General features: G+C 43.4%; 6 protein-coding genes across 16 annotated transcripts in view; 4 read left to right on the top strand and 2 right to left on the bottom strand.

Annotated features, from left to right (window-relative positions):
• The first annotated feature begins 2,068 nt into the window (after window positions 1-2,068).
• LOC133500650 (tubulin polymerization-promoting protein) lies at window positions 2,069-25,917 on the top strand. 3 transcript variants are annotated; one of them, XM_061819630.1, is made up of 5 exons: window positions 2,069-2,154; window positions 15,543-15,623; window positions 17,956-18,291; window positions 24,134-24,287; window positions 24,374-25,917. In XM_061819630.1, exons 2-5 carry the CDS (start codon window positions 15,610-15,612, stop codon window positions 24,581-24,583), a joined length of 714 nt encoding a protein of 237 aa, XP_061675614.1. In that variant the 5' UTR covers window positions 2,069-2,154; window positions 15,543-15,609; the 3' UTR covers window positions 24,584-25,917. The 3 variants fall into 3 exon arrangements, with proteins under 3 accessions (XP_061675614.1, XP_061675612.1, XP_061675613.1); XM_061819628.1 differs by lacking the exon at window positions 2,069-2,154 and adding an exon at window positions 3,320-3,653; XM_061819629.1 differs by lacking the exon at window positions 2,069-2,154 and adding an exon at window positions 3,517-3,673.
• A 1,241-nt stretch (window positions 25,918-27,158) lies between these two features.
• On the bottom strand, window positions 27,159-34,110 carry cep72 (centrosomal protein 72). Of its 3 annotated transcripts, none has more exons than XM_061819337.1 (11): window positions 34,031-34,110; window positions 33,308-33,435; window positions 33,025-33,217; window positions 32,904-32,964; window positions 32,165-32,301; window positions 30,860-30,963; window positions 30,693-30,786; window positions 30,309-30,587; window positions 29,102-29,228; window positions 28,935-29,027; window positions 27,159-27,357 (listed from the first exon to the last, which is right to left on the bottom strand). In XM_061819337.1, exons 1-11 carry the CDS (start codon window positions 34,053-34,055, stop codon window positions 27,330-27,332), a joined length of 1,269 nt encoding a protein of 422 aa, XP_061675321.1. In that variant the 5' UTR covers window positions 34,056-34,110; the 3' UTR covers window positions 27,159-27,329. The 3 variants fall into 3 exon arrangements, with proteins under 3 accessions (XP_061675321.1, XP_061675322.1, XP_061675320.1); XM_061819338.1 differs by lacking the exon at window positions 34,031-34,110 and adding an exon at window positions 33,604-34,018 and having other exon boundaries at window positions 30,430-30,587; XM_061819336.1 differs by lacking the exon at window positions 34,031-34,110 and adding an exon at window positions 33,604-34,018.
• si:ch211-257p13.3 (kinesin-like protein KIFC3) lies at window positions 33,274-52,072 on the top strand. Of its 3 annotated transcripts, none has more exons than XM_061819334.1 (20): window positions 33,274-33,411; window positions 33,498-33,582; window positions 34,714-36,946; window positions 37,055-37,180; window positions 37,396-37,495; window positions 37,576-37,730; window positions 37,795-38,041; window positions 41,437-41,609; window positions 41,682-41,747; window positions 42,512-42,847; window positions 43,009-43,182; window positions 44,416-44,563; window positions 44,656-44,786; window positions 46,088-46,199; window positions 46,911-47,092; window positions 47,176-47,280; window positions 48,526-48,656; window positions 48,736-48,856; window positions 49,684-50,178; window positions 51,935-52,072. In XM_061819334.1, exons 4-20 carry the CDS (start codon window positions 37,076-37,078, stop codon window positions 52,058-52,060), a joined length of 2,907 nt encoding a protein of 968 aa, XP_061675318.1. In that variant the 5' UTR covers window positions 33,274-33,411; window positions 33,498-33,582; window positions 34,714-36,946; window positions 37,055-37,075; the 3' UTR covers window positions 52,061-52,072. The 3 variants fall into 3 exon arrangements, with proteins under 3 accessions (XP_061675318.1, XP_061675319.1, XP_061675315.1); XM_061819335.1 differs by lacking the exons at window positions 33,274-33,411; window positions 33,498-33,582 and adding an exon at window positions 34,201-34,340 and having other exon boundaries at window positions 49,684-49,813; window positions 49,949-50,178; XM_061819331.1 differs by lacking the exons at window positions 33,274-33,411; window positions 33,498-33,582 and adding an exon at window positions 34,201-34,340.
• Window positions 52,073-52,089: 17 nt separating this feature from the next.
• On the bottom strand, window positions 52,090-61,484 carry ccdc12 (coiled-coil domain containing 12). 3 transcript variants are annotated; one of them, XR_009794935.1, is made up of 8 exons: window positions 61,343-61,484; window positions 58,469-58,548; window positions 55,163-55,242; window positions 54,810-54,871; window positions 54,702-54,736; window positions 54,546-54,622; window positions 54,327-54,458; window positions 52,090-52,301 (listed from the first exon to the last, which is right to left on the bottom strand). XR_009794935.1 is itself a non-coding variant. In XM_061819340.1 (7 exons), the coding sequence occupies exons 1-7, from the start codon at window positions 61,424-61,426 to the stop codon at window positions 54,379-54,381; spliced, it is 495 nt and encodes a 164-aa protein (XP_061675324.1). In that variant the 5' UTR covers window positions 61,427-61,484; the 3' UTR covers window positions 54,163-54,378. The 3 variants fall into 3 exon arrangements, 2 of the variants coding, with proteins under 2 accessions (XP_061675324.1, XP_061675323.1); XM_061819340.1 differs by lacking the exon at window positions 52,090-52,301 and having other exon boundaries at window positions 54,163-54,458; window positions 58,469-58,545; XM_061819339.1 differs by lacking the exon at window positions 52,090-52,301 and having other exon boundaries at window positions 54,163-54,458.
• A 2,610-nt stretch (window positions 61,485-64,094) lies between these two features.
• On the top strand, window positions 64,095-112,634 carry nbeal2 (neurobeachin-like 2). Of its 3 annotated transcripts, none has more exons than XM_061819347.1 (55): window positions 64,095-64,574; window positions 78,255-78,343; window positions 78,530-78,694; window positions 79,054-79,135; window positions 79,378-79,490; window positions 79,670-79,752; window positions 81,595-81,680; window positions 81,772-82,075; window positions 82,160-82,266; window positions 82,507-82,587; window positions 83,675-83,758; window positions 84,965-85,063; window positions 85,216-85,850; window positions 85,928-86,060; window positions 86,612-86,731; window positions 86,830-87,160; window positions 87,235-87,317; window positions 87,389-87,481; window positions 88,277-88,445; window positions 88,561-88,694; window positions 88,915-89,074; window positions 89,333-89,435; window positions 89,518-89,668; window positions 89,853-90,008; window positions 90,091-90,250; window positions 90,609-90,697; window positions 90,795-91,478; window positions 91,565-91,749; window positions 92,381-92,537; window positions 92,866-93,009; window positions 94,802-95,128; window positions 96,815-96,964; window positions 97,052-97,209; window positions 97,434-97,558; window positions 97,636-97,750; window positions 97,837-97,994; window positions 99,853-99,986; window positions 100,065-100,172; window positions 100,253-100,348; window positions 100,442-100,566; window positions 101,487-101,627; window positions 101,718-101,848; window positions 102,197-102,306; window positions 102,409-102,526; window positions 102,610-102,707; window positions 102,809-102,922; window positions 104,087-104,173; window positions 104,276-104,385; window positions 104,865-105,037; window positions 106,139-106,233; window positions 106,312-106,428; window positions 106,716-106,871; window positions 106,946-107,094; window positions 108,436-108,571; window positions 110,349-112,634. In XM_061819347.1, the coding sequence occupies exons 1-55, from the start codon at window positions 64,497-64,499 to the stop codon at window positions 110,457-110,459; spliced, it is 8,400 nt and encodes a 2,799-aa protein (XP_061675331.1). In that variant the 5' UTR covers window positions 64,095-64,496; the 3' UTR covers window positions 110,460-112,634. The 3 variants fall into 3 exon arrangements, with proteins under 3 accessions (XP_061675331.1, XP_061675332.1, XP_061675333.1); XM_061819348.1 differs by having other exon boundaries at window positions 91,568-91,749; XM_061819349.1 differs by lacking the exon at window positions 82,507-82,587.
• Window positions 112,635-119,899: 7,265 nt separating this feature from the next.
• nradd (neurotrophin receptor associated death domain) overlaps window positions 119,900-125,734 on the top strand; it is a 15,009-nt gene continuing 9,174 nt past the window's right edge. Inside the window, exon 1 of the mRNA XM_061821088.1 lies at window positions 119,900-120,233. Coding sequence (XP_061677072.1) covers window positions 120,195-120,233 — 39 coding nt within the window. The 5' untranslated portion in view covers window positions 119,900-120,194. The remainder of the gene's footprint in view (window positions 120,234-125,734) is intronic.

Consider the following 125,734-nt stretch of genomic DNA (forward strand, 5'->3'; position numbering starts at 1 on the left):
ATCTGGCCCACAGGCCTTGAGTTTGACACCCGTGCATTACAAAAAAAAAAAATGTACTTGGCTAATACATTTGTTAGTAGCAGTAAACGATTCAATTTCAGTCAGCAAAAAAAAAAAAAAAATCTAAATAAAAAATATATCCAAAGCGTGCATGAGTTAAAAATATAAATTACCTCCAAGTTGGCAGCTGGGATCGTCTCCAGCACTCCCGCCACCCTCGTGAGGATAAGCGGCTAAGAAAATGGATGGATGGATTCATAATTAGAGGGAGTTCTGGACTTGTTTCTCTTCGATGTGGCGTGAAGGCAGACAATGACGCCTCAAGCGTGCAACTTGTGTCAAGTCTACTCTGACAGACTGAGGCACCTGATTTTCTAAATGTTACCAATGATCAAGCTATTCATGTTTGGTAACACAAAACAGCTTGTAATATCTCTCCTTGATCATTTATGATATATGACAGTTTAATATTTTGGTACAGATCAAGAACATTAACAACAATCATAGGAATGGAAACTCTAGATTTGGCTTCACGGGCCACATAAAATCGTGTGGCGGGCCGGATCTGGCTCCCGGGCCTTGAGTTTGACACCCGTGCTTTACAGAGACCACATTTTTCCAAGAAGCCATCATAATACTAATCCGAGTTTAAATATTGATTAAAGGTCAAAGATTTCCAAAAGGTTAACTATTTTCAGGGGGGGGGGGACTGTTACAAATCAAATCAAAATCATCCCATTTTTTAGACAATTTTTTTTTCTTGATGATAAAAGTAGAACAATATGAAAGCATATGACTGCCACACCAAAAAAAAAAGTGAAACGAATCTACGTTATAATGTGAATCGATTCACATAATAATGTGAAATGATTCACATTATGTGAAACTCAACTCATTGTGTGTGTGTGTGGGAGTAATACGCTTCCGTAAGAACAGTAATGGGGATTTTTTTAAAGAAAAAAAAAAAGAATACATTTTTTATCAAAAATAGATTTAAAACAAAAAAAAACAATATATATATATAAAAATTGAAGGAAGATGGTAATGTTAACAGTCAATTAAAAAGCAATTGTAATAGTGCAGCTTCAGTTTTGGAAAAAAAATGCTTTTATTTGCTAAAAAAAAATAATAATTTGAAAATTTCTGCCTTTGGTTCTTGATAAAAATGGAACTTTATCAGACTTTTTATTATTAACAAAAACTTTAAATTGTAACTGGGACGTTAGATGCCATAATAGATAACGAGCAGAACTTTTAGTTGGCCCAAAGCCAAGGAAGGGAGGACTTTTTTTTTGGTTTGTTTGTTTCATTGGCGCATCAGTTTTCATATCCGGCTACTACTTTACTTTTTTGATGACAATTGCAAAGCATTTTGCCGTCCCCCGAGGCTACAGCCTGCGAGCCCCAGGGGGTCTGAAACCTGCTGGTCTTAAGGACCGGACTTGTGCAAAAAGCATCAACAGTCATTAAATCAGATAGAAGTAAAGTTGTAGACAGTCCAACTGACTTGATTGTTTTCACAGTGTTTCGGGATCAAAAAAAAAAAAAATGGAAGCAGGAGTAGAAAAGCCACAATAGCACAGGTGGGATGAGCCAAACACCCCGGGAAGGCCTTGAACTGAGATTCGAATTCCAGACCTCAGAACTGCGTTAATCATTCCATCACCACGCCGGCAGAAGGGTTACGAGACATTTGTGGGAATCATAAAGCATTAATCGTCTGCATGATGGTGGTTCGAAGTTTGCCTACATTGTCTTCCAAATCTCCTACGAGCGGTTTTAAATGGAACGGTCCTTAAATGGTTTTAGGTCCTACCTGGAGGAAAGGAGCTACTTTGTGACCATTGGAGGTGCTCAAATGGCAATGACCTGTGGGGTCCCTCAAGGGTCAGTTCTTGGACCTCTCCTGCTCAGTCTGTATATGTCATGGTCCTGCCGGTCCCAGCCCTGGCGGTGCAGGTCCCCTCCACACCTGCGTCGATCCGGAGGCGCACACCTGCGCCTCATCTGCGATAATGAACCCCACTACTTATAGGACCCAGTGGACGGTTTGGCTTTGCAAGATCGTCGCCATCTATGCCTCGTTCCAGCGCGTCCTTGCTTCTGATCCCGAATCCCGGCGTGCTGACCTCTGCCTGTCCCCTGACCAACCCAGTAAGCTTAACGTCCTTGATACTGCTGCTCTCTCTGACTGACCTTCCGGCTTACGAACTTGGAACGAATAAAGACCATCTTTTAACTGCCTTCCTGCATACCGAGTCGTGCATTTGGGTCCACACTGGAGTTCTGGTTATGACGGGATGAGCCAAAATATTCTTCAACTGAGACAGTTCTTTTTGGCAATAAAGAAAAGAGAATTGCTGTTAGTAAACCCCTGGACTCTCTGTCTTTTAAAAACCAAAGACCAAGTCCGAAACCTCGGTGCTCACCCATGCTTTCATCTCAAGTAGACTTGACTATAGTAATGGTCTTCTGACTGGACTCCCCCCAAAAAAGAAGAGTATTAAACAGCTGCAGCTCACGTTCTGACCAAAACAAAGCAGTCAGAGGTTATAACTGCAATCCAAAAATCCTTGGACTGGCTTCCAGTCAGCTTTAGAATGGATTTTAAAGTTCTGCTACTGGTCTATAAATCTCAAAATGATTTAGGTCCTGAACACATGAAAGAAATTCTTCCGGAACACAAACCCAGTGGAGCTCTGAGATCGACTGGCTCGGGTCAAATAGTGGAGCGCAGAGTCCAAAGCAAAGCTGGCGAAGCAGCATTTAGCTATTATCTTCTTGCTTTCCTTTCGGCTTGTCCCATTAGGGGTCGCCACAAGCTGCACACAAATGGAAGAAGTTGCCAACAGAGGTGAGGTCAGCCCCAAGTGGGAACGTTTTTTAATCCAGGTTGAAAACTTATTTTTTTCTCATGCTTTTTAGAATATATCCACTTTTTGATCATATTACTTGCACTGTATGCTGTTTTAATTGTTTTTTTTTTAATATTTTGTCACATTTGCTTTTTTTCCCCGTTTTAAATGTTTTCTTTGTTTGCCTTTAGTCACGTAAAGCATGTAAAATGCCTTTGATCATGTAAAGCACATTGAGTTACATCGTGTATGAAAGGCGCTATGCAAATACATTTTGCTTTGCTTTATGTTTTGAGGGCGGCAAGGTTACATAATGTCCATCCGAGTTCAGTTATTAGGCTCGCACTGGTTGTGTAACAGTCTTGAAGGGGAATCGGGTTCAAGGGGGGGTGGGGGGGGGCAGCCTGTGTGCCACATCTTCCACAAGGGTCTTTAAATAGCAAAACGGTGTCTCCGCGTAGACCGAGATGACCAAAGCTGCTCTGACTGAATCAAGGGATATCCATAAATGTTTATGAATGAGGCGGCCAATCACTGCGCCGCGACGGACAAACACACGCAACGATGCTTTGGTGGCTTTGTACTCGTTCGTCAACGCTTACGCGCACCGCCGCCGTCAAGCGGGAGGAGAGGAGCAAGTCGCGGGGGCAGGGCAGCCAATCAGCGGGCTGCTCTCTCTCCAGCATCCCGTGGGGGGGGGAGATCCGATACCGAGCCGTCATCGCTAGACTGGAGCGACAGCAGAGAGGAGAGACGCACCGAGGCGCTTCTTTACCATGATTTTGAACTGACAAGGAGGTAGGCGATTACGTCACCAGGTGAACGATTTTTTTTTTCTTCCAAATTAGAAAATCCGTGAGCAATATTAAAAGCATGCATTGGCTGCGTCCTTTTACGTATGCATTCCGATTGTCGAAGATGCGCTTTGCATTCCTTTGCGTCAACGCTTCCTCTTCTATGACGCCCGGATTTCAAGCGCTTGTGAAATTATTTCAGTGTTTTACGAATAGACGAGTACCGCGATCGCGCGCGTGCGGCATCTGCGACTTTATGTAACACTTGTCTCGGGCAACAGCTGCAGCCGCAGCCATTTCTGTGGAACGTCAACAACACGAGCGTCTTCGCCTGTGTTTATCTTCCAAGTGCACCTCTGCGAGCGCGCTGATTGGTGGTTGCAAGTGACTGACACCTCGGCTGGCCTATGGCCGCAGAGCTTAACGGCCGCGCTTCAGTGTAGGCCAGTTACATAATTATGCACGCAAACAAGATGTATGTCCTCATTAATCCGCTTCCTGATGCTCAGGATTGCAAAATAAGCAAGCATGCATCGAATGAGCGTTAAATATGACGACGCATCTGTTAGGCAAGTTTGCACATTTGCCTCACAGTTCTGAGGTTCTGGGTTCAAATCTTGGTCCTTCCTGTTTGTAGTGTGCACGTTCTCGCCATGCTTTTTCTTTGGCTTCCTCCGATGTAGCAAAAAAAAACTGAACAGAGAAGACTTGCCAGGTGTCAAACTCAAGGCCTGGGGGCCAGATGCGGCCCGCCATGTGATTTTTATGTGGCCCACAAAGCCAAATCTAGAGTGCCAATTTCAATAATTTTAAAAATTCGTGCAAAAATTTCAAATTGTCATGCATCATAAAGGATAAAATTGAGATATTACAAACGTTTTTGTGTTGGAAAAACACACATTAACCCTTGATTTCTGATTACAAAAAGTAGATCATAAATGGATGTAGATACGATGAGACTATTATTAATATTATTAATATTTGTATGTCATAACAGCCCTGAACTAAAGGACTCCTGGGCAAATCCGGCCCAGCGCATCATTTTATGGATCCCCCCAAAGCTTGTCACACTTATATTTTTGTTCTGTTTCTGTTCAAATCTTGCCATTAAATACAAATAACCACCAGGTGCAGAGACGGTTATGATTGAATTATGATGAGGCGATCATTAGGATTCCCACATAGAGCATAATATAGTTATAAGAAATTGAACGGCTTCGCACTCAAGCCACGCGCTCAAACAAACACAGTGCAGTGCGGCGGCTAGCCTGGTTTTGTGAAAATTAAAAATGTATAGCACTGTTCAAATATCCAAGGCTCTTCATGTGGAGCCAAAAGTAAACAACAAATGTCATTGTGAGTGCCTTTGAAGCCTAATAATTCACATTGTTCAAACGCTTATGGCGGCATTTGTCTTTTATCCTTTATTGCCTGAAAAGAATGTTGCTAAAAGCGAACGTCAGAAAAGTAAGATCATTTTAAATGTCACGTAGTCTATCCCTGTTTACACAAAATCAGTTTGCTTTGCGCATTATTTCCTCACTGTACCTGATGTGAACTATGTACTTAAAACCAAGTTACTCATACCAGACCACGCATGTTGGCATATCCTTACATGCCGAGTAATTAAATATTTGTTTTCACTGTCATAACTGGCAACCCTGAGGTTAACTATAATTAAAATGGCGCCCGCGATGAAAACGAGTTTGACACTCCTGCGCTAAACTGCTCGTAGGTGTGAACGTGAGAGTGAAAAGCTGTTTTGTCTCCGGTACCCTCTAAAACACAGGTGTCAAACTCGAGGCTCGTGGGCCAGATCCGGCTCGCCGCATGATTTTCTGTGGTCCGTGGATGAAAATCACGTGTTTCAACTTTCAGGATTTTTTTTTTTTTTGTTTGTTTGAATCTGTACCAAAGTTTCAAATTGTCCTATCATCAATGATAACGTTGAGTAATTACAAGCGTTTTTGTGTTACCAAACAACAATAGTTGGAAAAAGCCATTACCCTTGATTTCTGATTACAAAACCAGTTCATAAATTTCATGTGTATGATGAGGCGGTTAAAGATTTTTATCGTTTCACAGCTATAGCGGCCCTTTTGAGGGGAAACCGCAAGTACAATGTGGGCCATGACAATAAAGAGTTTGACACCCTCTAAAGGTACTGGTACAGCAAGGTCAATTCCTTAGTTTTTGTTGTATAGTGAAGAAATTTGGCTTCCAGATTAAAAAATAAATGCGGGCAAAAAGTTCATAAGTCCAGGTAGATGGATGGAGCACCTTCTGTTTGAACCCGCCCACTTTTTAAGTGGAACATGTCACTAATGGGTGTTTCTCATTGCTCCGGTGTTGCCTTTTAGATTGTTTAAACATTCAACAGTTCTTGTTTTGGGATTTGGGTTTCACCTGTGAAAACTGCAGTTACTGTTAAGCAAGCGTGAAGACCCGAGAGTTGTCTATGGGAGAAACGCAAAGCATTTTGAAGCCAGGAGAAGAGGGAAAAATCGATCCCAGCTCCTGGACAAACATCGGGCATAGCTAATACAACAATTTGGAACGTCCTGCTAAGGAAAGTAACGACTGGTGTACTGAGGAACAGCTTGGCCAAGAGTATCAACAGCAGTTGATGACAGAAACATTCTGAGAGCTGTGAAGAAACAACCCCAAGACAGTAGCCCGTGACATCACTGTCAAGCTCTACAGGGCAGGGGTTAAGGTATCACAAGCTGCGGTTCAAAGACTTAAAGAGAAGAAATATACACACCATACTACAAAATTTAAACCACTCATCAGCAAAAAGATTCGGAAGACCAGACTGGATTCTGCAAAGAAGTACGGAGATGAGCCACCAGAGTTTTCTGTACTGATGAGACCAAGATTAACCTCTACAGAAGTGATGAAAAGGTATGGAGTAAGGAAAGATCTGCTTCTGATCCAAAACGCATAAGCTCATCTGTGGAGGTAATGCCGCGGCTTAGGCTTGCATGGCTGCTTCTGGAACGGGCTCACTCGTCTTTATTGATGATTTAACTCGTGACGGGAGCACCAGAAGGAATTTTTGGAAGTCTACAAAAGCATCTTGTCTGGCAATTTTCAGAAAAACTCACTAAGTGGGAGATGCTTTATCGTGCAGCAAGACCTTGACCCACAACACACCCCCAACAGAAGAAAGGACTTCAGTGGAAGGTCTTAGACTTACCAAGTCAATCACCAGACCTTAACCTAATAGAGGATGCATTTGACCTACTGAAGGGAGAAACCCCCAGCCCCCCCGCCGTCCCTGAAATAAGCGAGAACTGAAAGAGGCTGCAGTCAAGACCAGGAAAAGCATTTCAAATGAAGAATGCAACAGTCTGGTGAAGTCATTAGGTCGCAAAATGCTGAAGGTCTTAGACTTGCCAAGTCAATCACCAGACCTTAACCTAATAGAGCATGCATTTGACCTACTGAAAGAGGCAACAGTCTGGTGAAGTCGACGGTTCGCAGGCTTGATGTGATTATTGGAACTAAGAATTATGCTAACTTCACGTTAATCCATCCAGTTTCTTAGCCACTTATCCTCACAAGGGTCGCGGGGAGTGCTGGAGCCTAGCTCAGCTGTCAACGGGCAGGAGGCGGGGTACACCCTGAACTGATTGCCATCCAATCGCAGGGCACATCGAGAGAAACAGCCGCACTCACAATCACACCTAGGGGCAATTTAGAGTGTCCAATTAATGTTGCATGTTTTGAGGATGTGGGAGGAAACCGGAATGGCCGGAGAAAAACTAGGCAGGCACGTGCAGAACATGCTAACTCCACACAGGCGGGTCCAGGATTGAACCCAGGACCTCAGAACTGGAGGTCAACGATTTCTAGCTGATCCACCGTGCCGCCTCACGTTCATCGTGTTGTTCAAATACTTTTGCTCACTTGAAAAGAACAAGGTGTTCCGTTCGGAGTTGAAAACACCATGATGTAAAATCTGAAATCCCCAATATTTTTTTCTCATATATAGCTTCAGTTTCTTCAGTTCACAACGAAAAGGAACCGACGTTTTCGTTCTAGTACTTTTGGAGGAGACCATATGTCCGTCCTGGATTTGGCTGGCGACCAGTCAAGGGTGTACCTCGCAACACGGATGAGGACAAGTGCTAGAGAAAATGGATGGACGGATTAGTGTACTTAATATCTGTTACAGAAACACTAGTTTGCCACTAGGGCAATATGGTGACGTGTTCTCCCCATAGGTTGAATTACACATGCATGGGAGGAACAAGAGTCATTGGCCCAGATTTGACCAAGCTACCCTAAGAGCCTTTTGGCTGATGTCACAATCACTTTGCTTCACCGTGAAAATTCATGATTATACACTGGAATAAAAAAAAAAGTGGGTCACAATCAAGTCAGCAAGTCTCATTCTTCACCAAGGGTTCATGAAGAGGTTACTGTAGTGGAACCTCTGAGGTTAAACACAATCCACTTTGCTTGGATTTAGAACAGTCGCAGAGACTGGTGAACTGGACCTCATCCCAACAGATTTAGGGCAGGAGGCGCGGTACAAATTGGACTGGTCGCCAGTCAGATGTATAGCATACATGGTGTAGATAAATTTAGTCTTCAGGTAAGTTTTTCCACTGTGGGAAGAACTCATAAGATTCGAGACAGAACTTCGTGACTGTGACGCAAAAGTGATTAATGGAACTCCACTATGCTGCCGGTTAAAAAATCTTCGAATCACTGTCCATAGTAAAATATCAAAACAATGCTCTTGAGTTCAACATCCATCCGTAATTCGTGATGTGAAGTGAAAGGTGTAGTCACCCCCCAGTGTTGAGGACGACTGAAGAATGAACAGGTAGAGGGCGGATTAATCCGTAAACCTGGGAGGTGAGCTTCTTCGCATACAGAATCAGCAGCTGAATTTCCAGTCTGCATTCTTGTTCTTTCATCATGATTGATGATTTAGCAAAATTGTAAGGAGCGGCAAGGACAGTGACCAGTTTGCTGCATTCCAGTATCACAAGTTCCATTTCTGGTTCTACTCTCATTATGACAGAAGACACTGAAGCCTAAGAATTGCGAGAAGTTCCATTTCTGGTCTAACGGTTCTTATCTCCCAAAACTGGTACCCATCTGGGGTGCCATAGCAAACCCACTGGTCTGAAGCGTCTGCTTTGCTGGGTAAGTTGAGAGGTATACTCTGACCTCCCCAAAACTGGTTGAAAACTTAGTCTGTACAAGTTCCTTTGTAACCCAGACAGGATGAAAGTATTAGTTCTTCTCTCATTATGGCAGAAGACACTGGAGCCTAAGAATTGCTAGAAATTCCATTTCTGGTCTAAGGGTTATCATCTCCCAAAACTGGTACCCATCTGCTGTGGTATAGCAAACCCACTGGTCTCAAGTGTCAGATTTTCCGGGTACTTTGAGAAGTGTACTTTGATCTCCCCAAAATTGGTTGAAACCTTGGTCTGTACAAGTTCCGTTGTAACCCAGATGGGATGAAAGTATTCTTTCATTACGACAGAAGATACTGAAGCCTAAGAATTGCTTGAAGTTCCATATCTGGTCTCAGGGTTATCAACTCCCATAACTGGAACCCACCTGCAGTGGCACAGCAAACCCACTGGTCTCAAGTGTCCGATTTGCTGGGTACTTTTAGAGGTGTACTTTGATCTCCCCAAAATTGGTTGAAACCTTAGTCTGTACAAGTTCCGTTGTAACCCAGACGGGATGAAAGTATGAGTTCTTCTCTCATTACGGCAGAAGACAGTGTAGCCTAAGAATCGGTACTCCCCCCCCAGTCCCTCCTTGCCGTCTTTGGCGTCATGCTTTCTTAGCACAGTCTCGATTGTCAGGCACTAAGCATCTTGTTACTCTCGAGCTCAGCGCCCGCCAACTCGTGTGATTCACAGAGCAGTCGTAGTGAGGTGAAGACTGATGGACTGGGTATGGCGGCGGTGACCACGGGGTCTGTGTTGCACCGCGGTGATGTCATTCAGTTTCTTTTTAGGGGGAGTCGGGGGGGGGGGAAACAATGACTAAAACCAAGTATGTCCTGATTCCAGTGTCATTTGTTGGTACACTCTTGAAGTATTATTGACGTCATCTTAAATAATATATATGTTGGCATTAGATCCTCGCCAAGGCATCAAACAATTTTTTTAGAATGCTTATTCCTTAATAGGGCAAGAAACGGTGTAGACCCTGGGCTGGTTGCCAATCCATAAACACATTTATATCTATATCCAATTTCTTTTCTTCAGTAAAAAAAAAAAAAACAACAAATATACAAATGCAACATAGAAAGTCCGGAACCATGATTTGAACACCAACCTTAGAACTGTGAGGAATGACGCCACGGTCAAACTTTCCTAGTTTGGATCAGCACTAAATTATAAATCACCATCATCATAAATTACAAGTTATTTGAATACCTGAGTAGTGAACTCAGGTGCGTCTATTAGGCACTTAACAAAATTAAGACAAAGTTAAACGCAGCAATTTAAAAAATCTGCACTGCTATCTGGTTTTGTAACGCAATATACTAACGATCTAATTTTTGATTACTCCAGTTCTTCTCAAAAAAAAAAGCTCCAGAAAATCCTTGGCATACATTTCAAATTTAAAAAAAAAAAAAAAAGAAAAAACATCCTTCATGGTACATAAATTAAAACAAAATTTGGAGGGAAATTACCGCAATTCCTGGCCTACGGAGCGCACCTGATTACAAGCCTCACCGAGTACATTTGTAAAGGAAATACCATTTGGTACATACACAGTTGTGTAAAAGCTGCAAGTGCCCACATTGAAACACGAGATATTTACAAAGACGGTACGCAGAGAGTTTAACGCTAGCGCTGACGCACTAAGGCTAACGCTGGCGCCGCCATGCTAAGGCTAACGCTAGTGTTCACCCACTAACGCTAACGTGCTAACGCCGTGCTAACAGAGCTGGTTTATATATATATATATATATATATATATATATATACATACCGGTAAAAATACCTGAGACACAGCAGTAACACGCTAGCGCAGAACTAAAAAAAAAAAAAAGTCCCTTCCTCGGTCTCACTATTACGTTTTTCGCTCGAGTGCCCCCTTGCGGCCGTTAGAAAAAAAAAAAAAAAAAAAGGTCAAATTACCCGCATCACCGCATAAACCGCAGGGTGGAAAGCGTGTGAAAAAAGTCCCGGAAATTACGATATGTATCTAGTCACGTGATTCTATAGTGCTGAAATCTCCTGACAGCTCAGTTCAGCATCAAAGAATGAACTCGACAGCATTTTCCTTCTTCTTCGGCTCGTTTTTGTGACACTAACTCAAGCATCACCACGCATGTTGTCGTGTTATCTCTTGTTACTGTTCTTATTTCCATTACAAAATGGGGGGGGGGGGGGAGAACAAATATGATATCCACTAGTGGATTGTGTGAAGGCGGGGTTTGACTGTAAAGTATGATGTCCTACTTTATTAAGATTGAACGGTCCCGAATCTAGAAACTCTTCCTGGCAGGGATCGAGACAGAACACAGATGGGGTTGACATGATGTCGTGTAGCCTAAACACTCCTCCTCCTCCTCCTCCTCCTTTCCTCTTGTCAACAACGTCATCATTTCATGTGTCACATCGGCTGCCAAACAAGCATTTTTTTTATTTTTTGGGGTTGTGGGGGGCAAGTTGACACCTTGCACTTGTCTAATGGTTGATCTCCTTTCCTAAGAATGAATAGAATGTTTCCAGCCGTGACGGCGGGTTGTCGCCCTGAATAGACGCAGTAAAAAAAAAAAAACGGGTCAGCTTCTTCTGGTCGGTGCACTCGTGTGTTTTGTGTGTGCAGCATGTTGCCAGAAGGCGAGTGGATGTAAGCATGCTGTCGTACGCTCACGGTTTTCTCTCTGGGGGGGGGGGGGGGGGCTGGCCTCATCCTAACCGAGAAGGGGAGGAAAAAAACAACAACAACAACGCAATGATATTTCACGATAAAGCAACATGTAAGGTTTTTACAATTTCCCCGTACCGCTCGTGAGGAGGCCTGTTGTCGTCTTGACTCGGACACTTGAGACTACAGACTATCAATTGGAGGAGAATGGAGAAACGACTGCTTTGTTCCGCTGGGATTTCGTCGCGATTGATTGCCTCTCAAAAGTGTTCAACGCTGCATGCTTCGAGTGGGGATGCAGTCATGAACTCAGTTTTTATCGCGGGCCACGTCGTAGTTACGGTTTCTGTCGGAGGGCCATTATGAGTGAAACTATGAGAATCTTTAATTGATCCATCATATTTACATATTTAAAGTCATTTTGGAATCAGCAATCAAGGGGAAATGGGATTTCCAACTGTTGATGTTCGTAACACAAAAATGCTAGCAATATCTCAACGTTATCATTTATGATATGACAGTTTGAAAATCGGCACAGATTTGAATAATAATCATGGAAGTTGATACACATGATTTGAAATCATGTGGCGGGCTGCAACTGGCCCCCGGGCCTCAATTTTGACACCTGTGGTCTAAGATGTGGGTTGCTTTTTACATCAGTTGTGTGAAAAATTACAACTATATAAAAAGAAGAATTAATAGGGCTGCACGGTGGAGCGGCTGGTAAAGCGTTGGCCTCACAGTTCTGAGGTCCCGGGTTCAATCCCGGACCTGCCTGTGTGGCGTTTGCACGTTCTCAACCCGCCTGCGTGGGTTTCCTCCGGGCACTCCGGTTTACCTCCCACATCCCGAAAAACACCCAACATTAATTGGACACTCTAAATTGCCCGTAGGTGTGATTGTGAGTGCGAATGGTTGTTCGTCTGTATTTGCCCTGCGATTGGCTGGCAACCAGTTCAGGGTGTAACCCCGCCTCCTGCCCGTTGACAGCTGGGATAGGCTCCAGAGCACTCCCTGTGACCCTCGTGAGGATAAGTGTAAAAAGAAAAAGGATGGATAATTAATAACTCTAGGCTACAATAAATGTCAGCACAAAAAGGTTGATTCATTCTTCTTGAGTTTAAAAGCAGCTACAAAATAGTTTTAAAGTTCATTTTATTTATTATTTTTTTCCCATTTTTGTGATGCTGGGACCAAATTTGACACACACACACACACACACACACACAAATCAAAATGGAAAAGCGACTTTAATAGATTAATTTCAGCATTCGTTTAATAGGATTCTTTAAAAGTTACCCTGGAAACGAAAACAAACTTTTTTTTTTTTTTTTTTTAACAACAAGGCTAAATTGTTTACGCATTCTTTAGAAAGTCAAACCCAAAACGCATCAGTGCGGAAAGTTGTTCATATCAAGTCACCCCAAAAGTAAATATACCGTTAACCTGAACAAAAGCACAAATTCCAACCCTGAAAATGAAATGATGATTAAAGGTTATTTTAAGGTAGTTGGAATAAATATAAAGGAATGTGATTTTTATGTAAACGCAGCGCCGGTGCCGGCCCGAGTCCTCGATGACAAATTCCCTCGCGTCAATAGTGAGAGTCGACGATGTCGCCACGCGTGTATGAATAAATGTGCGAGGGTCGCGCGGACAAAGGCTTCACAGTGTTTGAATCTACGACAGCCACACTATTCAGACATTTTATAATATCTTCTTTTATGCTGCGTCACTGGTAGCTTTTGTAGCGGTTAATGTCCCTGCAAGGTTCCGTTCTTGTAAGCGTGGACCGTCCACAGGCTGCCTTGACGGAGAGACTGAAACTTGACGTGGTGTCCTGTGGGGTGGGCGGGAGGGCTTCATGAGTCACGTGAATTGAAGAGGTTCTGGCTTCAAGGAGGCGCGTCAGTTTGTTGGACTCAGCATTTGGTTCTGCATCTGCTCCTAGCTGCACACTTTCTTATAAGGATGCTGCGTTAATTATGGGAACAGCTCAAAGGTGAGCGTACAAGACCGATGGACTGAGTTTGGGACCGATGGCGTTTTACTGTGTTTGATTTTTAGGTACAGTATTTTTATTTTCATTTTTTTTCCCTGCTTTCTACTTTTTACTGGTTTTAAACAATTTTACAAGTGTGAGGCGATGTCATGCCGCTCTTTCAGTAAATATTTGTAATTAATGCCGTGGAATTAGTTCACTATTTGTGTATATTGTGTGAATGCACAGTGGTTTTAATATTTTCAACATTGCATTTTTGAACAGATTTAGACTAGCCTTATTTTTTTTAGTCCTTGAAAAATATTGTATTTTTACTAATTAAAATACAACAGGGGTGGCCAGACTTTTTTACCCCAAGATCTACTTTCCAAGCAGCCAGCCTCTCACGAGCTACCAATGACAGCGGGGTTGATGATGTTCCCAACCCGTTTTATACAATACAGAAATTACCCTTTTGTGCACTGTATTATTGTAAATATTTGGAGTTAATGCCGTGGAATTAGTTCTTCACTATTTGTGTGTATTGTGTGAATGCACAGTGGTTTTAATATTTTCAACATTGCATTTTTGAACAGTCTTAGACTAGCCTTATATATTTTTTTAGTGCTTAAAAATATTGTATTTTTCCTAATTAAGATACACCAGGGGTGTCCAGACTTTTTTTTTTTTACCCCAAGATCTACTTTTACAGCAGCCAGCCTCTCGCAATTTACCGATGATAGCAGGGATTAGGGGGGGTTGATGATGTTCCCAAACAGTTTTATAGAATACAGAATTAGCCTTTTGTGCACTGTATTGTGTGTGCTTTCATCCTTGATCAGGCTGTGCCAAGGTGGAATTTTAACATTACACACCATCTCATCCTGCACTTTCGACTTTGGCTTCAGACCAGACCTTTCCCACTCAAAAAAGAGGAAAATCTCATCCAGTTTATCCACTTTTTCTTGGATTATTCACATCATTTGCATCTTAAAACAACTGCATTTGTTTTTTTTTAACTTTTTCCGTTAATAAGGAAAGTAAACATAAGCAGCATGTCTAGCTCGTCTTTGCTCTACGTTGCCCAGACTGTGTTGCTAACTAAACCATCGGTGGTGGATGCTGTCATTATAAAACACATTGATGGGCTGCGTAACTACTGTAACATTTGTAATTATGAGTGTACGTCTTTAAGAGCGCGGCGGGGAAATGGAAGGTAAAGTAGGAAACAGAGTGTAGTGGAGCAGCATTGGTTGTTGGACAAAGTTCCGTGTGCTGCCTAAAAGAAACCAGTGGCTTCTTCTTTTCATTTTTTTTACAGTACGTATGTGAATTGTGCCATTGGATGTAACAACCAGCCATCCATCCCTCACTCATTGAATCACATTGCAAAACGCCACAAACTGAATAGTTGTTATACTTTCAATTTGCATTGGATTATTTTTTTTTTGTGCACAATTGCGCACACGCGCAGTAGTTGGTATCAAAAATGGACGGATGATAGAAATGTTTTCATCATTTCGTAAGGATTGTTTCAATAACAATACTCTTGTCACAGCCAATAGGGGTGCTTATTTTTATGGTATCTGGATTAATAAATCGTGAATACTGGCATGTACACTTCACTGTTCAAACAACCGCTGGTAGTTTTGCATGGTCAACGATGTCATCAGCTTCATAAGATTACTTTCGACATGTTCCCCCCCACCTTCCATCACTTATTAAAGAAATATCACAACCCAATATGTGTCCACTTTAGTCACAGTCCACTTTGGGTGCATAATATTTTTTGGTTGTACCATCTCACTAGTACACACAAGACTGCAACGAATCACGTGCTTTTACTCTTTACTGGAGAGCAAACACTAGCACTGAAAATGTTTCTGATTGATAAATGGATGTTTGGCTTTATAGATGTTTTATTCATCCAAACATTAATACTGTAACTACAACAAAATCGACATACCGTTGCCGTCTTCCTGTCTTGTATTCCCGTGCGGGCACGTCATCTCACGGTATCCACCTCCATTCTCATCTTTTCCACAGCACAAAGAAAAAACACAAGTCAGCTCATCCGCGCACTGCACAGAAGGAAGCTAATTCCTGCACAAGCATGGCAGACCACAAGTAAGTTTGAGGAGCTACTTACTGTCGTACATCAGCAATAATTTCCGTCTATGCTCACAATATATGGAAGTAAATATGTGCCACCAGGATTTGAAATTCCACAGAAAACAGGATTTGAATTTGAAATGTAAAGTGAGCACATTTTCAATACCGTAGTTTCTCAAGTATAATGCGCACCTCCAAAGTTGACCATAAAGAATCAGGAAAACCCTTCTACCAATGTACAACGCGCACAGGGATTTGAATTTGAAATGTAGTGAGCACATTTTGAATCCCGTAATTTCTCGAGTATAATGCTCACCGCCAAAGTTGACCTAAAAAAAAAAAAAAAAAATCAGGAAAACCCTTCTACCAATGTACAACGCGCACAGGGATTTGAATTTGAAATGTAAAGTAAGCACATTATGAATATACCTTAATTTCTTGAGTATAATGCGCACCCCCAAAGTTGACCTAAAAAAAAAAAATCTGGAAAACCCTTCTACCAATGTACAACGCGCACAGGGATTTGAATTTGAAATGTAAAGTGAACACATTTTCAATACTGTAATTTCTCGACTACAATGCGTCCTGAAGTATAATGCGCACCCCCAAAGTTGACCTAAAAAAAAATCAGGAAAACCCTTCTACCAATTTACAATGCGCACAGGGATTTGAAATGTAAAATGAGCACAATTTCAATACCGTAATTTCTCAAGTATGACTCGTCCTGAAGTATAATGCGCACCTCCAAAGCTGACCTAAAAAAAAATCAGGAAAACCCTTCTACCAATGTACAATGCGCACCACCAATTTGCTGCTAATCATATGCTGAAACTATTAGGAATTACCTGTATTTCTGTTTTGCTAGGTTTGTACTTTTATTGTTTGTACTTGGATTGTTTTTCAAAAAAACAATCTGTACAACAATCATTAATTATAATCTTTGTGCACGTATTGATGCAGCAGTATTCTACAGCATATATTGGGACAGGCTTCTCCTGGTCCCTGCAGAATCCCACAACCAACTCAAATAAATGCTCGACGATGGCATAACATTTTATTAACACTGTTGATAGCACATATCATAGTCTTAAATAAATAAACAATTTAACACTGTTTAATTTACACACTTATTGTATTAAATATTTGTCCATAGCACAGTTCATCTACTATATTACACATCCTTGGCCAAGACTTCAAAAGAAGCACCTGACTCATCTCTGAACACCCAACCAATCGCAGTTATGCTTTCTTAGTCACGTGACGTCACATACTAAGAAGGCGTAACTTGATTGGCTGGCTGTTCGGTTCTGACCTGAAGTAACCCTGCCTGGTGGCACAGACGGTGAATTTTAGACAGCGAATGAATTGTAGCCGGTTGAATTGTTAACATTGAAAAGTTATACAGACATACAACTATTGAAAATGTGATCATTTTACATTTCAAATTCTAATCCCAGTGGCACATATTTACTTCCACAATAATACACGTTTAATTTGTCCAATACCATGAGACCATAACAAGTTAATCACTCCAATCACAGTGCACTTGAACCCAGAATCATATCCTGATTGCAGCAACTAACAACTACCGTAATTCCCGGCCCACAGAGCGCACCTGTTTATATCCCTCACCCAGTAGATTTGTAAAGGAAATACCATTTGGTGCATAGATAGGCCGCAGCAGTGTAAAAGCCGCAAGTGCCCACATTGAAACAGGAGATATTTACAGAGGAAGAAGGAACACACAGAGTTTAACCTCTAGCGCCGTGCATGCTAACACTAGCAGCGCCGCGCACACTAATGCCAGCGCCGCCGCGCTAACAGGGCTGGTAAAAAAAAAATCACTGAGACACGGCAGTAACACGCTAGCCAGGCGCTAACAGGGCCAGACCGGTAAAAGTCACTTCTTCAGCACATATATTCCACCGGTCTCACTCTCACCTTTTCCGCTCGAGTGCCCCCTTGCGGCCGTTAGAAACAAATGCACAAATTAGCCGCATCACCGCATAAACCGCAGGGTTGAAAGCGTGTGGGAAAAAAAGTCGCGGTTCATAAGCCGGGAATTACGGTAACTGTCACATTGGCCCAAAATGTTTTGCTTTGTTTTTTGTTTTGTTTACTGAAGAGGTTGCCTGCTCGTTTTGCAAAACAGCTTTAGACCACTTCCGCAGGCTATTTATTCTAGTTTGTGTGTTCTCTATGTGTTTTAATGCGCTCTAGCATGTTGTCTACCCCCTCGAAGTGCACGAAGAAAGGGAAACTCTACCCACTGCATTATAGAGATATTTATCATCTGGCTCATCTTTTTGCACCAGATTGATAGTTAAGATTGGACTTTTCTTCTCAGAGACAGATTAGAAGACTTTAAAGTCCACACGCCCAAGAATACCACCATCAGCTCGGCCCAACTACGGCCGCACAATGAACACTCACGGGACCGCGCCTCCAAGAGGCTCTCCACTGACTCTAACGGAACCAGTGATGGGGGCGTGGGCTCATCCACCCCGGTGGAGTTGACCGCCTTGGAGGAGTCGTTCCGGCGCTTCGCCATCCACGGCGACACGCGCGCCACCGGCAAGGACATGCACGGGAAGAACTGGTCCAAGCTCTGCAAGGACTGCGGCGTGATAGACGGCAAGATCATCACCCTCACCGACGTCGACATCGTCTTCTCCAAAGTCAAGTAAGAAAGCAGACTACCTCTTCCGTAAAGGTGCCTTGAGATACGAGCTTGATTCGTTCTATGAAATCATATTTTCCCGTTGCAATGAACAGAAAGTTCAAAAGAGTTTCAGAACTGCCGTACTAAGTGCAACTGGAATGTTGGTCGTTTTTCGACAAGGATAAAATGAATATTTGCCTACGATTATTGTTAGACAAAGGAACCCCCACATACTCACGGTTTGGCATCCACGAATTTACCTATTTGTTAATTTTTCAATTATTTTCTCGCTCTCTTTTTTTATGTATAATTTTTATTTTTAATTTAATTTTTTTTCATTTTATTTTTAAATATTATTAGCAGTGTAGCTCCACTTTTAAATAATTTGGGGGGTTAAAAATAGGTTTGCTCCCGCCTAATCTAATTATAATGTGTATCAATTGTCCATGAATTTACGGTATTTGCAGTTGGGCCTGAGTCACCCGTTAATAGCGGGGGGTCCACTTTATCTGTCGACATGTGTTGCTCCACAGTTTGTGTTGCTTAAAGGGTTATAACACTGTGACAGTTATGCTAATCACAGGGATTCACCTGTTTAATTTTGCAACACTTTTCTCACACTTTTTTTTGTATGTATTTATTTATTTTAATTGATTTAATTGAATTTTTTATTAGCAGTGTAGCCCCACTTTTTAAATCATTTTGGGGGTTAAAAATACATTTGCTCCCTCCTGATCTAACTGTAATGGGTATCAATTATCCACCAATTTCCGGTATTCGCAGTTGGGTCTGATACCTATGACCCGTTAATAGCGGGGGTCCACTTTGTCTACATGTGTTGCTCCACCGTTTGTGTTGCTTAAAGGGTTATATCACTGTGACTGTGATGCTAATCACGCGGATTCACCTATTTGTTAATTTTTCAACTCTTTTCTCGCTCTTTTTTTGGTCTCTTTTTATGTATTATTACTTTTTATTTTTATTATCTGCAGTGTAGCCTCAGTTTTTAAATCATTTTGGGGGTTAAAAATAACGTTTGCTCCCCCCTAATCTAACTGTAATGGGTAGCAATTATCCACGAATTTACGGTATTTGCAGTCGGGTCTGATTCCTGTCACCCGTTAATAGCGGGGTGTCCACTTTGTCTGTCTACATATGTTGCTTAAAAGGTTATAATACTGTGAGAATGGTGCTAATCATTATTCGCCCATCTATGGTGTTTGCAAACTAAAGAATTATTCACCATCTGCCATCCTGCTTGATATAAATTTGAGTCTCGCTGTATACAAAACTATCTCAAATGTGTATGCTCATAAGTCAGAAGTTAAACATCTTCCAAATGATGGCTCATATCTCATAAACCCAAAAGTCAAGTCGCACCCATCTAAAGGCATCACTGTATGCGAGTCTAAGTCACATCAGATGAAGCCGATCCAGACACGATTCTGGGACTGATGGTCTTGTGTAAACGCGGTGCACCACAGATGCGCCATGACAGGACTGTTTCGATGTTACTAATGGCCGAGCAGAGATGACTTAAGACTTAGTCACTGAAATCTCACGAATGCCCCGCAGTCCAACCAAGTGGCACAAACATTGGAGTGAGAGGAACATAAAAGTGGGGAGGAAAAACATTTAAGTGGAACAAAACACATAGCAACTTTTGTCAATTGGGCCAATCCAAGGTTTGATTTTGAACTAGAACCATTACGAAAAAGATGTTTTGCTGGGGTTTAGAACATGCTACTAAAGCAAGCTGCTATTTAAAAAAAAAAAAAAAAGAACAAAAGCTCTGAATGCATGGCTCCTCCTGTACCTCCCCAGGCCAGATCGGTTCATCCTTTGCCGCTTGATTTAAGTGCACTAGACTCTAATAATAAACGATGACCTCAATTGCACTAAAGAGGGAAATGTTTTATTTACGAAGCGAGCAAAGTGTGCTAAATAGTTGGACGTACCGCAACTTGCGACTGCAAATATGTACTGTATAATCATACCGTAGTAACATCGTAGATCAATGAGGTGAATAAAGAAACGAGAGAGAACGTGCTTGGAAGTAACTCATCTTGTCGTGCTCCAGGGGTGAAAAAGACCATTAAACGGGAACTCTCATGCTGATTGGATGACTGTGTGTACTATAGTGCGAGTTATTATTGACAAATAAGGGAGTGTGGGATTTGTACTTGGGGGGGAAAAAAAACAAAATTACATCCAAAATTGACCATTTGTGAATTCCACAATGTAATGACAAAAGGCGGCCTCGAGGTCAGTACAGTAGCGTCTGTATTACTGTAATTACCTAGAGAGCGCAGCTGGTTACAAGCCTCACCCAGTACATTTGTAAAGTAAATACCATTTGGTACATACATACGCCGTAGCTATGTAAAAGTCGCAACTGCTCACAATGAACCCTGATATATTTACAAAGAACAACGGGACACAGAAAAGAGTTTAATGCTAGAGCGATGCTAACGCTAGCATCGCGCTAACGCTAGCGCTAATGCTAACATGGCCGTTTAAAATAAAACTTAGCATCGCGCTAACGCTAGTGCTAATGCTAACATGGCCGTTTAAAATAAAACTTACTGGTAAAAATATCACTGAGACACGCCAGTAACACAGCAGGAACAAGCTAGCACAGCGCTGATGCTAGCGCAGCGCTAAGGGTTGCGAAAAGTCACTTCCACTGCACATATATTCCACCGGTCTCACTCTTACCTTTTCCGCTTGAGTGCCCCCTTGCGGCCGTTGGGAAAAAATTGCACAAATTAGACGCATCAGCGCAGAAAGCGTGTGGATAAAAGTCGCGGCTCGTAGGCCGGAAATTACGGTAAGCGTGGCAGGGTCCAGATTGGAGTGGAGAGGTCCCGCGTTCATGTATTGACTTGCTCCAGGCATGACTGAGCATTTTGAAGGCGGCTGTGCATTTCTTTTTAATCAGTGTCAAGGCGCTTTGCATGCACATGTAGAAAATACTAATGAGCTCTGCCTAAACACCGAGCGGCTGAGCGACGCCTGAGGTTCGGAGTGTTGAGAACTCGGAGCCTCAACATAAACTATGACGGTCTTCGAAATCTGCTGTAGACTGATTAATTATTGGCGTGGTTCTAAGGTGACTTTATTTTCCATCCTGTGGTTCCGGATCGGCTAACATTATTGGAAGCTGTGGATTAAACACATTCTTCCGCTGCTGTTCTTACAGTTTGTGGTCCAGCAGTTGGTCCAGGTATGTAAAATTAAACAGGCCGGCTTGTTTTCCGAGGCGAAATAATGTTCCGTTCCCTGTCCGACCTTTATACTTCTTCCCTGCGACCTCCAGGGATTGCAGTTTATTTACAAAGCTTAACCGTTTGGATATTTGAGGACGCCATTAAGCCAGCATGACTCAATCTGATGGGGACGCCGATTTGTCTTCCTCAGATAAAAACAGCAGTGGAAGTTCAGTTTCCCGTCTGACGTTAGACGGCATGGGAACGATTCCGAGCACAAAGCGCCCAAATATTCAAAGCTGATGGATCGCCTAAACAAAACCGGTCACTGGGAGAGAGGGAGAGAGAAAGAGAGAGAGAGAGAGAGAGAGAGAGAGAGAGAGAAAACGATAAACCCTAACACCCTTGTTTACTGCGGCTTGTTGCTATGACGGCAGGTTACCCTGGGAGACGGCGGGCCTTCAAAGGCTGTTGTTTGGTTGAACTATCTCCACAGCAATGAATGTTTGTGTTTGTTGCTACGTGGAAGTGAAACCGGCACGAGGCCAAAGTCGAGAAGTGAAGCGCTCTCAGATGGAGCGTGAGTGAGCAAGATCTGACTTATTGCCAATTGTTACAAGTTGACCTTATAAATGTCAACGTATTTGAGTCTGCATGAAGTAATCTATTACAAGTTAGAGCGGCCTTCCTCAGGGAAAAAAACAAGAACTATGCAATTAGCGTAGCCATCTCCACGTACTATATAGATCTGCCCAGTCCAGGCTAAGAGCTGTATAGAGATTCTTTCGGTTATCTGATTATGTTTAGACGACCGTAATTTCCGGCCTATAAACCGCGACTTTTTTTCACACGCTCTCAACCCTGCATCTTACATGGTGATGCGGTTGATTGGTGCATTTTTTTTTTTCCCCACGGCCGCAAGCGAAAAAGGTAAGAGTGACACCGGTGGAATATATGTGCCGAGGAAATGAGTTTTACCGGTATTTTTTTTTTTTTTAAACCAGCCATGTTAGTGCTGCACTAGCCTGTTGTTCCTGTGTTACTGCCGCGTCTCCAAGATTTAGGTATGTTTTTTTTTTTTTTAACCGCCCCTGTTAGTGCTGTGCTACTGTGTAGCTGCCGCGGCTGTTTTTTTTTTTTTTTTTTAACCAGCCCAGTTCGTGCTATCGCGTTGTTGCTACGTTAAGCTAAGCTAAGGTTTTAACTAATTCGTATGCAGCGTCCCATTTTTGGGACATCATGATTTTCACGCATTATGTATATCAAAATATTTCGGTGTTTTGATCTGATTTTGTTTTTTTCGACCATCTGCTAAGAAAACCAGAGTACCCTCTCGTGGGCAGCGCTAAGTTTTTGGGAAGAGATTATAAATTAGTAAAGTTATCATATAACTTAACCATGAACAAAAAAAAGAAGTGTTATTTCCTTGATTGCGGGCCTGTTAGGAGACTTTTATCTAAATAAGGCAAAAAAATCCCACCATGCCCATGAATGGGTTAAAACTCTTTCTGTGTAACGTCTTTGTAAATATCTCAAATATGTGGGCACTTGCAGCTTTTACGCGGGTGTGGCGTATTTATGTACCAAATGGTATTTCCTTTACAAATGTACTGGGTGAGGCTTATAATCAGGTGCGCTCTGTAGCCTGGAAATTATGGTACTAGTTCAAAAAGAAAATCTTATGACAGCCCCAACTGGAAGTCATATGACTTTTTTGACATGCTGTAAATCATATCCTATGGTCCTCGTGAGGATAAGCGGCTCAGAAAATGGATGAAGGGATATATATTTGTTTTGTTTTCACCATTTACAGCAGGGCTCGGTCCCTATCCCGTGCAAACATTGGACCGCTCACCGTTCAGAAACTCTTTTAGTCCAATTGTTCTTACCCAGCGTGTGTCTAAATCGGAAAAAGCCATCCATTTTCTCCACTGCTTATCCTCATGAGGGTCGCGGGGAGTGCTGGAGCCTATCCCAGCTGTCAACGGGCAGGAGGCGGGGTAAACCCTGAACTAATTGCCAGCCAATCGCAGGGCACATAGAGACAGTCGCACTCACAATCACACCTCTGGGCAATTTAGAGGGTCCAATTAATGTTGCATGTTTTTGGAATGTGGGAGGAAACCGGAGTGCCCGGAGGAAACCCACGCAGGCACGGGTGAGAACATGCAAACTCCACAGAGGCGGGTCTGGGATTGAACCCGGGACCTCAGAACTGTGAGGCCAATGCTTTACCAGGTGAAACCTGTGCCGCTGGGAAAAAGTAATACATACCGTGACTGAGATGATTTCAACGCTGCGGTTTACGAGGTGATGCCGCGCTAATGTCAAACTCTTTCTGTGTACCGGGTCTTATAACCAGGTGCGCTCTGTAGGCCGGGAATTATGGTAGTTGAAATCAGGTGACCTGTTAAAAATTGCTGTATCTCAGTACAGAGGTTGACAGCAGTAAAACTGGAGAACAAACATGACCAAAATATGATTACTAAGAAACATACTGAGAAGCAAGATGCAAAAAGTGCCAAGACGACATCCGCGCCGTCAGGCCATAACCTCGCCTTCACTCTTTCTTGAGGATCCTGTGAGCGGATGTTCTCGTGTCTGCTGTGTCCAGTCTCCCGTCCTTTCCTGTAAGAAATTATTTACTTTTTCAGGAAGAAATCCTGTCGCACCATCACGTATGACGAGTTCAAGACTGCGCTGGGAGAGCTCGCCAGGAAGAAGTACAAGGAGAAGACAGGAGAGGAGGCCGAGGCCGAGGTATTCAAGATGATTGAGGGGAAGGCGCCTGTGATCTCCGGGGTCACGGTAAGACTTCTCGTAAAACCCAATACTCGACTGACTTTTTTTTTTGGAGGGGGGGGGGATTGAATATCTTGCAAATTCCTCCGCAGAGAGCCGTGGCTTCCCCGACTGTGAACCGACTGACGGACACCACCAAGTTCACGGGGTCGCACAAGGAGCGCTTCGACGACACGGGGCGCGGGAAGGGGAAGGCGGGACGAGTGGACCTGGTCGACACGTCGGGGTACGTCTCGGGTTACAAGCACCGAGGGTCCTACGAAAAGAAGGTCACCAAGCCCCCCGTTTCCAAACCCATGTGAGGGGCGGAGAGAAACGCGGATAGACAGCTGGGATCGCTTTCTTTACGAGGAGTACTAAAAAAAAAAAAACCCAACAAAAAAATTTTAAAAAAAAAGACATAAAAGGTTGTCATATATTTTCCCACCCAGCTATTTTGTGTGGTTGAGAGAAAGTTCCTCTTTTTGTAAGTGTGTGAGAACTGGAAAACTGTTTACATCTATTTTTACAAAAACTTCACCAGCTGGTACATTCCTGTCTAATAAGCGAGTTACTGCCAATGTTGACGATGATAACGATGAAGCTTTTTTGTTTTGATCAGGCCATAAAATAGCACAAAGAACAACGAAAGCCAAGAAAAAACAAAAGTTACAAGGGTTGAAGATTAGAACATTGCACTGTTTTTCTTTGCTGAAAACCTAAAAGATTCTAATTGGCGCAGTGTTACAGAAAAACACATGTGAGATTTTTTTGTTTTTCCTTTTTTTTTGGGGGGGGGGGGTCTGTCACTTGTCTACTATCCTCACTTGCCAATGGACCTTACCGACTGGCGATATTAAGCTCCGCCCCTCCTTAGCTACAGTTGCCATGTCCCTCAAGCTTCCAAAATGGCGACTGAACAAAACAGGTTTGAAGTCGATTCTCTAACGCGTGTTCCTGATGATATTGTGGTATGTTTTTTGCCAAATGGGTCAGACTCGTCCAAGAGAGTTCTACGGAGAGGTCTTGACTATTTCATGCAAGGATATGTACACAGAATTAAGATTTTTGGACGGAGCGGGACGCAATGTCAGAGTTGTGGCGAAATGTTGGCGATCGATGCAAAAAAAAAAAAAAAGTTTTGACGCCTCACAAACTTCATATTGAAATCCAACAGGATAAAATGGTGGGATCGTACTGCGCACGTAAACCAGGGGTGAGTACTTTTTACTTGGAAAGGACACGAGTCATAACATTGTAGTTTTTGTCAACTGTGTTTTAGACTCTGGAAAATGAATCAACCGGGCCTCGTGTAACCTAGCAGGATATTTTTCATTAGAATTGCACGTTCCCAAGCGCATCTGAGGGCCATCTTCTTGATATTAACTTGTCCAAGTCCACGCTACTGACCACCAGCATTGCTTGTGGGACAACATGGCGACAGGGGCGTGTTAAGCTAATGCGGCTATCTGATTGGCTACTATTGTACGTGTGATTGACAGGTTGGAAAGGTCCATTGTCTATAAACTCTGCTGTTCATATTCATTTTACAGTATCTGTCATTTTTTTTGATATTGCTTCACTCCAACCAAGTAAATTCAATGCAAATGCCCTCACCTTATAATAAAATCCTAATTTGTGAATTCTGCAGGAGGAAGTGCAGTTGTACAAGATTGTATTTTTAACACCCTCCCCCCAAATACACAACTTTATGCACAGTACCGCTCATATTTCTGGTTAGGTTATGTATAATTTCTGTTTGATTTCTGACACTGGCTTAAACCTCCTTTTGTGTGTTGCTGTAACTTGTGCATGTTATTATGTGTATGACATTTACTTGAGATGTAGGACTTTGTTGTATTTGATCTACTGTGCCTGCTGTGAGGAACAGACTACTGGAACGTTGTTTTCTTGCTTGGAAAATCTTAAGTCATGAAAAGTGATGATGATGATACAGTGTTACCACTTGAAATCCGTCAAATATGTACAAAGTCGGCCGGCGTCGAACGCTGTTCTATTTGTTCTCCTGAAAACCTTTTAACGCGTCGGTACTGTCATCCGAGGCACCAACTGAATTGAAGTTGAGCAGGGAATGCCGGTTCTATCCTTAAATACTGTCTGATGCAAAAGGGAAACGATCCGAACGGGATGCTTTTGTAGAACATTTTTAACATAGTGACAAGTGTGCGTTGTCACACTCCCCTGCGCTCGCAGCCATTGGTGTCATTATTGTCCGCTGCAGTTGCTTGAGTAAGCTCCCCGTGCTTAATGCCAAATACTGTGCACCTTTCATGTGGAGGAAATATATATATGTGCTTATTATTTTTCAATTCATAACTTTTTAATGTGCTATTGTGTCCCCTGTGCATGCAGTGGATCTTTGCATGTGTGTTCCTTAGACCTCTTAATTGTGTGTTCATCATTTTGTCGTGCATTAACGAAAATAAAACAAAAGCACACCAAAAATATTTCTGCATTGGAAGCGAAAGGGTGTGTCATGTTCCGGCTTGCTCAGCGTATGAAACGGGGAAAACAATGAATTACGTGACATCGACTCGGAGCTGGTCTACCCCGCTCAAATGTGTGTGTATGTGCAGATACGTGCCTGATGCCTCAAGTCAATCGCAGATATCGTGTGTGTGTGTGTATATATATATATATATATATATATATATATATATATATAATATAAAATTCTCAGCACAGCTGGAATCTTGATGCAATCATCGGGCCGCAAAGTTGTTGCGTCTCCCATCTGCTCTGACCTAAAAAGTGGAAAAACTTTTAAGCGTTTAGCGGCAATGCGACCTTGATGCTGATCCAGGACTCCCAGATATTCCCGTCCAAAGTCATTTTGTTAAAATAACAGCACTGTCACACACTTATACACAAGCATCCTTTAATAAATTACATTTTTTTGTTTAGGGTTAACTTCAAATAAACACTGCCGTCTACATTGTTTCGAAATAATAAATAGCGCAGTGATTGGAAATAAATTCAATACTACACGGCTGGTTAGCATTGAAGCGGTGCGTGCGATTTCCTTCAGGCCTGCAGGATTCTCCTCAATCACACTCCTGCGCACTTCCAGTCAGAACTGCAGCGAGAGACCAAACAAGTCAGACACACACACACAAAGTACTGTAAGTACATTTGAGTCTGCATCTACACTGAAGAAAATAAGTATTTGAACACCCTGCTATATTGCAAGTTCTCCCACTTAGAAATCGTGGAGGGGTCTGAAATTTTCATCGTAGGTGCATGTCCACTGTGAGAGAGATCATCTACAAAGAAAAATCCAGAAGTCACAACATATGATTTTTTTTTCAACGATTTGTGTGATACAGCTGCAAATAAGTATTCGAATACGTGTCTTATCAGCTAGAATTCTGACGCTCAAAGACCGCTATAGTCCGCCTTTAAAAGTCCACCTCCACTCCATGTATTATCCTGAATCAGATACACCTCTGTGAGGTCGAAAGCTGCGTAAAGACCCCTGTCCACCCCATACGATGAGTAAGACTCAAACTTGTAACATGGCCAAGACCAAAGAGCTGTCCAAAGACACCAGAGACAACATTGTAGAACTCCACACGGCTGGAAAGGGCTACGGAGAAATTGCCAAGCAGATTGGTGAAAAAAGGTCCACTGTCGGAGCAATCATTAGAAAATGGAAGAAGCTAAACATGACGGTCAATCTCAATCGGAGTGGAGCCCCGTGCAAGATATCAACTCGTGGGGTCTCAATGATCCTTAGAAAGGTGAGGCATCAGCCCAGGACTACACGACAGGACTTGGTCAATGACCTGAAAAGAGTTGGGACCACCGTTTCCAAGGTGACTGTTGGTAATACACTAAGACGTCATGGTTTGAAATCATGCATGGCCCGGAAGGTTCCCCTGCTTAAACCAGCACATGTCAAGGCTCTTCTTTAAGTTTGTCAATGAACATTTGGATGATGCACAGGAGTCATGGAAGAAAGGTTTGTGGTCAGATGAGACCAAAATGGAACTTTTTGTTCATAATTCCGTTAACCATGTTTGGAAGAAGACGAAGGATGAGTTCCATCCCAAGAACACCATCCCTACTGTGAAGCATGGGAGTGGTAGCATCATGCTTTGGGGGGTTTTTCTGCACACGAGACAGGACGACTGCACTGTATTAAGGAGAGGATGACCGTGGCCATGTATTGTGAGATTTTGGGGAACGAATCTCTTTCCCTCAGTCGGAGCATTGACGATGGGTCGTGCATGGGTCTTTCAAAATGACAATGACCTGAAGCCTACAGCTACGAAAACCAAGGAGTATATCAAGGTTCTGCCGTGGCCTAAGCCAGTCTAGACCCAACAGACCTAAACCCAATGGAAAATCTTTGGAGGGAGCTGAAACTCTGTGTTTCTCAGCGACAGAAACAGGCTACTGGACTAAATATTAACATTGGTTTTCAAATACTTATTTGCAGCTGTGTCACACAAATAAATCAAGAAAATCATACATTGCGATTTCTGAATTTTTCTTTTTACATTATCTCTCTCACAGCGGACATGCGCCTACGATGAAAATTTCAGACCCCTCCGTGATTTCTCAGTGGGAGAACTTGCAATATAGCAGGATGTTCAAATACTTATTTTCCTCACTGTATTTTATGGCCAAAGCTCAAATGACGGAGGATACCTGAGGTTGGTCCTTGACGCTCTTGAGCCTCCTTGACTTTCCTTCTCAGCTCCGCCACCTCCTTCCTCAGCTCCTCCACCCTCCTCTGAGCCCCTGTGCTTGCAAATAAGCCCGTTCCTTTGTGAAAAGTCTGCTCAAAGTCCCTTTAAATCAGCCTCATCCCTCACCTATATCCTGTAAAGCGGGCAGGTGGTCCGCCATACACTGGCGGTACAGACGTTCTGACGTGATCAGCTCCTTCTGGAGGGCGGCGTTCTTCTCCAAGGCAACCCTCAGCTGCGTGTTGAGCTCTCCCTGAGTTGGTTTGGACAAATACCCGTCTCGACTCAGAAGACAACAGTTGCGTGTGTGGGCTAGCAAAGGCTGTTACATTTCTGGAAACTTTTCAAGGGACGTTTAGCGCTGGAGTTGGGCAAAATATTTTCAGTCGGTTAAGTGAGATTGGTTATTATTTATCCAGATTGGTTTTATTTGTGAAAGTTACTTATTTATTACTAGTAATATTACAAGTAAGTGGGTGATGTCTATTTTAATTTTGTTGTTTTTTTTTTCAACTGCAATGCTGCAACTTGGCTACTGACCAGAACAAACCGAACGTTACTCCAATTCTAAAGTCTCTACGTCACCGAAGTCACATGACTGGACCTTATCCTCACCAGGGTCACGGGGAGTGCTGGAGCCTATCCCAGAAGGCAGAGTACACCCTGAACTGGTTGCTCGCCAATTGCAGGGCAAATAAAGACAAACAGCCGCACTCACAATCACACCTTGGGGCAATTTGGAGTGTCCAATTAATGTTGCATGTTTTTTTGCGGATGTGGGAGGAAAACGGAATACCCGGAGAAAACCATCGCAGGAATGGGGAGAACATGCAAACTGCACACAGGTGCCGGGATTTGAAGCCTAGTCCTCAGGACTGTGAGGCCAACGATCTAACCAGTTTCACCTCCGTGCAGCCATTTTCTTATATTGTTATTCTTAAATTTTACTCGACCTACTAAATAATCAAGCTAAACATAATACTAAGTTTTACCAAACTCATGCCTTCCTGCGACTATACCAACTTTGTGTTAAATTATAAATTATTCACATTGAGTACATTTGTGAGAAAACTGAGATGAAATCATAATTATTTCAGTATGTATAGTTTCTGTGATTTTTTTTTTTTTTTTTTTGCTAGGTTGAAGGTTAAGAAAGTTTTTGAAATTATTTATGATGTGATGTAACATGTTGCAAGTTTTGTTCAGGCTCAGAAGCCCTGAAGTAAGCGGCATGCTGCGTATGCAAAATGCATAAATTCAACTGCAATTTGCGTTCAATCTGGCGGTTTTTATCGAGACTCTGTTGCAAAATATATACATATATTTTTTTTACCTAAACATTCTACATTATACTGAAGTGACTTCTGTCTTTGCCCTGTCAGGGTTCTCCACAGCAATTTACGTTCCCATGAAGAGTTTTCCTGTGAATTTTGCAATTCTATCCGTGTCATCACCAGACGAGCGGTGAACTCGGTCACGTCGGCTTTGTGTTCTCTTTCTTGCGCTGCAGCGAAAAAGCACAACGCGCCCACTTCCTCTTTTAAGGTCTTGACCTCAGCATCCTTACTGGAGATATGGTTTTCCATCATAGAGAGGATCTGGACAATCTGAGCTGCATCCAGAATAGAGGGGAAAATGTGATTTTTTTTTTTTTTTTAAAGTTGATTTAATTATCTCAATTTCCGGCAATTAGACAGAATTCCCACAGCAAACTCACTCAGGAAGTTGGTGTTAAGCTGCAGAGTTCTTTTTCCCACCCAGTGTTTATCCATGACGTCGAGCAGCTCCTCTAACGGCTTCCTGTAACTGTCCTGGGGGGGGGGAGCAGTCGAATTAGCTGCAAGTGCATTAACCTGGCAGAAGTCGAAGAAGACGACTTCATACCTGCTGCTTGTTTTCTGCTTGCAGCCCAGGTTTCGTCAGCCACGAACGATTGAAAAAGGGGCTGGAGCCAGAATGACTGGGACTGGGACATTGGTGGTCTGGAGCTTGAAAATGTTACAAAACACATTTTATCGAGGTACTACTACCAGGTTAAGCCACCTAATCAATAGTCAGCAGAGTCGCACATTTATTTTCTAGCGCACAGGTGTCAAACTCGAGGGGCCCGCCACATGATTTTATGTGCCCCGTGAAGCCAAATCTAGAGTGTCAACTTCCATGATTGTTGTAAAAATCTGTACCAAAATTTCAAATTGTCATATAAATGACAAAGTTGAGATATTACAAGGATTTTTTTGTTACCAAAACACATTACCCTCGATTTCTGATGAAATAACTCGTTCAGAAATTGATGATGTAAATATGTTGAGAGGATTGCATATTTTTGTTCCAGTTATTACGACCCTATGAGGGAAACTGGAACAGCAATGTGGCCCGTGAGAAATATGAGTTTGACAGCGCTGTTCTAGCGCATCTAACAACAGCCCTAATAAAAAACCGAATGCAAGTCAGAATATTGACTTCCAATAATAATCACGCTGGACTCTTGACGAGGGCAGCACGGTGGCTCAGCTGGAAAGCGTTGGGCTCACAGTTCTGAGATCCAGGGTTCGATCCCGGCCCCACCGGTGTGGAGTTTGCATGTTCTCCTCGTGCCTGCGTGGGTTTCCTACGGACACTCCGGTTTCCTCCCACATCCCCGAAACATGCAACATTAATTGGACACCCTAAATTGCCCCTCGGTGTGATTGTGAGTGCGGCTGTTTGTCACAATGTGCCCAGCGATTGGCTGGCAATCAGCACAGGGTGCACCCCGCCTCCTACCCGTTGACAGCTGGGATAGGCTCCAGCACTCCCCGCGACCCTTGCGAGGATAAGCGGCTAAGAAAATGGATGAATGGATGGACGAGGATTTTAGAGTGGCTCTCTGTTGCCACCTAGTGCTGAAATCACATAACTAAAAACAACAGCAATCGAATTGAACAAATCTGCAGGTTTGTTTTTTTTCATCAATTTGGTTCAGATTTTACGGAAAATATGTAACAAATTACAAAAATAAAAGACACTGCTGGTATGTGATGATCAGATTGTGCATCCTCACTGATAGTGGCATAAAGATGACAAATAAACGGGGCAACTACAATCACATAGAATTCAACCGTTGTGCAAGTTCACTCCAAGCAAGCTATAGAGCAATTATAACTGCATGATTTTAATGAGGAAAAAAAAAATAATAATATGCTTTACCTGACTGCAATTCTTCGTTTGAGTAACTGTGGCTTCTTCGGATGTCAACGGGGTTCGACCCGACATCATCTTCGTCACTCAGAAGGGAAAGCTTCATGCTGAGCCGCTCCACTAGGGCCTGTCTATCATCACGACTTCTAGAAATCAAGAACAAACGTGGAAACTCACCCGAGTACTCATCCTACCTCTGCAATGTAAAACTTTTGTTACAAAGTTGATGTTGTTAATCAGATTTGTTTTATGTACTTCTCAAAAAAATTCAAAACCATTCACTGCCATTGATGGCGTGAGAAGTCAAGCGTTCATGTTGACTGGGAAGGCTGGCAGTTTATCCATATTGCATTTGTGTATTTCATGTACGCTGTAGATGTATTACAGTTCAATAAACCCCTAAAAATCGCCACTCACCCCCTCAAGAAAAGCTGCAAAACGTTTAGTCCATCATTGTTTTAAATGCTCCCCCTATGTTCTCATTCAATGGACTTTTAAGTCTTACTGAGCATGTCCAGACTTAATTCAAGAGAAAATAACAACAACATACGTTGCACTGGACTACTGAGAATTATTTAACACAATTTCATGGAACAAATATAATAATTTCAGCTGTAAATGTAAATCAGTGCTTCTGATAAGTGTTCAGGCCAGCAGAGAAGGCCCAGCTTCAACCCTGCCAGCCCAGCAGTCGACAAAACACATCCCTAAATTACAAATAATTTTCCATTTTCATATTGCAGTGCACCTTAACCGGGAGCACCGCTTCTTGGCAGCCTTGCGCTCAGCGTCTTTGACCGGACAGCCATCTGAAAGCAAAGAGTTATCATAAAAATACTAACATAATTCATTTGGGATGAGCAGTTTACCTAATTTGCGTAGGCTGGCCATGGCGAGCACCACAAAAGGTCGGTAGTGCGGGTAAATCTTGCCCAGAGGGTTGAGTCTCAGATCCAGTTCTCTCAAAAATGACAACTCAAAGAGGACCTTTACCTCTTCAAGGGAAGGTATGCAGTTGTAGTACAGATTTAGGATCTGTAAGTGTTTCAAGTGTTGCAGGCCCTTAAAGAGATGCAATAAAAGGACACCGGAGGGTCAAAAAAAAAAAAAAAAAAACACATTCAGAACAGTGACCTTAACGTTCAAACCTACCTCAAGAGAGACTAACGAATTATGTGAAAGATTGAGAGATTTTAGACGCTCAAAGTTGGCCAGTCCATTTCCCAGATATCCAATTTTCTGCTTATAAGTTCCAGGTAGACTCAGTGAACGAACATCTCCTATTTAAAAAAAAAAAAAAAATGTGGTGAATTTTTTTTTTCTGTTTTCGCTTTCTTGACAGCGGTTAGCAACTTTGCTAGCTAAGCACCAAGGACAGCCAACATTTTTCATAGACCGACTGTACTCTACTTCAACTATGAATTATGGTAAGTATGAAGGAATGTTACCGAGGCGTTGGTGATTTAGACCCACTTTGTTCATTATCCACTCCTCAGTCAAAGCCACCAAAGTCAGCGGCGCCATCTTCCCCCCCCAAAATTTGCTTTCAGGTTATTTGAAAAATGTTCTTTTTTTTCAAAGTCAAACACTATTACTATTTTAGGATACTTTTTTAAAATACATGTCTGAGTTGATACGGCTGGATTAGAGCTAAATTAAAGCTATATAGAAAAGTCATCATACGAGGAACCGAATTCAAATTGCAAATGGAGTTTAACGGGCATAATATAACTCACAATATACAATATAAAAATATTTAAATATTGTTCAAGTGACACGAAACTTGCCAACTAAAATATATTTCTTTTCAACTACCGGTTAACCAAACGTTAAAAAAAAAAAAACTGCTCAGTTAATATTCAAGTTTACACGTACCATTGAACGCATCAAATATACGCATGCGCACTGGTGATGTCTGGGTGTGTCACATGGCCAAACAAACGTGCCACTTTTGCAAAATTCCACTTTTGTATACGACGTTTTTCTTCCGCCACAAATTTATACAGAATATTATCCGATTTTCATGCATTGTCATTGTTGCAGCTATTTCCGAGCACATGTCCCATTTTTTTTAGACCACTCGTTAACTTTGTATTTCTAGTTAATGGCGTTCAGTTTGTGGACATCATTAATCAACCTCGTGTTGTGTTCCTCAGCTCTTTCCACCTCATATAAACTTTTTAAGGTAGGTGTATTAACTACGGTCATAACAATAACCTGGTTTTCAGGCCTGATTTAAAAACGCTGATAGTTTGAGCAGACGACAGGTGTTCGGGAAGTTTGTTTGCTAGTATTAATGAGGATTTAAATAGCTGAATACTGTTTTTTGGTTCTTATTCTGAAAACATATCATAATCCTCAGAGATTAATTTAGGGATCTAAATGCTTTATATGGAACTTCTAAATCCAGGATGTCTTTTGATCTAAGACTATTCACTCCACTGTATACCAAGAGTAGTATTTTGAACTCGGTCCTTTGTTGTTGTTTTTTTTTCGTGTGTGGCAACAATCTATCCTTTCAGCGTTTTCACCATGTTTCTTCTCTTTTGCTTGTGTAGGGCCACAGAGCTCCCTCGGTTGGCTTCTTTTTGGTCGGCCTCTCTGCAGGTCTCGATGTCTTCCCTCCCTCGAGCGCACTCCTCGCCTCGCTCCAGAAAGACATCGAATGGGCCGCAGAGATTCTGGCCCCAGTGCTGCTTGCCTTCCACTTCCTGTGGCTCAGTGAAGACCGCAGCACGGCGTGTATTCTTTTGTTCGGCTCCTGCCTAGTGGTGTTATTTTGCGACCGTTTCTCAGCGGATACACTGGCGGTCCTGAGTCGCTGCGCGGGCCTGGCGTCCTTGTCCTGTTGCCTCATGGTGTGTCTGTTTGCAGGAAACCCCGTAGGGGCCTTGACTAGTGTAACGCTCAGCTTGCCAGTACTTTGGGGGCCTACTTTTGGGTCCCAGACTTTTGACTCCGCCAATGAGGTAGCCATGAAGTGGTTTTTGAAAGCCTCAATGTCTGTAGGCTGTTGGACCTCTTCACATTCCCTGGACAAGTTTTTGTTGGAAGTGAATGACCGATACCACTTAAACATGTAGGATTTATGTTCAGATTATCCATCCATCCATTTTCTTTGCCACTTATCCTCACGAGGGTCGCGGGGGGTGCCGGAGCCTATCCCAGCTGTCAACGGGCAGGAGGCGGGGTACACCCAGAACTGGTTGCCGGCTAATCGCAGGGCACATCGAGACAAACAGCCACACTCAGAATCACACCTAGGGGCAATTTTAGAGTGTCCAATTAGTGTTGCATCTTTTTGGGATCTTACGCCCACATTCCAAAACTCTATATTGTCTAATTATGAGCGCGAATAGTTGTTTATCATTTTGTGGGTGCCCTGTGGCTTACCCTGCCTCTCGCCCAAGCTGGGAAAGCATTTCAGGGAATGAATGGAAATGGAAATACAGTACTGGAGTCCATTCTAGGGTTAAACTGTCAGCATCACAAAAACATTTATTCATAGTATAGGCCACAGGTGTCAAACTCAAGGCCCAGGGGGCCAGATCTGGCCCGCCACATAATTTTATGTGGCCCGCAAAGACAACTCGTGTGCTAACCTCTGTGATTCTTGATAAAATTTGTAGCAAAATTCCAAATTTCAAGTATGAATATGATGAGGTGATTAAAGATTTTTATGGTTTCACATTCATAACGGCCTTCTGAGGGAAACCATAACTACATTGTGGCCTGTGACAAAAATGAGTTTGACACCCTTGGTATTGGCTGTCGTTTTAAGTAGTATTTGTTCGCGTATACTGTGCATTACTTATTTGCTTTTGACTTTATTTTTATCTGTATATCTATTCATTCACTTAATATTACATGTACATGTAATATTACTGTTTAAAAACACTCAAACAGGCTCCACTGTATTGTATGCATAAATCAACAATTTATCCCTCTTTAGTACCATTAAACAAGAACCACACCGCAATGTCTTCGGTAATATTGCTGAATATATAATCTCAACATGTGGCGGTACGGTGCCTCAGCTGGAAAGCGTTGGCCTCGCAGTTCTGAGGTCCTGGGTTCAATCCCGGGGCCGCCTGAGTATAGTTTGCATGTTCTCCCCGTGCCTGCGTGGGTTTTCTCTGGGTACTCCGCTTCCCTCCCACATCCCAAAAACACGCAACATTAATTGGACACCACTAAATTGCCCCTAGGTGTGATTGTGAGGGCGGCTGTTTGTCTCCATGTGCCCTGCGATTGACTGGCAACCAACCTCCTCCCCGTCGACATCTGGGATAGGCTCCAGCACTCCCTGCGACCCTTGTGAGGATAAGCAGCTAAGAAAATGGCTGGCTGGATGGGTAGGAACACTCACTGCTACCTTTTTCCCATTGTTTGTTTTGCGATCGTGCCTGAAAATATATGTTTAGAATTAATAAAAGATTGTGCAACTTAATTTTGGAGTATAATAGCAATTAAATGTATACAGTAGCTGGTTGTTTGTGAACCAAGAGCTCATCACTTTGGCACCGAGCACTTGAATCACGGCTGTCAAGCATCTGCTGCAGCTAACCCAGAATGCACTGAGCATGCTCGCTGCAGCTGTGGTCTGTAAATGGTCCAAGAGTGCGGAGGAGGAGGAGAAGGAGAAGGAGGAGGAGACAACAGTCGGCTGGGCTTCACGGCACTGAGATGCTGTTGCTGACATGAAAAAGGAAAGGAGCTGCACGGGAGAGACGTGTCACGGACGGGAGTGCGACATTGAAATGCAAATGACTGGGGAGGATACACGCTAAGGTAAAGAATTTGGAGCACAATGCATTATGGAATCTGTCAGTAAAAAAAAAAAAGAAAAGCAATTCCGATAGGTAAAAATGTCCACTGCTACCTGTTTTTGATTGACAGGAACTGTTGCATGTCGTGGAGATGTATGCCTTCTACTCCCTCTTGGTCTACATCTTCTACACTGTCTTCAAGAAGGAGGATGAGGAGGAGGACGCCTCGGAGGCATCATGTGGGACCTCCGCAGACGTATGTCTTAACTGCATCATATCCAGTCACGGGATTCCTTCGTCCTAAAAAATAACACTTTCCGTGAGGGCTTTACATGTGTCATTGCAAAAAGGTGACAGTTTAAAATGAGGTCTCATTTCTTGGCTATAAACTGTCAATCCACGCAGCTCTCCACGCAATGTGTAAATATTGTGATCATACCACCTGACCCTCATTTATCTCGCCGTGCTCAGGAGCCAAGAACTGTTTCCATGGAAACAGGGAGAAGGAGGAAAGATGGCCACACCCCCGATGTGAGAAAACAGCAGGCTCGTGTGAGGGTCAGTGATTCAAGTAAGTGTTCGAAATAAATGAGACTGATGCGGATGCCTCGTGATGTTTACGCTCCGTTATTGTGAATTGCGGTCATCCAGGCGGTAGCAGCGACAGCGATGATATGTCCCTGAGTGATGAAGACGAGCAAGAAGGCGGTGATATCCCAGCGTGCACTCCGCTGGGGGCATTTCTATCCTTTAAGCAAGAGTCGGATAAGAGGACGTCGCAGGGCCAGCTTGAGACAACGGGAAAGGTAACAGCGCAAATGATCAATTTCGCCACAAAACTGCCGCAAACCTGCCAAACTTTGCACTCAGTCGGGAGAGTCCCCCCTGATGGCCGTCATGTCGCACCTGCTGAGCTTCCTGGAGCAGTACTCCCACTTCCAGCAGCTGCAGCAGCAGGCCGAGCAGTACCGCGTCCAGCTCAAGCGGCACCGCGTGCAGCACCGCCGACAGATGAAGGCGCTGCGGGCCTCCTACCGCCAGCGGCTCAAGGACAAGAACAGCATCATTTGCGACCTGGAGGAAGCCGTCGGCCGGCAGCTCGGCCCGCGCGGCGACGGTGAGGAAAAGTTGGAGCGTGGTGTCAAACTCGAGGACCGGGGGCTAGATCCGGCCCGCCGCGTGACTTTATGTGGCCCGCGAAGTCAAATCTAGAGTGTCACTTTTCTTGTAAAAATCTGTACCAAAATTATTTCAAATTGTTCTATATCATAAATGATAACGTTGAGATATTACAAGCATTTTTGTTCCCGAACATGAATAGTTGAAAAACACATTACCCTTGATTTCTGGTTCCAAAACTAGTTCATAGATTGATGATCTATATATAATGAGACGATTAAATATTTGTATTGTTTCACAGTCGTAACGGCCCTCTTGGGGGAAACCAGAACGACAACGTGGCCCGCGAGAAAAATGAGTTTGACACCCCTGATCTACACTCACAATCGCACCAACTCCTCTAGGCGAGTTTTCATCATTCGGACACAGGATTGAGTTCTCTTAAATATGCAAAGAGAGTTTTTCCCATGTTGCCATCCATTTTCTATGGCGCTTATCCTCAATAGGCTCATATCTGAGTTGGACCCTTTACCAGGTGACTTTAGACAAGGGACAGGATGCACTCTGGAGTGATCCCAAGCAATTAGACGAACGGCCATTCATACTTGCGTAGACCTATGGACAATTTAGTCATCCATAAACGTAATCTATGTTTTTGGAAGTATCTGGGGGGGGGAAACCCATGCAAGCAAAGGGACACCGATGGGGAAAAAAAACTACACAAGAAGCCCAGAGTCCTGATTCAAACCCCAAACGTGATCTAAAATGTATATTTTAATTGATTAAAAGTTGGGGGGCACGGTAGAGCAACTGGTGAGAGCGTTGGCGTCACAGTTCAGAGGACCAGGGTTCAAATCCCGTCCCCGCCTGTTTGGGGATTGGATGGTCTCCCCGTGCCTGCGTTGGTTTTCTCCGGGGATTCTGGTTTCTTCACACATCCCAAAAACATCCATTAATTCAAGACCCTAAATTGCCCGTAGGTGTGATTGTGAGTGTGACTGTTGTCTGTCTCTATGTGCCCTGGGATTGGCTGGCAACCGGTTCAAGGTGTACCCCGCCTCCTGCACTCCCGCGATCCTCGTGAGGATAAGCGGCAAAGAAAATGGATGGATGGATATAAACAATTTTTCTCATGGTGGTGGCACATTATACTCCATAGTTCGGGGGCTGGTGGGACGGTGACTCAGCTGGTAAAGTGTTGGCCTCACAGTTCTGAGGACCTGGGTTCGATCCCAGCCCCGCCTGTGCGGACTTTGCGTGTTCTCTGTGTTCCTGCGTGGGTTTTCTCCAGGCACTCCGGTTTCCTCCCACATCCCAAAAACACGCGGCATTAATTGTGCACTCTAAATTGCCCGTAGGTGTGATTGTGATTGTGGCTGTTAGTCTCGATGTGCCCTGCGATTGGCTGGCAACCAGCTCAAGGTCTACCCCGCCTCCAGCCCGATGACAGCTGGGATTAGCTCCGGCACTCCCACAACCCTTGTGAGGATACGCGGCTCAGAAAAGTGGATGGATGGGTTAAAATGTGTCCCTCACACTTTTGAAGTTGTCGGTATGAATCTTAATTTGGGCTCGATTTGTGGAATCTGCATGTTCTCGCAATGCTTGCTTGGATTTTCTCCCACATCCATGATTGTCATATTCATCGTTCTGCGTATGTTGTCCATGTGTGAGTGTGAATGGTTGTTTGTCTGCATGCGGCCCGGAATCGACTGCCAACCTCTCACCCAAAGTCAGCTGCTGTAGAAAATGGACAGATGGAGTGAGATGGTTCATAAACAACACATTAGTCACGTAAAAGACACGAGAGTGTAGTTTACATACGTGTTTTGTATGTGTGTGTGTGTGTGTGTGTGTATAGTACACATCATCTTGGAGCAGATGGTTCTTTGAGCAGTAAGGCAGAACTAATTCTAAGATTTATGTTTACTTTTTTTGTATATTCATAGTATGTTCACATGTGCATGACTCTGTAAGTGATACCACACCATAGACCGACTGTGATGTCCATCTCATGAATATTAACGCTCATCGGTCGCAGGAAGAGGATGCAACATTCTTCCTCATTTAGACTCTTCGTTTAAGCCGCGAGCGGGCTGGCGAGGCTTATGAATAATATCTGAGCGTTTCATTCCCCCTGCAAATGGATTTACAAGTCCGCCCGCTGACACATGCAAGGCGGCAGCACGTGTACTCGTGTCGGACTAAAAATAGCTGCGGCGGCCCGTGTCCTTGTGTTGTCGAGCGGTTTGCTTTGTTTTGCTCGTCATGTCAGCGCGCCAATAACATCAGCACGGCCCACGTTGAAGATCTGAAGCCTGTCTGGGCAATCTCTAAATTATGATTATTAAGATGCTGGACGGTGTGGTGCTCCTGTTCCTGTTGAGATGGAAAATGGACAAATGAGCGAGGCTACACGTGAGAGGCTTGGCTCCCCTGCAGCAATTACGTTAGCGTCGCTGACTCGCTACATGGTGTATGAAAAGGCTTTAAGTGCATCCTTCGTGTTCCTTAATAATTACACGTGCATTTAAATTATCAAAGTCATTGAGAGAAATTTGCTTTGATAGATAAATTTGTTACGAGTGGAAACATTGAAAGAAGTCGCTTATTTTGTGTAGTCTTGACCAATGCGCCACTGGTTTATTTTTATTATTTTAAACACAGAAACACACGGCCTCGCTGCTGCTCGGCCTATTTCTACTTCCTAGTTTACCTGACACCGCCCCCCCTCCGCTCTTAAAGGGGTACACTCGTAATTACAAACAGAACGCACACCCGCAACTTTATATCTGCGGGCTTGACTGGTGGACGACACCCGTAACTTTATATCTGCGGGCATGACTGGTGGACCACACGACGCCCGTAACTTTATATCTGCGGGCATGACTGACCACACCCGTACATATTTCGAATGTGAATGACTGCAATCGAGAGAGTACAGACCCGCTATCTTAATCCTAACGTATAATATGACTTGCTAAAAGTTAGCAGTTTCCCAAGCCTTTACGCAACAAATGTTTGAACAAAAATGGTGGAGAAATACATGCAGAGAGATAATATTCCAATACTCTTTAGCTTCTAGGAAAAATGACAATACAGCTATTTACTGAGCAGTAGTAGAACAAGAAGTCTGTTCTTCTTCATTTGTGTTTGCATAAGTGTGTTATACCATATTTCTGTACTTCCAGGTATAACGCAAAGAGCAGCACACTCAGTTCGATTGCACTATTAAAAAAATACTAATAATGATGCATAAAATGTTGACAAAAAGCCATCATTTGGAAAGTAGGCCATGGGCAATTTGATGAGCGTACTATTTCTGGTTGACCTGATAAGAATATGGGCCAGCTCGTTCTACTGCTATTAACGAGACTAATTGTGTACTACTAGGCGAGAGTGGCAGTGATGCAGGCGCTCAGGGGGGGGTTCACAGCCTGGTCGAGTCCCTCTACGGCCTCCAGGGGGAGCGCAGCAAGCTGAAGGGAGAACTGCGCCTACTGCGCTCACAGCTGGAGCAGAAGGACCGAGACCGCCACTCGCGTATTCTGGCCTTTCAGCAGCAGGTGACGATACCGGACCGCCAAATAAAAAATATTATATCTCGCTATGTCGAAATCTGTTTTTCCCCTGGGCAGATTGATGACCTTAAAAGTGGGATTGAAGAACGCGAGGAGGAGTTGTGCAGACTCAAAACTGCCACTGTAAGTCCAGTTTATCAATTTCTGCATACACTTGTCTGGCCACAGGAGTGAAATGTCCTGCTGCAAACCTGAACGCAACGCAGCGTAGCGGGACACTCTTTCTTTTCCTCATTAAAAATCTATCTATCTATCTATCTATCCATCTATCCATCTATCTATCTATCTATCTATCTATCTATCTATCTATCTATCTATATCTATCTATCTATCTATCTATCTATCTATCTATCTATCTATCTATCTATCTATCTATCTATCTATCATCTATCTATCTATCTATCCATCTATCCATCCATCCATCCATCTAGCCAACCCGAGACCTCAGAAATGTGAGGCCATCTCTCTCTCTCTCTCTCTAACCCGGGACATCGGAACTGCGAGGCCTACGCTCCATCCAACCACATCCACCACCACAATCACATGCACGTCGCGACAAGCAGCCGCACTCACAATCACACCTAGGGGCAATTCAACTCCGCACAGGCGGGTCCGGATTGAACCCGGGACCTCAGAACTGTCAAGCCAACACTTTCCATCCGACCCACAGTGCCGCCATCATAAAGTCATTCGATTGAATTTTGGAGCCTTGACTTCAACTTCTTTGGGATGAACTAAATCAGAGAGGATGGGCAGACACCCTTGAAAAACTTTGTAGAATGTTTCAGCAGAAGCTGTCATTATGTATTTTCCATGGTTGCTTCCTGCAGATGAAATCATAAGCTGCTCCGGTACTTTTGTCTTAACAACGCGCTCGATTTCCACAGGGCGCCACAGACTCTGAGAAACGCGTCTTGTGTCTTTCGGCGGAGAACGAGACCCTCAAGCAGAGCCTGACGGTCACCCAGGGGCTCCTGCAGCAGCTCACCGCCGCCCCCCCGCAGTCCAGCACCATGCTCATCAAGGAAAACGAGAATCTGCGCAGCCGCGTGCTGCAGCTGGAGGCCTCCCTGCAGCAGCGCGTCGAGCGGCTGTCGCAGTTGGAGCAGCAGAGCGAACGCAGCGAGTGGAGGAGAGGGGAGGAGCTGAGGAGACGGGATGACAGAGTGAGGGAGCTTCAGCTGGAGTTGGACCGAGAGCGGGGCAAGGAGCCTGTGGTCAAGGTGAACAATTTGGAATTTTCTTTGTCAGTTCTTAACTCTTGCTCACCCACAATCCCAACAACAGGACTGCGATAGAAAATGAATTTCTTCCATCGTCACCTCAGTTCATGCAACCTTAGACGGCTTCACTTTGCGATACATACTGCCGTATTGCTCCGCAGTACGTCACCCAGACCGTTGAGGTCGAGTCCCCGGCCACCTTGAAGCAGCTGACCAAAACCAGACAGCGGAACGAGCTGCTGTCCGACAAGTTGTCCAACCAGAATGAGCGCTGCAAGCAGTTGGAGGAGCAAATCCGCAAGTCGGATGAACACAGCTGCAACCTGCAACACAAGGTATGGAGTGTATCTTCATCACTGGACTGGCCGCTCCATGTGGGCTGTGGGGTATTTATAAACAAAAGAAATATGTCATCAAATTAAACCGATTATCCATCCAACCATTTTCTTAGCCGCTTAGCCTCACAAGGGTCACGGGGAGTGCTGGAGCCTATCCCAGCTGGCAACAGGCAGGAGGCGGGGTACGCCCTGAACTGGTCGCCAGCCAATCGCAGGGCACATAGAGACAAACAGCCGCACTCACAATCACACCTACGGGCAATTGAAGGTGTGCAATTATTGTTGCATGTTTTTGGGATGTGGGAGGAAACCGGAGTGCCCAGAGAAAACCCACCCAGGCACGGGGAGAACATGCAAACTCATATTTGCTGTTTTTTTTTTTTTTTGGTCACGCTAAAGCCAGGTGTTGTATAAAAATATTGCCAAGGAACTGTTGAAGTGAGGAGAGGCGCTTCATTTAGTCAGACCGTAGCCTCGTCCCATAGACCAAAAAGTCTTTTACTGCCATCTTGTGGCATCTATATGCAATTAAAAACCTTTGCCTGGTCGGGCATCAATTACTTGCAGATTTTTGGTACTAGCTGCAGGGTTCTGGTACCTGCCATAATTCGTGGCCGACAGAGCGCACGTGGTTATAAGACTCACCGAGTACATTTGTAAAGGAAATACTATTTGGTACATACATACGCCGCACCTGTGTAAAAGCCGCAAGTGCCCACATTGAAACCCACATTCAAACATGAGATATTTACAAAGAAAGACAATTTAACGCTAGCGCTAACGCTAACATTAGCGCCACGCTAATGCAAACAGGGCCGGTCAAAATAAAACTTACCAGTAAATATCGACACGCCAGTAACACAGCAGCAACACACTAGCACAGTGCTAACGCAGCGCTAACAAGTCCGGTAAAAGTCACATCCTTGGCACATATATTCCACCGTCTCATTCTTACCTTTTCTGCTCGAGTGCCTCCTTGTGGCTGTTAGAAAAAACGCACAAATTAGCCGCATCACCGCATAAACCGCAGTGTTTAAAGCGTGTGGAAAAAGTTGCGGCTTGCAGGCCGGAAATTATGGCATTCTAATATTCTCGATGATGATGGCCCGATTATCGTGGTGTATAAATGAAGCAAAAACAAATTAATTAGCTGTATTTTTTTCCAACACAGTCCACCCACTAGATTAGTTCAACTGATCATCATCCATATTTGTCGCCTTTTTTCGCTAGATTGCAGCTTACGAGCGGGAGATCGGCCAGTTGAGAGAGGAGCTGTTGAAGGAGATCAACCACTTGGAGGAGAGGAAGGAGGAGGCGGTCAAGGCGGCCGCAAACTGTTCAGCGGAACACTTTGAGGACCTGCGGGACCAGTTCTTTGGTTGGTTACGTCGCTTGCGCTTCCTTCACACCCCCCCATCGGTCTATTACGGACAATTTAAACGCCACTTTTTCTTTTCTTTTCCCCGTCAGGTCTACAGAAGCGTCTGACGGCCCTCCCCTCAACTCTGCGCTGCATGAAAACGGACTACGCCAGCCTGAGGAGCCAAGTTCGGAACTTCTCCGAGTTTTACGGAGCGGCGATCAAGGAGGCAAAGAAACAGGTGAACCGCGTCGCATTACTCGATATCAGTGATCCATTTTATTCAATGGAAAATCAAAAATATTGTATTCTTTCATTTCCAACTGCTTATCGTAAAGGTGTCAAACTTGAGGCCCGGGGGCCGGATTCTGCCCGCAAAATGTGTGCCAACTTCTGTGATTCATGCTAAAATTTGTTCCAAAATTTCATGTGATATTAATATGTAGTTGGCGGCACGGTGGTTCAGCTGGTAAAGCGTTGGCCTCACAGTTTTGAGGTCCCGGGTTCGATCCCGGCCCCACCTGTGTGGAGTTTGCGTGTTCTCCTCGTGCCTGCGTGGGTTTCCTCCGGGTACTCCGGTTTCCTCCCACATTCCAAAAAACATACAACATTAATTGGACACTCCAAATTGCCCCTCGGTATGATTGTGAGTGCGGCTGTTTGTCTCAATGTGCCCTGCGATTGGCTGGCGACCAATTCAGGGTGTACCCGCCTCCTGCCCATTGACAGCTGGGATAGGCTCCAGCACTCCCCGCGACCCTCATGAGGATAAGCGGCGAGGAAAATTGATGGATGGATAGATGGATTAATATGTAATCAATAATGAACTATTGTTAGCATGTTTTGCCTCCAAAATCTTTCACAGTTACTTCAGCAATAGTTGAACAAATGTATTGTTGACTTCTGATTTCCAAACTAGTCATCGATCAATTTCTTGTGTATTTGGGATTATATGATGAGACAATAAAAGATTGACATGCTTTTACAGTCATAAAGGCACTCTGAGGAATGTGGCCCACGACAAAAATGATCGCTTCACTTAATATCATTTCTGTTGGCTGCATTACCGTAATTTCCGGCCTACAAGCCGCGACTTTTTTCACACGCGGTTTATGAGGTGATGGGGCGCTAGCGTTAGCGCGAGCATTAGCGTGGCACTAGTGTTAGCGCACCTGGTTATAAGCCTGGGTACACAAAAGCGGCGTGAGCGTGAAACTCGTTTTGTGTACCAAGGCTTACAACCAGGTGCGCTCTGTAGGCCGGGAATTACGGTACTTCGAGTATGTGAATCTGGATGCTAGATTATTCCAGATTTATGTCATTTATCTGTAATGATCTGCACATATGAGTATACTTCATAATCAGTATCTCTGGTGAGTATGATATAATGTATTTGTCATTAGATAAACATGAATTCCGACGGCGGTGGTATTTAGAGGTAATTAAGTTGGGCATGTCCACGTTCAAGGCCGAGGTGGCAACTACACGCCGAGCCACTGGTCCCGGATGCACAAGAATAATGTGATTATTCTCGTTTGGCAGGTTTCGGCAGCCATCTGTGAGATGTCAGAAGCCAACAAAGACCTTCTGGAGAAGTACAGAAAGGAGGTTGCGCTGCGCAGGAAGTTGCACGAGCAACTAGTGGAACTGAAAGGTATGCAAAGCTACAACGTACAGCAGTATCCGGTACATGCGCAACCGACTTTCACGTTCGAAGCACTTTCTTTTCCCGGGTTTGGTCACATGACGTCCCACAGATAGCAGCTTTGGGTCATTTTACTGTCTCAAGCTTGTTACGTATATTGTCAAGCATCAAGAAGGTGAAAAAGAAAAAAAATCTGCTCGTCATAATGTAAATGCTCAATTACAGGATTTTTGGGAATGACAAAAATATTCAGTATGATGTTGAAAACAGAATATACGTGATCAAAATAACTAATTTCATCATAATTCTTATAGTAATTTCCGTTTTACACAGCGCACCTGATTATAAGACTCAGCCGGTACATTTGTCAAGGAAATACCAACGCCCTAGCACGGCGCTAATGCTAGCGGGGCACTAACGCTAGTGCGGCGCCAACAGGGCCGGTTAAAAAAAAAACAAAAAACATACCAGTTAAAAATCACTGAAACACGGCAGTAACACGCTAGCAAAGCGTTAACGCTAGCACAGCACTAACCGGGCCGGTTTTAAAAAAAAAAAAAAAACATACCGGCAAAAGTTACTTCTTCGGCACATATATTCCACCAGTGTCACTCTTACCTTTTCCGCTCAAGTGCCCCCTTGCGGCCGTTAGAAAAACTGCACAAAAAAGTCGCGGTTGATAGGCCGGAAATGACGGTATGTGTGTCTTGCATCCTGTAGGCAACATTCGCGTACTGTGCCGCGTGAAGCCTGTACTGAAAGAAGACCAGCACGAGGAGGGCCAGTCCGTGGTGGTGACCACGGACCCCGAAAACGAGTCCTCGCTGAGTGTGATGAGTAAAGGGAAAGGTCGTGTTTTTGAGCTGGATAAGGTCTTCCAACCTCAGGCTACACAGGAAGAAGTTAGCACATCAAAACATTACAGACGAGGAATCATTTGGAAAAAACTGTCATAACTTCATAACTTGCACTTTGTCGCCTTCAGGTCTTTCAGGAGATCGAGCCGCTCGTGACTTCGTGCATCGATGGCTATCATGTGTGCATATTTGCATATGGGCAGACTGGCTCCGGGAAGACATACACGATGGAGGTAATGATATCGGTCGGGGCTTCCGTCCACAAGCTTACGTAGCTTTTTCCCCTGCGTGATTTTAGTACATTAATAGATTTTGCTACAAGTTTGAATCACACTTGTGAATGAGCAAATCTCAAAGCTCCCAATGACCTATGATTTGTTAATAAGTTATTAATAACTGAGGCTATTCATCGAGGTGAAGACTCTTATCATTTCAAGTTTCCTCATAATAATTATCAACAATGGTTTAACAAAGTAAAAATGCATAGATATCAATATGGAATACTTTATTTCTATAAATCTCTGCAAGTGTTTTTCCATTTTCAAATGATGACATTTTTAACATTAGTCTGAGGAAATCGCAATGTCCCATCACTGGTGAGCTGTTTTGAGAACAGACCTGCAGGCTTTCTACTCTTTCTACTCCTTCAACAAAATATTTTAATTTCTTTAGATCTCTATCTCTGATGATTTTATGGTTTTCCCGAAGACAATTCTTACTTTGAGCTGATTTTATTATTACAGTATGACCTAAAACAAGAAAGAAAAATCATGACTGAGGTTTTTAGGCTAACAACATCTACGTAAATTAGAATATCATTTATTTATCCATCCATTATCTGAGCCGCTTATCCTCACAGGGGTCACGGGAGTGCCGCAGCCTATCAACAACAATAACAGTAGTACTCGCAACCGTACCAAGGGGCAATTTAGAGTCTGCAACGCATGCATGTCTTTGGGATGTGGGAGGGAACCGGAATGGTCAGAGAAAACCCACGCAGGAACGGGGAGAACATGTGGTGTGGCTGGGATTTGAACCCCGGTCCTCAAAACTGCGTGTCTCCACCGTGCCACCCTCAATTTCATCCATCCATTTTCTTAGCCGCTTATCCTCACAAGGATCGCGGGGAGTGCTGGAGCCAATCCCAGCTGTCAACGGGCAGGAGGCGGGGTACACCCTGAACTGGTTGCCAGCCAATCGCACTCACAATCACACCTATGAGCAATTTAGAGTGTCCAATTAATGTTGCATGTTTTTGGGATGTGGGAGGAAACCGGAGTCCCCCGAAGAAAACCCACGCAGGCACGGGGAGAACACGCAAACTCTACACAGGTGGGGCCGGGATCGAACCCGGGTCCTCAGAAGAACTGTGAGGCCAAGGCTTTACCAGCTGATCCACCGTGCCCCCCCCCCCCCCTCCCCAGAATTTCAACATATCACTTTAAATCAGTGCCGGCTGTGTTTGTTCTGCTTTTCAGGGCAGTATAGAGAACCCCGGCATCAACCAGAGGGCCCTGAAACATCTCTTTAGTGAAATTGAGGAGCGAAAGGACATGTGGTCCTACACCGTCACCGTCAGCTCCGTGGAGATCTACAACGAGGTGCTAAGGTGACGAAAGACCCGGGGCGAGGCGCGACAGCGGGATAACTAACGGCTGGCGGGGTAACGACACTTTTTTGAACCTCAGGGATCTCCTGAGTAAGGAGGGAGAGAAACTGGACATCAAAATCAACCCGGATGGAACGGGACAGCTGCACGTGCCGGGACTCCGGATCATCGAGGTCAAGAGTTTCCAGCACATCAAGAAGGTGAAAAATGGAAAAAAAAAATAAAAAAAAATGCTCGTCATAATGTAAATGCCCAATTACAGGATTTTTAGGGATGACAAAAATATTCAGTATGATGTTGAAAACAGAATATACGTGATCAAAATAACTAATTTCATCAAATAAATACAAGTAAGCAAACATATAATAATCTGTGCACTTAAAACCTTTCTTAAAAAAATAATAATTTAAAATTTAATAACCAGTGTTTTTAAACAGCAGAATATGAAATCCATACATACATAAAATGAACACATGCACATTTTAAGAGAGATTTATTCATTCATCTAAAGGTACTTTTTATACTGAACTCAATATTCAGATCACTTACCAATAATGTACAGTATTTTCCATATATTTTTTATATTTATATATATTATCTCATTTATATTTTTAAAATATTTTTACACCAATTTTTTTTCATGTTCCAATACAAATGTTTGAAAGTGTCTTTTACGAAGTTTAAATGTTTTTAAAGCATTATATGAGAGGTAAAAACAAAAGGGGGGGGGGGGGTTTATGGTCTATGGCACAGGTGACAAACTCAAGGCCCGGGGGCCAGATCCGGCCCTCCACATGATTTTATGTGGCCCGCAAAGGCAAATTCTGTGTGTCAACTTCCATGATGATTGTGGAAATCTGTACCGAAATTTCAAGTTGTCATACATCATAAATGGTAAAGCCAAAATATGACCAAACATGAACAATAGTTGAAAAAAACATTACTCTTTATCTTGTTCCAAAACTAGTTGATAAATTTTGTGTCTACATATGATGAGGCAATTAAAGACTAGTCTGTTTGTGTCCAGATTTTAGCCACGGCCCGCAGGAACAGGATCACCTTCGGCACTCAGATGAACCAGCACAGTTCTCGCTCTCACGCGCTGCTCTGCATCACCGTTCAGGGCACGGACCTCGCCACCGGCTCCAAAACCACCGGTCAGCTGTGCGCGCATCAGTATTTGAACATCTCTGTGGAAATACCAAGCTGTACATTTAATAGGATTGGACAGGATATGTCCAGGTATGAGTTTTATTATGTATCTCTGGCATTTTCTTTCGTCTTGTCCTCAGGCAAGTTGAACTTGGTTGACCTGGCCGGATCGGAGCGGGTATGGAAGTCCGGGGCGGAGGGCGAGAGGCTGAAGGAGGCCCAGAATATCAACCGCTCCCTTTTGGCGCTCGGGGACGTCATTCAAGCCCTGAGAGCGCGGCAGACTCACATCCCCTTCAGGAACTCTCGTCTGACGTACTTGCTGCAGGGCTCTCTGGGGAAAGGCAGCAAGACGGCCATGGTGGTGCAGGTAGGAGTGAAATTGATTCGGAATTTACCGGGAGACACGAAAGCGTTAGCCCCGAGGTGGTGAGGATTGGAGTTCAAATCCCGGCCCTGCTTGTGTGGGTTTTGTCCGGGCACTCCGTCCCCCCCGCATCCCAAAAACATGTAACATTAATTGGACACTCTAAATTGCCCCTAGGTGTGATTGTTGCGTGATTGGCTGGCCTCCCGCCCGTTGACAGCTGGGATAGGCTCCGGCACCTCCCGTGACCCTTGTGAGGATAAGCAGCTCAGAAAATGGCAGGATTACATTCACCAATATCACATTTTCCTCTTGGGTAGCACAGTGATCCTAGCGTTTAAGCGCATTTGCCTCACAGTGGAGAGGTCCTGGGTTTGACTCTCACATCTCAGTCCTTGCGTTGATTTTCTCACAGTACTCGGTCTTCCGTCCAAATTTCCAGAACGTGATGTCAGCTTCATTAATGGGGAGAAAGAAAGAACATGCATGGATGGTTGTTATTGAAATATGTGCAGTGTTAGTAGGACGACGTCAACAAGTGGGTCACAAACCGTAATTTCTGGCCTACAAGCTGCGACTTTTTTCACACGCTTTCGACCCTGCGGTTTATGCGGCGATGCGGCTAATTTGTGCATTTTTTTATAACGGCCGCGAGGGGGCACTCGAGCAGAAAAGTTAAGAATGACATCGGTGGAATATATGTGCCGAGGAAGTGACTTTTGCCGGCCCTGTTAGCGCTGTGCTAGCGTGTTGCTGCTGTGTCACTGACGTCTCTCAATGATATTTACGGGTAAGTTTTATTGTAACCGGCCCTGTTAGCGTGGGCACTAGCGTTAGCGCCAGCGCAGTGTTAAACTCTTTCTGTGCAGCATCTTTCTTTGTAAATATCTCGTGTTTCAATGTGGGCACTTGCGGATTTTACACAGCTGCGGCCTATGCATGTACCAAATGGTATTTCCTTTACAAATGTACCCGGTGAGGCTTGTAACCAGGTGCGCTCTCTAGGCTGGTGTGACGGTCTGAGTGCTCCCGGTGCTGCAAAAGTCTCTTTGTGAATAATGCGCATGCGCGTATAGCGTATATTTCGTAAACTTCCGGCCAGTCTGAAACATCCCCATCCATGCTGCGACATGTGCCATTCGACAACTTGTGGGACGTCTCAGAAAGACGAACACAGCGAACGTACGTATGTGTGTGTATATCTTTTTTTTTTTAATCAACTTTTATTTTAAGGTTAGGTTCTAACGTATGTTAGCTCCCTCTATGTGGAAGAAGGGGAACTATGAGACCGGGAGATTTCCCAGTAAGCGTCTGCTACGTACCCAGAGTTCCCCTGTTTGTAACTTATGCGCATTCATCACAAGGAGACTTTTCAGCACGGGGGAGCGCTCAGACCGTCACACCAGGAATGACGGTGTGTGTGTGTGTGTGTATATATATATATATATATTTTTTTTTAATTCATGGCATTTCTCTTGTTGCAAAAGATAAAGGTAGATTTCTGTTAAATATTCAATCTTTTATGTTTTCCCTTTGAATTAATATGTATTTTTAAGTATTTACTTCATTGGTAAATGGTACGTAATTCTAGTTATTTATTTATTTGTATTTATTTATCTATTAATATAATAAAAATAGTAAATAATTAAAACAAAGAACAAAATAATAATATATTTATTTATTTATTTATCCCACACCAGTCAAGTAAATTTTGTATCACATTGTTTTATGACCTTGATTTTGCCTTCTTTTCCCAAAGGTGTCGTCACTGGAGAGCAACGTAGGCGAGACCCTCTGCTCGCTGAAGTTTGCCCAGCGGGTGTGCAAGGTAGAGCTCGGCCCCGCGGCCAGGAAGATCGAATCCGGCGGCGGCCAGTGCGACTGAGCCGAGCAAACGCAGTCACGCTCGTCGTCACACCTCACGATGGCGACCCCCGCAGCTATCCTGCTCAAGGGCTAACTAAATCTGTCGAGGTCCCAACGTCATCCGCGCTGACAGTTGAGCACCTTTTGCCGTCATTGAGCGCATGCAGGAATATTTATACCTCCACTCCGAGTGCCAAAGCAACGTTTGCCTCCACCACGTATGATTCTATCCTTCTTTGAGCCACAGTTCTCCGTTTCTCCTTTAGAACAAATACAAAATTCAGGATCTCACCAATCATCAGCATTTGTTTACAATTCTCACAAACATAACACATCAATCTTTTGACGTTTTAACCCAATTTTTTTCAATGTTGTAGATTGTCAAACACATGTAATGACACTTAAGTCACATATTTACAGTACTGTAGTTTGTTCTGTCTGATGGGAGTGACTGAACGCTTTGCTTCCCTTTGGAGCCTTATCATTTTTCCCCTTTAAGAGGGGCGATGGCAGTCGAGCGCGCCAGTTGCCTTGTTTTGTAGTGAATAGTGCAATATGCTTTCGATTGATCAGGTGCTTTGGGCTCATGCGGACAGAAAATGCACTTTAAGATTCAAGACTAGAGCTCGTGCACGTGACGGCGCAATCTTCACGGCGCCATTTTGCAGGTCAAAAAGAGCTGCTCGACATTGAACCAGAGCAGAAGATACACAACGCCAGAGACTTGTTGTGCTGTCGGTTGTTACAACAGACGAGACAGATCTTCAAAGAGATCATTCTATGGAATACCAGCTGAAAAGACCAAAAAAGATCGACGGATTTCGGCAATTAAACAGTGATGGATGGTGCCCAACCAAAATACACACACGCCTGTGTAGCGATTGCTTCGTTTCAGGTAGGAATTACTCTTCTCAATCTCAAATTACCAAAAAGTATTTATAATGGCAAGTTGGCTCATTTGAGAACAACGCGTATTTAAAAAAACAAAAAAAAAAAAACAATAGGGAGTCGTCTCCAATGTACACAGAAGCGTGTTGCGGCCACATGTTAAACGTGGGTGAACCTCTCCCCGAGAGACTTTTTTTTTTTTTAAATGCATTGTTCTCAAATGAGTCCAATGCGTATTTAAAAAAAAAAAAAAAAATCTGTCAGAGAGGGTTATGTAGGTAAATGTGTGGCCGCAACGCGCTTCCATGTACGTGGGCTGAAGCCTATCCCAGCGGTTTATTTTCTTTTTTTAAATACACATTTGACTCATTTGAGAACAATGCATATTGAAAAAAAAAAAAAAACCTCTGTCACGGAGAAGTTTACCAAAGTATAAGTGTGGCCGCAACACGCTTCTGTGTACGGAGGAGTTGACTCGCTGTCTTTTTTTTTTTCCAATCATAGTTAATGAATGCGAGTTTGCGTAAAACCGGGGATCATTTATTTCAATATTGGTATTTGTATTGGAAAAATCTGAGTGGCTCCATCGCTATGCGGGATTTATTCTTGATTGAGAACAGATCCAGCAACGAAGTATTTGCATGCGTCCAGACATTTCTACGCTTTCAAACTCTTCTGTGTAAATCTCGACGACTTATTCACCAGATACGATGTGTAGATCCAGTTGTCCAACACAAGCGGAAGCAGGTCAACAGTCCACTTTCTTATCGGTGAAAACATCGACTTCGGTATTAAATATAGGTCCTCTATGCCGAGAGTCTCTCATTTTTCCGAGTATCTTCGTTGATTATCACCTTCTGTATGTTCAACGGTATCCAACAAAACTCTGGGCGTCGTATTTTTGTTTTGTCTCAACGGACTTGGCATCGAACAATGCTTTGCTTAACCGGCACTATGGCCAGTCACGTGATTTCGGTGACGTCGGTGCACGAGCTCTATAGAACGATGTTGTTTCAGACCAGGGTGCTGGCAATCGATAGCACTCGTGAATGTCAGACCAAAAATGGATTTTCTGTTGTCGTTGCAGTTTATCACCCTTTGAATCAAAGCTCACTTGATTCACTTGTAGCGACCCATCAAAGTAACGATTCGTAGTGGTCACTTCATAGTGATAGTTTTCCTAATATGTATTTAAAAAGTGTGTGGATGCTCAATGACTCAATAAAACAGGGATTTAAAAAAAAACCCATATGCTGTAATTAACTTTGATTTTAAAACAAGCCCCGGTTGTTCACAATTCAACCACATCATCAGATTGTACCGGCATGATACAAAAAAAAAAGCACAAGGCAGGACTGTAAAAGGTTTCCAAAATGTTCCCAGAATTGGACGCCTGCCTTGCTTTATCCGCATTTTCCAGAACGGCTTTTCTTCTCCCGTATCTTCAAATCAGTCAGAGTCTTCCTGTTCTGTTTGGACCGCTCCCACCACTCCGGCGAGCTCCTCCTCGCTGCCTCGCAAACGATCGCCTGGACGCGATACCCAGATTCAGATTAATAATTGGGAAGATATTACATCAAATAAAAAAAGGTGGTGCGGGCGGGGTTAGCACTCACGGATGAGTTCAGCAATGGCCCTTTGTGTTCTCCTTGACAGCTTCTCCAATTTCTTTGCCACGTCCCGCTTGAGATCCCTGGATCCAAAACCGCAGTGTCAGCCACATCTGATTTTGATCATACCAAACTGATAAAAAAATAATGCAGAGGTGTTACCAGTCTGGTTTCCTTGGGGCCAGGTTTGCCAAATCCTGGGAAAATAACATTGAAAGTGCGTTATAAACTATTCAAGCATCGGGATTAAAATTAGAAAAGAAGACGCACCACTTCTTCAATGATGGGCTCTGGATTGGCTGCCTTTAACTGGTCTTTGACTTTATCCTCCACTAGGGGAAAAAAAAAACACTTCTTCAATCCAGTCTCACAATAAATATTATAGCAATTTTATGTATGTCAACTATGTGGACATAAACAACATGATATCAACTAATTAATTCACAAAATCCCAGTTTGGACGCCACACTCCCAGCCCCCTTGAATTTTAATTCTAAACCTTAGAAAGATTTTGTAGAGAACTGTTTCCAATTTAATTTCTCTCTGACCTCACAAAAGCAGACGTGCCTTCAATAACTGCCCCGGCCTGAACCATTCTATCAAAATGAAGATTCTGCACAAACCTGACGCGGGTTTGGCTTTGGGGACCTGCCTCTCCTTTAGCTCTTCATCCTCTGGAGTGTAGTTTCTCAGCTTCAGATCCCTGTCAACAAAACAATTGTTTTTTGTTGAGACGAGCCATCTCAAAATGACTCCCCATCCGTGATTTAGCAAGTTTAATACTGTAGATTTGTGAGGAAAGACAAATGAGATCATCATTTAACTACATATACACTGTTGTGTGTACTCTTTTTTTTTTTTTTTTTTTTTTTTTAATGCGGTGCACTGTGACTGTTTTCAAATGTAAAATTTGTCTTAGCTGAAAATACAGATACATATCCATTAAATAGAGATTAAAATGTGAAATTTAGGTAGTTTGATTTAAAGAGTGAAACACTACACGCACACAGTGAAATATTTCACATTTTTTTAAATATAAATTCAAATGATTCTAGTTTATAGCAGACAAAAGCCCAAAATGCATCATCTCTAAAAACTAAAATATCATTTAACATACAATGAAAATGATTTTCATAGTGGGATTTAGGCAGGACTTTGCTCTCTGAAAAGTACTTAATAATTTCATGTAATGTATGAGCAATGAAATAATTTCTACTATATCAGAATTTATTTGAAATGTACTGGTGTTGTGGGGGTTGGCCTCACAGTTCTGAGGTCCCAGGTTCGATCCCGGACCCGCCTGTGTGGAGTTTGCATGTTCTCCCCGTGCCTGCATGGGTTTCCTCCCACATCCCCAAAACATGCAACATTAATTCGGTACTCTAAATTGTTGTTAAAATCTTTTATTTGACTGTTTTGCTTTGATTTTTAGGTGGCACAGTTTGCATGTTCTCCCCGTGCCTGCGTGGGTTTCCTCCCACATCCCCAAAAACATGCAACATTAATTGGACACTCTAAAATTGCCCCTAGGTGTAATTGTGAGTGCGACGGTTTGTCTCTATGTGCCCTGCGATTGGCTGGCGACCGGTTCAGGGTGTACCTCGCCTCCTGCCTGTTGACAGCTGGGATAAGCTCCAGCATGCCCCGTGACCCTTTTGAGGATAAGTGGCAAAGAAAATGGATGGACCAGAGCAGACATTGACTCCATGTTTCCAGCAGGGGGTGGTGTGGACTTATGCGAAAGTGCATGTAAAAAAAACAAAACAAAAAAAACACCCATCTGCATCCCTGCATTGCTGCCCGTTGATTGACTGGAGGCAAGGGAATAAAGTGGCCCTGTTTCCCCTCCCTGTGAACCCGTCTAGTTAACGTGTCCCACCTGCTCCCGGGCATAGACAACAACCGGCTGAGGAATGCCGTCCTTGACGTTTTAATTACTTTCATCGTGGCTCTTCGGAGGAGAATTCTTGGCAAGGCTCAGCAGGGCAACCACACGGGGGTCTGGGAGCTATGAAGCTAAAACCGCCGTCTGGCCGCGTGCGGAACAAGAAGGGAGTTCTCTGAGCTCGGGACCGGGCGACCGGAGGGCACGTAGCTGAAACATTCATCAGCTCAGCCGCCCTGCCCCCTTTCAGCCAGCAGACAGACGCGTGCCTTGTATGGCTATACGCAGGGATGCTGGTCATGTTCGCCGCTCTTACTTCTCTGCTGAAGAGGCAATGTGAGGAAAACGGTCCACTTTGTCGACAGCCTGCGTGATGTATCGTCAATTCAATTCAGGGAGAACACAAATTCGGACGGAAAAAAAAGTGCTTCAGAAAAACTCTTGACGCCGAACAGCCATCGTGCAATACTTAGGATCGATAAGCAGCGCACATCAAGACAAACAGCTGCACTCACAATCCCACCTCGGGGCAATTTAGAGTCTCCGATTAATGTTGCATGTTTTTGGTATGTGGGAGGAAACCGGAGTGGCCGGAGAAAACCCACGCAAGCACGGGGGAGAACATGTAAACTACACACAGGCGGGTCCGGGATTGAACCCGTGACCTCTGAACTGCTAGGCCAACGCTTTACCAGATGATCCACCGTGCCGCCACATTTCCGCATAGTTCAAGCTAAATGTTTTGGTTCTTCAGACTGGAAACTAGCCAAGAGCGCCACCGCTGGTTACAGCCATGCAGCGCATGACATTTTGCTTCAGTGGGACACGGTCAATCAACGACTTTCTGTCAATCCGACTACTCAACCGGTCACTATAATAAGACAACAGCCATTGTTTGCAGTCATCTCCGTCCATGTTGCTCGTTTGACATCGTTTCAACGGATCATATGGACAAAATGGAAGCTGACCGAGATTTCTGGAACGGATTTTGTAAAGCCCTCAAAGCGCCACTCGAATAAATTCTGGTACAAAGTCCGACCTGACAAGAGCCTGGCGAACAAAACCATCACATGCTTATTAAAATGTTTTAGGAATTAACCTTGAGGCAGGATTAATATCTGCAACAAACACCAGCTGTTTAAATATTTACTCCAAACAAAAAAGAAACATTGCCCTCCTTAGAATAGTGACAGTTCTTGTCATTGCTAAACACTTAAAAGTAACAAGAACATTTCTACACATCTACTGACAATGCACTAATTGTACAATTACCGTACCATAATTATATGTATCACTTACCATAGATCAACATACATATTGGATTATATTTCAATTTCTTTTAATCCTTCAATGCTGCTCTTTGTTTTTGTTTTTTTTTGCTTACTTTAGTTGCACAAAACCAGTTTAATTTATCATGCTGACATTTACTCTGCGGTTAGGTGAATAAAGCAGCAGCACAACCATTTTAATTTGTTTTATACATTAGCAACAAATATGTTGACTGTTGGGTTCTTCGAGCTCTAACTCGGTATAGTGATCTCTCATTAAAATTTCAGCAAGGGTGATTGATACACGACACACCCCGGGTCAGAATTGCGTGTCTTGAATTGCGTTAAACGTTCTAATTTGCTGTCCTGTTTATGATCATGCATAGAAGGCCAATAAAGCCTTGTCCTCAAAAAGATTTTGTTCTGTTGGTCCAGGGGCAACACGGAGGCACTCCCTTTGGTGTCGTCACTTGGCAGTCATTCGATATACAAAGGAAAAAGGTCTTGTAGGACAGGAAAGATGGCTGCCAGTGCATACCAAAGGAGACGAGACCGTGGGATATTTGAGCGGCGAATAACGCGAGGATGCGGTAGTAGCCAGAGTAAACCGAGTGCAACCTGTCGCCGATAATTGGTGTTGAGATGAGTTGCAGATAAATGTCGCGGGCTTCCTTCGGATCGGTTGCACTTCCGCGCAGCCGAGAAACAAAAAAAAAAAAAAAAATAGGTCAAGAACTTGAAAGACACAAAAATATATATGATGAAGTTGAACTAACTTGTGTTTCTTCTCTGGCGTCTCCTCTTCCGAATGAGCTTTCTTACGCTCTGGCTCGCCATCTTCCTCCTCTCGCCCCTGCTGGAATGAAGAAACATTTGAATGTCGAATCGATCTCCAGTAAAAGTATGTCACCGTTTTATATGTGCGGATGATAAAGTTTAAAAGTCCCTTTGAAAGATATAATGAAAAAATTATGATGCCCGGACACGCCTGTGTGGAGTTTGCATGTTATTCCTGTGCCTGCGTGGGTTTTTTTTTTTTCCGGGCACTCTGGTTTCCTCCCACATCCCCAAAACATCCAACATTAATTGGACACTCTAAATTGCCCCTAGGTGTGATTGTGACTGTTTGTCTCTATGTGCCCTGCGATTGGCTGGCGACCAGTTAAGGGTGTACCCTGCCTCCTGCCCGTTGACAGCTGTGATAGGCTCCAGCACTCTCCGCGACCCTCGTGAGGATAAGTGGCAAAGAAAATGGATGGATGCATAGGGTAAAAATTTAAAACCAATAGTTCTGAAAATATTGTAATGTCAATTTTTATAATGCATTCTTTCTCATAATTCAAACTTTATTCCAGAAATTCCATAACTTCATTATTGTATATAGATTTTCTTTCCCATGTGGCCTCATGATTTCACTGTATGATAATCATACTATATAAAAATAATAATCTAATTACTATAAATACCACAACAATTGTCTTTGTTGCCCTGAAAAGACTGAAGAAATTACATAATTGGTTACATTTTGCGCATGACCATCACAAGAAATATCCATCCATCCATTTTCTTAGCCGCTTATCCTCACAAGGATCACGTGGAGTGCTGGAGCCTATCCCAGCTGTCAACGCGCAGGAGACAGGGTACACCCTGAACTGGTCGCCAGCCAATCGCAGGGCACATCGAGACAAACAGCCGCACTCTCAATCACACCTAGGGGCAATTTAGAGCGTCCAAATAATGTTGCATGTTTTTGGGATGTGGGAGGAAACCGGAATGCATGGAGGAAACCCAGGCAGGCACGCACATGCAAACTCCACGCAGGCGGGGCCGGGATTCAACCCGGGACCTCAGAACTGTGAGCCCAACGCGTTCCATCCGCTCCACTGTGCCGCCAACAATAAATATCGTTTTGACACTACACAAACAGTAAAATCCGACGGCTGCTACCGCAAGAAGAACCAACAAAACTGCGGCACGCTTGCACTGGCAGTTCAATCCATCACAATCGGGAGTTGCGACAAGAGTACACAAACAACAAGCTCGCATAAATCCAGGGGAAGAGAAAAAACTTGTAACAAAGGATATCAGATCCCACCCAATGTGGATTTTCCTGGAGACGCTTCCTGTCCATATGCTACAACAATTCGCAGCTCTGACGCACTCTTGGAGGGGAGTACAAAGGAAAGCAAAGAATGTCAACAGTGCGCCATCGAACTTGGCATGGCCAAGTCAGTCCACCTCCTCACTGGCAAAAGATTCACCTTGAGTTGAAACGCTGACCACAGCTCGAGTACAGATGTACTCATACCATTTTTTTTCTTACTTTCCCAGACTGAGTACAAGCATAAGTACTTAGCCTGTGAGTCTTGATGTATTTCTGTACATGTTGTTCCGCTGTTTGCATTGACGGGCTCTGTCTAGTCTGTGCATTCACTCTCATTCAGTCACATATCTGGTACATATAAGGATTGCATTTAATTCTACGCGTTCTGCCATGACACATATCCCAAATGTGCCACTTGAGATTGAAAAATACAGAATTGTTCCACTTGGAACCATTCCGTGTTAATGCGGCCTGCAATATTTCTGTTTTACAGTGGCAAACTTCTTTTTACATTTGCGTGAAAGTTAAAATTCTAAAAAAATTACTGCATTATTTATTTAAGACAATTTTTAACTTTTGAGGGGAGTTAACATGATAATAACCACGATTAACTACTTTTTACTCTCAATAAAATTATACAATAAGTGACGCTTTTAATGAGAGTGATATTTGAATTTATATGGTGACTCTTGTGAGGATTATTTTTAATTCCATTACAATTTACCACGGCCTATCCCAACTGACTTTGGGCCAAACAAGGTACATTCCGGACTGGTTGTCAGTCAATAAAAGAGCACATATAGACAACCATTCACACTAATATTAATGCCTCTGGACAGTAATGTTTGTGAACTATGTGAGGAAGCCTGAGAATAAACCACATGGAGAACATGCAAAGGTAACACGAATACACTGAAATTGATATTTTATTCCAGAATCTCATTACTGTGGGGCTTACTTCCTGACCACGAGGTCATCATGCCACCCTTATCACAAAGAAAGTTATCTAAATAACTGCAAATGATGTCAACATGTATCCTGGAACAAAGTGTGCTCGAACGATGAGGTCCCACAGTTTACGTTACAAACAGTGCGTAAACACAAGTAGGCATAGCATCATACTTAGTAGAATGGGCACATTGAACCGTCAAACATAAAGTGCAATTCTGTTTTGTTGTGTTTTGGTTCACGCGGTTATCAGTTTTTTAACCACTTTATTTAATTTCGACTCTTTTCGAAGTTGGTGCAATGCACTGGAGCTGCGAGGTGACGTCACAATTAAGAGCCACACTAATGTAGCGAACAACCACAAAAGCAGCGTAGAATACACGAAAGCAGCAAATTCACGGGGAGTTTCATGGAATTATTCCTTAAATATGATGATTATATATTCTTCAAAGCCACCGAAATGTTTAGGAACACGTTTATAACCTATGAATAGTCAAATACAACGGCTAGCTCCAGGCTAAGACAACTTAACGTAAAAAAATAATTAATATTGGTGGGCGCTAAATTCGTGTGAGCCGACTTTTACATCTGTACTTACGTGAAGTTTTTTATCCCTCAAGGCTTTCAATCTCTCTTTTCGCTTCAGGGCTTGTTCCTGAAGAGACCCGATATTTTTCTCCATGTTTGCTGCAACACGCCGCTCAGCAGTCTCTGTAATCCATTACAAAGTCTGCTTTAGGTTGTTGTAATCGATTAACGAGCAATCGATTGCATTGATAGATAGATAGATAGATAGATAGATAGATAGATAGATAGATAGATAGATAGATAGATAGATAGATAGATAGATAGATAGATAGTCTGTCAAGGGACCCCAAGATTAGAACACCTATCTCATTGTGGCTCATTAAATTTTTTATAGGTGTGTGTTCATAAATTGTCCATTTCCGGGAACAGTCGCTGTTACAGGAAAAATGGGGGAAAAAAAGGTGAAGTTAAAGATGAAAATGGCAAATACTATATTTGCCTATTTAACTGTCATTTGTTTGAAAACGGTGTACCTGCGGGATCGAACGTGCACTGGATGAGCCGGTTATTTGGGTGTGTTTTAATGCCAAAATTAAAATTCGATAACGATAATGATTTGGCGGTACGGTGGCGCAGCTGTAAAAGCGTTGGGCTCACAGTTCTGAGTACCCAGGTTTGATCCCAGGCCTCCCTGTGTGGAGTTTGCATGTTCTCCCCGTGCCTGCGTGGGTTTTCTCCGGGTACTCCGGTTTACTCCCACATCCCAAAAACACGCACCATTAATTGGACACTCTAAATTGCCCCAAGGTGTGATTGTGAGTGTGTCCGTTTGTCTCTTTGTGCCCTGCGATTGGCTGGCGACCAGTTCAGGGTGTACCCCACCTCCTACCCATTGACAGCTGGGATAGGCACCAGCACTCCCCGCGACCCTTGCGAGGATAAGCGGCTAAGAAAATGGAAGGATGGATGAATAATAATTTAAAGCATGCGTTTCACATTTTAACAAACTCACTTATGATTGCATTTCCACATTAAAACATTTTTACTTCATATTTATCCAAGGTTACCACCCAAAAAAAAACAAAAAACACTATTGGGTGCAAGCATTTTAAATTCATATCTCTAACCACATGCATATTGTTTCTTTTTGTATGGAAGAAAATAAATCACAAACGTAGTAGTTTCTCCCCCCGTATCTGTTCAATTATGTATTAGTGTAGCACCTGTTTCATAAGTTATTTATTAGCCACCAAGGTAACAACAATGGAGTAGCTGTGTTCTCACTTCTCAGTATTCAATGTAAACTGCTTGCTTCGTTGGCAAATAAGAGTTTATTATTGAGCCATGACATTAAAATAATAAGCGTAACCAGTGGACATAAAGAAACATGTACTGTATTGCGTTATACGCTGTACGCAATGCAATGCAATGCAACAAACGCTGCAAAAAAAAAAAAAAAAAAAAGGGACGGTGCAAAGTCAATCTTGGCTTGCAGTGAGGAGGCGAAAACGTTCGATGACTCAACGGTGGCATCAGCTCACTTTCAGGGAGGAGTCGCAAAAAGTGATACCGGTAAAGTGGACATGGTTGATAAGAGAGGCCGGCTCGGTACCGGGGGGGGGGGGGGAATGAGAATTGCGGCAAAGTGATCATCAAAACACTCAGCGGCCCCTTATGGGGCGGAGATGTACGTGACGTCCTTCCTCGCTACTCCTACTACATGTTTTATTTTTCTGTTTTACTTTCATTTTTAGGTGGCACAGTGGCTCAGCTTATGAGTGAAAACACGAGAATCTTTAATTGACCCATCATATTTACACGTTAAAGTCGTTTTGGAATCAGCAATCAAGGTAAATGCAATATCTCAACGTCATCATTTATGATATGACCATTTAAAATTTTGGCACAGCTTTGAATAATAATCGTGGAATCTGATACAAATGATTTGCCGTCGTGGGCCACATGAAATCATGCGGTTGGCCGCATCTGGCCCCCGGGCCTCGAGTTTGACACCTGTGGTCGAAGATTTGGGTTTCTTGTAACAGTTGCGTGAAAAATTACAATTATATAAAAAGAAGAACAATTAAATGGGCGGCACGGTGGATCAGCTGGTAAAACATTGGCCTCACAGTTCCGAATGTTGTGTTGTGTCTGTTCTAAATAGAAGAAAATGGGATTTGAAATTTGAAATGTAAAGTGATCAGAATATTTATATTTCAATAGTTGTATTTCAGTGTAACTTTTCAATGTTAACAATTCAACTGGCTACAATTCGCTGTCTAAAATTCACCGGCTGTGCCACCAGGCAGGGTTACTTCAGGTCAGAACCGAACAGCCGGCCAATCCAGTGACGCTTTCTTAGTGTGTGACATCACGTGACTCAGAAAGCGTTACTGCGATTGGCTGGCTGTTCCGCCTGGTGGCACAGACGGTGAAGTTTCGACAGCTAATGAATAGGTTTCCGATTACGCCATCTTGTGTGTCATGGAGGTCAAAGAAAACAGGTGATAGGTGAAGCCTGAAGTGTTTTTTCTATCGTTAATCAATCCGATTGGTCTAAGGGTGGCGGTGACGTCATTGTAAACCTATCCACTGCAGCCAGTTGAATTTCAGACAGCGAATTGTCGCAACTATTGAAAATGCGATCACTTCACATTTTCCATTTTTCTGTCGTTTCAAATTTAAATCCATTTCACTTTACATTTAAAATTCAAATGTTACTAATCTGCTTGTTTCTTTTAAAAGTACATTTAAATGTAAAATGTGCTCACGTGGGAACAGACTCTCTCTCTCTTTTTCTCTTCCCCCCCCCCCCACTCGGAAGCAGCAGCCGCCACTAGTGCGCGAGAAGAAGGCGCTCGCGTCTTAACGCGGACGTGGGTGTTCCTGTTCCTCTCCACGCACTATTTCCACGCTTTATCAGTTCCTGCTTGCGATAGTTCGACATTTAAATCTCACCGCGACCGCGTCCTTCGCGCCGCCTGTTCGAGAAGAACTCTTGCGAAGTTTCTCAGCCGGCCTTGCACTTCTTTTTTCATTTTTTTTTTATTTGTTTTTTTTGGGAGCGGATTAATGAATTGAGGGGGGCGAATGTCGCAGGAATGGTCGACTGCGTGGAGCGCGCCGCGTCCTGGAAACAAGTTGAAGCAGCTCCGGGCTGGTAACTGTTGACCATGTTCGCTTCTCCCCGGAGTTTTTCGTGAAAACGCGAAGCTGGGGGGTTAATGAGCAACCAGGAGCAAAGAGGAAAAATGGCATCGAAGGAGAGGCTGTACGAGCTGTGGATGTTGTACTACACGAAGGTGAGGAGGACGTTACACCTGATGGGGACACCTGTTGTTGTTGTTGCTGGATCCCAATACTTTAATTTTTATTGACATTTACATTCCTTTGTATGATTTTAAAAGAAACTTATGGAAACGCGTTACTTTGGTTCTTCAGGTGGCCCCGTAACTCGTGTTTGTCATAGACGGTTATAAGCGGAAGTAGCTCCCGTGTTTGCACTTGAGCTTCCTCATTTGTAAATTAAATACATGACACACCAGTGGAGCGTTTTTGGTAGGACGTCCAAACAGTAAGCGAGTGGGAAACTGGTTGCAGCTTGACACCCCCCCCCCCCCAAAAAAAAAAAAAAAAAAAAAAATGTCGTTTCATTTTGTACCTGACCTGGAACGCAGGTGAAACCGCGAACCGGCTACTTCCTGCTTCTTGTAGCTACGCCCCCCTCATGTCACGTGCCAATAGGTATTCAAATAGTGAATGTTTTATTTCTCACATAAATTTGTTGAATAAAAAGTCAGGTTATCTGATGCGCAATTCAGTACATTCACTTTGTCATCTTTACAAGGACAACAATTCTGTTTGGACTGATACTCTCGCAAATGTAATAATTTATTCAACATATTTGTTTGTAATATTTTTCTCAAGCTTTTCCACTGAGATCCAACTGTCGGCATCACAAAGCAACATTGAAAAAAATTGTCGAATTGTAAAATAAATTTTACCACTGTTAGACAACATAAAATACATAGTCTTAAATAATTAGAAGGCGGCACAGTGGGGCAGATGGTAAAGCGTTGGCCTCACAGTTCTGAGGACCCAGGTTTGATCCCAGGCCTCCCTGTGTGGAGTTTGCATGTTCTCCCCGTGCCTGCGTGGGTTTCCTCCCGGTACTCCGGTTTACTCCCACATCCTCAAAACATGCAACATTAATTGGACACTCTTAAATTGACCCTAGGTGTGAGTGCGACTGTTGTTTGTCTCCATGTACCCTGCGATTGGCTGCCAACAGGTTCAGGGTGTACCCCGCCTCCTGCCCGTTGACAGCTGGGATAGGCACTCCTCGCAGCACTACTGAGGATAAGCGGCAAAAGAAAATGGATGAATGGATATTGATAAATGTAATACAGTGGATTCATGGTGATCACATCTGGGTCGTAGTAGCAAGGTTTGTTATTCGAATCTTTGCTCTGACCTTCTTTTATGGAATTTGTATGTTCTCCCCGTGCTTGTGTGAGTTTTTTTCGGCCTTCCTCCCACATTCCAAAAAAACGTGCATGCTATCTCCACAGAAGAATCGCTGCTTCTCAAACTTTAGTTCCGCCTCGAAAAAAATACTACCGAAGTACAAAATACAGTAGAACGTCGAAGTCAGGGGTGTCCAAACTGTAGCCCCAGGGTACTTTTTGCCCCCCACCTATTTTTATGCAGCCTGGAGGATTTTTTAAAAAGAGCATTTGAGATGACAACAAATGGTGCTGCAGCCTTTCGCAGCTGTCAATGGGCTGGAGGCGGGGTGCACCCTGAACTAGTTGCCAGCCAAACTCCACACAGGCGGGTCTGGGATCGAACCCGGGACCTCAGAACTGCGAGGCCAACACTTTACCAGCTGAACCACTGTGCTGCCTACCATGACCATTAGTACTAATAATTTTATTTTACACAGAGCTTTTCTAGATAGAAGATGCAACAAAACTACTTACAGCTAAATATAGTTCCCTAAAAGTCAAACATTTCTTTTTATTACATTGCATAAAGACACTTCTGTTTTGCTCCTCTTGCTGTTTTGTGTAACGGTCCGATTCGTGAATATGAAATGAATGATCTTCAAGAATTATTCATTGGTCTTTATATGACTATCTTGTGGGTTACATGGTTGCAGGGAACCCCCAAATCCTGAAAAATCTGAAATTATTTCCCTCATGTACTCCAACAGAAAGGCCCGACATAACAATTTCTGAATAGAACAATTTAGAAGCAATGTATAGTACTCGCTCTAAATAAAGTTGAGGTGTGCGACCTTAACACCACTAAAATGGAATCAAGTTGGATACAAATGACCACCATTGAGCCAAGAGGGTTAGAATTTCAAAGTGGACCTTGCACCCTTCAATTTTTCGCTCCACCGCCCCCGGAGGTAAAGATTGTGACATTCCTGGTCTAAGTAGTCTTTAAAACTCAGATTGATTGTTTTTTTTTTTTTTTTTTTTAACTCCTAATTTTATTTGTCATTTTTCTCATAATCCCCTGTAACATTGTACACAGTTTAAACACTACACTTCATAAATAAAAGAAACATTTATAAATGTTGATTTAATTAAGATGTACTGCATATAAAAAGGGACAGAAATAATTGGTTTAAAGCAAATCTTGAAGATTATTTTCAAAAGTATTTAATTTAGAAAAGTTAAATATAAGTGAACTGTATTCTTTCGAGGACGGCACGGTGGATCATCTGGCAAAGGCTTGACCTCACAGTTCTGAGGTCCCGGGTTCAATCCCGGACCTGCCTGTGTGGAGTTTGCATGTTCTCCCCGTGCATGTGTGGGTTTTCTCCGGGCACTCCGGTTTCCTCCCACATTCCAAAAAACATGCGACATTAATTGAACACTCTAAATTGCCCCGAGGTGTGATTGTGAGTGCGACGGTTTGTCTCTATGTGCCCTGCGATTGGCTTGCAACCAGTTTTGGGTGTACACTGCCTCCTACCCATTGACAGCTGGGATAGGCTCCAGCACTCCCTGCGACCCTCGTGAGGATAAGCAACGAATAAAATGGATGGATGTATTATTTCGTATGCAGTAGCATGACTGCACCCCACACCGCTGCTCTTAAGTGCCCACGGTTATTCGTATATGGATGTGCCCTGCAATTATTTGGTGACCTTTCACCTCTTGCCCAATGTCCTCCGGGATCAACTCTGGCTGCCCCTCAGTCCTAATGAGGACAAATCCTCCAGAAAATGGTTGAACGGATGGATTATTGTGGTTCTGGTTTACAGTGGTGTAGAACTGTACTGGATCACAATGTCATCATGTTTATCTTGCCGAGTTACACAAGACATGCAAAACATGACAAATAGCTCTCGGCATGATGCCATTGCAAACTACAGCCAAAATAATGAACATTGTTGAATATATATATATATATATATATATATATATATATATATATATATATATATATATATATATATACCCACGTCGCCTCTGTGGCATCTGCTAGTTAAAACCTATCATGAACCAGCAGATTATTTTACTGATTTTTTTTATATTTATCAATGTATGCATATATATATATGTTACCGGCCAAATTCAAAAAGCTGTGAGCAAATTTGGATGAATGGGCAGATTCAGCGAGTATTCATTTTACTTGTGATCGTCATTCAGATCAGTGGTGGGCAGAATATGTACTTTATAACACAGGTGTGAAACTCAAGGGCCGGGGGCCAGAGCCTGCCCGCCATATGATTTTATGTGGCCCGCCAGGCCAAATCATGTGTATGAACATCCATGATTTTTGTTGAAATCTATACCAAAATATCAAATTGTTGATAACATTGAAATATTGAAAACATTTTTGTGTGCCTAAATGGTAATAACCTAATAGTTGAAAAAGTCATGAGGATTGATTTTTGATTCCAAAACTCGTTTATAAATTTCACGTGTAAGTATGATGAGGCAAAAGATTTTCATGGTTTCACAGTTTTAACCTCCCTCTGAGGGAAACTGTAACTACACTGTGGCTCGTGACAAATATTACTCGACACTTTTGCTCTTTTTCATTAATTAAATAAAAAAATGAAATTACAAATTAAATGTTTTATTTTAAACACTTAAAATATATATTAAAATAAACACTTTAATGTACGTTTTTTTATGACATAATTTGTTAATTACAATCAAATTACAAATAATTCAAACTACTACCATTAAAACTAAATATTGTACACATTTTAATGTATTGATTTGACCTAATTTATGAATAATCTCCTAATCCTCCTGTTTGTTTTGTTTATCACCGGCACAACATTCTGATTTTGAACATACAGTAATTCAAAAAGTTATTTTAGCAACCTGAGCTCATACTCAACGTCAATTCTCGACAGACAAGCAAACTTAGTTTTAATAATGAGTTTCATGTTTACACCACATTCATTCATGCACTGCGCATTCCTAGGTGCGTACAACAGGAAACAATTACTCTACAGATCCAAAACCAGATCTGAGCGGTTGAAATGAGTCGACAGGTTTTTGAGATGTCTGCGTGTGGTAAAATTGGAATTTAACTTTGTAATGTCAGGATTGCAATATAAAGATTAGATAGGTTAATGCAGGTCATCATGTCATCTAAATGTTTAATATTAAAGTTCCCGCAGGATAAAGCGAACTGAACAATGCATGTAATGAATGAGACATTTATTATATGTATAGTGTTTTTATTATTGTTCACCATTCAAATTTGGTTGCCAATTGTGAGTGTGACTACGCTGTGTCTTGAAGCTATTTGGTGACGGAGATGAACGTATTCCAATTTTGCGTTCACGACGTGTCGACAAATTGGCTGTAGATGATATTACTATTTAATGTGCGAGCAATCTGCTTCAATGCCCGAGGACAGAGGAAAACAAGATGAGTCTTTTTGCCCAGTTATGATTAAGTGGGGCACCGAGCGGCTCCTGTCGTCTTATCGCATCAGCTCTATCTGAAGTGTTGCTGTCTTGACAAGGATGATGTCTTGTCATACACAAGGACATTTGTTTTCTTACCCAGCCTGTGAAATTTGATCGAATTTAAGAGGGTTTCAGAGCGTCATACCTGTCTAAGTCTGAAATATTTTGATCGCGTCATTTACTGTCAAAGTGTTCATTGCGGCAATAGGAAACAAATCCTAACAGATGGGTGTGACCTTCAGTTCTTTGATCATTTGCATGTCTGTTTTCAAAAGAGCAATTTGTTCCTTTAAGGCCAAGTGTCATGCCTATAAACATTCGAAAAATAGATATTGTAATGAAAAATACATAGAACATTACTCACTTCAATGTTCATATGAAAAAATAAATGTGAGCGGAGAACGCGTCATCCATGCGCAGTTGCGGTAGTCTCATCCGACATCCAATTGGGAGCCATATTGCCTGCAACGTCTGTTCTATGGGACACGGAAGCTCTTTTCAAATAAGAGAACGTCTCACAATCGAGTGAAGTGACCTGGGCAATATTACCCTATAATTTCGAGCCATATTTAGATGATATGCGCATCACTGCTATTTGACAACAGACTCCCAGACAATATGTATGACCCAGCCGCCTGAAACCGTCCACCGTGGACACAATCGAGTGACGTGACTTGGGCAATATTATCCTATCATTTCGAGACATATTTAGATGACATGCAGATCACTTCTAGCTAACCACAGACTCCCAGACAGTATGTATGTGCCAGCCCGGCCAAAGCCGTGCCCCTCGTCGGAAGCCGTGCTCGGCGCAGACACATTTAGCACCCCAGATTTACGTGCGCGGATCTTTTGTTACATTCTGAGAGGATTACGCCCCCCTCCCCCCAACTATTTTTTTTTTTTTATAGCTCTATACACACCTACCTGTCATTTGGAACCAACGAAGCTCTCGTCCTTTGCACCCGTGCAATCCATTTTTCACGACGAACGGGGTCTTTTTGAAAAGTATGAAGAATGAATCCATCCTCCCGAGTGTTCGAACAATACCCAGCAATACGACGAGCCGGCATTTTGGCTAACACGAAGGAACAATGAGCTACTTTCCAGCAGGTAGAAACATACGAGACCGCTTTAGTAGGAGTCTGCTACTAACATCACTTCCTGCTTCTTCTCGAAGACAAATCCCTCGAGAGGATTTTCATGGCGCGAGTGACAAAAAGCCACAAATACGTCAAAATCATGTCGTGTGGTGAAAAAACGGATGGGTCCATTCCGGCTGCCTTTTTTTCCATTAATAACATACTAAAAATCATGCATTTCATGAGAGTGGCACTTTAATGTGGCTAATGTTGCTTCAAACATCTTTTTTTTTTTTTTATTACAGATTTTAGAATGAGAGAAAATTCCTTACCGACGTTTACCATTACATTTTTGTGGGTAGCGTTCAATTTACAGCTGAATTTTACTAAGTAGAGTAACAAGCATCTTTAAATCCTGGTGGTGCTTTGCCATCATCTTGTGGCATTTTTAGCAATTATATTATATTGGAGGGTCTCTGTGCAGATTGTTGCCATTTGTGGCAGGGCTTGATCGCTTGAGTCTTTCCCACATCTGCATTTCACATAAGTGACATTGAGGGTGGGGGAAAAAAAAAACTGAATGAACTTAAAGGACGGACAAATCGAAGTGCAAATTTGAGGCGGTTACACATTCCATTCCCATTGTTTGTAACACGGAGGTAACAATTCTCCGTGGACCAATTAACAGACACCCGAGTTTCTGGCTCCACCCTCCCACAAGTATTTGCTCGAGCTCTCACATAGGCGCTGCCTTCAAATAAACACCCAATCCTCTTTACAGTTGAGTAAATAGATGCCCCAGTCACTATCTGTGGAAACGACTATACAGTATCTCTGCAATTTTGCACTGATTCGAACAACGGGTTTTATTATGCTATCTCATGACCAGTTTAACGTTAAATTTATACAAGTGGAAAAGCCGTAATGCATTTGCATGTGTGCAAACATCCTTGGGAGTGATGCTAGACTTTAGATTGGTCTTAGTTTTTAATCCTCACAGCCTCGTGTGACCAAATGGAACACGATCGTGAGGTGAAAGGTAGCAGTGCCACTTCAGAGAACAATCACATCTTTAATTCATGTCCCGTGTACTGAATGTGTGTCCGAACATACTGTATCCTCCTCCAAGGCCACCGTTTAAATATTTTTAAAGAGAACATATGAATGAGGCAAATTAGCATACGTGGTGCGATTAGAAAGAGCTGACTTCCATTCAAAGGCTCTTTTTTTTGTTTGACAGTAAACACGGCTTTTGACCTGGAACCCTGTTTTAGATACAATAAACACACCCGGGCGGATCACAACAGACATATCTCTCTGTTGTTGCACCTAATCCTTCGAGTTAAACTGGGAAAAAAAAACGAAAAGAAAAGACAGCATTGTCAATCTAAACAAGCCATTGAAACACTTTATCCTGCATATTCTCTGTCAGAAGAAAAGTTGCTCTGGCTTGCGTGTGATGTCGGAACTTGGCTTCCTCTGATTGTGCAACACATCACACACCCCTGGCAACTTGAGCCATTTTAGGATCAACTTCAGCGCATGGATGATGTAAAACCGACGTACCCCGATGCATCCTCTTGAAAATAAACACGGAGGTTTGCGTTGTGTCGGTGGTAATGTGACATCGTCGCATCATGAACTTTAGCTTAGCATGTGACTTTTAACGCATGTTCGTCATCTGACCTTTTGGGTCCCAAATGTTTACAAAGTTCACGGATGTTTAACGGAAACACAGTTAGGTAAGTAGGCCATAATAGACATCAACCAAAATTTAAAAAAAAAAAAAAAAAAGGCTGGGTGCATGGATATGATGCCCACACCGATGGCAGGAATACACGTGAATATGTTTTGCCTGCATCCCCACTATATTGGACACTCATATCTACCCGATTGGTGGTGAGCCTTATTACATGCTTAATGTATTAATAGTGTTCACTTTATTTTACTAATTTGTGTTACTGCCTTGCCTCGACTAGACCAGTACTGTATTTGCATTTTTTTTTAATATTTGTGTGTGGAGTCAAATTTAATTTAAATGAGTAATATTTTAATATCAAAATATTTGTTTGTAATATTTTTCTCAAGCATTTCTGCTGAGATCCAACTGTCGGTATCACAAAGTAACATTAGAAAAATTGTCGAATTGTAAAATGAATTTTACCACTGTTAGACAACATAAAAAGATATATAGTCTTAAATAATTCCAAGGCGGCACGGTGAAACAGCTGGTAAAGCATTGGCCTCACAGTTCTGAGGACCCGGGTTCGATCCCGGCCCCCGCCTGTGTGGAGTTTGCATGTTCTCCCCAGTTTTCTCCGGGTACTCCGGTTTCCTCCCACATCCCAAAAACATGCAACTTTAATTTGACACTCTAAATTGTCCTTAGGTGCAATTGTGAGTGCGGTTGTTTGTCTCCCTGTGCCCTGCGATTGGCTGGCAACCAGTTCAAGGTGTACCCTGTCTCCTGTCCATTGACAGCTGGGATAGGCTCCAGCACTCCCCGTGACCCTTGTGAGGATAAGCGGTAAAGAAAATGGATGGATGGAAATAATTAGAAATGACAAAGGTGTAATGTGTAGGTCAGTTATCAAGCTTGTTTGTACAGTATAAAGAAAAGCAGTGGAAGGACTGAAGACCTGGAGAGTCTGGATTTAATAATAAAGTTTCAATCTGAGAAATAGTGAGTGATTATCTGGTCATTATTGGTTACAAGGGATTAATTAAAATGACGACATGACATCCTGGCTGTGTTCATCTCCACAGCTGAAAATCCTCCAAGATTGGCCACCATGAGGATGGTGGTCAGAGAATGTTACAGCTGTGCTACATGGACCGATATTTCGAGTTCTTGTTGCATGTTGGATTTACCATTGATTCCCAAACACGGATAATCAGGGGTGCTGCGGGAAAGTACTGTTTTTCTCCGCACTATAAGGCGCACCACCAATGAATGCCCTATTTTAAAAACTTTTCCCATATATAAGGCGCACAGAATAGATGCTACAGTGGTAGCTGGGGTTAGGTTATGCATCCATTAGATGGAGCTGCACTAAAGGCTCAATATTGATCCATATATAAGGCACACTGGATTATAAGGACCACTGTCGGCTTTTCAGAAAATTAAAGGCTTTTAGGTGCGCCTTATAGTGCGGAAAATACGATATGCACGTTCACTTTATTTATTGAAATGTTATCCTTTATCAATTGAAAATATATCTTTGTTCCTGTTTGCCATCCCTCGTTGTATATGTAGTGAGAGTCAGAATGATTAAACTTTCTTCAGTTAGCTAGTAGAAGGTACGATAAAGCTGTGTACCCACCCGTTGCAACAGAATTTGTCATGGCTTCCTGTGATTATATCAGCATTGTGTTCAATTCAAACAGGCCCAGATCTAACACGGAATCCGTCATTTTGCTAGTAAATTGAGACGAGTCAATATTTTAGTAATCATACTTTGTGTGAAACTTGTTTTTTTTTTTTTTCCTAATGTGAAATGTGTGTATCGCCTCAATAAATGTTAGAAAAGACCGGACCTGAAAAGCAAGCGCAGCTCACATGACACTAATGGTTTCTGCACTCTTTAGCAACACGAGGGCCAACGAGCAGGACAATCAAAGTGCTCTTTGCTGCCACTAAAGCAGGGCGACGCAGCCAAGCAGAATGTCAAGCAGCAGCTGCAGACAGAGCAGATACATGTCTGGAGTTGACACATCTCACTGGGCATGTCAGATGTGCAGTGTTAGTGTTTTCGGGCCCACACATCACATGGCCCCTTGCTGTGGGAAATATTAGAAGTCTGTTGCTGGGAGCGTGGATCCCGAGAAAAAAACAGTGTTGTCTTGGATAGTTCTTTCAGAAATTGCTAATGATTCAGGGCGGCACATGGGAGCAATTGGTTAAAGCGTTGGCCTCACAGTTCTAAGGACCGGGATTCAAATGCCAGCCCTGCATTTGTTGAGTTTGCATGTTCTCCCCATGCCTGCGTGGGTTTTCTCTGGGCACTCCAGTTTCCTCCCACATCCCCAAAACATGCAACATTAATTGGAGAGTCTAAATTGCCCCTAGGTGTGATTGTGAGTGCAACCGTTGTCTGTCTCCATGTGTGCCCTGCGATTGGCTGGCAACCAGTTCAGGGTGTACTCTGCATCCTGTCCTGTCCTGTCTGTCCTGGGATAGGCTCCAGCACTCCTGTGACCCTTGTGAGTATAAGTGGCTTAAAAAATGGATGGAAAGATAATGATTCAACAAGGTACTTCACCTGCTTTTACTTCTTATCAGAAAATTAAATTTTTATCATATTTTTGAAATCAGGAGAAATGTAACACTGTCAACTAAATGAGCACAAAACAGATCTTGCAATAAGTGGACAGAGATATTGAGACGTAATTACTAATTGATTAATTGATGATCATAAAACCACTTTTTCTCAAACATTTTTTGTGCTTACAAATGCATTAGAAAAGTTTTGAAAAGGCCATTTTCTCTTTTAGCATGAAAAGTGTTTTTTTTTTTCACGGTGGACAAACCACGATTCATGAAGAAATGCTTTCATGACAATTGTGTTGAAGAATCTTGCGGGTTTGACTACATTTGACAATGTGTAATACCCAGACCCTCTCTCGGGTCCAACATCAGTGACCTCAAAAATACTCTTCTGGCTGAATTTAAAAAATATTCCATTTTTATTAGGTTGCCGATCGTCACAGCGTAAGTTGTATTGACCATCTCTCAAAGTTGTTGGTCTTTATTATATAATTACAAATTGTGGGTTCTGAGTCTCCACTAGGATGAATGGCCAAGTTTATAAAACAGTGGTGAGGCCGGCCATGATGTACGGATTAGAGACGGTGGCACTGAAGAAACAACAGGAAGTGGAACTGGAGGTAGCAGAAATGAAGATGTCGAGGTTTTCGCTCGGAGTGAGCAGGTTGGATAGGATTAGAAATGAGCACATTAGAGGGACAGCCAAAGTTGGATGTTTTGGAGACAAGGTCAGAGAGAGCAGACTTCGATGGTTTGGACATGTCTCGAGGCGAGAGAGTGAGTATATTGGTTGAAGGGTGCTGAGGATGGAGCTGCCAGGCAAAAGAGCGAGAGGAGGACCAAAAAAATGGTTGATGGATGTTGTGAGGGAGGACATGAGGACAGCGGGTGTTAGAGAAGAAAATGCACGAGATTGGGTTAGATGGACAACCACGGGTTAGATGGCGACCCCTAACTGGACAAGTCGAAAGCAAAAGAAGAAGTGTGGATTCTGAGGAAAAGTCAAATTGCCAATTTGGTACTGAGCTGACAACTATTGTATTGGGAAAGATGTGCTGCATTCATTCACTGCTACTGTAAAATCTTATGATATTATACAGTATCAGTGTCAAAACCAGGAAAAAAAATTGCTCAAATACCACGATACCAGGCTGACGTATACAGTACCTCCTAGGCAGGTGGATTAGCAGCCATGTAAGCAGTGTGGCAGCATGTAAGATCGTGTTTTCCTGAAAACAGATCCGAGACTCGGTGCTTGCAAGTCGGCCTGCCGCTGCAACTCGTGGGGTGGCTGCTTCCACCGCCACCTGAGAGGAGTTTATCAAAAAATGTTCAGGGCAACAGTGAATTATACTCTGCAAAATGGATGAGGAACACATGGCATGTTTAAGAAATGTTTCTTTTTGGACAATGTTGGATGAAGACAAAACACATTTTCATCACAATTGTTCCTCTTTATTAATGGATGCGGTTGCAAGCACTCCATTCAATTAGCATAAATGCAGTCCCACAGTATTGTTTGTGTGGCAGGACCATTTTTATTTGTTTATTTTTTTTTTTAGCTTTTCAACCTCCAGTCTGTTTGTTTACAACGTGCAGAAGAGGAAGGCGCTCGTCGTGTATGGAGGAAATAAGTTTTTGTTTAAAGTGAGATGTCATTTCCTTGTTGATCTCCAGATGTTGGTACAGTGAGAAACATTCAGTTTGCGCGCTTCCTGCGGAGCAATGAGCTCCCGAGCTGCGGACCGGCGTCGGCACACGCGGGATTTTGGTCATACAATGAAAGATGGACTGGGCCATAAATCTATGCCAGCTGGTAATCTAAACTTCAGCAGATTGCAAGCAGTAGAAAAGACACGACTGCATTAGTTCTGTGTGACCTTTGCCGATTAATTATGCGGTCAGACTGCAATGGTGCTTCATGTGGGACCGTCATGCCATACTTGAGTGACAATATATTATTTTTGTACTCTGAGTCAGTCTGCACAACGTCATGTCTGCCCTCATGTCGCCTGTTCTAGGGATGCTTCCTCACAATCGGATGCTTTATGCATGCTCACCTTATCGCATTGTCCTGCTTATTCCATCAAGGATTGCATCAAGGCATGTTTATGGATTTCTTGTGTCTAACTATTCTGATAGTCACCTTCTTTCGGCTATGCCATTTTTTCACTTGCATCTAATCATTAAGAAGTCTGTTGAAACCAGCTTTGACCTATAATCGTGACATTTTGCTCTTGAGATGAGTGTAAGATAAAAAAAGGTGACTTGAGGTTGGAAGACAGGAAGGATGTGGTCGACAAAAACTTATTAAAGCAAATTTCTTCGTAAATAAGTTATTCTATACGTATGTAAGCAGAAATGTGTAGCTTGAAATAATTACTTAAAAGTCATTTGGATGGAACATAATGAGAATGAAAAGGTAATAAGGAAAATAGTTTCTCTGTCTTTGGCATGGTAGCCAGAGAGCTCCCGTTATAACCCCTTGTAATATTAGTGGATAAGCCCAGACATGTCATTTCAAAACCTGATATTTAAACAGAGCAAAATCACTGCTATTATTTATTTGGTACTAATGATTCAATACACTAATATGAATATGTTGTCATTCAGCCAATTCTCATGACATAGTTTTGAACTTGTTTACAGCAATGCTGTGAATTTTATATCGAATTATTCTATATCCATGGCTAGTTTTGTACAGAATTTTGTTTGGATGAACATTCAAGTTTTCAAAAAGGGGGTAAAATGGCTTATGCTTCCCTCCCTGTGAGTCAAATCTCTTTGCAACATCCTGTTACAAAAATCAGGTCGTAAGACTGATAGGGGGAGACACAATGTGCCACTTTGCTTACCAGGTGTTCCCCCCCCCCCCCTTTTTTTTTAAATAGGAGGACAACCTCTGTCTGCATTCCATTTCTTTTATTGTGCTATCATTTCTTCATCACTGACATGACCGGGCCAGTTTAATCAGCTGAAGTCTGTTTATTGCATATATTTAGCAGCATTTCCACTCTGGAGAGCAATGAAGGACTTGCGTATCTTGTCCATGTACACAAATAGAACCCTTTAAAAAGGTAAACATTTAAATAAATAAAAAAATATATAGTTAAACTAGCAATTGTTCAACATATATTTATGTATTTATTTATTTTAACTCAAGTAACCTTTAAAAATAGGTTCTAAAAACGAAATTGCACTTTTCATTTTCTAATTTGTTACAACCTTTTCATTTTTATTTTCATTGACAGGCAAGGAGAATTAACATCAAAGTTGAGGATAACGACCATAATGAACACTTTTATGATTAGTTTTGCTACGTTTGCATTGTTACATCGTGGTGCCATTCACGATTACAATTAGCTTGCATTTACTGTTCATACCATTTGTGTAATCAAGTTGAGCTGGTCTAGTTTACTTACTACTTCAATAATCAAGTAGCATAATCTTGTCAATACAGACAGCGCAATTATGTCTTTATAACTGGCCAACCACAAAGTCTGCTGTTCAGCGCAATTGCAGATGACAAATGTTTTTAAAAATGCCAATCAAAACTGAGCATCATTAAGAATTAACAACAGAAATGTTCACACGTCTTGTGTATTTTATTTTATTTTTTCAATTACATTGTACAAATAGTGATTCGTTTGTACTTTCTTAACTCGGCTCCCTCCCCTCTTAGAAAGATGTGGCCTATCTGCAGCAGTGGCTGGAGGCGTTTGTGGGGTCCTTTGAAAGGCTCATAGATGTGCACTCGCTCGAGCCTCGGAGGTAAGAAGTTCTATCTTTGACTCAAACTGTGTAGCTTCCACCAGTCCCCAAAGCAGAATGAACTTCGGCCTCTTGCACAGATACCGTTTTGATGTGTTTGATGTGACCTAAACACGGCCTCTGCGAGGGCGCCTTTGATTTTGTGTCCACCTCCCTCACATCTCCTCATCCCTCCAAATCCTTCAGGCTGGAGGAGTGCACCTCCGAAGTGCCCCTGCTCCCCGGGGATGTCCTGGTCTTCCTCAGCACGCAGCTTTGGCCGAGCGCGTCGCACTTCTCGGATTCCCATGACCACAAGAGCAAATTCCCTCACCCTCTCCTCCTCATCAAGTTCTTCATCATCGTCTGCAGGTTCGTCTTCTAACCGGTGATGGATGAAATCAAATTGAGATTTTGGCGTCCTTTTGGAAAATAACCACATAATTTTGTGCACGTTTTGCAAAATTAACAAATACTGATAAAGACACAAATATCAAGAATAATAAAAATAGTCTCATTAACTGTTGACTCAAGGGAGACTGACAAATAACAGTTATTTTGTTTCTCCTGACATTGCGACATGAATTGTGCAAAGAGGCCGCAATACTGAGTCAGGAAGTTCTTTCTCCCTTTCATTGTGCACTTATACTGTTTTCTTGACCATAGATGGCCATCTTGCAAAGGTTCACTTTTTTTTTTTTTTTTTATTCTGCCTTTCTCTCAACTTCTAGAAACATGGAGAACATTGACCCGGAGAAGACGCCCGGTTTTGTTTTTGAATTGATCAAGCTTTTGAATTTTTGCTTGCACCAGGTACGGCCTTTGTGAATGATAAATGTGAGAATGTTCAGTCAGTAAACAATCTCTAAATGTGCCCTTTTAACCCCAAAAAATGTAGATAGCTACACTATATTTGTATACTTCACAGAAGTTGCATAACTGGTTTAACGCGAGCGTGTTGGTGATGATGTTAATCAGGGACCTCCTCAAAACAGGTGTAGGGACGCTAATGTATCTGTGTCCCTTTGTGTCTTTGTGTTCTTTATGTTCATCAGATAAAGAACGGAGAAGGAGAGCAGTCATCCCTGCAGTCGGTGGTGTCTTACGGACTGGTGCTGTGCGAAAGTGTCTTTGATCCTTATCAAACGTGGAGGAGACGACTGGCAGGGTGCGTGCATGTGTGTGTAGGGCTGAAGGTGAAATGTTTTGGTATAAACCTCCGCCAAACTCACCGTGTTATGCTTGTAACATCTTGTCTGGGTGCCTGTTGACGTCACACCTCAGCGGAGCGGTATTTTGTTGCCATGACTAGGAGGGCCTGACTTGAGCCTTGTGTGCATAATGCAGGGAGGAGGTTAGCCTGCTGGAGAGGAACAAGTACAAATTCTCCCCGCTGCCACTGCCAGAGGAGCTGACTGCTCTCTTCCACGGTGAGGAGCTCACCCCTTTGCCCTCCTCTCTGATCGTCGTCAGACTTGCATGCCAGGAGAACCAAACCTGTTCTGTACATATACTGTAAATACTGTGTTAGCACGTTTTTTTTTTTTTTTAAAAAAAATTTAATGGCCACTGCTTTCTTACTCAACGTTCAATGTATTGACTCCAACCTGGAACCAAGAATAATCTCAGTACACCCCAATTCCCTGACGTAACATGATTTCGAAAGGAGATACTGGTCTTAATACAGGGAGTCCTCGGTCTACGACAGAGATCCGTTCCCACGGTAACGGCTTAACTCGAATTTCGATTGAAGTCGGATTTCACCGTCGAAGTCAAAATTTACGATGACCGCTAGGATTGGCTTTCAGCATTCCCGTGACCCTTGTGGGGATAAGCAGCTCAGAAATGGATGGGTGTTGGTACTTCATATAAAAAAACTAAAATACATGAAAATAAAAACTATAAGATGTGTCACTTACCATTACTGCGAAAAGTGGATGACAAAGAATGAAGCGAATCTGCCCTAAACTCTTGCTAAGAAAGCAAGCGCACCTGCGAGCCGTTCCTAGCGGTAAATTCTTCCTCGGCGTCCTCTCCTTTCTGCTCTTTCAAAGTTGGGAAAATACGCCGTGCCTTTTTTCCTTCGTGAACATGGGGCTGATATTTTAAGCCTACATTGATTCGGATCCTCGATCCATAACGTAAGTAATCTTTCCATTTTGGCAATGATCGAAGAACGTTGCTTCTTTTTTTTTTTCTTCACAAAAAAAAGTTGTTCCGTGATCACTGTATCCCTCATTGCGGTGAAACCCTTCTCGTGCGCTAAAATATGGGCTTTGTCCTTAATAATAATCACCACGGTCATCCGACTGAAGCCGAAGTCTTAATGTCCGTCGATCTTAATCGTTTCTCCGTTTTTTTTTTTTTTAATGTTGATGACATTTCCACGGTCATTGCTTTTCTTCGGCTGGAGCAGCATTGCTTAAAAAAAAACAAAAACAGCTTTCTCACATATAAGCCATATGCGTGAGCTAAGCAGAAACACTCTGGTGCTGGGGCCATAATGGCGGACAAGTAAAGTCGAAACGACTTAGGTCGAGACCGTCTTAAACTGAGAACTCCCTGCACTCTTATTCAACAATATAGACTCAATAGCCGCAGTAAGTTGGTGCAATGATTTCCAGTACAAAAAAAGTCTGCCATTGATAAGATCAGAATGCTCAGTTTGATTGAGACTGCCATAGAGTTATTAATAACCTCAGCCTCAGAGTTAATTTCTTAATGAATAATGCATTAATCTTCATGACAGTCTTCAGGCATATGTTGAGGGTGAGTATATCACTTGCTACTTATTCAAATTAAGACTTTTTGCCCATCGCATAGATCAACATTTAGCATTGATTATTGTGCTTGTAGTTTGGAGTGGTGTCAAAGGACCACTGTTTTTCCCCTCTTAGCTAAATAAGTTTTCCAAATGTTTGAAGCACGCCTACATATGATTTAGTGCAGTTTTACACCATTGCAAACGACAACCACAATAATAAACATAATATTAACTCAATAGTCACCATTATTACCTTCTTACACTTAGAATTTTCACAGCTCTTGTATTGGATTTCATGGGCAAAACATGTCCTGAGTGCATTTTTGTTGAGCCGCTGACAGAGTAAGCTATTTTATTGATGGCCATGTAGGCATACATTTTCTTTGTAAAGGGCTTTTTGATCTGTGTTTTTGTAGTAAGCCTAATGCGTTCATTTTCAGTATTGAATGACATGTTTTTAATGCATCTCAATTTGAACATTGACCTACGTATGATTTCACATTTACAGAGAGTCTGCCGGACAGTGAGAAGATCCCGGAGCTTCTCACACTCAGGCTGGTTCACCTCCAGGGAGCTGTCATCAGCGGGGGCAAGGTCCGTCGCCATGTTTATCCTCATAATCAGAGTTTGTTATTGTCTGGGAATGTGATTACCGTGGATCATCTTGTATTATGCATCTTTGCAGAAGAACGGTCTCCTCGCTGCCACCTCTCACTCTGTCGAAGACCTCTTCTCCGTGCTTCGAGCTTGGTGCGGTCGAGCCTTCCATCAGTCAAAGGACACGCGGCTTCCCCGGCTGACCTTGAAGTGCCTGACCGCAATGATCCACCTGCTGCATTTTAGCAGCCCCTCCGAGCGGCAGGTCGAAATCAAGACCGTACTGCAGAGTTTCTTCCAGCTCCTTAACTGGAACCGTCCACTGAGCAGCGAACAGCAAGACAGGCAGAACTCTGAGGAGAGCTTGATCTCGCTCCAGCGCCTGATGCTGAGTAAAATGACTAAATCCACACGGAGGTCACATTAATGAGTCATGTGACGATGAAGCTTACGTTTCTCTCTGCTCCCGTTTGTAGCCGCAGTACCTGAGATCCTGCATTGTTCGGATCGGCCTGCCCTCCAGGCAGTCTTCCTGAACAACAATTGCTTCGAGCACATCCTGAGGCTCATACAGAACAGCAAGGTTAGCCGCTGGGCATTCTGAAATGCGTCTGTCAGCTTTTTATTCATGTGTGGTCTGCACAGATTTCCTCTTTTTTTTTTTTTTTTTTTTGGTCATATTCCTCCATTCGTTTGCCTGATTTGCTGTGTGATTTCTCTCAGCAACATCCCCCACTCAAATATGAAATAATATTAAAATCGTACTTTGCGTCTAAGTGACTGTAATTTTTTTTTTTAAATGCACTCTATGTATGTCCTGTAGCTCTTTCAGAGCAACAGGCTTAGGCCGAAGAGTGAGTGTGACCTCACTACAAGTTTACTCACAGAGGTCAAAGTGGACCAGGTACTCCCCCTAAATAAACCTTTGGTGTTGATATTGATCTGTCAGCAGGAAACTCAGCCTTCTCTCCACTTGTTCATAGCCTTGCGGTTGGCTAAACAGGAAAACCTTGGACAGGAAAGTAGGCTTATGAAGCAGGTAGCATGATATAATAAATATCGCTCGGGGTTAGACGGTGACCTTATGTATGCGCATATATCCTGAGAACAAACTCGTACTTTGATACAGGCTCAGCTTAGGGGTTATAGTTGGACACTGAAAACGAAGAAGCGAGCATGAAAAAGGGCTAGGAATGTGGAATTTGAAAAATTGGTAGGGAGTGCAGATGCCAAAACATTTTCGCCGACATCATTCGAAATTAGTGGGCACTCTGCTCAGACATCAACAATTTCTTATAGCTCGGAGGCGATCGGTGGAACGCTTTTCCCAGGAGTCAACTGAAAAAGAACAGAGCAGATGTGCTCACCACTTTCCACCGTGCTACTCAGGATCATACAGTATATTTGCCTTTGAAATCAATTAAAAGCACTATAAATAGATTGGTTGACGACTGGCTTAAGAAATTACATCAGGTACTATAATTGCAGATCTGACCATTCAAGCTCAGCTAGAATTTTGAACAGCAGGGACCCAAAATCAACGGCATTCTTATTTTGACAAAGTTAAATAAGCTCACAAGATATTTACGTACTTGAAAACTTTTTGTACGGAAGCTGAAATACTGAGATAGACTGCTCATATTGATCATACAAGCTATGATGTTTCTAGTTCGAGGCTGAATTTCCTGTTGATTCTACTGGACTAGTGTCTTCATAGTGCATGAGGTGGTTGATGCATGGCTCCAAATACTTCCTTGGCCACTGGTTTGGTGACACCAGCATAAACAAAAGACCTTTTTAATATCCAGCGGTTGGCTCTCACCTGTATTAATTGTGTCTTTCTTTGCCCGAGTTTCATAATCCTGGTGTGGAAAAATAACTTTGCTCCTCCAGCTTCTACTTCAATCCCACTCTTTCTTTCGTGGTGGATGGTGCACATTTTGACATATTGCACTGCTATGATGAAGCATGTTTTCCCTATGTTGATGTAGGTACTGGAGCGAGGCTCCGACAACATCACGGTGCATGCGCTCGGGGTCCTAACAGCCATCATGAGTAACTCTCCCACTGCAAAGGTAAAGACAATGTCAACTGCTCTCATCCGGGTCCGATTATACATCATTAATCTTTCAGTATCATACCTTTATACACCGGCCAGTCATTACGTTGTGACAACTTGCACAATCTAATCAGATCCAGTACAGAAGTTAAATACCGTAATTCCCGGTTTGCAGAGCGCACCTGGTTCTAAGCCTCAGCCAGTACATTTGTAAAGGAAATACCCTTTGGTACATACATATGCCACAGCTGTGTAAAAACCGCAAGTGCCCACATTGAAACCCAGATTGAAACACGAGATATTTACAAAGACTGTACACAGGGAGTTTAATGATAGTGCCGCCGCACTAACGCTAACAGGGCCGGTTTAAAAAAAAAAAAAAAAAAAAAAAAACATGTTGGTAAAAATCACGGCAGTAACACTCTAGCGCAGCGCTAACAGAAATTACGGTAATGTATATAAAAGAACAACACTACCATTAACTAAGATAATGATGTTCTATTGTGATTTATACATTTAGAGGTATTATTTAATTGTATTTAATGTTAATTAATGTTGTGGAGGGCGGCATGGTGGATCAGCTAGTAAAGCATTAGCCTCACAGTTCTGAGGTCCCAGGTTCAATCCCGGGCCGGCCCGTGTGGGGTTTGCATGTTCTCCCCGTCCCTGCGGGGGTTTTCTCCGGGGATTCCGGTTTCCTCCCACATCCCAAAAACATGCAACATTAATTGGACACTCTAAATTGCCCCTAGGTGTGATTGTGAGTGCGACTGTTATCTGTCTCCATGTGCCCTGCGATTGCCTGTTGAACCAGTTCAGGGTATAACCTTCCTCCAGCCCGTTGACAGCTAGGATAGACTCCAGCACTCCCCATGCCCTCGTGAGGATAAGCGGCAAAGAAAATGGTTGGATGGGATGGATGGATAATGTTTTGGTATCCAATGCTGTGTATTTGAGCTACAGTATATTTCTAATGTGTTCAGTCATTGAGCTATGTGAGTCACAATATTAGAAATGGGTCTGGTTGAATGTTGAGCTGCAGCAAAGGAGAAAAAGATTGGATTAATAAAACAAATATACTGTTACAAATTTCTGGGGTCACTAGTCAGGCTTTTCTTCATTCATGCCAGAAATGTCATTGTATTCCAATTAACTTCTAGAAGTGTGCCAAGTTTTGCTTGCTCTGCGGAGTTACGACTTGCTATTTCTGTCCCGGCCACAGGAGACTTTCAAGGAGAGGATTGGCTACTCCCAGCTCTTTGACGTGCTCAAGAGTCAAGGTCAGCCCACCAAAAGGCTGCTGCAGGAGCTGATGAACATGGTGAAAAACATTTTCCTCTCATTAGCCGCTCACTGCCTCCAGAGCAGTCAATTTTCCTCTCGCAAATGACCTTTTTCGATAGCATCGCGTCGCGTCGCCACGTCTCGAGCTCATCCTCATTATGGGCCACCTCTGTGTTTGTTCCTCTCCAGGCAGTGGAGGGCGAGTATGCCCACGCACACCACTTAGGCATTAGTAACGACCAGCCTCTGCTCCTGCTCCTGCAATGGCTCCCTGAGTTGCACAGTCATCGCGAGCTCCAGCTGCTGGTGGCACAGTGGCTGGCTACTGTATGCGGCGGGTCCCTATCCTGTCGGACTGTGTCAGTGGAGGCGGGCATGGTGGGGGCTCTCCTGCAGGTGCTCTCGCAGCCCCAGCACTTGGACAGGCAGTGTGCGGATGCGCTGCTGGCCCTCCTGCAGGACTTGGGCTCACTGTGTCTGAAGCCCGAGGAGTTGAGGAGCCTTCTTAAACTGCTCAGGCTGGATCAGGATAACGGCGCCCATCCCTTCTGCACTCGCATTATCCAAGTTCTCTCGGCAATGGCGGCGCGAGAAGGTCGTGACAGCGCCTTGCAGTACTTTGACCTCACACCCCCTATGGCGGGTATCATGGTTCCCACGGTCCAGCGATGGTCAGGCAGCAGCTTTGCCTTTCATGCCTGGCTCTGCCTGAATATGGACTTCCCTCACACCCCTCAGTTGCACTTCAACCAAGCTTCCGCTAACTTGGTCACCACAAGTCAACATGAAATGGGAAAAGGACCTCGCAGAAAGCAGCTGTACAGGTAGAAGGCCCTGGCTGGCATGAAAATTAACTTTTGTCGAGTATATTTTGATTTTTAAGGTTCTTGTTTCCATAAAGTTTTTTCACAGCAAGTGGAACTGGACTGGAAGCCTTTTTCACAATGGAGGGCGTGCTGGTCGTGGCTGTTTGCACTAAAAAGGATTACATGGCTGTTGCATTGCCAGAACTTCCACTAGCTGACTCACGTTGGGTGAGTACACTGTGGACTCTCTCAAATATAAATGCAGTGCATCGGCGGGTGAAAGAAAAAAAAAAAAAAAAAAAAAATTCAAAGCCTTACTGTCTGGATGTTTGACTTCAAGTTGGGATGGGTATGGTAATCAAAGAGTTGATCGTTAAAAAGAAGTGCACTCCTTGAGGTTCCGCCGAGTTAATTTTATGGTTATAAGAAAGTGTGATCTTGAGAGGTGTAGCTGTTTATACACAGAGGCCTGCTTCGACACCACTTCTTCACGCAGCACTCTCAGTTCACCATCAGAACGGAAACAGGATTTACAGTTGATCAATATTTAATGGCTGATTTTACCCTGCGATAATTACAGAAAATGCACATCTATATCCTTAAGCACAATTGTTAAACAAACACAGAAGTAAACGTCCTGAATTAGCAAAGAATTCGGTCTTGTGGTTGTTCATATGGTATCTGTTTGCAGTTTTGAAAGCAAAGGTCTTTCTTGGAATCTTTTTTTTTTTTCAGTACATAACAGAATAATAGAAATACGTTATTTGTGATATTTGCAGCATTCAGTGGCCATAGTCCACATTCAAGGCCGTCGTCCATTTGGTCAGAACCTGGTCAACATCTTCATTGATGGAGAGTTGTCCAAATCAGCTCAGATTCGCTTTCCTTCTTTGAGTGAGGTAAATTACATTTTTTTTTCTTATGTCACCTGCTCAAAACAAAGTGTTGTCTCATTTAAAAAAAAAAAAAATCAATTTTCTCTTCATTTTCCTTCAAGCCGTTTACCTCCTGCTGTATCGGCTCCGCGGGCCACCGGACCACTACTACAACAACCTCACCTAATCTAGTCACATCCTTGTCCTCCGGCCAGTCCCCGGAATTTGCTTTTCCCGCCAACGCTCCCTCCTTGATCCGCTCTCAGTCCTTTCCGGCCAACTACGCAGGAGGCCGCTCCGGCGCTCTGAATGACTTGACAGTGCAGACCATCCCGGCGGGACTGCAGGACACAGAGTGGGGGACACCATCTTCTTTGGATGGACTCCTGGGCACTGCCTTCATCTGCCATGAGGCTTTGCAGCAGAGCCAAACGAGAGCGCTGTACGCTGCAGGTAAGGCACACCGCTTTCCTAGAAAATGACCGATGTGTGGTAAACGCGGCGTTGCATTCTGCTCTCTGTCACAGGCCCCAACCATGTGCCATTATTCAAAGCGGATGGAGAGTTGTCTGATCTTAATGGCAAGCTTGTGCTCTACTACACTCCTCAGGTAACCAGCTGAAAAAGTTGTGAAGTGTACATTTTGTTTTAAAACTGCATTTGCTCTTTTGTATGCTTCAGGCATTTAAGAGCCAAATTTGTTTGGATTTGTCTCCTAATCATCAATATGATGGACGATTAACAGGACACCGAGTCGTCAACTGGGACATTAAGGTGAGGTTTATTGTAGTTTTAACAAATTGGTTATCTGTCTATCTGATGTTGAGCGGCTGTGAAGATATCCCAATCTACAGGGAGTCCTCGGGTTAAGACGGTCTCAACCTAAGACGTTTCGACTTTACAACGCCCGTCCGCCATTTTGTCTGGCTAATGCTTGTCCTTGTTTGTGCGCCAGGAGTATCTTCGCATTTTTTTGCCCTCCTTTTTAGACATTATCGCCCCGAAGAAGAAAGCTGTGTGTTCTAGCAATGCTTCTGCAGCCAAAAGAAAATCCATTACCATGGAAACGAAGCTCAAGATCATAAGAAGATAGGAGAAAGGAGAGACAGCAACACCATCAAGGCTTCAATCGGTCGACCGTGGTGACAATTATTAAAGACAAAGCCCGTATTTTAGCACATGTGAAGGGTTCCGTTCCTTTGTCTGATACAATGATCACAAAACAAGGTTCTTTGATAATTGTCGAGATGGAGAGAATTGAGCACCAGGTTTCTCCGCAATAGCTTAGCAAAGCCTCCCCTTCTTCTTCTCCGTTCACCTCTCAGCAGTCATGCATAGTACGTCATCTTATTTATTTCAACGTATTTGTTTTTTATACAAAGTAATTTTAATAAATTTAATGGTGGAATCCGACTTAAGTCGAAATTCGAGTTTAAGTCGCTACTGTAGAAACGGATCTCAGTCGTAGACCGAGGACTCCCTGTATCTTCTGCTTTGACAGTTTCTATCCCCATATAAAATACAAACAGTATAACAGCGGGTCGCTGTCTGGATGTGTTTCCCCTGCAGGATGCCATTAATGTGGTTGGGGGCATAGGGGTTCTGCTGCCACTCCTTGAGCAAGTTTGCGAGGAAGAGCAGGTGTACAACGGCGCTCAGGAGATCTCTGAACTCCTCGGACCAGAAGTGACAGCATCGCGAGGGCCTGCCGCCATGTTGCTGCCACTCAAATCTTCAGGTCGGATTATTTATACTGCGGTAATTGCAGTTGCATCTGTTTCGTTATTTCATTATGAATCTTGGTAAGCTTTTCTTTGTTTTTTTTTTTCATTTTTTTTTTTTTTTTGTTCCAGAGGCTAGACTGGAGAGGAACAGTATTGCGGCCTTCTTGCTGATGATGAAGAACATGATCCGCCGTCATCCTGTCAATCAAGAAGGCCTGCTACAGTGCCACGGGCCAAGCATCATTGGAGCCATGCTCACCAAAGTAAGTATGCGTAATTGCACTGCCGGGGTACTAATTACAATTTTTTTCCTTTTGCATTGTACTGCTGTAGTATATCAATTAATGTGATTTTGCAGTATCTTTTGTTTATCTTGCTTTCTTGAATTTGCCACATGATTTGTACTGACTTGAAATCTGTTAAGCTCTTAAAATGGGCATGATGAAGCCAAATAGACATAAATATACACATTCTTCTCCGCAGGTTCCAGGGACTGTGATGGACATGAACGTTTTGATTGCGTGTCGGCTGCTTGTAGATCAGGTTTTCAACGAGGGAAACGGTCCACTTCTGCAGCAGTTCTACCAGTACTTGCTCTTTGATTTTCGCATATGGACCAGAAGCCATTTTGCTGTTTGTCAAGGTGAGACGAAAGGAGCTCTTTTGTTGCTGATACAACAAACCTTTCTTTTCCATTAAAGGTATTTTTGATGGATTGAAATATGATTGCATTCATGCACAGAGTCTGAGAGGTGGATTAAAGCAACCCACGGTTGTAAGAAAATGGAGGAAGTGGAGGCTATCATACTTTATCTGCTCTGTTTTCTGAATTAATTAATTAGTGCAAGATGTCTTCTAAATGTCATACAGTACACCATAAAAAGTGTTTCTCTTCCCGAAGATCACGTCCAGTACATCTCGTCTGTGATCCAGAAAGGAAAGCAGCGCATGAAGAGGAAATACGGCGTTCAGTACATTCTGGATACCATTCGCACTTACTACAGGTGAACTTTGATCTGGTTCCAAGGGAATACGGAGAACACCACACATGCCATTTAGTTCATTTTCTTCATGACTCATTTGCAGCGCGGAGAAAGATGGCGGCTGTCTTTGTGACGAGAAGCAGATGATTCAGATGTCTCTGTTTGCGTTGCTAAAAGACTTCCTCAAGTCTCCGACTGCTGAGGAGCTCCACAGTGTCCTCGCTTACATTCTGAGTGCAGGAGATGAGCAGCAGGTACTGATCATATCTCGTTTTTGTCATTTTTTTCCGATGTGAAATTTTTGTTCCCAAAATGATCCTCGTTCACATTGACCTGTTTGATGGATTGCAGCGCTGGTAGTTAGCGATGGCATAATCTCGACAAAATATGGGCTATAAAGAACCAATGTCATGCTCTTTCTTGTGCGTCTTTGTCCAGGTGGTGAAGGCCCTGGATGTGCTGTATGAGCTGTTGCGGAGCAGCCCTCCTCGTGAGCATGTGCAGGCTGTGCTGCTGGAGTGGGGAGTGGAACAATTTTATAGTCTTCTTCTCAATCCCAGTTTTGGAGATCGGGCCAGAGAGATGGTCTTCAGGGTGAGAGTATTTTCTTTCTTTCTTTCATTCTCTCTCTCACGCTGACATAATCCATCATTCACATCGTATATCGTGTGTCCAGGTTTTGTACAAAATCCTCAAGAGCGAGCGTGTGTCCGAGCGCAACAAGCAGCGGCTCAAATTTAAGGACTTTGGCTATCTGGGGCTGGTGTTTTTCCTTGAAGACAATCCCGTAACCATGACGACTGTGAGATGTCTGTACGAGCAGGTCCTTGCTACAGGTAATGCAATCAAAACCGTTGAGGCCTCCCTAATAGTAAAGTGGAAGAATAATAAAGTTCATTGACTCTCAATGTGGTGACAGCTATCGATGCCAAAATGGAAGCAATGGTCAAAGTATGCCGATATTTTTATAGTCCTCTTAAATTTGCTTGCTATTTTGTCCTAGTCCATAGCTAGTTAAACTAGGGTTAATTAAACACTCCGCCCAAATTTGGTCAATTTTATATTTTTTCACAAATCGGTACTATTTGTTAGTCACGATGTATTTTTTACAACTTGCTGACCAATGTAAATTGTTTAAAATATGAAATTTCTAGCTACGAAAAATACAATTACAAATTTTCTGCCTCCTCACAGAGTCGAACCCAAACTTTAGAGACCTCCTAGCCGTGGTGTGTCTGTCCCACCGAGCTGACCTGGATGTCCGCCTGGATGTTTGTCGGAAGGTCAGTTTGCTCTTCCGCTAGTTTGGCATCGTCTTAAGAATAACAATTTTCAGCAACGAAGACATTAATTTTATGTCTCCTGTGGTTTTGGGCACAGCTCTTTCACCTCATCTACCTCAGCGAGGATTACGTGAAGCAGCTCGCCAAACAGCCCGGCTGGCAGGATGTTCTCACCAAGCTCTATGTGAAGGAGTCCTACGAGTCCTACGCTGCCAGCATCTCAGGCTCAACGGAGTCCAATTTCCGGCCTCCTTTGCACAGAGACCAGAGTCTGCTCATAGAGGATGCTCGCACAAGCATCTTTCTGAACTACGGCACCTCGCAGGAGGACGACGAGGAGGAGGAAGAGGAGGACGGCGGCCAGCGGGATACCTCTGAAGGATACTCTGATTTGTCCCAATCGCCGCCCAATGGAGTTAGAGCCCAGCTGAAGACCTTTAAGTCGTTCGATTCCGCAGACCAAGAAAGTCACTCGTCCTCCCTCTCCAATTCCATGGTGGTCGATATTGTCTCGTCTCGCCTGGATGAGGAAGGGAAAGATTACCAGCCCTTCTCCCCGTACGGAACGTCGCCGCCTTTTGATTTGGAGCTAGGCAGCATGGGAGAGGTGGTCACTCCAGCAGGGAGCCTCGCAAACACGCCATCCCCTCTGGAGCACAGCAAACCCTTTCCACCGCTCAGACCCAGGAAGAGCTCCAGTCTATCCAACGTTCTGGACCACGCCGGCTATGGGACAGACCCTCCCACTGGAGACACCATCTCCAACACATCCAACCCGCAGGTTTGGAGAATGACGCACGTATCTCGAGCTTTATCTCCGAAAGCTTTTTTAAGAGACTTCAGGTCTGTGTGGTTCTTGCCTTTCAGCAGACGCCAGAAGAGGAGCTCTGCAACCTGCTCACCAACATTATCTTCTCCGTGCTCTGGAGCGGCAGCGGGGCGGACGGCCCCGAGGATGTGGTCTGGAGGGAGAGGGGCCAGGTGTTTTCTGTGCTCACTAAACTGGGTTCTTCCTGCCAACTGGTCCACCCGCCGGATGATATTAAACGCAGGTCAGCAACTCTCACTTGACATTGAGCTGTATCCAACCAGGAGGACACATTTGATTCATACAAAGGTCACAGTTCACTGTTTGTTTATTTCAAAAGAGAATTCCGGTTCAGTTCGTAACAGTTTAACTGCAGCTCTCCTTAGTGGAACCTGATTGTGGGTGTTAGGGTTAGTACTGGAATTCCCGGCCTACAGAGTGCTCCTCACCGAGTAAGTTTGTAAAGGAAATACTATTTGGTACGTACATAAACCGCACCTGTGTAAAAGCCGCAAGTGCCCGCATTGAAACGCACATTCAAACACAAGATATTTACAAAGAAAGACCGTACACAGAAAGAGTTTAACGCTAACAGGGCCGGTAAAATGTCACTTCCTCGGCACATATATTCCACCGGTCACATTCATACGTTTTCCGCTCGAGTGTCCCCCTTGCGGCTGTTAGAAAAAATGCACAAATTAGCCGCATCGCCGCATAAACCGCAGGGTTGAAAGTGTGTGAAAAAAGTCGCGGCATGCAGGCCGGAAATTACGGTCGTCATTTACTGTCATTTTGTAGTAGAAATGAATAATAATACATGAGTAATAAATAAAATTTGACGGCATGATGCGCTGCTCTTCTGCCGTGTGTAACAGTTTGCTGGAGATGATGCTGGAATCGTCTTTGTCCGACTTGAGGGATGCCCAGGGAGTGTTTCTACCCTTTTGTCCCAGCCTGGTGAGGCTCCTCAGGCTTCTGCAGGACTTCCTCTTTTCCGAGGGCACCGACAATCATACGCTATGGAGTGAAAAGGTACAACCGACATTCTGCCTCACACTTCATTTGTGTTTTCCGTCTTCATTCTCAGTGCAAATGCTCGTAACTTGATACCACTTATGCGGTCCGGATGTGTCAGCTTAAATGCCATTATTGATTTTACAGGCACATCCTCATGCTGGGATGGGGACTCTGAGCTGTATTAGTATTTACTCAAGCTTCCCTCATATAATTGTGACAGCTGGAATGAATCATAACATTTTTCTAATTGTAGTCAGCTCATGTTTGTAATGAGTAGATTCGGGTTTAGAATAAGGTCTCCGCTTTTACTGCGAGCCCGTTGTTGACACTCGCTGTGTCACAGATCTTTGAAGGGGTGGTGAACCTGCTGGACAAGTTGCAGGCCTGGCATAGCACCCCCGGCAGCCCCGCCTGCACCGAACTGAAGGAGATGTCCCAGATCGGCCTGCGGATCATCACCGGCTATATCCAACAGCGGCAGTCACAGGTTGGCTTTCCTTTGTACCGCCTGCAATATTTTGCTAATGTAAAAAAAAAAAAAGGCTTGCACAGATTAGAAGCGGATTTCAAATGCCAGACCTTGTATGGGCTTCATTTCAAAGACATTTCGGTCATTCCTCTCATGGGGAGTGTTTTTTTTTTTTTTTTTTTTAAATGAAAGGGTAGCTCCTCTTTGAGTTACGTCTGCTGTTATCGTGGGACGGAGCAAGTGGTCATAACTGAACCAACCACAAGGCTTCCGATCACATGACTTGTTGGTTGAGGGGGGGGGGGGGGGGACTCTGAAAAGTAGAGTAACTCCCACACAGCCATTTATCAAATAAGTCATATTAATTGTACTCTGCATCATCCTCTCTAGGATTTTTATTTTTGTGCTGCTTAATTTAGAATACAAAGTATCAGTGTGATTTAACGGCATAGATTACATTTATGTATATTACATCTGTTTTTTTTTCTTCCTGCACTGAGGTAATTCTAATCAGTGACTCATGTTCTACTCCATATGTATTATCCTCCAGATAGCTATATCTGAAACATTGCAGATAAGTGTTCTCATACTACTATCTAATAACATACGGATTTCAATAGGTTGAAAAAACACAAACATATTTCTTTGACACTTTTGGTCATTGACACGCCCCAAAAAACTAAAACAACTCTTTACAACTATTAATTTATCACTTTGGGTGCAGTTTAAAGTTGTGATAACTTCACCAGAGAGAGGTGTTTGCAATATTTTTATCTTGTGAGGACACAATTATATGAAAGTTCCGTAATTTCCACCCTACAGAGCGCACCTGATTATAATCCTCTCCCAGTACATTTGTAAAGGAAATAACATTTGGTACACACATAAGCCGCACCAGTGTAAAAGCCGCATGTGCCCATATTGAAACCCACATTAAAACACGAGATATTTTCAAAGAAAGATGGTACACAGAAAGTGTTTTCAAAGTTTTAATACCTTATCTTAGCTTAACATAGCAACAACACGGTAGCACGAACAGGGCTGGCAAAAAAAAAACAAAAAAAAACATACCGGTAAAAAAAAAAAAAAAAAAAAACTGCCGCAGCAGCAATACGGTAGGACAGCACTAAGAGGGCCGGTTTAAAAAAAACAAAAACAAAAAAAAAAAACATACCTAAATGACAGCAGCAACACGCTAGTGCAGCGCTAACAGGGTGGGTTAAAATAAACATACCGGTAAAAGTCACTTCCTCGGCACATACATTCCACCGGTCTCACTTTTACGTTTTCCGCTTGGGTTCCCCCTTGCGGCCGTTAGAAAAAAATGCACAAATTAGCTGGATCATCGCATAAACTGCAGGGTTGAAAGCGTGAGGGGGGGGGGGGGGGAGTCCCGGTTTATAGGCCAAATATTAGCAGTTTTTTTGTTTTCAATACTAATACAAGAATTGGCACATTTCACTGACTCGCAATGTGGTGCACATGGTTAAAATAAAGACTTACCATCAATTTCCAATTAATGCAAGGAAAAAAAAAATAACTAAACATCAAGCTCTATGAAAATGCCTGCCAAAAAATGTCTTCAGAGCTGCTTTTAAAAAATATGTACAGAGATTTCTAAAAATCACACGATAGAATCCATCCATTCATTTTTCAAGCCACTTATCCTCACAAGGGTCACGGGAGTGCTGGAGCCTATCCCAGCCGTCAACGGGCAGGAGGCAGGGTACACCCTGAACTGATTGCCAGCCATTCGCAGGGCACATAGAGACAATAATTTTTTGAAATGAAAATCCTCATGTCTACTCAGGTGTGCGTAATGGCCTTCGTGAAACTGCACAGCCTGCTGCAGACGGTCTTGTGCCTCAGTTGGGATGAGGTCTGCTTCCTGCTGGGACGCATCGGCGTCCCCTTGTGGCCAGACAAGGAGGCGACGGACAGCAACAACGCTGAGCACGCAGAGATGTTCTCCCAGGTGGTCCCGGTCGTGCGAGCCCTCCTGGACCAGCACGCAGACCCGGTTACGGTCCAACAGCTCCTTCCTAGTCTGCCCATCACGAATGGCAGCACCACATTCGCCCAGGACCTGAAGGCCTACTGCCACACACTGGAGTGGCAAAGCTTTTACCAGCAGCAGGTCAGTACACTGACTGTCACTAAATACGTATATAACCAGATATTATAATGACATTAGACAAGATGCAATTAACCTTGGCCCTCAGAGATATATATAAAGCTGTCGTTCCAAAATGATGTTATGACAAGTTTACGACAATTCCCAAATGTATCAAATATATTTCAAGCAGATGTCACTTTATGTTTAACATTGAGGCAACTGAGATATTTTATGAACATATACCAAACAGAAAAGCTCTCCATTAAGCTGAGCTGTGTGTGACAGAGCAAATTTATGCTTCTCTTTTGGTTTACATTACTTTGGTGTATAGAGAGATATAGGAACTATAATATAGGAAATTGTGTATTTCAACTTTCTGTGACCCTGTGCTTACTCGTTTTGTTTGCTGTGCAGTGAAATGAAAGCTCGTCTGTGAGGACTTGGGCTTTGGAACTGTAGGATCACTATTAGAGTCGCGCCGCAGACAAAAAGTGGCAACGAAATGTTTGTGAGAAGTGAATATAGTACATCAAATCCAAAAATATTTAAACATTTTAGTTATTTTGCCCTGTTTTTCTTATACGGGAGAGAAAAATCTGATTTGTTGTTTGACGTTAAAGTCACAATATGCAAATATGTTTGTGCTCACTGTTTACTAACACAACATTTTAAATGAGTGGCATATAGTACAATTCCATCCATTTTCTTAGCCGCTTATCCTCACGAGGGTTGCGGGAGTGCTGGAGCCTATCCCAGCTGTCAACGGGTAGGAGGCGGGGTACACCCTGAACTGGTCGCCAGCCAATCGCAGGGCACATCGAGACAAACAGCCACACTCCCAATCACACCTCAGGGCAATTCCGAGTGTCCAATGAATGTTGCATGTTTTTTGGGATGTGGGAGGAAACCAGAGTGCCTGGAGAAAATCCACGCAGGCGGGGGGACAACATGCAAACTCCGCACAGGCGGGGCTGGGATCGAACCCGGGTCCTCAGAACTGTGAGGCCAACGCTTTACAGCTGCGACACCGTGCCGCCTATAGTAGAATTGTTCTACAACTTTACATAGTGGTCATGAAATCCAACAAAAGAAAATCCATCCGTCCATTTTCTGAGCCGCTTATCCTCACAAGGGTCGCGGTGACAAATGACAGCCTTTCAAAAATTGCCTTATGTCAATTTACATTATCATTTAATATTTTACTATATTATAATTATTATTATTTTGGACCACTTCTGTAACCACAGTAACAAACATCTTTACTGAAAGACATTTACCTGTTGGCCTAACAGTTCTGAGGACCCAGGTTCGATCCCAGCCCCGCCTGTGTGGAGTTTGCATGTTCTCCTCGCGCCTGCGTGGGTTTTCTCCAGCCACTCCGGTTCCCACCCACATCCCAAAAACATGCAACATCAATTTGACACTCTAAATTGCCCGTAGGTGTGGCTGTGAGTGCGGTTGTTTGTCTCGATGTGCCCCACGATTGGCTGGCACCCGGTTCAGGGTGTACCCCGCGTCCTCCCAATTGACAGCTGGGATAGGCTCCAGCACTCCCGTGACCCTTGTAAGGATAGGCGGCAAAAGAAAATGGATGGATGGTTTGTGAGAGCATTGTACACGGTTAACATGACCTTTGTCAATGAGTTCAAAGATGTCAAATTTGGAAACGATCAAAAAACACATTAGTACTGATTTCAATGGTTCCAGGTTCAGCCCACAATGGAGCAGTACGAGCTGGACACGTTCGGCCGGAGTCACGACATCATGTCCAATTTCTGGAATTCTTGTTTCGATGACCTCATGAGCACGGCCTTCAGACGCGACAAAGATAGATCGGACAGCAAAGCAAAGTTTCAGGTTGCCGCGATTTGCAGGGCTCTTGGGGTTACCAACGGCGTTCGACCTTTCTACTTACCCGTCCGTCACTTCTACGTCTAAAAACAGGAACTGATCGTCGACCCCTACCTGAAGCGTGTTAGAAGTGAGAACGGCCGCTACGTGGGCTGGCAGAAGCAGAGCTCCAACCAGCAGGGGGTGGTACTGCAGCACTGGAAGGCTCTGCGCAGGCTGTTGACCAGCGAGAGAGCAGTGTGGGCCAAGAAGTAGGACTTCTTTCTCAGCCAATGTTATTTTTATTCGCTTTACCCAAACATGCTTTACATTCCTTCTAAAAGTGTGCTTTGCCTCTTTCCTCTGCGATCTGTTTATGCCTCCAAACGTTCTCGACTCACTTTCTGCAGCCTCGCCTTTGACTCTATTCCACTCTCACCCTTTCATGCACATGAATGACTGATATAGGCTTCATTTTTTTCTTTATGTTATTCAGGGTCCAGCCTCAGGTAAAGTGGATACTTTCCAGTGCGGAGACGTATTCAAGAATGCGCCTCAAACTTGTGCCCAACCACCATTATGACCCCCACACCGAGGCCAGTGCCCAGAGGGACAACATGGGTTCGTACCATAATGCACCTCACTCTTTTCTTTTTTTTTTTTTTTTTTTTGGTACTCCAAATACATTATATTTCCAGGGGGGGATAGTCCACGTTCCGAGCTTCTCCCTCTGGCTGTTGCCAAAGAAGCCAAAGTAAGTGATATGGAGGATGACCAGCTAGGGGAGGAGGATCTCGTTTTTTTAGATAACAAGTGAGTCGATGTACCTAAATGTGCACATTGAGCCGTCGATAAGAACACCTTTACAGCTGGCTGAATGTCGTTACTTTTGTCTTTAGCGTGGAGGCGGACGATGAGAGCCAAAAAGAAAAGCTGGTTTTATCCGAAGACTGTGAACTCATCACCATCGTAGCCAAGGTCCACGGCCGCCTGGAGGTGACAACGCACCACCTCTACTTCTACGACGGCAGCATTGAGAAAGAGGAGACAGAGGAGGGTGAGGGGATTTACACGTCATTCGGTGCACGTGGCATACAGGCCCGTTATGAAAATTTGTGACTTTATGAAGGTCGTTATGTTATGATTGATAATGTCAGAGAGGAGCTCTGACACATCGGTTTTCAGACTGAATCTGTTCCAAAAAGTCTGACTAAAACTCAAGACAACACCATTCTAAACCGAGTCCAACCATGTAAGCCCAAAAACTATCCATCCATCCATCCATTTTCTTAGATGCTTATCCTCACAAGGGTCGCAGGGAGTGCTGGAGCCTATCCCAGCTGTCAACGGGCAGGAGGCGGGGTTACACCCTGAACTGGTTGCCAGGCAATTGCAGGGTACATAGTGACAAACAGCCGCACTCTCAATCACACCTACGGGCAATTTAGAGTGTCCAATTAATGGATGTTTTTGGGATGTGGGAGGAAACCAGAATGCCCGGAGAAAACCCATGCAGGCACTGGGAGAACATGCAAATTCCATACAGATGGGGCCGGGATTGAACCCGGGTCCTCAGAACTATGAGGCCAACGCTTTCCAGCTGCCCCACTGTGCCACTGCCCAAAAACTACAAAACTTAAAAATATTTTACGCCATTTATACATTAAATAATATATTATTAAAATAAAGTATGTAAATACATTTACATATTTTACAAACAATGTCAAATACAAATAAATAAACAGTCTGTCTTGCTGTGCCCTGCGATTGGCTGCGTACCAGTTCAGGGTTTACCCCGCCTCCTGCCCGTTGACAGCTGGAATAGGCTCCAGCACGCCCCGCGACCCTCGTGAGGATAAGCGGTGAAGAAAATGGATGGATGGAAATAAATGAACATTAAACATCTCTTTTATCTTTAGCAAAGATTCTTGATTGGAGAGGGAGGATGAGAGATTATTGTTTGATGGGAATCCATAATTTTCCTACTTTACAATTTTGCTCAATTCTATATATTTTTTTTCTTTATCACTTGAGATTTTTGGGGGGCCTCCATAGTGAACAGCCACATTAAAAAACTAAGCATAATAAAAAAAAAAAAAAAAACCTTTCAAAATGCTTCTGATGAACGCGCGGTCAGATGCTCACTCAGCAGCCTTTAATAAAGTTAAGCATGCGTACGCGATGCTTTGTGCGGGCGCTCAATTCCTGGAAACGAGTGACTGAGTCACGCGGGGGTCGGGTTTGGTGCATAACATTTTCAACTGTAGCGAATGAAGAAAACTGGGACAGAATTTCAGATCGGCCCAAAAATCTGCGAAAACCAATTCATCCAAAAACTAGCCCGTCTGAAAACTGAAGTTTATAGGTGTGGTTCGTAGTGATGCAGTACTGCACTGCATCAAAAATATTGACTCTCGGGAACCCCTGATGTAATGCACCACCATGTAACACTGCAATACTAAAAAAACTGTTTACCAGAACTGAGAATTCCTTTCACGATGGTGGACACACCGCTTCAGTGGATGTCATCAGATTATGCAGGTGTACATAATATTGTGGCCTGTAACGCCATTTTGAGAGTGTAATTTCCGGCGTACAGAGGGCACCTGGTGATAAGCCTCCGTACACAGTTTAACGCTAGCACTAAATACTAAAGCGGGTGCTAACGCAACGGTGCTGAAGCTAGCGCGGCGGTGGTAACGCTAACACGGCGTGTTAACTCTGAAGCGGTGGTCCTAACGCTAACACGGCGACGCTGACGCTAGCGCAGTGGTGCTAACGCTAACATGGCGGCACTAACGGTAACTAGCGCAGCAGGTGTGACAAAAGTCGCAGCTTGGAGGCCGGGAATTACGGTAGTTATTTTAGTCTCACATACTGTAAGTACTGTACCTTCATGAATGTTGTCCTTCCAGGAATTGGATTTGACTTCAAGCGGCCCCTCTCTCAGCTCCGAGAAGTCCATTTGCGGCGCTACAACCTGCGTCGCTCAGCGCTGGAGCTCTTCTTCATCGACCAGGCTCACTACTTCATCAACTTCAAGAAGAAGGTGCTGCAGCGTTCATACAGCATTTAAACTTTTTCAAATTTTAAATCTCATAATAGTCTTTTTCATTCCTCTTTGTAGTTGCGTAATAAAGTGTACTCGAGGATTCTGGGTCTGCGCCCTCCTAACCTCTTTTACTTTGGATCCCGATCACCGCAAGAGCTGCTGAAGGCGTCGGGCCTCACACAGGTGTTTGTTTTATTTTATTCTCTCTCGTTGGATTATAATTTGGACCTATCATGCTGATCTGATACTCGTGTGTTGCGCAGAAATGGGTCTGCAGGGAAATATCCAACTTTGAATATTTGATGCAACTCAACACCATCGCTGGGCGTACTTACAATGACCTATCGCAATATCCTGTGGTGAGACCACACAAGATACAAGAGATCATTGAGGCAGTACATACACACACTCACCATGTGACAAGAAACGACGTACATGTTGTCTTTGGCCAGTTCCCTTGGATACTCTGCGACTACAGTTCCCCGGTTTTGGATCTGGAAGACCCGTCAGTTTTCCGAGACTTGTCCAAACCCGTCGGCGTGGTCAACCCTCGCCACGCACAGGCAGTCAAAGAGAAGTAAGTTACAAAAGGAATTGGGCTTTGGAACCAGAACCCCGCGACTCAAGTCTTGCAGTATAACAAAAACAAAAGTAGCAATTAGTTGTTTAAGAGATGTTTGTTTCCTGTGTGCTGACTACTGCCTTCGTGCCACTAAGCAAGGCAATGAAACCCACCACCAATCCTCACTTAAAAGGTACAAGAATTTTTATCGCACCACTTCATCGCGCTGTGAATGCTTGTGGATGGAGCACTAAACAAATATACCGTAATTTACAGCCTATAAGCCTTTTTTCACGCTTTCAACCCTGCAGTTTATGCGGTGATGCCGATACGTGGATTTTTCTAACGGCCGCAAGGTGGCACTCGAGCGGAAAAAGTAAGAGCGAGACCGGTGGAATATATGTCCCGAGGAAGTGACTTTTACCGGTTTGGCCCTGTTAGTGCTGCGCTGGTGTTCGCGCTATGCTAGCGTGTTGCTGCTGTGTTTCTGCCGTCTCTCAGTGATTTTTACCGGTATGTTTTTTTTTTTTTTGTTTTAACCGGCCCTGTTAGCGCCGCGCTAGCGTGTTGCTACTGTGTTACTGCCGCGTCTCAGTGATTTTTACCGGTATGTTTTTTTTTTTTTTTTTTTTTTCAACCGGCCCTGTAAGCGTCATGCTAGCGTTAGCACCGCACTAGCATGTTTCTGCTGGGTTAGGGCCGCGTCTCAGTGATTTAGGTATGTTTTTTTTTTTGGTTTTTTTTTTAAACCGGCTCTGTTAGTGTTGTGCTACCGTGTTGCTACTGAGTCCCAAAGTTGAACATGTTTAAGAATGTGAGCCTCAAGCAATAGTAAGGATCAATTTTAATGTCTTGGGGGAAAAATGAACTTATTTGATTGATTTATTTAGTATCTGTACAAGCGCCGCCCAACAAAATAACTAATTTACTGCTAGGTACGAAAGCTTTGAGGACCCGACTGGCACCATCGACAAATTCCACTACGGCACGCACTACTCCAACGCAGCAGGAGTCATGCACTACATGATCCGCATGGAGCCGTTCACCACGCTGCACATCCAGCTGCAGAGCGGCAGGTGGGAATGACATCAAGGTGTACCAAGTCATGGCAGGCAGGTTGCTAAGGTGCGCTAATCCTAAACCGATACATTGTCAACATTGTTTAGGTTCGACTGCGCAGACCGACAGTTCCACTCGGTGGCAGCGGCTTGGCAAGCTCGCATAGAAAGCCCGGCTGATGTCAAAGAGCTCATCCCGGAGTTTTTCTACTTCCCTGAAATTCTCCAGAACATGAATGGTGAGTTTAGGATGGACCTGCGTCGCATTTGCAATACTGTGGACCCAGGACAAGCGGTACAAAAAAATGGATGGATGGATGGATGGATTTTTTACAGTTTTATGAGTTGGACAAGTGGGTCAGTATGACGGACAGGAGAATAAATATCTCCGTTGTGTTAATTTGTGGAAAAGGTTTTGGGGTTTGTTCAAGTGGATTTTGGAGGCCGCTAAAAAAGTCGGTGTGCGCCAGTTAAGGACAAGTTCGGAACTAATGTTGACATTAGCCGGGTTGAACTAGGGGATATGATTGGAGGAAATGCGGTATTTGTATCTGAAAACAGCCCCTGATTCCTCCTTTTCGCTGCAGGCTTCGACCTGGGATTCTTGCAAATATCTCAGGATCCAGTGGAGGACGTTCTGTTGCCCCGCTGGGCCGCGTCGAGGGAAGACTTCATCAGAAAGCACAGAAAAGCTCTGGTGACAAATTCGTGCGGGCTGTCTCCCCCCCCCCCCCCCCCACCCTCCAACCAACTCATTCAAAGCAGCTTTCCAGACTGATATCAGCGTGTTGAATTCCAGGAAAGTGAGCACGTGTCCTGCCATCTGCACGAGTGGATCGATCTGATTTTTGGCTACAAGCAGAGGGGAGACGAGGCGGTGAAAGCCCTCAACGTCTTCTACTACTGCACATATGAAGGTACAGCAGCCGTCTGTTTTTTTTTTTTTTTCTTTTCATCATCACTGAGGAGAAAAAACGGTCTCACTCTTACTTTTTCACAGGTGCTGTAGATCTTGACGCCATTGCTGACGAGACAGAGCGCAAAGCACTTGAAGGCATCATTAGCAATTTCGGACAAACACCGTGCCAACTTCTGAAGGTGTGACTTTCAGATGAACTCATAACTTCTCCCTATCCACTTTTAATTATGAGTAAATTGGCAATCGGGTTCTCTTTTGACACGTTTGCCTCTGCAAACAGGAGCCTCACCCACCGCGTATGTCAGCCGCAAATGCAACCAGGCGACAGTCCCGCCTAGACTCCATCCCCGTGAACATTTTTGATCACCTTCAAAAGCTACGCCCGTTTGTGGAGGTAAGCTCGAGCCACGGGCTGATGAATTGAGTTGAAGATTTTGACTTTCCGAGCAATTAGGATTTCATGTTTTGTCCCTGTGCCTTTAACTAATGGGGGAGGGGCAGTTCATTTAGGTTTGTCTACTGCCTAAAGAGGCTGCTGTGCACAGCAATTTGAAAGAAAACAAAGAGCCAGATGTTTTTTGTGGCTCTAAAACAAACATATATTTGTACATAGTTACATGCATATTAATGCTTACATTGACTGAGGAAAAAGTGAATGGGGTGAAATTTCCCAACATGGCTAAAAGATCACAACATCCATCTGTGAAGGTTTGTTGTCTCGGGTATTTGAATGGAAACGGGTGTAACGCAGAGCCTCGGACTTCGCTTCTTCTTTGTTCCCCCTTTTCCAGACATTTGTTTACTCATCAAGAGGATTATTTCAATTACATTTTTTTCTTGGGATAAAAATGAAATGGTGGTGCAAGTGCAGTTTCTTTAGAGTACCGTAATTCCCGGCCTACGGAGTGCACCTAGTTATAAGCTTCACCCAGTGCATTTGTAAAGGAAATACCATTTGGTACATACATACGCCACACCTGTGCAAAAGTCTCAAGTCCCCACATTGAAATCCACATTGAAACACGAGATGCTTACAAAGAAAGACGGTACACAGAGAGTTTAACGCTAGCGCCACCACGCTAATGCTAACATCGCGCTAATGCTCACCCCTTGCTAATGCTAATGCCACACTAACACTAGCGCTGCACTAACAGGGCCAGTTTAAAAAAAAAAACATACCTGTAAAAATCACTGATACATGCTTGTTACACGCTGGTCCAGTGCTAACAGGGCCGGACCGGTAAAAGTCACTTCCTCGGCACATATATTCCACCGGTGTCACTCTTACCTTTTCCGCTCGAGTGGCCCTTGCGGACGTTAGAAAAAATGCAAGGATTAGCCGCATCACCGCATAAGCCGCAGGGTTGAAAAAAGTCACGCCTTATAGGTCGGAAATTACAGTAAATGTTTTGAAAATACAGATGTATATCAAAATAATAGATGCCTAATTTGTATTATCATTAAACTAAGAAAATGTAGTCCATAGGCCAGGTAAATTTCAAACTCCTTCAAGTTCGGCGCAATTATAACATGACCTTTGCTGATTTCCGTGCGCCAGGTGGTGAGCGACGGCATCCCTCTGGTCCAGGCGGTCGTACCAAAGAACCAGAATCGGTCCTTCATCATCCATGGCTCAGATATGCTGGTACTCTTTTGCTTGACAACTTTACCAGGGAAACAGCTTGCAACGCTGAAGGACAAAAGGCCAACTTTCCTTGTCTTAGTCATCCTTCTTTTATCTTTCCAGGTTACAGTGAGCTCCAGCGGCTTGATCGGAACACACAGCTGGCTGCCATATGACAAGAACATCGCCAACTACTTCACCTTCACCAAGGACCCAACCATTACGAATCCCAAGTGTGTCAACATTGCCTTTTATCCCCCCCACCCCACCCACCACTCATAAATGTGGCTATCATTTGGACAGCGATAAGACAAAATACTTGAATGTATTGTCACGTCACCTAAGCAGAATGTCCAGAAGTGTCGGATGATTCATGCTTACAGTATCAAACAAACCTCATAAATAACTTAAAATGAAGTAAATAATCTAATCTTCATCTTCTCACCACACGTTAAGACCGTCAACAGGATAGAGAACATCTGTGCGCAGTTTCAACATCTGGGATGTTTCAGAGCCTGTTTAACTGGATCTTTTCAAATTGACCTTCAGTATGAATAACAAATACACATTCCCCCAAAAACTCAAACAATGTGGTTTGGAGGCATTTGGAGAAGGCATTTTCTGGAGCGATGGTTTTAATGTGCTCATAATAGTCTCATTCAGACTCCGGCTCACGCGCACCATGTCTGTTTTTTTTTTTTTTTTTTTTCAGGACGCAGCGTTTTCTAGGTGGACCTTTCTCACCCGACGTGAGGCTCAGCGCTCAAGTGCTGGTGGTGTCCAATGACGGACGTCTGCTGTTCAGTGGAGGACACTGGGACTGCAGTTTGCGGGTCACCCAGCTGGGCAAAGGCAAGCTGGTGGGCAGGATCTGCCGGCACATTGGTGAGCTCTCATGGGTGCGGGCACACTTAACAGTATGTGTACCGTAATTTCTGGCCTACAGCGCGCACCTGATTATAAGCCTCACCAAGTACATTTGTAAAAGAAATACCATTTGGTACATACATAAGCCGCACCTGTTTAAAAGACACGTGGCCACATTGTAACACGAGATATTTACAAAGAAAGATGGTACACAGAGAGAGTTTTCAGCGTTTTAATACATTATCTTAGCTTAACATAGGAGGCCTCGTAGCTCAGTGGTTAGAGCAGTGGTTTGGTAAACCAGGGGTTGTGGGTTCGTATCCCACTGGGGCCTCCACTCCCTGAGAAGGGTTGCGTCAGGAAGGGCATCCGGCGTAAAAATTGTACCAAACATATATATGCGTTCATCTGAGATGATACGCTGTGGCGACCCCCGAAAGGGACAAGCCGAAAGAAACACACATTTTACCTTAACATAGCAACAGCATGGTAGCACAAACAGGGCTGGTTAAAAAAAAAAATCACCAAGACACGGCAGTAACATGGCAGCAACACATTACCACCGGGCTAAGGGTGGCGCAGTGCTAAAAGGGTGGGTTAAAAAAAAAAAAAAAAAAAAGACATACCTGTAAAAGTCACTTCCTCCACCGGTCTCAGTCTTACCTATTCCGCTCGAGTGCGGCGCTAACAGAGCCCAATACCGGTTAAAATCACTGAGACGCAGCAGCACACTAGCAAAACATACTGATGAAAGTCACTTCCTCGGCACATATATTCCACCGGTCTCACTCTTATCTTTTCCTCTCGAGTTCCCCCTTGCGGCTGTTGGAAAAAATGCACAAATTAGCCGCATCAGCGCATGTGCCTGGTTGAAAGTGTGTGAAAAAAGTTGCCGCTTATAGGCCGGAAATTACGGCATAAGTAACAATTCAGTAATGCAGTGTATTTCGATACCATGATGTTGAATGATTACCTCCCTAGCAGTGGCTATTAAATTTTAGTATTTCAATGCATCACTTGTGGATTTCATTGAACCAGTTTGTCTGATGCTGTCTTGGGTTTCAACTTTTGATAATGTTATAATCAAATTGATTTGACTTCCATTTTACTGCCCCAAAGATGTTGTGACGTGCTTGGCTCTGGACCTGTGTGGCATCTACCTCATCTCTGGCTCGAGGGACACGTCCTGTATAGTGTGGCAGGTTCTACAGCAGGTACAACAAAAACACGTTGGCGTATCCAGAGGACGTAAAAATCATCGTGGAACTCTCTGACTGTCCTCTCCATTTTAGGGCGGCTTCTCCAGCACGTTGTCTCCGCGGCCTGTTCAGGTGCTTTGTGGACACGACCAGGAGGTCACTTGTGTGGCCATCAGCACGGAACTAGACATGGCCGTGTCAGGCTCAAAGGTCTGTAACGGGCGTCCCGCCTGGGCCCACACAACGGTGACACTTCAGGGAGAGATAACCTTTTATTATATGCGCTAGCTCGTAAGGTAACGATCTAACTGGTTAGCAAGCTAGCTAACAAGGCAGGAATCTCGCCAGCACGGAGTCGGCTCGTTCAGGAAGTGGCTGCCCTACTTGGTTTTTTTTTCGTTGTGTGTGCGTCCACGTAACATCAGGGAAAGCTGGTAGGTTTAGGGTTTCTCAAGTTATCCTTAATACGTCGCACTCTTGTGATTGTTGACCGGTAGGACGGCACCGTGATCGTGCACACGATCAGACGAGGGCAGTACCTGAGGACGTTGAGGCCTCCGGGTGAGCCCTCCCACATCTCCAAGCTGCAGGTGGCCATGGAGGGTCACGTGGTGGTGCAAACCTCGCCGGGGCAGCGATCCAATACTACGAAGGTACGCGAACGCAGCAGGCAGAGCACGTCTTGACGTTCAAACCGGGTCTCTAAAACGCCGCTCATCCGTTCCAGGGCAAGGACTCCATCCACGTTTACTCGGTCAATGGCTGCCTGCTGTCTTCCTTCTCCACTGAGGAGCAAGTGTGTGCTCTGCACTTGGTGTCTGAATACATCATCCTGGGCACCATGCAAGGCAGACTGCACATATGTCACCTTCGCAGGTAAGATTTTTAAAATTTGAACCTCTTCAACTCTATGTCAGTGACATTAGAAAGGCAGCCTTGGATGTGATTGACGACCCCAACGCCAGAAACCTGAACGTCTAGCTGGGGAATTTATGAACTACCGTAATTCTGGCCTAAAGAGCTCGCTTGGTGATAAGCCCCACCCAGTGCATTTGTAAAGGAAATACCATTTGGTACATACATGCGCCGGAGCCGCGTAAAAGCCGCAAGTGCCCATATTAAAACACGCCATATTTACATAGAAAGACGATACACAGAGAATTTACCGGTAAAACCGCTAGTGCACTGCTAACAGGACTAGACCGGTCAAAGTTACTTCCTCGGCACATATATTCCACGGGTCTCACGCTTCCTTTTTCCGCTTGAGTGCCCCCTTGCGGCCGTCCAAAAAAAAAATGCACAAATTAGCTGCATCGCCCCATAAACCGCAGGGTTGAAAGTGTGTGAAAAAAGTTGCGGCTTATCGGCCGGAAATTATGGTAAATTTTTCTTTTTTTCTCCCCATCATTCTGACATCTCTCCTCGTCTCGCAGTACATACACTCAGAGTGAAACCGCTTTTCCCTTTCGCAATATATTTTAAAATTTAAATTGTTGAGCACTTGACTCAATCTGAATGATGATGAAAATAAACATATCGTAATTCCCGGTTTACAAGCTGCGACTTTTTTCACACGCTTTCAACCCTCAAGCGGTTTATGTAGTGATGCGGCTAATTGGTGCATTTTTTTCTAACGGCCGCAAGGGCACACTTGAGCGGAAAAGGTAAGAATGAGACCGGTGGAATATATGTGCCGAGGAAGTGACTTTACCAGCACTGTTAGCGCTGCGCTAGCGTCAGCACTGTGCTAGTGTGTTGCCGCTGTGTTACTGGCGTGTGTCAAATGATATTTACCCGTAAGTTTTTATTTTAACCGGCCCCGTTAGCGTTAGCACTAGGTTTAGCGCGGCTCTACCGTTAACACTAGCGTTAAACTCTTTCTGTGTACCCTCTTTATTTGTAAATATCTCGTGTTTCAATGTGGGCACTTGCAGCTTTTACACAGCCGCGGCGTATGTATGTACCAAATGGTATTTCCTTTACAAATGCACTGGGTGAGGCTTGTAACCAGGTGCGCTCTGTAGGCCGGGAATTCCGGTATTTCCCTATGATTGAAATCAAACTCCATCAGTCCATTTTAGGCCTAATGGATTCCTCCTGGATTCTCCATGTCTGCTTCCCCAGGTTAAAAAATACAAGATTTAAGTTCTGTTTTGGATTAAACCTGCGATTTTGCACATCCAAAGATACATGTTTTGTTTTTGTTTTATTTAACAGTCTGGCTGCCGCCGTCCCACCCTTGGCCTTGAAAGTCCCCGTGAGGAGCGTGTTTGTCACCAGAGAGAGCAGCCACATCCTGGTGGGCCTGGAGGACGGGAAGTTGATAGTGGTGGGGGCGGGGAAGCCAGAGGAGGTGAGAACCAGGACACGAAGTACTTGCGAGATGCGGGGTCGTGTGTGAGTGAGGGGGGGGGGGGGGGGTCGCCTCGGTTGCACACATATGCAAAGTGTTTGCGGAGATGTGAGTTGTTTTTCACGTGATAATGGGGTGGCGACTGCCGGGCGTCTTGTGTTTAAACCGCGAGTAAGTACAGATCCCGCCATGTCCTTTCACGTGGAGTGGATGAAATAATGCCGACGTCAGTTCGGACCGGGTCCCCTGGCCTTGAGAGGATGAATTCAAAGTCTGATTTGCTAAAGAAATAGCGCCATTGTTAATATGGAGCTCGTGCACTTATGTCACCGAAGTCACGTGACTGGCCATATTGCCGGTGTAGCAAAGCATTCTTCAATGCTAAGTCGGTTGGAGACGGCACGAAAATCCGAGTTTTGTCCGATACCGTGAAATATTTAGAAGGTGATAATAAACAAAGGTACTTGGAAAAATGAGAGACACTTGGCATAGATTATCCATATTTAATGCCGAAGTCGATGTTTTCACCGATAAGAAATTGGACTATTAACCCGCTTCAATTTATTTTGGACAACTGGATCTACACATGGATCTGGTGAGTAAGTCGTTGAGATTTACACGGAAGAGTTTTAAAGCGTAGAAAAGTCTGGATGCATACAAGTACTTCATTGCTGGATCTGTCCTCAATCAAGAATAAATCCCACATAGTGATGGAGCCACTGAGATTTTTTCAATACAAATACCAATATTTAAATAAATGACCCCTGGTTTTACACAAACTTGCATTCATTAACTATGATTGGGGGGGGGGGGGGGAGACAGCGAGTCGGCTCATCCGTACACGGAAGCGTGTTGCAGCCACACGTTAAACTTCGATAAACCTCTCCGTGACGGACGTTTTTTTTTTTTTCATATGCATTGTTCTCAAATGAGTCCAATGCATATTTAAAAAAATAAATAAATAAACCGCCGGGATAGGCTTCAGCTCCCGTACACGGAAGCGTGTTGCAGCCACATGTTAACCTACGTAAACATCACCGTGTGACCAACGGTTTATTTTCTTTTTTTTAAATACGCATTGGACTCATTTGAGAACAATGCACATTAAAAAAAAAAAAAGTGTCGGGGAGAGGTTTACCGAAGTTTAACGTGTGGCCGCAACACGCTTCCGTGTACGTTGGATACGACTCCCTGTCCTTTATTAATTTTTTTTAAACCCATTGTTCTCAAATAAGACAATTTGCCATTATGAATACTTCTTGGGAATTTGAGATTGAGAATAATAATTCCTACCTGAAGTGAAGTGATGGGTACACAGGCGTGTATATTTTGGTTGGGCACCATCCATCATGTTTAATTTCCAAAATGCATCCATCTTTTCAGCTGGTATTCTATAGAATGATCTTTTTGTCTCATCTGTTGTAACAACCAACAGCACCACAAGTCTCGGGCATTGTGAATATTCTGCTCCGGTTCAACGTCCCCCACACTGTCGAGCAGCTCTTCTTGACCGGCAATATGGCGCCGTGAAAATGGTGACCTCACGTGCACGAGCTCTATGTTATAGTTGACGTTTGCCTCGGCCAGCAATGCTGATTCTGAAGGTTCTGTGCAGATTACAGTGACAAGGCAGCACAACAGAATAAAGAAAATTGACCGTTGGGGATATTAAATGAGTGCAATCCGTCAGAGCAGATATGAGAATTTTCGGTTGAAAACGTAGGCAAGCAGTTTTTGGGCCAGACTGAACGACTGTCTTGTCTCTGCCCGGCGTCAGGTCCGCTCGGGGCAGTTCTCCCGCCGTCTGTGGGGGTCCACGCGCCGCATCTCCCTGGTGTCCGCCGGCGAGACGGAATACAACCCGGCGAGCGAGAGCGCCGGCAAATGAGAGCGAGCTTGCGGAGATGCTCGGCCGGGCCGCCCGCACACTTATTATGGCTTTCTTTTTACAAGCCCTGGAACTTCTGAGACCAATTGAACACTCAGCACTTTTTTTTTTTGGTTTGGTTGTTTTCTTTTCTAATCCAGGAAGAGTTTTATTTTTGATTGTGGACTACTGTCTGTTTTGAATCAGCATCATTCCAAAGAGTGGCCTTATTTTTGAAGAGGCAAAAAAAAAAAAAACAAAAAAAAAGCTTGGCTTTGGAGCTTTAAAACTGCTGTCAGACTGTACAAACATTTCAGGAGGGGGACACACACACACACACACAAAAACACGGAGCGACCACTTTTTCCAGTTTCTGTGCCAAGGCTTCTTGAAACTCCTGCAAACTTGAAAACTTCTTCGAGAGCTGCTCCGTGCAATACCGGTGACGAGCACCCGATATCCACCACAGTGGCCTCGCAATTGATCCTTGCTGTCTTTAAAACTCAAATGCTGTTACAATATTAAGCAGAAATGCGCTTTCATGGCCAAGAAAGTCACGTACATTCATTTTATGCGGTTGATGTTGTCGTCTTGCACAATATGACGTCCGTGAGTGTTTTATTTTTCCTGACCCCCGCGTGCACGTCTCACTAAAGAAGCTGATGTGAATTTTAATGTTCGGCCCCTTGATCGAGAACAATATGGAAGTAAATATGTGCCACCAGGATTTGAATTTGAAATATAAGGTGAGCAAAATTTCAATAGTTGCTACAATTTGCTGTCCGAAATTCATCGTCTGTGCCACCCACTGATCTTTAAAAAAGAAAAAAAAAAAGACTGGATGGCCCATTGGCTGAAGTCGCCATCCGCCATCTTGATACTCCCAAAACAACCGTGCCGAGTGCGTTAATCGCCAGTTTCATGGCTGTGAGAAAACATTCCACAGGTAAGTTAGAAAGATTTATTTTGACACTGTTAGTTTGTTTGTAAAGTTTTTTTTTTTTTTTTTTATTTTCTGATGAGGTTAATTCACTTGAACAAAGTTGTGTTTACGGTTGTCGTTGTTACTGTTCACTCTCTGTTTCGCCTTTATAGGCCGACGGTTTTTCACAAAAAAGAATATTTTCCCAAACTTCATCGGTGGATAAGCAAGAAAACACATTTTCTGTGAAATTTTTGCTGAATTTCATAATACAGTACTCTGCAAATTGAATTTGATTTTCAAATGCGAGGAAACGAGTTTCAATTTTCTGTCTGAAATCGGACGTCTGAGAGAACAAATGAACAATGCGTTTATGATGCATTTTCCCATTGCGACTCCTTATTTCCAAAAATATATCAAACTGATTGACTTAAAATTTCATGTTTTTATGACAAAAAATGCTTTGTTTTTTGCTATGTTATGATGATAGTCCTTGGGAAAAGTTATCATGTCACGGAAATCGGGCCCTAGCTAATACGCGAGGTTTCTTGCGAGTCACGCTGTTATACGTCTTTCCTTTGTACTTCGCCTTTTTTGTCTTACCAAGTAGAATAAAAAATCCTTCATGTTAACAGAACTAAAAAAATGTCAACCTCACATGACCAGTTTTAATTCTACACGCCAAACTTTGAGGAAAACCCTCCCATAATCCAACCTGTAAACATGTCCGCCACACGTTTTGGGGGTACCAAGATGGCGGCCACCTGGCTTGAACTCATCGATACAGCGCTACATATGTATGCACTATCCAGTGTTCAGTGGTACCACCAAGCAGGGTTACTTCAGGCCAATCGCAGTTACACTTTCTTAGTCACGTGACCTCACACACTAGGAAAGCGTAACTGGATTGGCTGGCTGTTTGGTTCTGACCTGAAGTACTGTATACTGTATTTCTCGAGTATAATGCGTCCTGAAGTATAATGCACACCCCAAAAGTTGACCAAAAAACAATCAGGAAACCCCTTCTACCAATGTACAATGCGCACCACCGATTTGCCGCTACCCATATGTTCAGAAATTAAAACAACAAATTATAAAGTTTTGAAGAATTTGACCTAAGGGTAGCATATACGGGCTGAAAAGGAGAGGTCCAAGAACTGACCCTTGAGGGACCCCAAAGGTCATTGCCGAGCACCTCCAACGGTCACAAATTAGATCCTTTTCCTCCAGGTAGAACCTAAACCATTTAAGGACCGTTCCATTTAGTCCTACCCACGTTTAGCAGCATATTGTGATCTACCGAATCGAAAGCCGCGCCGAGGTCCAACAAGACCAAAATAACCAAGCTGCAACTATTGAAAATGCGATCACTTCACATTTCAAATTCAATTCCCGGCGGCACATATTTACTTCCGCAGAACAACGTCGGAACTGACGCATTGAACGGTTCGATAAATGAAAGTTTACAGAAGGTCAAATTCACTTCACCTTGAAGCATTTTAGCATTTTTAGGTCCTCACTGAAATGTCACCCAAAAACCGAATATCTCTTTCAATGTCTTTTTTTTTTTCCCCCCCGAGTAGCATTTCAAACACTCCCCCCGTAAAATATGTTTTTTTTGGGGTTTTTTTTCGAACGCCGATCGCAATCATTCGTCCGGGGCTCACATCTGCGTCTGGTTTTGAACACACACACACACACACGCGTGACTCAGAAGATGCTTTTAACGAGGCAGAGTCGATCGTTGGCCGTCGCCGCGCTGTTTCGAAAACATCTGAAGGCGGAACGAGCGCTCCGGAGGAATTCTCCCCGCCGCGGTCGGAACACGCTCGTCGCTACGCGGCGTCATCGCAAACCGGCCGACCCCTTCGGTTCGAAGCCAGAAAACATTAGGAAGCGTTCAGCCACCATTACAAGTTTATACTTGTTCCAAAAAAAAAAAAAGTGTATTTGTTGCATAAACATGTTATACACGTCCTGTTTGCCTTTTGCCTCCAAATGTTATGAATGTAACGTTTCACCACGCTATGCATTCGTGCTCAGAGTTTCTGCTCGGTTTACTGTAAATATGAACTGTACATAATTTGTCTGGTGTTGTGTGATTTTTAAATGAATGCTTTGGACCAGCACTGCCTTCAATACCAACTTGATTTATACTATTCAGGCCTTTCTTTGTGTCTTTTTTTTTTTTTTTTTTTTTTGTGTGATGATAAGTAAAATACATTTGACTATACAGTACAAGGATTCCTGCTGATTTATTTTCCCGAGTAGAGTAGTACAAGTGAACTTCTTCTCGGGTATCAAAGGATTCACTTTTTTTTGTGCGTCTGACACAATCAGGACAAAGGAATAAAAAATGATATATTATTATGTGAATGTCAGTTTGAAATTGATTCCACTCATCCCACTGCCAATGTCAACGGTTGGGCTGAAGTACAGCTTTTTTTTTTTTTTGTTTGCATATTTTAGAATTAACAGTAATTAACCTTTTACATTTATGTGACAGGATTTTTTTTTTTTAAATTACCGTAATTTGCGGCCTATAAACTGACTTTTTTTCCACACGCTTTCAACCCGAGTGATGTGGCTAATTTGTGCATTTTTTTTTTTCTGACGGCTCCAAGGGGGCACTCAAGCGGAAAAGGTAAGAGTGAGACCGGTGGAATGTATGGGCCGAGGAAGTGACTTTTACCGGTGTTTTTTTTTTCCCTCTGTTAGCGCTGTGCTAGCGTTAGCACTATGCTAGCATGTTGCTGCTGTGTAACTGCCGTGTCTCAGTGATTTTTACCGGAATGTTTTTTTTTTGGTTTTTTTTTTAGCCGGCCCTGTTAGCGCTGTGCTAACATCTTGCTGCTGTGTTATCACATCTCGGTGATTTAGGTATGTTTTTTTTTTTTTTTTTTTTTTTTTTTTTTTTTTTTTAAACCAGCCCTGTTAGAGGCGAGCTAGCATTAGAGCCGCGCTAGTGTTAGCGCCGCGCTAGCATGTTACTGCCGCGTCTCACTACTTTAGGTATGTAGGGTTTTTTTAAACCAACCCTCTTAGTGTTGTGCTACCGCAGCAGTTCTTTTTTGTTTGTTTCTTTGTTTTTACTAGCCCTGTTTGTGCTACCATGTTGTTGCTATGTTAAGCTAAGCTAAGGTATTAAAACCTTGAAAACTCTTTCTGTGTAACATCTTTCTTTGTAAATACTGTACCTTGCGTTTCAATGTGGGTTTCAATGTGGGCACTTGCGGCTTATGTGTGTACCAAATGGTATTTCCTTTACAAATGTGCTGGTTGAGGCTTATAATCAGGTGCGCTCTGTAGACCGGAAATTACGGTAGATGCTAGGCCCTGATATATATATATTTTTTTAGATCGTACTCTTTTTACCCTTCCAAAACTAACGTTGGGAATTGATAAAATTTCATTGCGGATGCTGCTCGTTGATCCGATTCCTTAATTCTTTCTGGGTGAGGGAATTTGAAGCTGAAATTGGTTCCTTTGTTTTTGCTAGGGCTGATACATGTTTCAGTTTTTATGTGTGTGTATTTTTTTTCTGGGGTGGAGGGGGGTCTTCCAATTCATCGTTTACCTCAGGGGTCATGAACCTACGGCTGGTTGCGGATGGCTCGCAGAGCCCTCATACCGACATACTGTATACAACAGGAGTGCTCAATAGTGAGGCAGTTTTGGTTGATCGCATGACGGCGTAAAAAAAGAAAAGAAAAAAAAACAAAAGACGCCAATCTGGCTTTTCTTCTTAGTTTACCTTGCACCGCCCCCCTCCGCTCTTAAAGGTGTACACTCATAATTACAAATGTTACAGTCCTTAAACAACCTTTCAATGTGTTTTATAATGACAGCGTGCTTTGCGCCACCCACACCTGGAATTGTTTTTTTTTTTTTTTTTTAACATGAAGATGCGCCTCCATCGGCAAGCATTGTTGGCGAGTGCACATAAGTGGAGAGAAATGGGGAAAAAAATGAAACCAGCTGATTGAAAACTTGGAACGCGCTTCCCGTGTGAGTATTGCTGTCCTGTCAATGTTTGGTTCTACTTGTGCATATGAAAAATTGTTGTCACATTAAAAAAAAAAAAAAAACATTTAGACCAAACTACGTTCTCAAATAACAGATGGAAGTCTCAAAGGCTGGATGAAGTTTAATTTAATGACGTATGAAACACATTAATGGTAAAAAGTACTTTTGTCATCATTGGTTAGCAACAGTAGAATGTTATTGAAATGAATTTAGAAAGTTATTGTACTCTTAACGTGTTAGTGTAACAAAAAAAAATACACAAATTCACTGGTATTTAGTTTGGAAAATATTGTATGGCTCTTTTGGAATTACATTTTAAAATATTTACCGTATATGGCTCTCAGCCTACAACACAGGTGTCAAACTCAAGGCGCGGGGGGCCAGATGCGGCCCGCCGCATGATTTTATGTGGCCCACGAAGGCAAATCACGCGTATCAACTTCTGGGATTTTTGTTCGAATCCGTCCCAAAATTTCAAATTGTCGTATCATAAATGATGACATTGAGACGTCGCGAGCATTTTTGTGTTACCGAACATCAACAATAGTTGGAAAAACCCATTCCCCTCGATTTCTGATTCCGACCCTCGTTGATAAATTCAATGCGTAAATATAATTGGTCAATTGAAGATTTTCGGTCAAAATGGCCCCCTGAGAGAAAACCTAACGACAACGTGGCCGGCGATAAAAACGAGTTTGACACTCCTGGCCTGAATGTTATCCTGCCAAATATGGAAATTGACTTCTATTTGGAAAAAAAAAACAAAAACTAGTTTCTGTAATAATGTGAAAAATGAGATGCTTTTATCTTTTCTAGTTCTGATTTGAGTGTTTAGTTCAACTTCCGGGCTTCCAGAGTACGCATCTGCAGAAAAATGAGATGATGATTCTCTCTCGCCAAGGAAGGAAGGAAGCCGCCGCATTGACTTTTCTCCGACGTGACGGGGGCCCTTTCGCGCGCGTCTGTGATCTTCGTCCCCGTCGCAGTTCAAAAGGTCGCCAAAGTGAGCAACGTCGCATTTCACTTCAGGGGGACACTTTGATCTCCTGGTGGGGCGAACATCCTGTTGGCCTCCCCGTAAACACCTCCGGGGTACAATTGAGTGGGGGGGGGGTGATAAAACTGCACCCCCCCCCTCCACCACACACACACACACACACACAGTCAAATACAAACCAGAGAACAGTGAATAAGGGATGTCGTGGGGGGGGCTACAGTCGCTCTGATGTGGCCTTTAAGAATGGTGGGAGGGTTCGACACCTTGTGCTCGCTTACCGGCAGCGTCTCTGAGTCCTAAACACCCCCCCCCCCAGACCTGAAGGAACGCAAGGATTTCTTCTTCTTTACAAGCTTTTAGTTATGCTAAAGTTCTCAGTGTACATTTTTCTGACAGATCATATTCCAGTTGGTTGTACTTGCAACTCCTTTCTGTAAAGGAACTGTTTGCGAATTTCAATGTATTTTGTTTTTCCCGTCCATTTTTTTCAAGCTGCTTATCCTCACAAGGGTCAGGGGAGTTTGATTTAATTTAATTTTGAATTTGATCTAATATATATATAAAACCCTATGAGAACCCTTTATTTTCACATCTGAGAATAATATAATACAGATCAAATAAATAAATAAATGCATCCTAAACATAGATAAAATAAAATCACATAACATAGTCTTTCGATGATATTACGGAAACTAAACCACACAGATACATTTCCTAGTATATAATTTCTAAACCCTCTGACAAAATACTATATATTTTTTTCAAATTCACGGCCCTTATAAATTCAATTAAAACAAATAAGCACATTTTGTGTGCAGTAATGTAATAGCAATGTAATAACATTGAATAGAATAAAGTCCTGTCACGTACTTTAGTTCATGTAAGGAACTCATGTAACGCAACAAAGGAAATAAGAAAAATAGAAAAATGAAATGAATCAATAGATTTTTTTAGTATTTCATGTCTGAAAGTGAACGTTAGGTGAGCGAGATACATTAAAGTTTAGAGTTATGACCTCAACATCAACTGCATTGGAGTTATTACAGTATTATGCAAATACTGTTCTGTATATTACAAGACTGAACATTGGGCTTACAGTAACATTCTAAAAAATGTCAAACTATTCTTCTTTGCGTAAATGTTTCTTAAAATATTGTATGAGTACCACATGTACCCAGGCTCCCTCTAGTGGTCTGCCAATGAATCCGTGAAATAAATGTTCAATCGGTGCACTTTTTGTCTATGTTACACGATGTTATGAATACATTTATTTGTTATTTTTTTCAATCCAGGACAGTCCCGAGACGATTTTGGCTGTTTTTCACGGATTACAATCGAGAAAAAGCAACAATTTCACAGACTCTCAGAAAAAGATTGGCTTGCTGGAGCTTTATCAGAGTGGCAACGTCGTCTCCCGGCCTGCGACTTTGAAGTGCAAGTGGTATTGTGTCTGGGGGCTCAGCCCATTTGTTTGTCTCTGATGTCTGACCCCCCCCCCCCCCCCCCCCCCCGCCATGCATTCACTTCACTTTACAAGGTGTTTTCATTGAGCCAGCGTCGGCCTGCTAATCTTTTCTATGGCCGAGATCAAACAAGCACGGACGTCTTTTCCAGGGCGATCCCGTTTGGGCGGCGTGCTCTCTTTTTGCTCGCTGATAACAACTGATCGCAAGGCCGGCGTGACCTTTGATCCCACTTGACTTTTACAACTCGGACACTCCATACTTGTGCGTGTGCGTGTGACACAGCCCATCGGGGAACAAATACGCATATTTATGAATAACGTCACGTTTACTGACTCATTACTTCAATTCTATTTTCCCAGGGATCGTCTGCTGTATTTACACTATTTGTCTCTTTGTGAAGTTATTCATAATAAACTTGCAACTGATGGGAAATGAAATTATGCATTATTCTCTTCCACACTTGGTGTGGCATAATTTGGAACGTGAAGTGTTCCGTTGATATACATAAATATGGCAATAGGGAATTCATTGTTCTCCTATGAAACATAATGTGATATGCTTTGGACTACGGGCGCTTCCTTTCAAATATGCATAATAATTATTATATATTCTGGGATACTATAATATATAATAATATGTTGTAATACTATACTATTCTGGTATGCCTGTTTCTACCAATCTATAACTATCGTTATTGTAATTATATATTTATATCTATTATTAAAAATATATTATTCTAAACATGTAAAATATATTAAAATATTAATACTAATAATTTATTATATTACTACTGCTATTATTACTTTAACAATAACTAATATTTTATATAATTCGTCTTATTTTTATTACTATTATTCGAGCGCACGATAAAGCGTTGCCCTCACAGTTTTCAGGACTCGGGTTCAATCCCGGCCCTCCATGTGTGGTGTTTGCATAGCCTCGTGATGATAAGCAGCAAAAGAAAACGGACAAGATGGATGTAATAAAAAAATAGTAATCATTATTTTAAAAAATGCATTTAAAATATTATTGATGACATTATTACATTACTACTATTACTACTGTGATTATTACTATAACAATAACTATTTTATACAATTTGTCTTATTATTACTATTATTGGCGGCACGGTGGAGCAGCCGGTAAAGCGTTGGCCTCACAGTTCTGAGGTCCTGCGTTCAATCCCGGACCCGCCTGCGTGGAGTTTGCATGTTCTCCCCGTGCCTGCTTTTCTCCGGGCACTCCAGTTTCCTCCCACATCCCAAAAACATGCAACATTGATTGGACATTCTAAATTGTCACTAGGTGTGATTGTGAGTGCGACTGTTTGTCGCTATGTGCCCTGCGATTGGCTGGCGACCAGTTCAGGGTGTACCCCACACGCCTCCTGCCCATTGACAGCTGGGGTAGGCTCCAGCGCTCTCGCGACCGTCGTGAGGATAAGTGGCAAAGAAAATGGATGGATGGATATACTGGAATACTATAATATATAGTAACAATACTATACATTCTCGTACCCCTGTTATATAGCAATTATTATTATTATTATATATTCATATCTATTATTAAAAAATACTAATAATTATTTTTACAAATAAAAACAAATTTAAAATATTACTATCGATGATATTATAAATATTACTACTGCTATTGTTACTTAAACAATAACTATTATTTTATAGAATTTGTCTTATTATTGCTATTATTATTTGTGGAGCCCCCATAGCTCAGTGGTTAGAGCGGATCATCGTCTTCATAATTAGAATTATTCAAGCGAGCCAGCTAGCTATTGAAAGCTACACGTCACGTTTTTGTAGTTTTTGTCTCGAAATTGCACGATGTGTTCGTGGAATTCAAAATAAAGTATCGCTCGCATTCGGGTGCAGCAAATAACGATGAAAGACGGGTCCTGTAACTGTAGGAGAGGCCACGCCCAGCGCAGGGATGCAGCCAATCAGGGGGCCCGTTGGACGTCCGAAGGCATGGGAGGAGGAAAATGTTTTAGTTGAGCGCACAGCGGCTTTTTCTCGCCTTTGCGGTGGAGCAGCACCAGGAGAGCACCCACACACGCGCGCGCACACCCTCGACCGCCGCATCCTGCGACGTGAAACAAAAGAAACTTTGTGCCAATCCCCCGTAAAGGATGGTAAAGAAATGACCGAGGGGCTTTGAACGTATCACCGTCTGTCTGTCTGGAAAAGGCAAGACGAGCGTTGGACTATGAGCGAATTTTTGGGCTTTGTCGTTTTTTTCACAACTTGACGTCCTTTTTTTTTTTTTTTTTTTTTTTTTTTGGATGAACTGACTTTTGATTCATCGCCCGTCACGCGAAAAAGCGGAAGAGGATGGCAGCGCTTCTCATCTGCGCCTTTATCCTTCTCAAAGTAAGAAAAATCCTCTTTCGAGAAACTTTGGGGTTTTCCGTCCTTTTCATGTTTAACGTTATTGTTGATACTCAGCTAGTAATAATAGAACAAAAAAAAGTCACTTAATTTTAATTCAGGTTTTTTTTTCCAACATCTAGTGACAAAAAACGTTAACTTCATGGAAGTACAAAAAAAAAAAAAAAGTTTCCCAGTCTCTCGGAACACACTTCCTGCACTCACACACGCGCGCACGCACACACCACTCACTGCCTGCTGGGGAGTTTTCATGCTGGAAAACTTTTTTTTTTTCCTGACTCTTTTTTTGGGTTGAGTTAATGTAATCATCTGTGAAAAAATAAGAAAGCCCTTCCCCCCCCCCTTTCCACTCACATGACATTTTATCCCCCCCCCCAGCCTTCACAATTGCCAACAGTTAGATGAAAGCTGTCTGCAAATTCGTTTTGCTCGTTGAAGTCATATGATGAATGATTTATTGGGATAATTTAAGTTGTCACGTGTTATTATCGTTGTTTTGAATTTTTTTTTATGTGTGTGTGTGTGTTCAATGGAGACCCCCTAAAAAAAAGCACCCGGGGCTTATTTGTCTTGTTCGGACATCCAACCTTGTGAATACACTTCTGTCATATTAAAGTGATACACACGGAGATGACATACATTTACATACAGTGTTGTTTTTATGAACAGGGGTTAGTGATATACTTAATGAATGTTAAAAAAAACACAAACACTGTACACAGTACAGTGAAATTTCTTGAAAGTTTTACGGGATATGACTGTAATGTGCATGCCAGGCCAGTAGTCGGCAGTGTGCGTCAGTGTGCCAATGTCGTCAAAAACCAAATCCGCATGCGCACTAATTTGTTGCCCGAATAATAAGACATATTTTGATCAAGTTTCGCTAGGAAATATCTCCTCTGTGATTGACAACCGCGGTAAGTAATATGAACCTGAACGATGCAGTAAGTGTGCATTATTTAGGAGAAGCGTTGTAAGATCAAACGGAACTTTTAATGAAGTATTCTGCCCATTTTTATCATTTTTGTCACTTTGTGATTTGTTTGCGCATGCGCCGACTGAACCCCTTCGATTTATTTTTTAAAAATATCAAAATCAAGTGCAGGAATAAAGAGCCTCTACGTTAAAAAAAAAAAAAAATCCCCAAATTTTTTTTGTAATCTCTCCAGAAATAATTCAATTGTATATTTGCTAAAACACATGTGAATGAAAAAAAAACCCCACTAAAACCGGGGATTAATTAATATGTTAATTAGTTAATGAATCATTAGCAAAAGGTACTTAAAAAGATGTTTAGTCACAATTCGAAAAGATTAAATGCTAAATTGTTGTACTTAAAAGTTAAATACAACTCAACTATAGCCAACCAATGTACTGTACTGTACTTTAAAAAATTAAATTAAACCACAAAACATAAGATGTTATGCAGATTTTGAACATTTAATTTCATCGTTTTAATTTCTTGCCAACCACTAGATGTACCGTGTATATTATTCTGTATTCATATCACAATTTAAGGGTGCCTTTCGACAAGAACATTTATAATATATATAAATAAATAAATTATTTAAAATAATATTTATAAATAATAATAATAAATAATTAACTAACGTCAGAATGTAATACTATGCACACACACACACACACACATATATATATATAAAATATAACACATTAAATGTATGTGTAAATTATATACAGTTAAACTACAGATGATTTTTCAAAGCGATAATGATCATGCATGCAAATGAATACCTTTTGATTGGTGAATGTTTGGAAGAAATGGCTCAATGAATGCAAACTTGACGAGACCTTTGATCACTTAAATACTCAGCGGGCCTGATTAAAGAACGCCGCAGGCCCCGTGGGGCCCCGGGGCCGTGCTTTGCGCACCCGCTTTTCAAACGTCTTAATTCCAGGGGTGCTGTGATTGTGCCGACGAACTCTGAATCCGTTTTCATTTACTAGCAGCGGCGCCCCCCACCCCCCCCCCATAAAAAATAGCTTTTTGTTACACGGGGCATCTCGCTGTGAAAACGCGGCCTCGCTCTCGGCGCATTCGGGATATCCGGAATGGAGCAATTATCCTGATTTTCTCCCACACTTTTAGCCCGTGTAAAGTGTGCGGGGACTCGCTTAGTTAATGTGTTACCGCAGTATGAATTCCCCAACCGAGGTGGGAGGGGGGAGGTGGGGGGGGGGGGGTTGTGTATTTCAATGCCTTCACCGCTCTTTCATGCGAGATGATGAGTCTCTCCTGTTTGATTTACTGTCACGGTTCTGCACGACGTAGCATCTTTTAATTCGTTCCTTAAGCTCCCTGTATATACTAATGACAGGAATCAGCATGGGGGGGCGCTTTTGGTGGGGGTAGGGGGGCGTCTCCACAACTTTAAAAAAAACACACCCATCACCCTCTGTCCCCCCCTGCCACAAGATGTCATGTCAACCATGATTCATGATTCTTGTTCAAATATGTACCAAAATTTATCAGGATCTGCTGGTGAAAGCGTTGGCCTCACAGTTCTGAGGACACGGGTTTGATCCCCGCCTGTGTGGCATTTGCATGTTCTCCCCGTGCCTGCGTGGCTTTTCTCCGGGCACTCCGGTTTCCTCCAACAACCCAAAAACATGCAACATTAGTTTGACACTCTAAATTGCTCATAGGTGTGATTGTGAGTGGACCTGTTTGTCTCCATGTGCCCTGCGATTGGCTGGCGACCAGTTCAGGGTGTACAGTACGCCCTGCCAGTTGACAGCTGGGATAGGCTCCAGCATCCCCCGCGACCCTCGTGGGGATAAGCGGTGAAAGAAAATGTAAGGATGGATATCATCAATGATAACACTGAGCTATCGCGAGCATTTTCCCTTGATTTCTGATATTTTTCAGAAGGAATTCCTAAATGTCATGCCTATTTATGATGAAGCGATTAAGGATCTTTGTGGTTTCAACAGTCTTAACGACCCTCCGAGGAGAAGCGGAACTACGACGTGGCCCGCGACAAAAATGAGTTTGGCACCCCTGTTGGCGTGTTCCCGTGGAGGCAAAAGAGAATTCATCCTTTCACGCGTCTTACTTTCACGCAGATCCGATAAACTGCTCGAAATGAAAGCTTTGACTCGGAAAAGGTCTCGGCGGGCTCGGGCGAAGGTTATGTGTGAGCATTTGTGCGCATTTGTTGACTGAGTGACTCCAGCAGCCGCGGAGTTCCAGAGCCCCCACGTCGCGAGCGCCGCTCCTCCTCGGTGGTCCGTCTAGTCCCAGTGAGGAATCCCTTCAAATTGCAACTTCTTCGTACGCCAATGGCAGGTGGGGTGGGATGGGGGCGGCCGACAACAACTGCGACCCCCCATTTGCTTCTTCTTCAACTCTTGACTTTCTGGCCCCGAAGGCAGCAGATAAGCATCAGTGTGCTTGAGTGCGCGCACAACCACTTAAAGCCTCCCACAAATGTGCACACAAAGTCACAGCAGGACCTTTGATAGCAGTTCAGCGCTTCAAGTTAATCTTTTTTTTTTTCTTTTTCTAGTCAACTTGGAGAGATGGAAAAATCTTCCAAAGTCCAACACAATCCCTTCATTGTGAAAAAAAAAAAAAAGGGATTTATGATGGCGACGGTTTAACTGTGGAACTGATGCGTGACATCTACGGATAAAAGTCATGCTTGAGGTTCCGGAACCGACATTTTGTGACGTTAAGAGGTCGGATTGGAGGAGATACCCGCACTTGAAAAGGGCTTTAAGCTCTTCGAACTCAGACTCGAGGTGCAAAAAAGTGTGTTTGTCTGCATACTTGACATACATTGGTACTTATCGTAATTCCCGGCCTTCAGAGCGCACCTGGTTATAAGCCTCACCCAGTATATCTGGAAAGGAAATACCATTTGGAACATACATACGCCGCAGCTGTGTAAAAGGCGAAAGTGCTCACATTAAAACAAACATTGAAACACGAGATAATTACAAAGAAAGACGGTAGATAGAAAGTTTTAATACCTTAGCTTATCTTAACGTAGCAACAACACGGTAGCACGAACAGGGCTAGTTAAAAAAAAAAACGCCAGCCCCGTCACGCTAATGCTAACGCCGCCGCGCTAACGCTAGCGTCGCTAACGCTAATCCTAGCGTCGCTAGCACTGCGCTAACAGGGCCGGTAAAAAAAAAAAAAAAAAACAATGGTAAAAATCACTGAGACACAGCAGTAACACGTTAGCGCAGTGCTAACAGGGCCACACCGGTAAATGTCACTTTCATAAATCGCTGGGTTGAAAGCGTGTGAAAAAAAGTTGCGGCTTATAGGCCGGAAATTACCGTGTTTGAGCGTTTAATTTGTTCAAAGACCGCGCTTGTTAATCTTTCCCCATTAAAATGAATGGGAATTCATTCATCTCTTCGAGGTCCACACAAAATAAAAAACATAAAACAGAACCATTTTTTTTCTTCAAAAATGCAAATTTGTAGTCATTTTGTTCTCTTTGTACCCAATTTGAATGCTCCCATAATGTTATTCTGTTTATCGCGTGTTCAGAAAATCCCGCTGGTAAACATTACCCATCATTCCATTCCCAGATTGGATAATTTGGGTTTAGTCACCAGTCTGCTGCGCGGATGAGTGTTCCCACACTCTGGATGGACGCCATTTTTCGCCGTGGACTTGCCCGGGCAGCTCGGGGCTGATTCTGGCCTCCAGGCGACGTCAGACCCCCGAACAGAATCGCCATCTCCAAATATTTATCAAAGTCGAGATTTAAAAGGAGTTGAATCTGGTTTCTGCCGGATGCCGGCGCCCCCTTTCCCCCCCCCTTAATACCCCTGATCTGGGTTTTGCGGCTGGTGCTCCGATATCATCGAGCTCCTCTGAAAAGGCCGGCTCTCGGCCCAGGGGTTGTTGATTTTGGATCCGGCCGAGTCCCGGATTCTAAACGCTTTCTGCAGTCCCGTCGGCGGCTCGGAGCCTTCAGGAATCCCGGCTTTGTACGTGAAATGGGGGGGGGGGGGGGCGGCTTTCGGTCTGAGGCGCTGCAAGTTGGCGCACGTTGTTGGCGTTTCTTCAGACTTGAGAGACATCAGTGGGTTGTTTGGCTGCCCCCCCCCGAGGTCCGTTGTCAGACATCTGTTTGCTCTCGTCAGCCCACCCCTGCGGGGCACTGTGGGCCGATCCGCTATTAAATGTGTGCATGTTTAAGATGCCTGGAGAACAGTGAGCCTCATCCGCACACCTGGGGGCAGGGGGGGGGGGGGGTCTCGGGGGACTTCAAAGTCCTCGCTCTCCCCCCCAGACAGACACTCGCATGCTGGGCAGCAACGTGGAACCGACACCCTCGCCTCGGGCCGGAAGTGCCCCCTTGATGTGCTTCCCCCTCCCCGCCTCCCACGTTTTCTCCGGCGAGATTGCACATTGTCATTCATTCGCAATGAGCCGGAGGTGTCGAAGCTCCTCTTGACCCCCCCCCCCCCCCAGCCAACTTTATTCTTCACAGCGC

Source organism: Syngnathoides biaculeatus, chromosome 5 (assembly GCF_019802595.1).
Source record: "Syngnathoides biaculeatus isolate LvHL_M chromosome 5, ASM1980259v1, whole genome shotgun sequence".
Classification (NCBI taxonomy): Eukaryota; Metazoa; Chordata; class Actinopteri; order Syngnathiformes; family Syngnathidae; genus Syngnathoides; species Syngnathoides biaculeatus.

Bases quoted from the DNA above. Each gene is read 5' to 3' on its own strand.
- LOC133500650 (XM_061819628.1), top strand. From the start codon at position 3,364: ATGTTTATGAATGAGGCGGCCAATCACTGCGCCGCGACGGACAAACAC. The intron at 18,292-24,133 runs GTAAGAAAGCAG...TTACTTTTTCAG, and splicing joins ATCGTCTTCTCCAAAGTCAA to GAAGAAATCCTGTCGCACCA. The intron at 24,288-24,373 runs GTAAGACTTCTC...ATTCCTCCGCAG, and splicing joins CTGTGATCTCCGGGGTCACG to AGAGCCGTGGCTTCCCCGAC.
- si:ch211-257p13.3 (XM_061819334.1), top strand. From the start codon at position 37,076: ATGTATGCCTTCTACTCCCTCTTGGTCTACATCTTCTACACTGTCTTC. The intron at 37,496-37,575 runs GTAAGTGTTCGA...GCGGTCATCCAG, and splicing joins TGTGAGGGTCAGTGATTCAA to GCGGTAGCAGCGACAGCGAT. The intron at 47,281-48,525 runs GTAATGATATCG...TCTGCTTTTCAG, and splicing joins GGAAGACATACACGATGGAG to GGCAGTATAGAGAACCCCGG.
- cep72 (XM_061819336.1), bottom strand. From the start codon at position 33,679: ATGGCGCCGCTGACTTTGGTGGCTTTGACTGAGGAGTGGATAATGAAC. The intron at 30,588-30,692 runs GTGAGTTTGCTG...TTCTGGATGCAG, and splicing joins GCTTAACACCAACTTCCTGA to CTCAGATTGTCCAGATCCTC. The intron at 29,028-29,101 runs GTGAGGGATGAG...TTGCAAGCACAG, and splicing joins GCCCGCTTTACAGGATATAG to GGGCTCAGAGGAGGGTGGAG.
- nbeal2 (XM_061819347.1), top strand. From the start codon at position 64,497: ATGAGCAACCAGGAGCAAAGAGGAAAAATGGCATCGAAGGAGAGGCTG. The intron at 90,698-90,794 runs GTCAGTTTGCTC...TTTTGGGCACAG, and splicing joins GCCTGGATGTTTGTCGGAAG to CTCTTTCACCTCATCTACCT. The intron at 107,095-108,435 runs GTAAGATTTTTA...TTTATTTAACAG, and splicing joins CACATATGTCACCTTCGCAG to TCTGGCTGCCGCCGTCCCAC.
- ccdc12 (XM_061819339.1), bottom strand. From the start codon at position 61,426: ATGGAGAAAAATATCGGGTCTCTTCAGGAACAAGCCCTGAAGCGAAAA. The intron at 58,549-61,342 runs GTAAGTACAGAT...TCTTCATTCCAG, and splicing joins TGAGGGATAAAAAACTTCAC to CAGGGGCGAGAGGAGGAAGA. The intron at 55,243-58,468 runs GTTAGTTCAACT...TTTTGTTGACAG, and splicing joins ACGCCAGAGAAGAAACACAA to GGATCTGAAGCTGAGAAACT.